The following is a 131,662-nucleotide window of genomic DNA, read 5'->3' on the forward strand; positions in this document are numbered from 1 at the left end:
TAAGGGTACAATAATAACAAACACCAGGAAAACCTAATAAAACCTGAAAAACACTGGAACTGAACCACAGTGGGCAGAGACAGGCAGGGTTGCCACAGCAAAACACTGAGCAAAGAACAGAAATTCAACTTACCACTAAGCAGGACAAGCGAAAGCCCCAAGGAAGAATTGCTGGTTCAAATAAAATTTAACCCTGAGCTAACTTCAGATTCCAAACCACAGCACTGCCAAGTTTTATGCACCTTCCCACTGGCTCCCTTCCACCTTCGGTTTGCTTTCAGAAAACCAGAAGCAGCCTGGCTCGCATCTGACACCCCGCAGATCAGTGGTGCTGGAGGGCTGCAGGCCTTGCTGCAGGGAGCTGCACAAAGCAGCCTGAGCTGCAGCACACCAGCAGATTCCCAGTGCCAGGGCGGAATCACGGCCACAGCCCCCCAGGGGCACACAAGGGCTCTGCTGGGCTCGGCAGTGGGCAGGAGGTGTTGGCACTGACAGGGAAGTCACCATCAGAGAAACAATGGCCCCGCATACACAGCTCAAAAATTGGCCACATTTCTGATGGATTGGGGTGTTCACCAGACTTTTGGAATTCCTTATTCCCTCACAAGTCAGGAAATTGTTGAAAGCACATGCCACACTCTGAAACGCATTCTAGATCAACAGAAGTGGGGAGTGGCCCAAGCAACAGCTCCGATGAGATTGAGCGAAGCTTTATATGTCTTTAATTTTTTAAATTTCTCCCCAGTGTGAGAAATCATACTCACTTTCAAAACATTTAAAAGGTTTATTAAAACCTTATCAAAAATACAGCACAAGACTGAATGGAGAAAATATTACAGCACCGGGAGCAAAGGATTTTCCTCACCATGTGCTCAACCATGTGCAGGTTCCACCTTTTAACCCTTTAGCCCCTCCCAAAGTTCTCTCCATCGACTCCTTCTTCGCTGTCCAGTGGTGGAGATCACTTCCCAAATCCTGATTGGAGTCAGGTGCTGCCATAGTACCAACCCCACCCTCCCAAATGTCCCAAACCCAGGCAATCTCCTGGTAACGACACAAGGAGGGTAAAACACAACTATAAATCTAAAAAACTTCTCCTAACACATTCGCATGACATTTCCCTTTAATTGTGGGAGTCAACCCTGGCATCACTCATCTGTCACACCAACAAAAAGGGCGTTGTGCCACAACAGGAGAGCTGCACATTCCCATGTCTGCATCTGCAGCATGGGTGATACAAGCAGCAGCAATCTATGGTGCAGGACAATCCAGAGGCCCCACACCGGGAAACTGTCCCAGAGACTGAAAACTCTGGTTTGTCCAACACCAGCGTGCCTGTGGAGCAGGGAGAAGGAATGAAGAGCAGTTTGGGGTTGCATATGGTCTGGGATTGTAAGATATGTGTGTATTCTACGGCCATATATCAGAGGTGGGGCAGTTATCCTTGGTTCATTGGGTAGTTTTTTTTATCTCTTCAACAACCAATCCTCCCTCCAGGAAATATCTTCTGTTAACGGGCCATTAATTATTAATTATCTTCTGTTCATGGCCAGTGAGTGTCCCTGCATGGCTGAGAAAATTCCAGCATCCATGGGGAGATGCTGCGCCCAGGGGAGGAGCCAAGCATTCCTACCTGGATCCAATCTGCCTTTGGAACCCCACAGCAGCCTTTGCCCCCTGCATTCCTAGAGGAGCAGCTTTCTTCCCCCTGCATTCCCAGAGGAGCAGCTTTCTTCCCCCTGCATTCCCAGAGGAGCAGCTTTCTCCCCCCTGCATTCCCAGAGGAGCAGCTTTCCTCCCCCTGCATTCCCAGGGGAGCAGCTTTCTTCCCCCTGCATTCCCAGAGGAGCAGCTTTCTTCCCCCTGCATTCCCAGAGGAGCAGCTTTCTTCCCCCTGCATTCCCAGAGGAGCCCAGGCCCATCTCCCCCAGCCCTGGAGCTCCAGAGGAAAACTCCCCCCTTGTGCAGGATCCTGCTCCAGCAGAAGCACAGCTGGCACTGCAGGAGGGCTGAGCCCCCCTGGGATGGGGCTGAGCCACCTCCCTGACCCACAGGGAACAGGGCTGCTCTCACTCTGGCTGGAGTTTGTTTTTGTTTGTACTATTGCATCTGCATTTTTAGTTTTCCTAGTGAAGAACTGTTATTCCTACTCCCATATCTTTGCCTGAGAGCCCTTTAATTTCAAAATTATAATTCAGAGGGAGGCGGTTTGCATTTTCAATTTCAGTGGAGGTTCCTCCCTTCCTTAGCAGACACCTGGCTTTTCAAAGCAAGACACACCCCTAACCACGGGGGCTCCCCAAGCATGGCATCAGCTCCAGCCCAGCAGGAGGGGAGCAGGGATGAGAGGACAGCCGAGTGTAGGAGGATCGTGGCACTGTCAGGTTTAGGGTTGAATTCCGTATCAAAAGGTCTTTCAGATCTGTGACTTTGTTTGTGGTTTGTGTTCTATCTTGAGCTGCTGCAGAAGGGCTGGGAAAACCCCAAGGTGTCCAAAGCTGCCACATGCCAATACTCAAACTCCTCCAACACCTCTGGGCTCCTCACAAAGCGCAGCATCCTCCTGGGTTTCCCCCATCTGCTTCTCTAGCAGAAAGGGGACCACCTTCAGACTCAGCCTTTAAGAAGCTGGCAAGGTTGGAGAAGAGAAGGAAAGGGTCATTTTAGAAGCTCTTTGCTCCTAAGGGGGCCTTTGGCTCAGTCCACCTGCACACCCTCAGGCAGCTCGACCACCACAGGGGCACAGTCATCAGGCTCCGCCTCAAAGTCCCATCTGAATTTCTTCGTCAGGTGAGCCTTGAACTTCTCAGCCTTTTTCCTCAGAGCCTCATCCACAGCCGAGCTGCACGTGCAGGAGAACAGCACCTGAAACAAAGAGCAGAGATCAGGAAGAGCCCAGGCATGGCACCAGCTGGGCACCTCCTCCCTACAGAGCCACCAGGGAGCACCAGGACAGAGCCAGGTCAGGACCCCGGGACTGCAGCTCTGGGGGACCCAACCAAAGCCACACCTCTCACCCCACAGCCCAAGCCCATCCTGCCTTCAACACCACTGAGTCAGCATCCCACAACCCTGCACTCGGGAGAGAACTCTGTGAAGCAGGAGTGTGTTTGTAACTGAACTGGTACTGTGGAATTCTGAAATATGCCAAAGTGTGAGCTACAGAAAACATCTTGACAAAAGGTATTTTAAAAAATTCAAATACTAGTAGGCATATTTCCAGCAAGTGTCCAAAAGGCCAGCAAATAATTGCACCTCTCATTTCCATGGGCACAGATCTCCCAAAGTATTTTTGTAACGTGGTATTACCAAAACTTCAGGATACAGAGGAAACTTAATGAAAATACCTTGAATGTCAGAAAGGAATGGGAGCTCTCTGGAAAAAGCTTGGTTATCCCCAGCACAGCCATTTCCTTGTGCACAGGGGGCTGAAGTCTAGAGGAACCTCTGCCTTCTATCCCCAAACACAAAACTATTAACATGTCACAAATTCACAGCCTCTGCTGGCACCTTGGGGGGAAATCATCTGTGTGATCAACAGGGCACTGAGCCCCAGAGCCCAGCCCAGCCTGGTTCTGCTCCTCCTGAACCTGTGATCCAGAACTAATTTCCATAAAAAGAAATCTCCTCTGGGGAAAACTCAGCCTCTTATTTACTGGAAGCTGGATAAAACACTGACAATGAGCAGCAGAGTTTGCTGCTTTATGGATGAACATTTGCCTTTTTCTTGCTCATTCTACTGGAAAACTGCCTCTTTCTAACAAAACTCTTACACAGCAATACTGCTGGTAGGAAAAAAATTATTAGATTATACTTCCCACTTCTTCTCAATGAATTGCACATTCAATTATTTATTTCACCAACTTGGTATTTTTTCTTTAACCACTGGTAGGGCTGCAGAGTCACTGGTGACTGCACTGTGCTCTTCTTGCCTTGGATCAAACTCCAAAAATGAAGTTGCTTCCAGAGCTGAGCAGGAGCTGCACAGATAATGCCCTCCCCACAGCTCTGAGCAGCTGAGGCAGAGTTCTGATGTCTGTGTGTGAGGTGGGGATAAGGCAAAGCCCAGAGCTTCCCTGGCTCCACTTCAGGAAATCCCACAGGAGCAGAGCAGTGGAGAACTTGGTGAGGAAGGGCTCAGTCTGCAAGGCTTTTCTTTGTCACTGGGAATGTGGTGACTCCTGCCAGGGCTTCAGGGAGATTCTGACACCGGCTCCTGCTGAGGGACTGAAATACAGACTGAGGGAGCCCAGGCATAAACAAGACTCAGGAAGCCAGAAGCAGCAATAAGGGATTCCCAAATTCCCCTCAAGGGGAGAGAATGGCTGGTTGGAGAGTATTCTGGGTACTGCTGTGAACTGACAGCACTGCTCTGAGCGTGCTGCAAACACACCTGGACTGTCCAGTCCTGTAGTGGGATGGAAAAAACCTACCAAATATAAAATGTAAATTAAAACCCTCCCGAGACTTGTAAGAATCACAACTGAAAAATCTGAAAGCCACTTGATTAAGGCAATGCTTCCCAAAACATTTTACCCAGCAATTAAGCCCAAAAACCTTCACCTTCCCCAAAAGTACAGCAAGTACTTGGGTCAACAAGGACAGGGATGGAACTGCACCCACAGCAGAGCCTCCTGCTGGGCTGGTTCCCATTGCTCAGCTTTATCAGTGTGTCTGATATGGGCTTTTTATGTAAACTAAGCCAGTTTGCTGCACTGCCAGCACTGTCACCAGTAGTGGAGCAACTGCTTTCACTGGGGCTGAGCTACACATCTGCCCCACCTGTCTCAGCAGAAGCAGCATCTTTTGCATTTTGGAATAACCATAAATTCCCTCTGGAGAAGAACCTGACTACAGGAAATCCTCAGCTGTGCTAAGGAATGGAAAAGCTGCTTAAACACTATCACTGCCCTTAGCTCACTAAGGCTTTGCTGCAGCTTCCCTGCACACTGAGCACACCATTCCAAAAATCAGCATCATCAGTCCTTCATGCCAAAGGTTTGTTGTTGTTTTTTCTTTTCAAGAATGAACGACATTCTGGAAAAATTAAACAAACAGACACCACACTGCACTTGCCCAGCCTCTCTTGTAGCTGTTGAGCTGAATTTCTTGCTGAATAACAGAGGGAAAAAGTCAAAGTAAAGCCCTGTGTGCTCAGACAGGTTCCTGTCTCCCATGCAGCTTAATTCCTTTGGCAGCTTCACCCCAAATTTGACACTGCCTTCCCTCCCACTCAACTTCCCAGGGAACAGCCACAAACACACCTGTAAGGTGCTGGTTAAGAAGTTGTCCTGGGAGACAATGTCCACAAAAAAATCTGCTGGGATCTCGTTGAGCTGGTGATAGAGCACGGAAATGAGGTTGATGTAAAGGTCTTGGTACTTCCCTATGGCCTCCTCTGAGCGGCACAGGATGTTCAGGAGCCTCTTCCAGTGCTCAAAGGCATCGTACACATTCCCAATCAGGAAGCAAATGAAGGCAAACTGCAACTCAGCTGTGTGGGTTCAGAGAAGGGAAACAAAACAAAACATGTAAGACTAAACAGATATCCTGTGAATGTGTCATACACAAAGCTCTGCAAATGGTTTCTAAACTCTGGTTTGGCTTTTGCAAAGTGCATTCCTCAAGTGCATACCTCAAACACTGACCCTGTACTGCTCTTCAGCTGGAGCAAAACAAAGCAGAACGGGGCAGGTCACCTGTAACTGTGATTATCAGCACTGGAGAAGGACTCTACAGACAGCAAACAACACCAAACAGCCCCAAACATCAAGGCAGACCCTGCTATTATACTTTGAGTGTTCAGCCTGCCAGTGCTGAGTGTCCAGCACAACATGGGACTGCAAACAGCACTGTCCTGGAATTCTGGGAGAGATCAGCAGTGCCTCAACGAGTGTGTTTGTCTTGCTGAATTAAGAGCCAGGGTTCATCACACTGGATGCTTGGTATCAGCTGCTTTCCCACCATTCCCTAAGACAATTTGTTCTGTCTACATCCTACAGTTGTCTTTGGTAATTTTGAAGAAGAATAAATTGTATAATGTTAATGTACAAAAAAATGGAAGAAGGGACAAACGAAGGCTTATTCCAAACCTGGGAGGGCTTCTCCCTCCATCCTGCAACAAAACAAAACCCTGCTCCAGGACCTCCACAAACCCAACATTTATTTGTATCACAGGCTGCAAAGCAGGCTGGGGAGCAGCTGAGCTCTGGGAGGTGTGGTGCCCCCACAGCAGGGCTGGCACAGCCCAGACACTGTCACTGTCACTGTCACTGTCACTGTCACTGTCACTGTCACTGTCACTGCCACCAGCAGCACACGGAGCACGGCCAGGAGGGGCCGGGCCCTGCAGTAGGAACCACCAGGCCCACAGCTCCCACCCAATCTAACAGGAAGAAGGGGCTGGGGGTGCCCATCCCCACTCGGTGCTCTCAGGACTCCGTAAGAGATGTCCTCACGAGGTTCCCTGAACAGCTAAGGTGCCAGGGCCACTTGTGACGGCTGCTTTTGACTTCATCGGGGCAATCAGGGCTGCAGCACCATGTTCCCACACCAGAGCCATAGAACAGAATTACAGAATATCCTGAGTTGGGAGGGACCCACAAGAATCACCCAGCCCAGCCCCTGTCCCTGCCCAGACCCCCCGACAACCCCATCCTGGGCACCCCTGGCAGCGCTGCCCCAATGCTCCTGGAGCTCTTGGGGCCGTGCCCATCCCCTGGGGAGCCTGGGCAGTGCCAGCACCTCTGGGGGGAGAACCTTTTCCTAATATCCGAGCTAAACTTCCCCTGAAGGCCCTCGGGTGCTCTCCCTGGTCACACAGAAGAGAGATGGCAGCTGCCCCTCGGGAGGAGCTGCAGCTCCGGCCTCAGTCTCCTGCAGGCAATGCCAGAAACTGCCCAAACTTCTGTCCTGCGCCGCAGAGCCCTCGGCGCGCCAGGGAACCGGCAGAGGTCCCACCTGGAGCACAGAAATGCCATTTCCCGGGCGCTCACCGAGCAGGCCCAGCGGCCGGCCGGGGTAGCGCTGCTCCATCACCCGCTGCAGGGCGTAGCTCAGGTCCATGCTGTGCCGGGTGATCTCCTCGGGGGTGGCTCCGTCGGGGAAGGCCTGCCGGGGCAGCTCGGAGAAGCGGATCTGGGTGCCGGCCCGCGGCCGCATGCGGGGCAGGCGGGCCAGCCCCTCGGCGTAGCTGCGGCACTGGGCGCCCAGCGGCGGCCGGCGCTGCCCGGCGCGGTCCCGCGTGTGCCGCCCCGCCGCCTCGGGCAGCACCTCGGCGAAGGCGCAGATCTGGCCGCTCTCGGGCTGCAGCTCCTCGGCCGCCGCCTCGCTGATGAAGCTGCTCAGCGACACCCACTTCTTCAGCGTCTCGTAGGGGTAGGGCCCCAGGAAGGGGTCCAGCTCCCGCAGGCTGTCCCGCAGCGCCTCGCCCTGCTCGGGCGGCTCGGGCCGCACGGCCTCGCCCGCGGGGTCCCAGCGCAGCACCCGCACCTCGCGGCGCCGCAGGCTGAGGAAGCGGCCGGAGCGCGGCCCCGCGTCCCGCCCGCCGGCGCCGGCCGCGCTGCAGTGCACGAAGTGCAGCCCCGGCGGCACCATCTTCACGCCGCGGAACCGCGGCCCCACGGCCCACGCGCTGTAGTCGATGCCGAACTCGGTGCCCTCGGGCACGTCCAGCACCACCACGGCCGCGCCCTCGAAGAAGAGCTGCCGGGCCAGCTCGGGGTCCGGCCGCAGAGCCGCCATGCCGGGCCGCACCGAGAGCGGCGGCGCTGCCCGGACATCCGGGCCCGGCGCGGGAGGAGCCTCCGCTCCGCCCGGCCCCGGCCCCGGCCCCGGCCCCGGCCCCGGCCCCGGCCCCGGCCCCGGCCCCGGCCCCGGCCCCGGCCCCGGCCCGGACCCCCGGCCCCGGCCCCCCGGGCCCGGCCCGGACCCCCGGCCCCGGCCCCGGCCCCGGCCCCCTGGCCCCCCGGCCCCGGCCCCCCGGCCCCCCGGCCCCCCGGCCCCGGCCCGCCTGCGGGAACTGCCCCCGATCGGTGCCGCTCCGTCCCTGTCCCCGCCGCCCAGCCTCAGCCCCCGGCCCGCCGCTGCTCCCTTCTGCCTCTCCGTGGCTGGCGGCTGCCCCCGCTGACCCGCTGTCCCCCAAACCGGTCGCCAGTCCCTCCAGCTGCCTGCCATTCCCCTGGGCCCCCCGTGCTCCCAGCCCCGCAGCGGGACAGACGGACAAGAGCTGTGCCTGGGACTGATGGAGCGAGAGGCCCCCGGGACAGATACTGAGACCCTCACTGTGACACAGACAGCGTCCCAGCACCACGTCCTCCCTTCCAGGACAAGACAGGGCCGGGGTCCCCAGGGATGGGCAGCTCCCTCTGCCTCCCGCATCCCGAGCATTCTCACAAGCCCGAGGCTCAGCACCTGCCACACGAAGCCGCTCCTGGCTCCACCAGCCGCAATTCCCGACCTGGCAACATCATCTGCCCTTGGTGTGCTGAGAGCCCACCTGCAGAACTGCGTCCAGCTCGCGCTGGAGGGGCGCAGAGATGTTGGAATGAGTCCGGAGGTGGCCATGGAGATGCTCAAATGGGCTGGAGCCCTCTGCTCTGGAGGCAGGCTGGGAGAGCCAGGGGTGCTCAGCTGGAAAATTAAAGGCTCCAGGGAGAGCTCAGAGCCCCTTGCAGGGCCTAAAGGGCCTCCAGGAGAGCTGGAGAGGGACCTGGGACAAGGGCCTGGAATGCCAGGACATAGGGAATGACTTCCCACTGCCAGAGGGCAGGGTTAGATGGGATATTGGGAGGGAATTCTTCCCTGTGAGGGTGTGGAGGCCTTGGTACAGGTCGGCCAGAGCAGATGTGGCTGCCCCTGGATCCCTGGAATTGTTGAAGGCTAGCCTGGATTGGGTTTGGAGCACCCTGGTCTAGTCAAAGGTGACCCTGTCTGTGGCAGGGGATAGAACACGATGAGCTTTATATTCCCTTCCAGCCCAAACCATTCTGGGATTCTGTGATTTCTACAATCTTCTCTTTAGACAAAGCCTGGTATTTCCATGTGCAGTGCTCCCTATTGCAAGGTTCCCTCTTCACGTCTCCATCCTCTCAACAGGAAAGAGTTAACCGAGGCCCCAGGCTGATTTAGCATCAAACACATTTATTTCACTTTTATTGAATACAAGAACAGTGAGCACACACGCATACACCACTGAGCACTGAAAAGGAGTATGACCAAAGGGGGTGAGGGAGAACAAGGGAAGAGAAAAGGAGAGTTAGTGAAGGAACAACAGAGCGTTGCAGTTGGTTGGTAAGGTGCTTCTCAAATAAAAATAAATATTATTATTATTATTATTATTATTATTATTGTTACTGTTATTACTCATGCAATTGCAGGCCAGGTTCAGAATGAATTTGTGGGATTGGGTAAAAACAGGCACTCATGTCTTCCACCCCTTTCCACAGAAATGGCTCCTGGAAGAAAAAAAGCAGTGACCAGCTATCCAAAACAGAGAGTGGTGATGGGCAGGCTGGGGCTGAGCAGCAGAAAGCTGCAAGTCACCAGGAGAACAAGCAGTGAGCTTTTTTTCTTTGCTTTTATTATTTTCTTTTAAGAAAAAAAAAAAAAAAAGGTTTGGACAGTGCCACTGATGAACACGCTGTGGGAGCCAGGGACTGCTCACTTCAAACAGAACTCCCTCAGCCCAAGTGCACAGGGAGCCTCGGTCTACTCAATCCCATGGGAGCCTTGGCTTCCCACGCTGGGCACAACACCAGCAGCAACTCTGCAGGGTCACAGCGGCCTCGGGTGGGCTGGCGAGGGGCCCCAGCCAGGTGGGCTCCCCTGGCCCTGAATTGTGCCATGTACTGGTGAACGCCAGCACGGGGCAGACCCCGGCCCTCTGCCACTCCTGGCAGTGCCACTGCTGGGCACAGCTGGCTGGGCTGCATTGGGAAAACAAACGAGAGAAAAGGAGCCTCTTTGCAACTGCCCTAAGTGCTGCTAGGCTGGGGCTGTGCTCTCTGGAAACGCGTGGCTGGCAGCTGGGGATGGGCACTGGCAGCAGCCCCTGTGCTCTCGCCTTCCATGCCTTGCAGGAGAAGCCTCTCTGCCAGGAGAACAGACTCACTGGTGAGCAGCTGCCAGGGAGCAGCTCCCTCCTGGGACAGCGCAGGTGGGAGCAGGGTCTGCCCACGGCATCCTCATGGCTCAGAAGCTCCTGCTCGGGCATCCTGTGAGCCCTGGCAAGGCCTGGCAGAACACACCTGGTCCTGGGCACAGCCTGTGTGAGGGGTGGGAGACTAAAGGCAAAATGGTGCAGAATCATGGCTCCTTCGGTTTCTGCAGGAGCTAGAAACAATTCCAAGAAGGAAACCCATTTCTTTCCTTTCCTTTCTGGTTTTGGTTGGGAGCCTACCTGAACTGCCTGGTTCACAGTGTACGGGGCCCTGGGCTTGGCCCACGATCCCCTTCCAAAGGCAGCCCTGGAGGGAGCCTGTGGCTGAAGGCCGAGCTGGGAGCAGCCCCACTGACGCCTCCTGGGCTCTCCCATCCAGCCTGGAACGCTGGGGACACTCTGCAGGGATGGACACAGCACGCTCCCTGCCCTGCCCATCCCCAGGCAGACAGGGGAGCACTGCCACGGCCCTGCCAGCGCTGTCCCCAGCCCTCTGCCATCACACTCCTGGTAGTGGGGGAGGCAGGGCACAAACAGCCCCTCTGCCTTTGACCCTACTAAAAAACTCAAGAACCTGCCCTACTGGGAACCAGAAGCAAAGCAAAGCCACCCCACTACCGCAGGGCTCCTGCAGGGAGCCCCGAGCCCTGAGGCTCCTGCCTCGCTCCCCGCTGACCCTGGGGGCAGCTCTGGCTCGGGGGCTGGGAGCCCATCGTGCCTACAGCTGGAGCTGGAGCCTTCCGTGCCCCTCCAAACCTCGCCACCACACACTGCAGACCACCGGCAGGACATTCCTGTCCCTTGCCCCCTCCCCTTCCCCCCAGCCAGCAGCAGCCAAAACCTTTCCCATTCCTTCTTGTGGGACTCAGAGTCCCATGTGTGATCTGGGTCTCCAAGTACCCCAACCACAGTCAATCCACGAGTTAACAATTTCAAAATGTTGGCACCGTCTGTACCATCACTGTTGAATTATTTCAGCATTGTTCCCTCCCTCCCCCTCCGTTATATAGAATAATATACAGAACTGAAATGCACATCCATATGAAACCCCACAGGCTGCTCGTTAGAGATGAGAAACCATGTACATATCATTTGCTTTTGTTTGAAATGAAACCAATTCCTAAATACCTTCAGAGAACAAGAGGTTGGACAAGTGCACAGAGAAGATAAGGAAGGGAAGGGGAAAAGTTAACAGAAGCCCCCCAAAAATGCAAAAAACCAGCATGGAATGAGGAGAAGGGCGAAATGACACTTGTGAATTGGAAAATAACTCTAAGGTCATAACTTCAATGTTTTTCTCTCTTCTTTCCAGAGGTGGGGAATGGTTTTGCTTCTGCTTGTGGTTTTTTACTTCAGTTTGCTTACTTGCTTTGTTGCAAAGCAGTTTTCCTTTCCATTCAGTGTGCAACAAATGAACTCATGATTGTGTGTCCTTTCATGTAACATGCAAGATGGTGGCTTATTGTATTGTTACCAAGATTATGGTTATTATTATGACTTTTTAAATCTGATTTGATCACCAATCCAGGAAATTCTTCAATTTATCTGCAGAGGGTTGCCTTTGTTTGTTGGTGGTGTTGTTTGCTATTTGTTTCCAGCATATAGCAGCAGTGCAAGGATGCATTTTGTTTCCTGTTTTTATATATATATATGTATGTATGTATATATATATATAATATATTTGCTATTCCTTTTTTAAAAATTTTTGTCTCTTGCCATGAACATTGCAGCCAGGATGTCTATGTCTTGCTGACAAATCCAGCATGAAGGCTCCTTCTCCCCTGTTCTCCAGGTTTGAATATAGATGTTGGCTTCCAGGAACATGTTGGTCAGGATTCCTGTGCAAGGCAGATAGAAAGGACCAAGTCATGGAGTGCCAGTCCATGGAGGCTCCTCTTTGGATGAAGGCACTGGATAGAAACTTTGCAAACACTTGGGGCCACAGTTTACATTTAGTTAGCAGGAGCTCTGGTTATTGGCAGGAATTCAGGCACTGGGGTGGTGTTGGTGCATGAAGGACATGAGGGGAGCTGCCGCTCCCTCACTTTAAGCCATTCCACTAAAACTGGGTGGATCCTATGGGATGCAGGAATGTCTGGACTTGTTTGTACTGTGGGACAGGATGAGGCAGCTCCACCAGCCTCTCATGACCTTCCCAGCTGCATTACTGGTCGCTTTTCCAGGCTTAAAAGCTGCCCATCAGAACCTTCATATGATAAAGAAATGGAAAGTCCCAGTTCTGAGGAGCCTCTCCAAATGCACCTGCACCCTGGCTGCTGCCAGAGCCCCCAAACTGTTCCCTCTCCTCTCCACCTCTGTCCCCACTGCTCCCACACAGGGTCTGGTGGCTGTGCCAACCCAGAGGAGCCGCATCTCCTGGCTGACAGGGGGGAATGGGGTCAAATAGGGGGTTTAGGGTGGTGCAGGACTCCCCAAGTCCTAGAGAAGTGTCTGGGACTCTGATAGCTTTGGGGTGTCTGCAGGGAGGTGCAAACCTTGTGTGCTGCTGTGTATAAAAACCCAGCCTGAGGATCTGAGGGGACTGAAAATCTGTAGAGTTTCTGTAAAGAAGTTATCATTTTTGCCAGCATTGGTCTGATACTTTGGCTTTGCATAACCTGTAGACAAATGCCTCAGCCTATCCACAAACCTGAGGTCCCCTCAAACCCCTTCCCACTCCAGGGGGACGAGCAGGTCCTTTCCAGGTCTTTTCCTTTTTACATCAAATGCCTCTGAGCCCCGTGCTGAGCAGGACAGCAGGGTGACATCCACAGCATTGCTTTCAGTGACATGGTAGTGGCTTCCTGACCACAACCAGGTGGCAGTGCCCAGAGCCACCATGCCAGTATCTGTGGCTGGTGGGGACCAGAGATCGTGACCTATTACACCCCCATTACCAGCAGGTGTACATCACTCCTGGCAGCTTCTCCACCTACCTGAGGTTTCTTGTCCCTTTCCTCTGGAGAGGGCTCTGTTTCTCTGTACACCACAGCTTTGGTTACCAGCATGTCAGGGTGCTGGAGTTTTGCCTCTTTGATTGCTAAAGCCAGTGCCTGGAAAGCAGAAGGGTGAGAGAGAGAGCATTTATCCTCCCTCTCCTGCAATCAGACACCCTGACTGCAGCCAGAAAGCAGCTGAGTAGGATTCCAGGGAGCAGAGTCGGATTCCAGGATAGGAATGCAGGGGTTCAGAGCTGAACCCACAGCAGCCTGGCAGACGAGGCTGAAGCCCAGCATGGGAATCCAGCATGATTGGGAATTCATCCATGATTGGGAGCCCTCATGAGTTGCCTTTCTCTGCTTTTTTTCTGTACAGATGTGCTACTGAAACCTGGGCAAAGGAAAACACTAGAAAAATCTACAGGAATTAGCAAATTCATTATCATAATTCTAAAAATTAATTTAGAGCCTTTTATTTATTTTATCTCTTTATTTTTTTCTTAAGTAACAAATCCCAAAGGGTGAGGCCACAGGAAAATGAGATTTGTGTCAGTCTTTGTTATTTCATCACAAAAGTGTGTCACATTTGTTCTCTGACACTGAGGCACCATCACCTGGAGAGACTCAACCTGTAGTGGGATTGTGCTGGAAGAGAGAGGTGACCTGGGTCACTTTGGAGTATTTCAACAGAGAAAGGGTACCTAGAAATATGTTTATGACCATAAAAAAGTGACACCATCACTCTGTTCTGCACTGGGATGTGGCCTTTGCCATGGCTTCATGGTGGGAGACGGCCTGAGGGTCACTGCATCCATGGGAACCTGCCCTACTGGACAGGTCTGGGGCCTTGGTGGTCAGTTTTTGGACAAAAGCAGTAAACAGGTTCAGCTAGAAGTAGAAACATGCAGTACTGCATCCAGGGACAGCCAGAACTGGGCAAAGGCAGGGCATCCTGCTCCTACCTGGTCCTGGTCCACATCTTCATCGCCCGTGATGATGATGCGCTTCTCTATCCGGGTCTCGGAGAACCCTCCTTTCACAGTCTGTGTGAGGAGAAAGAGAGCTCTCACCCCTGTCCCAGAGCCAGCTCCAGGCAGGGGAACTCTGCCATGGGAGCAGGAACAGCACCAGCATCCCCTCAGGAACTGCCCCTTAATTCAGCAGAGCTCCCACTGCCCTTGACTCAGGGAGAAGTGTGGCACACAGCAGCCCCCACGGGGGAAGGAGAAGGGCTGGGGCAGGTGCCAAGCACCCTGCTCCTGCTCAGCTCCCTCACAGAACTGCTGCTATCTTCATAGAATCATGGAATCACTGAGGCTGGCAAAGCTCTCTGCAATTACCAAGGGAAACTGTTCCCCCAGCACTGCCAAGGCCACCACTGATCATGTCCCCAGGTGCCACAGCTACACATCTTTGAAACCCCTCCGGGGATGATACTCCACCACTGCCCTGGGCAGCCTGTGCCAGTGCCCAACCACCTTTCTCTGGCAAAATTTTCCCTGATACCCAATCTAAACTTCCCCTGGTGCAACTTGAGGCCGTTTTCTCCCATCCTATTTAATCTGTATTTAATCTGGGGATGCAACAGCCATGGGTAAGGCCTTCTGCTACAGCCTCGTCTTCTTCACTTCCCACCCCTGGCCTGCCCCTGCTGAATGCACACCCCTGGCTGTGCCTGCCTGCTGTGCTCACACCTGGCTGGATGGGACAGGCAGCACCCAGGGCACAGAGCCCTCTGTGGGATCGCCATTCCCATGGGACAGCACACAGATCTAGGCTTGTTGGAAGGAGAGGGGCCCTTTCTGCTGTACCTGGCACAATATAAATCCACTCATCCCCTAATTCCAGGCGTTCAGGAAGCCCTGGAGCTGCTCTCACCTTGGTAACGTGGGTGGTGGTGGAGGTGGAGAGCGTTTCCGCAGTGGCACTGAATATGCTGGTGAGCACCTCCTTGCCAGCAGAGCCGCCCGAGATCTGTGGGACATGAGCAGTGCACTCAGGGGACATCCTGGGGAAGCCCCAGCCCAGCTCCCAGCCAGCCAGGACCTCCCCGCTGGGATGTACCCTCTCAGCCAAGCATGGGAGGGGACAGATGGCAAGGGAAAAAGGCAATTGAGTTGTACTTCCAACTGCACCAAGGGCTTGGAGGGTCAGGGAGAGGTTTCCACAGGTATCCCAGGCTGGAGAGGGCCTCTGCAGTGGGCAGAGGATCTCATGGCTGCTTTTGGCTCTTCCCTGCACACCCTCAGGGCCACTCTAGCACAGAGTTCTCAGGCTGCCTTTGCCTCTGTCCATCCTACTGTGCATGCCAAGGGCTGGGAAGGAAGGCTGGGAAGGATGCACTGGTACCCCAGCACTCTGTTCTTCCTGCAGCACAAAGAGATGAGCCTGGGGCAGCATCTGGTGTTTGGCCAGGCTGGACCCTTAAAAATGAAGGGTGGAGTAAGAAATCCCTTTCCAGAGGAAGGGCTGTGCTGAGCAGGATGGTTGGTGGCCATCACCTCCACTGGGAGTCAGGAGACTTTGTGGGTGGTCTTGGGTGACCCCGCAGGACACCCAGGGCTAAGTGCATCTCAGCCCACTGCCCCAAGGACTGAGGAATTTTTGGGAATTACCCTCCTCAGGCAGATGCTCAAGGTACGGATCTAGCATAGGAAAAAGCCCACAGGTTGAGGTCTCCTGACTTCTTGCTCCCCAAACTTCTGAGCATCCTTCTTCCCTTTCTAATACCAACACAGCAGCCAGGTGCCAGTGCTGGGAACACAGCAGGGCCCAGTGGGACCCACTCCCACTCCCAGCCCTAGAGGGTTGCCTTCCCCAGCTTGGCCTTGCTGGTGGCACCATGTGCCCCCTCACCGGTGACAGGGAGCGAAGGTCTGTAGTAGGAGCAGCTCCTTTGCCAGCCTTGGTGCCGTGATCCTGAAAGAAGAGCAGACGGGCATGTTGGCTCGTGTTGGCATGGGGCAAACGTGGCAGGTGTCACCCTCCAAAGACACCCCCAGTGGGGTAGGGTCCCCCCAGCACAGCTGGCCCCAGTCACCCCCGCAGGGGACAGTGGCTCCCCCACCCTCAAGGGCCAGCCCTGCTTACTGAGGTCACCAGCGCTGTCTCTGTGGTGCCAGCCTGGGCAGTGCTGGTGGTGGTGTCCCTGCTGCCCGGGGTGCCTCCGTCCACCTGCCAGGGCAAAGGAAACCAGGTGAGCCTGGAGGTGCCACCAGAGAGTGGGTGACACTTGCAGGGACAATGTGGCCATATCCTGCTGCCAGAGGAAGCCAGGGAGGGCCATGAAGCTACAGACAGTTGGTGGCTGTCATCCACTATTGATGTTCACTATAGGCATGGCAGGTGGGCCCAGGGACACTCAGAAAACATCTCTGGCTGGGCTTTAGTTTGTGTTTTTTGGAGACTTCAGCAAGCCAAGGGTGAACAGAGACCCCCAACCACCCCACAAAGCCCCTGCCCTCCCAGCACTGCTACCAGGGACAGAATTGGTGGGCTGAGGCTTTGGGAAGCCTCAGGTCTCAGCCTCTGGGGAGCCACCATGTCACCTGGGCCGTGTCTGTGATGCTGACCCAATGGGGAGTGGAGCCTTCTGCTTCGGGCTTCTTCCCAGTCACAGCATTTGCTTTTGGGGCTGAAGGCTGCAGGAGAAACAACAGAGAGTCAGCAGAGCCAGGCCCTGGGGCACGATGCCAACAGCCCTGAGTGCTCTGTCCATGGCATGGCACTGGAAAGACCTTTAAGGTCCCTTCCAACCCAGCCACTCCAATTCTCTGCTCCTTGTGCAGCAGCCCCTGGCAAGGCATCCCTGCCCGGCTCCTTCACAGGTGCCACGCACACAACGTTCTGTGAATGTCACATTGAGTCCTACCCAGGCAAACAGCAGGGCTGGGCTTCTGCCCTGGGCAGACAGGCACCACCCACAGTGCCCTGTGACCCACACCCCCCAAATCATGGGCTGCTCTGTCCCTGGGATTTTTTGGATAGATTTTTAGACACCATGGATAAGGACAAACTGTCCTGCAAAAGCCAAGTGAGATCGACCAAAGCAGTTTCATGGCTGTGCTGCAACCATTTTGTGATCTGTACCAGCTCCTGGTGTCTCTGGGTACACCCAGAGTGTCAGAGCTTTGGGGGAATGGACACAGCCTGCCAGCACTGCCCTGATGCAGCAGCCCTGGAGCTGCCAAGGGCTCCTGCACGGGGAATGTTTCACTAATGCTCAGTATTCCCGAGCCAACAGCACCCTGCCCACACTGGCCCTGGAGCAGATCCCCCACGGCCACAGCTCCACACCAGAGTTTCCGGGCTGGCTCAGAGACAGCTCCCTCCAATTCTGCAGCTCTTTCATGGCTTTAGGTCTGGACTAACCTCAGCAGCTCTGCCCAGCACTGGGGACTTACCTGCAGGGCTGGAGGCTGCCCTAGGTGGGTGGGCTGGAGATGGCCCTGGCCCAGCACAGAGACAAGGCCACATAGAGCTGGGGCTGGTTCTGCTGTTCTGTCCCCGTGAGTGCAATCAGCCCCACACACATGCACATGCAATTTTGTTAGCCCTGCTATGACCCCTCCCAGCACAGAGTGACCCTCCATGACCTCCAGGGCAGTTCCACGAGGCCAATCCCTTCCAGCCCCCGCATGACCAGAGAGGTTAGTGGGCAGCACATGACTCTGCACTACACAGACTGGTCACTGAATTCATGCAGGACACGAGGACAGCTCCGATGGTTAGTGCCACGTGCCCTCCCTGCGGTGCACATGCTGCTGTGGGCTGAGTGGGGCAGCCACACGCAGGGACAGAGGTGACAGTGATTCCTGCTGGTTAGCAGATGCACGAAGCACGTGACAGAGCCATGCAACACAGACACAGCGTGCACGGGCAGGAACGGGGGGTGGCAGCCAGCATGCTCCCCAAAACCAGCCGGGAGCGCACACCCGCCAGGCAGCGCCGGGCACGGACACGGAGGCACGATGGCACCGGGCCGGTCCCAGTGAACGGTGTTCCTGTGTACCTCTGGCTGGGAGACATCTGGGCTGGGCTGGGAGACCTTATCCCTGCCTTTGGGATCCTCTTCCAGTCCAGGAACTGCTTTGTCAGTGTGCTGGAAGGAAACCAAGCCTTCATCTTCTGTTTCACTCTTGTCCTTGTCCAGCTCGGGCAGGCTCCGGGAGATGTCCTCAAAGGCCGTGCCATGGAAGTCCCCGATGACGGTGAAGTCCACCTCCGCTTCCAGGCTGGAGGTTGAGCTGACGGTGATGCTGGAGCACTTGCGCTCAATGGCCAGGTGGTTGTCCTTCAGGAAGACCGAGTCCTTCTCCTGGTCGGGCTCCTCGTCGCCGGTGTCACTCTCGGGGGCCCTGTGCCGGGGCGGTTTCACCCTCTCCTCAGGGCCCTCCCTCACACCTGCTCTCTGAAGGAGACACAACCGTGGAGAGACGGGGCCGTGAGCACCGCGGGGCAGTGCCGGCGGGGACATGGCAGCAGCAGGAGGAGGAGGAGGAGGAGGAGGAGGAGGAGGAGGAGGAAGACTGCAGCAAACATCACAGAGTAGAGTCAAACACAACTCAAGCATGGAGACCGAAACCTTTCTGACAGCAGTGGCTTTGCTGGGGGAGAGAAGGCGACTCCATTGGATTGTGCCAAAAGTTTGTTGGCAATGAATCATCTCAAAAAGGCTCGGTCAGACAAAAAAAAAAGCTCGGCCAGCTTGGAGGCACTTCAGTGCGCTGGTGGAAGCAGATGGATGCAAAACAATGGGTCTGACAGGAGACATTCAGAAAGAGCTCAGATGAAGGGCTATCAGATGTCAGTGACTCAAAAAAATAAACAAGGGAAAGAAAGAGAGAAGAGTTTGAAAGGAAAGGGCCCAACAGCCAGGCACGGTGAGGGAGAAGCAAAGGAGGGTGCCAATTCCACTGAGGAGGAGTGAGCCAATTCCACTGAGCATCCTGTGAAGCATCACCTTGGGGGGAGGTCCAGCCCAACAGCTGCCCCAGGGTGAGTCTGCTCCACTGACACCACCTGCCCCTCTAGAGGCCTCAGGTGAGTCTCAGGGTGACCTGGTCAGTGTAATTGACAGCATGGCCAGAGCCAAGGGATGACCTCCCTCCATCCACTCTTCTCCAGACACGGACATACCTCTCAACTCTGCCATCGGAGGGGACGTGTCCCATTGCCACACTCTGCCATGAAGCCATGGGAAATCTACACCCAGTTGTCCCTTAGGAACAGCTCTAAGCCCACCAATGCCAGAGGAAAACCCACCTCCTGGCTTCTGCTCCAAGCGTTTGCAGCCAGGGCCATCCCCCAGGGGCCGGACTGTGCCAGCACACCCCTCCCTCGGCACTGTGGGAGGTTGAGAGGTATGGGCAAAACACAGGGTGTCCAGCAGCGCCGGGGGAGCACGCCTGCAGACACGTGTGGGGGGCTGTGTCTGACCAATACATACAGAGGGCCCTGCAAGGGGAGCGGAGGGGCAGCACAGCCCTGGCCGCGGGGCGAGCGCTCACACTGCTGGGAGAAGCACTTAGCAAAACAGCACTGAGACCTGCGAGACCACTGGAACAGCAGCCTTTACATTCTCTCCTTTCAGGCTGGATTTTACTGATGGGTCACATAAATGCTTTTCTTCCCCACTTGGTTCCTGAGATTTGCTCTGGATTAGAGAAAAGGGTTAGTCTGAAGGAAATGAACTCTGCAGGAGCTGCTTTAGCGCTCACGAGAGCGAGGGAAGCTACTCAATCACCCGGCCACCAGCTGGCTGAAGGCAGAGCAAGGTGGCAGCTAAGCAAGAAGGGGTAATCAACCAATGTAGGAAATGCAGGAGTGAAGCTGGAAGCGTGGGCACGCTGCTGCTGGGGCTGTGTGTCCGTGACAGTCCCAGCTCCTCCAGCCACCCCCATGGTGCCCTCTCCTGCTCCCAGCCACGGAGCTTGGGTGCCCCTCCTGGGTTCAGCGAGCAGCATTCTCCAGGGAGCCAAAATGTCGTGGGGGGCGCAAAACAAAAGCTGATGAACCGACTGGGCAGCGGCTGCGCATGCAGCCAGTGAAGCCTGACCACACACACAGACAGAGAGGACAGGGATGCAAAGCGCCTGCTGCCAGTCAATGGATGTGAGGAGCCACTGGACACGGGCAGAGCCACAGAACATGCGCACGAATGTCCCGTCCGGACGGTTCAGTGCAGTTACCACGGCCTCGGCCAGGGTGAGCTCACAGCCGGAGTCGGGCGAGGCCAGGTCAGCACTGTCTTCTTTGTGCTCAGGCTCAGCAGAGACTCGTTCCTTCAGCGAGTGGGGCTGGGAGGTGTCTCCTGAACCAGCCCCTTGCCCGAGGGCCAAGGAGCCCACACTGGACACAGGTCCCACTGCAGGGGGTGAGGTGAGGTCAGTGCTCAAAGGCACATCCTGTTCCAGATTTGTCTTCCCCGTGGCTGTCACCGATGTCTCAGTTTCAGGCACATGCTCCTGTCCCTCCTGGGCTGCCCTTCGCTCTGCTTCGCCTTGCTCAAACATCTTGATCTTGGAGGCCACGGAAGTTTCCCTGTAGCTCTTGCTGTCCTCCTGGTTTCCTGGGGCCACAGTAGCATCCCAGTGCTCTGGGGCCACAGCTCCTGCCAGCCCAGCCATGCACACCAACACCCCAGGCTCTGCTGGATGTGTCCCACCACTTGATTGCCCTGCCCCACCTTCATTCACCAGCGCAGGGAGCTGGGATGCCTCGTTTCCTTGGCACAATCCTGCGGTAGGGGACTGTAAGTGTGGGACATCAGCAGCTGCTCTGGGAGGAAAGTCATCCTGCAGTGGCTGCCCCAGAGCCAGGTCACTGTCCCTGGTGCCTTCTGTGACTGTCTGGCTCCCACCCTGCAGATCTTGTCCAACACTGAACTCCGAGTCCTGGTGTGGCTCTTGTGCTTTGGGATGTGCAGTGTGGAGGGACAAGTCCCTCAGGGTTGTCTCAGTCTGGTGTTCTGCTTCTTCTCCCTTGGCGGGCAGCTCAGCCATGCCAAGGCTTTTGCCATGGGACAGTTCTTCCATCCCAGAGCCTTCATCTCTGGTCAGCTTCCCTGACCCTGAGCCCTGGAAGAGCTCTTTGATCATGGGCTTCTCCTCCTGCAGTGGCTCTTCAGTGGCAGGCACATTGCTCTGTGCTGTGTCCATGTCCTGGGCCACCTCCCTGATGGCCAGGTCTCTAACCTGGATTGACTCTGCTGCAGTGAGTGTGTTTTGGGGTGGTTCTCCTGTAACAGAACTTGTTTCCTGATGGGGTTTCCATGAGGCAAATCCCACATTCTGGGATTGTTCTTCAGCTTCAGGATCGGTGCCCACGGGTAGTGCCACCTGCATGGAGGGGCTCACACGCTTGGGCATGGCCACCTCTTTGGCAGGGATGGTGCCCAGGGCCAGGTCTGTGCCCTGAGGCTCCGTACCCAGAGAGGACTCTGCAGAGACTGGGCTGGGTTTCTGGGGAAGGGGTGGAGGGACAGGAACATTGGGTTTGTCCCCCTCCAACCCCACGGTGTAAGTGTGGCCCTGCCAAGACCCAGCTGATGATGGAGGTGAATTGGGCTCTATCTCTTCCATCTGAAGAACCACTCTGGCACTTTCCTCCCTGTCACTGTCTGCTCCAACCCTTCCCAAGGCCCCCCCCAGTGCTGGGCAGATGTCTGGGGACTGTGCAGGGCTCCCTCTGTGCTCCTCAGCCCTGGGGCCATCCCCTGCCAGGCCACATAACTTCAAGCCTCTTACCGAGCTCTGCAGCTCCTCTGGTCCCACCTCCTGGGAACACAGCAGGGCTTCACTTCCTGTGGGTGCTCCTCCAGGCACCGCAACACCAGGTGCCTTCTCTGGATGCAGGGACAGCTCTTCCCACCCTGAGAGGGGATGTCCCCCCAGGCTGGTCCCATTACAGCCCATCCCAGGCATCTCCAGTGCTCCAGTGGGTTTTTCAGACACTGTCCTGTGCTGGTGACTTGCTGACAAGAGGGCTTGGACCTCTTCTGCCACAGGTGCAGCGTGCCCAGATCCCTCCCTGGTTGCGTTTACTGGGGCTTCTGGTCTCTCCTCCAAGCCAAGGCACCCACCAGTGTCCGAGACCAGGTGTGTTTTACTGTCCTTCTCCTCCCCCTCTGGATCTCCTAAGTAGATGATCCTCTGGGTTGCAGAAGTCTCTGAGCTGTCGTCACCAGCCTTCACTTTAATTTTCAGGAGCTCTGGGGCTGTGGCTGACACTCTGGCCTCCTGCTTCTTGAAGGCTGCAGAAGCACGTTCCTTGGAGAGCACCTCACCTTCTCCCTGGCGAGGCTCTGGCTCCAAAATCTTGGTCCTTTGCCTCTCTTCAGGCTGCTGACAGGGCTTGGGCAGCCCTGGCTCCCTGGTGGCTGTGCCTTTGCCTGGCTCTTGGGGCTCCCCCTCCACGCTCTCAGTGGGTGGATGTGCCTCCCCCGGGCTGGACTCACCCCTGCTTTCCTTCTCATAGAGATCATCCTCCCACACAGACTCAAAATCCTCAGGACTAGCAATCATTTTGGCTCTCTTCCTCGTCTCCAAGGCTGCAGCTGCTGGCTCTTCCTGGCCTGCCACGTCCTTGGCTTTCCCTACTGTCACCACCACTTTCGTCAGGCTCCCACTTGTGTTCCCCTCCGAGGTCCCTGCACGTGCTTCTTCCGTCTTGGCTCTCAGAGTTTTCCTCAGAGCTACAGCTTCCAGCCTAGGGGCTTCTCTCTCTATAAATACCCAGTGCTCCGAGCCCTGTATTGCAATTGGAGCAAGAAGAGTTAAACGCATCAGAAACCCCGGCCCCCAGTGCTGCTGGCACAGCTGGTCTGCCTGGCACAGGGCTGGCGACATCATCATCATTATTATTAATATAATTATTACTGTTGTTCTTATCAAGGCCAGAGCTGGGGCTCTGTACAAAGAGCCTAGCAACTCATTGGTGGAGAGGGGGACTGGAAATAAGGGGCTGATGCCACACTGGGGACTGAGCCAGTGTCCTCTCAGGGGACAGTGCTTTGCTCTGCGTGGTGGCTGCCTGACACAATTGCAATACCTGAGGCTCTGCTGGTGGCAGTGGAGCTCCCAGCAGACACATTAACAACCACCAGGGTCTCTCTGGAGGCCAGGGAACACAGCTGGCTACTCCCTTGTTTTCAGCTGGCTCTGGCAATTCTCAGGGGTGAGATTTCATTAGAAGCAAGGCCCTGGGTTTTGGGCAGCTTCACTCTCAGCTTCATCTATGTGCCCTAAGAATTTGTCAGAATGCCAAGAACACAAGCAGGAAAGAAACCACCGCAAGCCATCAGCAGGGCCCTGTCCCTTCCTACCAGATGCTGCGATTCCCCAAAAGGCCATCCTTCCTTTCCAGCTCACCAGGGACATCTCCTCAGAACCCAGCCATGCTGAAAACGAGTGTTCAGAAACTGTCACCTGTGAAAGGCTCCCTGTGGAGTGTAAAAGACCACGGGCTCAGCAGCAGGACCAAGCAAAGGCCACGGAGCATCCTGCAGCATGGCCACAGCAGGAATGTCACCGTGCTGCTGGCAGGGGACATCAGGTCATTGCTGCCAGGGACACCTTGTACATCCACGGGCTCATCCTGCACATCAGCTAAAGGCCTCATGAGGGCCAAGAACAAAGCACTGCTAATATCCAGCCACTTTTGGAACAGCAGGTAGGAAATAACTCACAGGAAGAGAGTTTCAGGAGAACATCTGCACCATGAGGCAGCTCAGCCACCCCTGGCACCACAAGAGGAGGGCAGTGCTAGGGCTCCCCATGGGGCTGGCACTGCCCATGGCACAGGCTGCCTGGGCAAAGATGGGCACCAGGATGCACTCCAGACCTAGGGAGGGGACTGCATGTCTGCTCCCCTCCAACCAGGAGCAGCAATCCATGGAAATGTGAGCCTCGCCCCATGCAGGGGGCTAGGGGAGCGTTTGGAGCAGTTGCCCCCAAAATGCACATCTAGTGACTGATACTGGAAAAGGGAAACAGGGGGAGAGGGGAGCAGAGCCAGAGGGAGAGAACGGAAGATAATATTAGAGAAGAGAGAAGGAAAACTAGTTACTAGTGGAAGAGCTCCCAAGGAAATGAGAAGTCAGTAAAAGCCCCCAGCAGAAAAATGCCATTCCCAACTGCTGCTTTCTCTGCCAGGTGCCAAAGGAAGCAGAGCTCCCTCGGCATGGTGCTGCAAGCCCTGCCCCTGCCCTCACTTCAGTCCCCTGCCTGGCCCTGCCCCAGGCTCTGCCAAGATTACATCTGCCCCCAGAAATCCCCAGGAGCCTGCAAGGAAGCACTCAGGGGGCTGTGCTGGGGTACAGCCCATGGGCCTCCAAGAGAACACCCCACTCCTGAGGGCAGGTACCAGCTCCTCAAAGTGCCAGGACATCCACAGGGATGGGCAGCACAGGCACCTTCCTCCTCTGTGCCAGAGGGATCCTTGGCAGGGACTCTGCCCTGGCCAGGCAGCCCCCCTGAGCAGCAGGGTCTGCAGCAGACCTGGTCCTCAGTCCCCTCCAGTATGAGCCTCTCCCACAGCCCCTTACCCTGCACCAGCTGCTTACCCTGGTCCAGCTCCCTTCCTCCACTCCTGCTTCCAGTGCAGCTTGTGTTCCTTCCCAGTTCATGGAACTGGGAACAGAGCCCATCAGTGCCTGCCAGGAGCAGCAGCTGCCCCGGGGTCCTTCCCAGGTGGGTCTGGCCCATGGCAGCAGCATCCCCCTGCCTGGGAGGCTCTCTGGGCTGCTCGGGCACTCATTCCCTCTGCACTCCCTCCTGCTGCTCAGCAGCCATGCTCAGCCAGGACACCACTCACTTTCCTGAGGGTGCAGCAGCTTCTCTCCTGCCCCTGCCCTGCTGTCCCATTGCTGGAGATCTTCCCTGGGCAAAGGGGATGATTTTCTTCAGGCTCCTCTTCTGAGTTAAGGCCCAAAATAAATGTACATCAAGAAGTTTGGCCCCTGGAATGTGTTCATCCATGACAGGACCTATTCACCCAGCCAGGAAAACACCAAAGTTTTAGATTTATTTCTAAATCAGCTTCTTCCTTCTCAGACTCCTGAGATGAGCACAGCCCAGCTAAAGGGACATCCAGCTCCTCCTTGGTGTGATGAGAACTCTACTCTGGAGGGCTCTGGCTACAGCTCACAGCCCTTTGTCTCCAGAGCCTGAGGGCTCTGGGGAATGCTTGGAACAAATCTCTGGATACTGGGGCACATGCCCCAGGGAAGCAGGGACCTCACGAGCTTTGGAGGTCAGTGGGCTGGAGGATGGAACCACAGCAAAGCTGCCTCTGAAGGGATGATGCTGGGAAGGCTCTGTCCAGAGACCAGCCTTGACCTCTCAAGGGATAAGTGACTTTCACACTTCCTGCCCTCCCTCCCTCCCCATGCATCTCCTCTAGGGACAAGAACAACTGGGAAGGCCATTCCCACTGTGGCCTAGGCAGCACAAGAGACAGAAAGGAAAGAGGACAGCCGGGAGCAGAGACAGCCTCTGCTCCTGCCAACAGGGGCCACAACCTCAGAGAGCCCCAGGCACATGGGGGGGCTTCTCCCCTGGGCATCCTTCAGTGCCCATGCTGCCCTTCTCTGCTTTGTAGGAGACCCAGCTCACCTGAGAGGAAAGCACAGCCTCAGGCAAGGATAATGAGGGAATCAGATGTTGGGAGAAAAGAAGGGTCTGGAGAGGCTCCTGGTACTGCCCAGTCCAGTGTTCCTGTCTTCCAGAGGAGTGGGGACACAGGGCTGGAAGTGACAAACCACCCAACCTCAGTGGGCCTGCAGCCCATGGGCATCAGGGGATCTTCTGGCAGATGAGAGAGCCAGGCTCTGCAAGTGCGCTCTCCTTTTGCCATCACACCTCAGGGCCACGAATCTCTCAGGGAGACACAGGCTCTGGCCTGTGGGGATACATGGGGACATGCCAGGGCTGAGTCTCAGTCACAGACACCTGGAGAGAAACCACAGGTGAGGCCACCTTAGCACCTGTACCCCAGCTCAGGCTGGGCACACCGAGGGCACGACTGACTTAGGAGATGTGTGTGCACTTCACACCTGCTGTTTCTGTCCTCCAGCTCTGAAATAATGGAATGGGGAGGGTGCCAACATGGACCAGGAGATGCTGTTGCTCCGTTGAAGGTGGCATATCCTTGCTGAAGCCCAGGCTGTGCCCAAGCCCTCCCTGACCCCCATCCTGCCTCCTGGGGATTGCTTCAGCCAACCCAGGTTCAGGCTTCTGCCCATGCTAGTGACTTCTGCATGGATGAAGGGACATCCACATGGAGCAAGAGTGTGCCCAGCCTGTCCCCCACCTCTCTGCCTCTCTCTGGGGTGCTCAGGCAGGACAAGTGTCCCAGCACTGCATGCCCCTGGGGCCACTCCTGCCAGAACCAAGACTCAAAACCCAGCCTGCTTCTGCTCAGAGAAGGCACCACTCTTGGCTGTCCCCTCCCTTGAGCTAAACCTGCACACAGGGGGTGCTGAGAGCTCACACCCCACACGCTGACGGAGCGTGACCTGGCTGTGCACAGGCATGGGTCTGGGGATGCCCTTTGTCAGGGTGCCTGGGCCCAGGGAGCTCCAGCTGCAGCCAGGACAGCCTGAGGCTGCTGGAGCAGCCACCCAGGTGTCCAGGCCATCGGGTCACCCCTGCCTTGGGGCCCTCAGTATTGGCTCCAGCACAGCCCTGCAGCAGCACTGGGAGCTCTCTCCAGGAACACATCCCAGAGCCCAGCAGGAACAGCCAGCAGACAGGTTTCACCAACAGCCCTGTACTGGGAGGGATCCCGCTATCACCAGAAAGGGGACCCACCCATGGGCAGCTCTGCTCAGAGGGCAAAACACCCCTTGGCAGGCTGGGGACCCCCATGGTGAGGGTGAGAGGTGGGGGAGAAAGGGGATGGTGACAACCTCAGGAGAGGAGACAAGGCTTTTCTGCGTGAAAGACTCCATGCTTAGGGAAGCTCCACGCTCAGATGCAAAATCGTCTAAGGTGTCCTCTTCCATCGTCTGTGCCAACACGGAAACCCCAGCACCCACGGGGAGAGAGAGAGGGAGACAGAGAGACAAAGAGAGAGAGAGAGAGAGAAAGGGAGAATTTGAGAAGGAATGAAGGAACAAAGGGTGGGCAGGTGGGTGAGCGGATGGATGAATGGATGGAAGGATTGATAGATAGATGGACAGAGGTCACAGCTGTGCCAGCTCTAGATGCTCCATTCACATCTCTGTACTTGATATATTCCATGGTAAAATCAATGTGAGGAAAAGCCCCTCTTCCTCTTCCCAGCCGAGTGCTTTGTGAGGGGCCACAGCCCCCCCTGCAGCCCCAATCTCCAGGCAGTGCTGGGGCCCAGTGGGAACATGGGCACACCCCAAATTCCCCACAGAGCCCGTGCCCTCTCCATGACAGGAGGCAGCCAGGGCAGAGCAGCACCCACCCTCCTGGAGCCATGTCCCCTGCTGTGGGCACAGCACTGGCTCAGAGCCCTGCCGAGGGACAGCAGGCAGGGAAGGTCCCCGGCAGGGACAGGGCATCCAGGCTGGCAGGGGGACACTCCTGTCACATGCTGCTGCACTGAGTCCAGCAGGGCCCCAGGCCACAGAGCCCAGTTGTGCCACATCCACACCCCTCCAGCACCGGGGGCTCTGTCCTGGTACCCCAATTCCAGCACTCTCCTGTTGTCCCCATGGTCCCAGTGCAAAGCCAGTGTGCAGAATACCCAGAAGGTTTGGAATGCCAGCATGGCACCACTCATCTTCCACCTCCTCCCACCACCCAGGTTCCACTGCTGAGAGCACCATGGGGCACTCCTGCACAGGAGCCTGGTCCTGCTGTGCTGGGGACACCCCTGGGCAGGAACTGCGCTGGCCCTACCCCACAGGCTGCTCCTGAGAAGAGTGAGCAAAACCCCATCCCATGGGCCACCAGAGCCAAAGCCCACCTCTCAGGTGCCCCCAAAACCCCTCCAGACAAGGGCTGCTCAGTCTCCTGCAGTGCCCAGGGAGAACCCCCACCACCAGTGAAAATGGTTCAAAACAGAAACAACACCCCTGTCCCCAGCACGTCACTCCCACTGAGTTTCCTCAGGGCAGCATGGGAGCTGAAGAACTCTTCCCCAGCAGATCCTGATCCTCTCTGGAAGAGAAGCAGCAGAACAAACCTCAGTGGCCTTTTCAGGGGTTCCCTTTGGTGTTTCATCCTCGTGCTTGGGTGAGGAAGAGGCTGGTGAGGAAGGCAGCCTCCTGTCCCGGTCCCTGTGAACCAGTTTGCTGTTAGGCTCCTTCAGGGTCCGCTTCAGCTCATTGATGCTGGCCTGATGCTTCAGCAAAACGTCCTCTGGCTTGTCTAAAAACTTGGGAAGGAGAGAAGAGAGCGATGGTTAAAGCAGCAGCCCAGTCCAAAGGGATGGGCAGGGGCACCGGGAGGGTTGGTGTCACACTGGGTTGGAATTTAGGGTCTCAGGAGCCAAATGAGGAGCATAATGGAGCACCATGGTCTGCAGGTCTCACTGTAGGAGAGGGAGGAGCTCTTTCACTGCAGGCAGCAGCAGAACGTATGTAGCAGGTAAAGGGCATGGCATGGCCTGGTGGCATATCCAGGGCTCTGTGTCCTCCTGGGTGGGGACAAGCTAAAGCTTCCTGGAGAGAACACCCAGCTTTCCCTTGGGATCAGCAAGGAATGGGGCACTGCTGGAAACACCAGCAGCCTCTGCTGTTGTCTGGTGCCAGGCACAGAGGGAGCCCAGGCTCTGTCTCAGAAAGGCATTTCCAGCAGAGCTCTGGAGCAGGCTCTGACAAAGGGGTGGAGGCCCAGGGCTGGGCAGGGATGTCCAGCATGGATCCAAGACTGGATCCCTGTGGACCAGCTCAGGGTGGGTGGGTCTGATCTGCTGTGGAGAGAGAACAGCTCAGAGCACTCAGGGGAGAGGAGTCAGGTGTCAGAGTGTGGCTCGGTGAGGGCACGGCGCCAGGGTGCCCCCTCGTCCCGCCGCAGAGGTGGGCAAACCGGCTCCCAGGAGGAACCTGGCTTCTGCCTCCAACCCAAACCCAAAGCCCTCCTGAGGTGCAAAAGGAGGCCCCCAAACACCTCCCTCGTACCTCCTCGGCAACAGAACAGAGACCCGTGAGAGTCCCAGGAAAAGCCCAGCCAAATTTTCCAGACGCAGAAGGCTCAGCAGAGCTCAGGAAAAGTCCCGCCCTGGCCCTGCATGTCCGAGGTGAGGAGGGCTCAGGTGTGCCCACCTCTGGGCTGGGCGCAGCACATGCACATGCAGTGGGCAAGCAATGAGGCGGGCGGGGTCGGGGCCGGTGCCCACCCCCGGTGGGGCTGCACAGGGAGTCTGGGCGGTGCCGGCACGGCCAACCCCACCCCTGGCCGTGCTCGCTCCCATTGGCAGCTCCAGCTGGGATTCTGCCCACAAAGGGGATCCCCCAGAGAGCAGCCCTGGGTTTGAGGCCGAGACAAATTGCTCCTGATGGGGCCACCACAGGCACAATTTGTGCAGGGAGGGTTCAGCCTCCCTCTCTGCTCAGCCCCTCTCAGGGTCGGCAGGCACAGGGCTGGTGTGAGTGCTGGCTCCCCCAGGCAGCTCAAAGCCTCTTGGCCCTTGTGGGGTGGGATGGCAGCCACAGTGCTTGAGGAGCCTTAGCCCAGCTCTTCGGGGGCTGCAGGAGAGCTGGGCAGGGGGGGATGAGGCAGTTTGGGTCAGGCAGGAGCAGAGCATGGGTTGGGTGCCAGCAGGAGGATGGGACTAGCTCCACAGGAGAGGAGACACAAGGTGAGGACATGGTAGGGTCAGGAACACAAGCAGAAGCCAGGTCATCCCAATGGGCCAGGGGCTGTCCTGCCCTTGGGAGGGCTCTTGCTCACAGGCACGATCAGGACCACCTTACTTAGTGGGATAGAAGATGCCACAGCTGATCCCAGCTGCCTGTTCCTCGGGCTCCTCCAGCACCCAACCCCCGGCCCGGAGCATCTTGTATTCCAGTAAATAGGGTGACAGACGGACTTGTTTTGGGAAGGATGGACAATATGATGGACCAATGAGGACTAAGATACTCCAGAGAGAGAATACCTCCTGCTTGTGCCTGGGGGTTGTTTCGTGCTCCGGCTGGCAGCAAAGAGAGAGTTAAAAGTAACCAGCAGGGTCAGTTGAGGGCACTTGTCACAAACACCACAGTTAAGCTGATAGGCTGGTAGGGACACCCCCTCCCCTCCCAGCATGGGGCTGAAATGGGCTGGGACAGCCCAGGGACCAGGGCAGGGTGGGGTGGGCTGTGCCCAAGCAGTGATGGGCACTGATACGCTCAGCCTGTCCCCATCCCTGTCCCAGAACCGGGCTGCTCCCAGGTCCAGCCCTGCCTGGGGATGAGCCTTGAGACCACATGGAGGGCTCTGGGGAATCCAAGTTAAGATGAACCCCTGTGACAGCTCCACTTCCACTGGTGGGGCCAAGAGACACATCCAAAGGGTCCCACCAGCCTGGGGCACAGCTGACACGAACAGAGCTGCAGGGACCCTGCCCCGAGGTGACCCTTCCTGCCTGCAGCCCAGCCCTGCTGCCTGTGCCCGGGACCTGTCCACCTACTCCTCCACCCCCACCCTCTTCTGCCCACCTCAGCTGTACCTTCAGTTCCTTGATCTTTGTCGGGGTGGTCACCTCCTCATCCTCTGTCTCAGAGCGTCTCCTGCTGCCAAACTCACTGTCCTCATCCTGCTTCTCACCCTCGGGCCCGGCGTCGTGGTTCTCGCTGACAGAGGCTGGGCGCGAGAACTCTGCCCACGGAGGACAGCCAGGTCACTGCAGCCCTACCACCCTGCTCCTGCCCCAGCCCCCAGTCCCCTGCCCCTGCCAGCTATGACAGCCAGATCACTGTAGCCCTGCAGCCCTGCCACCCTGCTCCTTCCCCAGCCCCCTGCCAGCTCTGACAGCCAGGTCACTGCAGCCCTGCAGCCCTGCCACCCTGCTCCTGCCCCAGGCCCCCTACCCTTGCCAGCTCACACCTGGGGCAGGTAGTCCCAGGGGTCCCAGGTTACAGGGGAGCGGGTGATGTGTCCCTGAGCTGCCTGACCCCAGCCCTACCATGTCCCCCTGTTCATGCACAGTCTGAGCTACCCCTTGGGGTGGGGCCAGCCCCTGTGCCAGGGGGATGAGGCTGGGGACAGTCTCCAGAAGAAAGCCTGATGCTGCTATGACCCCTCACAGCGAGGCTGGGCAGCTTCCCCTGTCCCTGCCAGTGCAGCAGTGTCCCCTGTCCCTGCCAGTGCAGCAGGGTCCCTGTCCCTGCCAGTGCAGCAGTGTCCCCTGTCCCTGCCAGTGCAGCAGGGTCCCCTGTCCCTGCCAGTGCAGCAGTGTCCCCTGTCCCTGCCAGTGCAGCAGGGTCCCTGTCCCTGCCAGTGCAGCAGGGTCCCTGTCCCCCCATACCTCCGTCCAGGCTGCGGGACATGGTGTAGCGTTTGCTGGAGGAGCGCTCGAAGAAGGGCGCGGGGCGGTCGATGAGGGCGCTGGCCTGGCGCGTCTGCGCCTGCGTGCGCCCGCTGTACCGAAACTTGGAGCCCATCACCAGGAAGCCCTTGGGGGGTGGCTCTGGGGACACCAGCCTAGGGAGCACAGGGGTGGGATGGTGTCAGTGAGCCTCAGTCAGGCCCCCTGGCACTGCTCCCCACGTGCACCCACTGCAGCAGAAGCAGGAATGTGTCTGCCTCCAGGAAAGAAGGCCTGGAGAAGGTCTAGAGAAGGTGCCTCACCTGAAGAAGGTGTGATGCTCTATGCAGACCTTCCAGAGCCTCTTGGCTGAGCGGTGGTTGGGCAGCTTGAAGCCAATGGTGCTCTCAAACTGTTCGTACTTGGGGGAGAGAGAGACAGGCTGTTACAGGCACATCCTGCCCTGGGTAAACATGCCAGGACCTTGCCAAGATCCTCAGGTTCCCCTGGCAGGAGCTGTGACCATGCAAAAAACCCTCAAAAATCTTATTCAAGTCCATGGTAGGATGGTCCATGCCCAGCAGAGTGATGGGATACACCTCACACCTCTGGCTAAGCACTTTCCTCAGCAGTAAATTGCTTTTCTGTGCAAGACAAACTCCCTCAAGAAACAAAAAGTTTTTACAGCTGCTTTGGTCAGAGGGCATCACTCCCATGTGTGCTGTCCTTGCCCTCCAGCTTGCTGGTACATGTGAGTGGAAATGCGTTTTCCTACCATAAATGAATGAAAATAAAGACTGAAAACGAATGAAAAAATCTTGTGAACATGTGACAAAAATGGCCCTCAACCTCCATTCCTGGACAAACTCCCTATACCAGGGAGCAGCAGGGTCCTATACACTGTGACCAGCAGGGTCACAGTGTCTGTCAGGGATGGGATCCTGGCATTCCTCAGCTGCTGAAGTCACTAGAAAACACAAATGAAAATCCATGCCACAGGAAATGTGCTCTCTTGGCCAGCATGGTCATAAATGTGGGATCCTTGGAGCAGAGGCCAGAGCCAGGTGAGGAAATCCTCGCCATCAGCCTCAGGACAGGTACCCAGACGCTGCACCAGCACCTGGCACCCACCTCCCCCGGGCGGATCTTGATGTAGAAGTTGCTCCTCTTGTAGGAAATCTTGAGGATCTTGGGCCAGGCGAAGCGGTTGATGCGCAGCCGGTCCCTGTAGATGAGGAGGCCATTGGCGCAGACGCCCAGCATGATGTCGATGCCCTCTGAGTCCTGGAGGGGACAGGAGGGGACAGGTCAGCAGCTTGGCAAGAGCCAGCGTGGCCAGCAGTGCCACCTCCCTCCTGCAGAGTGCTGGCTGGCAGAGGGAACCCTGAACCCCAGGCTGGTGGAGTTTGATCTCTGATGCTTCTCTGGTGCCACTCAAAGCCATGCCAGGAGCCTTCCCTACAGGAGGAAAGTGGGCAGGAGCAGGCTGGGAAGGGGCAGCGCTCTGACAGCCCCCAGCCCTGTACCTTGGCGTGGTGGAGGTCCACCCCGTACATGGAGAGCTTCTTGGCATTCTCCAGGAAGTGGATCTCTGCTTCCCCGGGGGTCATTCCCCTGCAGGGAAACAGAGAGGGGGAAACGTGGCTGGGCGCCCCAGGGGCGTGGGGCAGCTGTCTATGCTGTACCCTCCCAGGGCTCACCGGTAGGTCTTGTGCAGCTCCATGATGCGCTCCTCCAGCTCCCGCGTCTGGTTGGGGGCGAAGCGCAGCTCGCTCACGTAGTTGCCCACATGCTCCTCGGTGTCGTGGTCACCCAGCTCGGCCTGGACAGCGTAGGAGCCCAGCAGGGCATGGGTGACAAAGGAGCAGGGCAAGCGCCCCGTGATGATGTCAGCACGGAGCTGCAGGCACAGGTAATATCTGCAGGAGGGGCAGGCGGTCAGACTGGGGCAGGGCAGCAGGGTGGGGTTCCCCACGAACCAATCTGGTGCATCCCAGGGCAGGTTTGGGCTCTCCAGGAAGGAGACTTGTGCATCCTGCAGCAGGCTGGGATTCCCTGGGAAGGAATCTGATGCCCTCTGGAGCAGGCTGCGACTCCCTGGGAGGGAAGCCCATGGTCCTCACCTGGTGATGTCCTCTGTGAGCTGGGCAGGGTCTGGAGGGTAGAACTTCACAGTGAAGGCAAAGTTCCAGGGCCCGCCTAGGGAGGGGAGAGAGCAGTTCAGGACAGCACCCACCAGGCTGCATGCAGGACACAGGAGCATGCATGTGTCCACTGAAAATCCTGCTGCTCCCTACAAGCCTTGCACAGGGCAGGGACAAGAGGGCTCCAAAGGCTGCCAGGGGCTCAGCCTTTGGGACTCCAGCACAACTTTTGGGGAATTCTCCCCAGAGAGCTGGGGACAGCAAAGCATCACAATGGCAGGAGCCACCAGTTCAGTGCCCCAGTAAAAGCCTCCTCTATCCCAGAACGTGACACCTTGGGCAACAGTTCTTCTGCCATCCCAGCAAGGCAATACCATGATACACCCCAGGACCTGTCTCAGCAAGGCCCCCCACTCTCCCTACCATCCATGTCCTCCCTGCATGGGCCAGGCAGTGCCCAGAGCAGCACCAAGTCTCAGACAGTTCTCCACTGGCCCAGACGGAGTCCTTTGTCCCCTCGCCTCTCACGAGTAAGAGAAGAGGTGAGTAATAAACAGCTGAATGAGCAACAGCGTCCCTGTCCCCAGGCCAGCTGCCAAAGGTCCCCTTCAGGGCAGGAGGGGAGGTGACCTGCCACAGGACAGCCACACTGAGCCATCCAAGAGCCGCACGGGACACCCCGGGCTGGGGAGGATGGACCCTGTCCAGGCACTTACTGCGGATCTGCTTCTTGATCTCCTTGGAGGGGTCCAGCCAATTCTGCAACGAGGAGACAGCAGGTCAGTGGGGCCTCCACCTTGGAGGGGGTGGCTGTAGAGGGACCCCCTGTGCTTACCTTCTGGCTGTCTGAATCACAGAAGGTGAGGCCGAAGTAGTCCTTCTCCAGGAGATTGAGGTGCTCGCACACCATATCAAAGAGCACCTGGCCTCGGGCGTGTTTCTGTCGGAGACATGGACAGGATGATGGTCAGCTGGTCCCTTGTGCTCCTGGACACCCTCCAGGTGACCACCAAAACATGCTCTCACCCAGTGTGGGCTTCACCACATCCCAGCCTTGCAGCCCCAGGATCACCTGTATGTCCCAGCACCAGGGCACCCAGGTCCCAGGGCTGCAAGGATGGGCTCCTGGTGGCAGTGGTGGCTGGATCCCCCAGCATAGGAGAGCCACCAGGAGCCAGGAGCATGTGAAGTGATGGACAGCACCCTTGGTGCAGCCACTGACAGGTGCATGTCTCCTCTGTCCCATCCTGCAGCCACTGACAGGTGCCTGAACTGCCAGGCAGAGCTCTATCCCCAGCCACTAAGCTTCTGACAGACTGTTTTCTCTTATGAGTAGCAGCCAAATTTCGTTTCACTGGGCTAATATTCCCTGCAAGGGTCTTTCTTTCCAGATTTTTAACTAATTCTGAATTTTCAACTTAAATTCTGTGTGTGTTTTTGTCTAGGACAGAAGTACTACAAAGCTGTTCTAGGATGAGTCCCGTCCTTCAGGACTCTCTGGACTGGGCATGGGAGTGTCCCCTCCTTGGTGCCAGCACAGATGCCCCAAATCTGGGGACTCACCTCCACCTCACACTCGTACTCGGATGCATCGAGCAGCGTCACCCTGCACAGGGCACTCTTCACTTTCTTGGTGGTTTTCTGAGGTGACTTCTGGGTCTTGCTGGGAGTTGTTTTGTCAGAGAGCCCATCGGTCTCACTGTAGTCCTTGTCCTCCATGTCTGTGCCCTGGAGCAGGGACACACAGAGGGTTTTACCTGGCACCGCTGCCGAGGCACACACGGGCAGAGGGGGAAGGCTCTGCACAGCAGAGCAGGGCAGCTGCCCACGGACCGTGCCCAGCCAGGGCCAGTTCCACCAACCCGCACTGCCAGCACAGCCCAGCTCCCTGGAAAATGGACACCTGGGTCAATTCGGCACTCAAATCCTCCCTGCCCAGCCACCAGGGCAGCAGCTCATCTCCCAGCAGCTCCACGGCTGCAGCCAGGGCAGCTCAGCCGGGCCGGGGCAGCTCAGCCGGGCCGGGGCAGCTCAGCCGGGCCCGGGCAGCTCAGCCGGGCCGGGACAGCACTCCCAGCCGGAGGGGCCGGCAGGGCCGGTCCCGGCGCCCCGGCTCGCCTGGCTACACACGGCCCGTCCGCTGCAGGGCGGAGCGGGCAGCGGGGCGGCGGCGGAGCGCGGCCAGCGCCGCCTGAGGGGGCCGGGCCCGCCGCCCGCACCGCGGCCCCGCCCGGGCCGCTCCTGCCCGTCCCCTCTCACGGCCCCCGCCCAGCCCACTCACCGGCTCCGTGGTTCGGCTGTCCGGCTGCGCCCCCAGCTTCTCATTGGGGTCGGTGTCGCGGCCGGCGGGGCTGGGCGCGGCCGCGGGGCCCGGGGCGGCCGCCTCCAGCGGCTGCGGCGGAGCGTCCTCCTGCGCGTTCCTCACCGCCGAGCCGGGGCCCGTCTCCGTTGTCATGACCGCCGGTCAGCGCGCTGTGCCGCCGGGGAGAGACAGCGGCGGTCACCGGGGCCGGGGAGCTGCCCGGGCGCCGCCGGGATGCCCCGGCTGCTCGGGGGAGGCGGGACAGGCCTGGGATGTGCCCATCTCTGCCTCACACGGACCCACTGCCAGAGCCCTGGCCCTGTCCACTCACAGATCCACTGCCAGAGCCCTGACCCTTTCACTGCCAGAGCCCTGTCCCTGTCCATGCACAGATCCACTGCCAGAGCCTGGCTCCCTGTCTGTGCCAAGAGCTGGCTTTGCAAAGGGCTGGTGTCAGCAGCACAGGACACCAGGATTTCATACGCTGAGCTGGAGGACAAGAGCCAGCAGTGGAGAGGGACACAGTGACAAGGACCCACCTGGTCATGCCCCATCCCTGAACAGCAGGCAGTGGGGCTGCTCTGACCCCCTGCTCCCACACCCCTGCACCGGCTGGAACCTTCACTTGGTGTTTTCTCCAAGTGGGTGGACAAGGCAGGCTGTGAGTCAGGGGAAAGGCTGCAGTGACACAGGAAATGGCAAACACGGACAGCTCCACAGCTCGCATCCGGGCTGGCTGGTTTGCTCCCCTCTGGCTGCCCCAGCAGCAGCAGCAGCACGCTGGGTTCCCACGGCCAGCCCGGGACCCTGTGGATTCCTGCCTCCAGCCCCAGCTGCCTGAAAAACAATCCCAGGGCCAGGAACAGGGAGGAGAGGGCACTTTCCATACTGAGATGCTCAGCAGCGTGTTTTTGGAACCTTTATGGTTTGGAAACCTTTTATGCCACAGCATGGGCTAGCAAGGTGTCCTGGGAGTGTCCACACTCCACAGATCATGGAGCACCCTTTGGACCATCACTCATTCTCCACTCAGGCTGCTCAAGCCCTGCCAACTCCCCACCAGGCCATGTCCAGCTGGGCAGCACCTGCTGGGATTGTCCCTACCTGAGTCTGAGGGCTGTGGCTGCACAAGGTGGCTCAGTTGGAGCATCTGTGACCCTGTGGTCATACCACCCAGCCTGGCCACAGAGCAGCCACACTAGCAGCCCTGAGTAATGTAATGCCTGCAGATCCTGTTCTAATTCCAAACCCTGCCATGGGCAGGGACACCTTCCATTGTCCCAGGCTGCTCCAAGCCCCATCCAGTCTGGCCTTGGACACTTCCAGGGATCCAGGGCCAGCCACAGCTGCTCTGGGCACCCTGTGCCAGGGCCTCAGCACTCTCACAAGGAAAAATTTTTCCCCAGTATCCCATCTAAGCCTGCCCTCTGGCAGTGAGAAGCCATTCCCCCTTGTCCTGTCCCTCTATCCAATGTCCAAAGTCCCTCTCCAGCTCTCCTGGAGCTCCTTTAGGCACTGGAAGGGGCTCCAAGGTCTCCCTGGAGCCTTCTCTTCTCCAGGTGAACACCTCCAGCTCTCCCAGCCTGTCCCAGAGCAGAGGGGCTCCAGCCCTTGGAGCATCTTTGTGGCCTCTCTGGACTCACTCCAGCAGCTCCACATCCTTCTGATGTTGGGTCCCCAGAGCTGGAGGCAGCTCTGCAGGTGGGGTTTCACCTGGGTGGGCAGAGGGGCAGAATCTCCTCCTCACCTCTGCCCACACTGTGTGATCAGCCCAGGGCAGGATTGGTTTCTGGGCTGTCAGTGCCCATGGCCAGGTCACATCCAATTTGTCACCACCAGCACCCCCAAGTCCTTCTCCCAGGACTGCTCCCCACCCACCAAGCCCCAGCCTGTGCTGGTGCTCGGGCTGCCCTGACCCAGGTGCAGGAACTTGCACTTGGCCTGGTTGAACTCCATGAGGTTCACGTGAGCTCCTCCAGGCTGCCCAGGACCCTCTGGGTGCCCCATCCCTGGTGGATCCACTGCACCACTCAGGCTCAACTCAGTGTCACCAAGACTCACAAAGAAACCCATCCCACACCACAGCTCCTGTCCCACTGCTGCCCTTCAGGTGTCCTCAGCCGTGGGAAGATGTGAAACCTTCCCAGGAAAATGACTAAAACTGGCTCTGGGGGTGGAGGGAATGGAGAGGAGGTGATGGAGAAGACAGGGAGTCAAGCCTACGCCTTCCGCCGGATTTGCAGCTGGGAGATCCCAGGAACGTTCCCCTCCTGTGCCTGCGCCGGCTGCGTGGTCACCAAGAGGCCTCAGTTCACACCCAGAGGCCCAGGATGTCAGCCCCTTGTGCCATGGCCATGACAGGCCACACAACCCACCCTGAGCAGCATCAGCTCCTCCTGACAGACCCCACCGCTCAGCCAAGGCCACCAGGAGCTTTCAGGGGTCACCAGTGGGTTGTTTTTTCCACAGAGGAAAAAGGGCTGCTTTTTTCCACTGCAAATTCAAGCAGCTGCTCACTCCAAGCCCTGGTCCCTGTGTGGATCACTCCCAAGCACTTCCACTTGGATGTCAGTGTGTGAATTTTTAATCAACGTGAAATCTCTAAAATGACAATGCATCACTTTGGGCCAAAAACATGCTGAGTTTTTCACTTGACATTTCTAAACTTTCTGCCCTGCAGTGATCTCTGGGGAAATGAGGGGGTTTCTTAAGCATAGTAAACTGAGAATTCATCCCACTTCACTTCTGCATCTTGAGCTCCAGTTCCAACCTTCTGATGGTGCTCCAGGAACCCGACCCCAGGGACTGCCTTCCAGCTGAAGCCAGCGAGAGCATGGCACAGGAGTGCCAGGGTGGCAGAGCTCTGCTAAGGGAGCCTGGCAAATCCCCAGGGACAATCTCCCAGCTCCCAGGGCAGGGAATCCCTCAGTCTCTGGCCTCAGTCATGCTGGGGAGGCTCTGGTCCCTACCCAGGGTCATTGCTGGGGAGGAGGAGCACAGGAGCATTGCAGAGGAGCTGTTTGAGAGAGCCAGGGCTGGCAGGGGCAGTGGTGGCAGGCATGGCCCTGCTGCAGCTGAGCCCTGCAGCTGCACAGCCCTGATGGAGGGACCACGCTGGCACTGCCACGCTCCCGGGCACAGCCACAAGGGCCGCATTCAGGAGCCGTTCCTGGCCTGCCCTGGGACTGACTGGGAAGGCTGGGGCTCCTCCAACACTGCCACTCACCCCAGTGCTGCTGCAGCCCACGGCCAGCCCCAGCCTGGCAGCACCAAGCTCCTGGGGACTGTGGCACCTACAGTGGAACGCTGTCATTCTCTGTGGCAGACTGGTCACCTCTGCACTCACCTGCACTCAGGGCTGTGGGAGATGGACACCAAAGCCCACATGAGCTCCAGCACCCCGGGGGCACCTGCAGGCTCCGCAGGGACCTGAGTACACTCAGGGTGAAACCCGTCCAGCCCCTTGTCCCTCTTTTTTCCCATGGCCTCTCCCATGGCCCTCAAGAGCTGCAGAAGGAGATGCTGCCCTGGGAGCAGCTCTGTGCCATGGGCAGGAGCTGTCCCTGATATGAGGGGGCAGCACAGCACACACAGGGAGCAGCAGCCCTGCCCATCCTACAGCACCTTCCTTATGCAAACTCAGCTCCTGCTGTCCCAGCAGAGACCCCAGTGTGGAGGCCATGGGTTCAGGAAGGACACAGGTCCCAGAGTGCTGCCAAAGGGACAATTCCACTGAAATGTCTGCCGTCACAAAGCTGTAAAAGAGGTTTACACAACTGCAGTGAACTTGATGGAGTTCTAAAGTTATTTCTTTCTAAATACTTCCTACAGTGGGAGCAGGACCCCACCCCTCTGGGCATCAGCCCTCCCAGCACCCAGCCTTGCTCATGCCTGTCCCACTGGAGCAAATCCTGTGCTGAGGCTGTTGGAGGCAGTGGGCACAAACCCCCAGAGCCTGCTCTGCGCAGGGCAGTGGCCAAAGGACTCCTCCTGGCACCACATTCCCTGGTGCCCCATGCCGAGTTTTCAGCAAGGGCGAGTTTTCAGCACAAGCCCAGTTTCCAGCAAGGGCTGGCTTGATCCCGCTGCAGCTGGAGCCCAGGGCTGGGGATGCTCTCCTCAGGGGAGAGGGCTGGAGCTGGATGGAGCTCCAGGCTCCCCGATGGAGCTCCTGGCTACAGGAACAGGCAAGTGGGAACGGTGACTGCAAAGGAAGCCTCAGCGGGATCAGAGGCAGACCTGCTTGTCATGCTTGGAATCTCCTCCCATCATCTCCCTGCCTGCTCCTCCTCCCCTTGGTGTTTTCCTCCTCCTTCCCCTTCAGGCCCGAGTGTGGATTTCCCAGCTGCTTTGCCCCAGCACTTTCCCAGCATCTCCCAGCTCCAGGCGCTGCAGCGCTCCTCTCGCAGCGCCTTCCCTTCCCCTCCCTGCAGCCTGCCCAGTCACTCCCAGCCGCCGGGCTGCTCTCCAAGGCTGAGCATCCCCCTTTTCTCCCGGACTCCCCCTTGCGCTCCTCGCTCCCTGCAGAGGCTCTGCCCATCCACGAGGCTTCACTCCGGAGCATCTCGGTCCCCGGCCAGCAGCAGCTGCCTGCTGAGTGCCCGAACGGGGCTCCACCAGCTCCAGCTCAGGTGGGGAGCACAGACACGGGTGACAACACAGACACCTCTACCCCTACCCCTGCCAAGGGCCCGTGGGGCTGATGGTGGCAGCAAAGCCCCCATCGCATTGTGGGATCACACTGGGGACAGATGCTGCCACAGAGACACAGGGACAGGGGGCACCCTGTGGGGGTGGCAGTGGCTGCATGGCGCGGGGCAGTGGCTGCAGACACCTGCCAGCCCCCAGGCAGAACAGAGATGCTCACTGGGACTGTGGCACCCAGCACCCCAACTGAGCAGGGCTGAGCTGGCAGGGGACAGGGGCACAGGCAGTACTTTGCAGCCGTCCTGGAAACCTGAGGGGAGCCCGGCGGGGAGTCCTGGGAATCCTTCACACAAACAGCAAACGAGGAAAGCAGCCCCAAAGCCCCGACAGCACACAGCATCCTGAGCCCCAGTGCCACCCCTGGGACCTCACCCCCCAGGCATGGGACACACAAATCCCCAAACCACTCCGCAGTGCAGCCTGAGAGTTCTCCTGTGCTGCTCTGCATCAGGGCCAGAGGATCATGAGCTGTTTATGGTGAAGGGGGGAGGGAATCAGAAACACAGGGGATCCCCTGCTTCTGGAGACTGAACCCTGATCTCCTCACGGGGCACTGGCAGGGGCAGAGCTCTGCAGTGTCCCGAGCTGTAAAAGTGCCCCGTCACAGAATCATAGAACCGTCAAGTTTGGGAAAGACCTCTAAGATCAAGTCCAAGCGCCCCCATCGCCCCCAGGCTCCAGGAGCCGCATCCTCCCCAGCCATCCCCAGGCACCCGCTACGGGCTTAACGCAGGGCAGCAGCGGCAGCGGGGCCGAGCATCGCGCAGCGCCCACGGGGGGCCCTACCTGGGTGCCAGCTGCCCATGGCTCCGGCTCGGCTCAGCCCGGCTCGGCTCAGCCCGGCTCGGCTCAGCCTGGCTCGGCTCAGCCCGGCTCGGCTCAGCCCGGCTCGGCTCAGCCCGGCACGGCTCAGCCCGGCACGGCTCAGCCCGGCTCGGTTCGTCCCGCCGGGCTGGCGCTGCATCCGAGGCAGCGCCTTCTGCAGAGCCGCCTCTTCCCACGCCCCGCGCAGTGACGATGGATGAACGTGCACTGCAGCCGCAGCCGGCCTGGGATGGGACGGGACGGGATGGGATGGGACGGGACGGGATGGGACAGGACGGGATGGGATGGGAGCTGGGAGCGGGGCTGCCTCCCCGGCCCAGCGCCGGGTGCCCTCCCGGGCGTGCCGGGCGCGTCCCCCGGGATGCCGGTGCCAGCCCCACCGCTCCCCGTCCCCGCAAATTCCTGACTCATCCCGGCCCGGGCACTCCTGCCGGGATCCTTCCCTGCGGACCCCCGGCAGGGAAGGAGAGCTCGGCTGCACATCCCTATGCCAAGGTAACCTGGCAGTGTCCTGCGCTCCCCAGCCCTGCCCTGGGTCCTGGGGCAGCAAACACTGCGCTGCCATCCTAACCCAGCACTCTGCTCGCCTCAGGATGGGCCGAGCTGTCCCAGCAGGGCGGCCGAACAGAGGCTCTGTCACCCAGGGTGAAGGGCCGAGCGTGGCACCCGGCACATCCCTGTCTCCGGGCACGTGTGCCCCGCTCTTCCCCTGGGAGGGACAGCCCCAGGAGCAAACACGGGAGGGAAACTCTGCAGGGTGCTCGCAGCCCACAACACAACGGGAGTTCCTGCAGCCCTGACCCTGCCGGGCAGAGGGACAGCTCCTGCTGGCAACAGGAACACCCGGAGCACAGGCAGGGACGTGGGCGGGGGCCCGGGGGGCAGGCAGGGACTGGGGTACCCTGACCAGCTGTGGGCAGCCTGCTGGGAGCAGCGGTGCCCAGGCAGGGCCCACCAGTTCCAGCACCCGCTGATGGGAGTCCTGGGCATGCCAAGCCATCGGGAACCAAAGGGGACAAAGCACAAGTCTGAGGACTTGCTGGGAGACCCCCTCAGGCTCTGGCTGTCAGGGTACAGGCACTCACTGTGTGGGTGACTATGCTGGATGCAAAAGGAGAAACCCAGATTGCCTAGCTGCTCACCAGTATGAGCTCCCCAAGTGGTACCCATGGGTTGGGATGCTCATGGACTGCCCCCCCAGTCAAGAACATCAGCCCTGGGGGAACCAGATGGGCAGGGAAGGGGTCCCAGCCCCCACAGCCCTCCCTCTGAACCCTCCCCGAGGCTGAGCACCTTCACAGGGGCTCCTGAGCCACTGAACTGGGACAGCCCAGGGGTCCCATTCTGAAACACAGAAGCCTGCAGCCAGGGAGAACCAGGAATCCCACTTCCCAGCAAACTCATACTCCTTGCCTGCTCAGCAGCCTAATCTGACACCTCAGCAGTGCAATCCCCACAATTCAGGCAGGCCTGCAGTGGGGCCTGCAGCTCCCCCACACCCTGCAGCCCCCATGGGAGCATGCACCGTGCCCAGGCAGCCTCAGCATCCCAGATGGCACTGCCAGCCCTGAATCTCTCCCTTTCCCAACTCTCCAGGAGGGTGCAGCCACTGCTGCTCAGCACTGGTCAGGGCTGGTATCACCCACAACTGAACAGAGTCTGGCTCCAGCAGGTAGCCTGGGGAAAACAAGGGCAGGAAGGCCCTTCCCTCCATCCCTGGCAGCAAGCAATAGATAGAGGGGCTCAGGCTCTGGCCTGGCTGGAAGGGACCCACTGCATTCACTACCCACTAACTGCAGAGAGGCCTGTGGAAACTCCTCTTCACTCCAAAGATCTTGGGAAGTGTGGTCTGGCACTGGCACAGGCTTCCAGGGCAGTGGTGGAGTCACCATCCCTGGGGGAATTAAAAGACGGATGTGGCACTTCGGGGACATTGTGTGAGTGGTGGCCTTGACAGAGCAGGGTGAAGGGTTGGACTTGGCACACAGAATTCCTTTCCAGCCTCTGTGGTTCCATGGTGAACCCTGGTGAGATCCCCCAGGGTGCACAAGGACACCCACAGGTTCCAAAGGGAGTCTTGCTGGCACTTGGGCCTTGTGGCATCAGCGCTTTCACCATGCCCAGGGAAGACCCACTGTGCCCTGCTGAACCCCTGCACACTGCCCAGCCACAGGCCCCTGCACGGTGCTCGAGAAGGGGAGGCTGGAGGCACCTCTGCAGGTCACCTTGCCCAGCCCCTGCTCCATCAGGGCCACCCAGAGCCAGCTGCCCAGGATGTGTCCAGGTGGCTTTTGAGTGTCTCCAGGGATGGAGACTCCACCACCTCCCTGGGCACCTGCACCAGTGCTCGGCCACCCTCCCAGTGCAGAAGTGTCTCCTGAGCTCAGAGGGCTCACCTGGTGCCCGAGGCCCCTGGGGCTGTCCCTGGGCACCGATGAGCAGAGCTGGCCCCATCCTCTTGGCACCCCCTTTCCACTCTAGGAAGAGGCAACTGAACCCCTTGGGCTGGCACAGGCTAACTCAAGCAGCACTTTGGAGGGGGAGGAAAAGTCCAGAGACCTTAATCCGTGTTTCAGCTCAGGGATGAGGCCAGCAGAAGGACATCAGCCATGGTGTCATCCCCCAGAGGAGCCCCTTAAACTGCCATGGTGACAACAGGCTCAGCAAGGACCTGACTAATTCCTGAGTCATCCCATGGAGATGGGCCTGGGCCTGATCCTGCACCTCCTCACCCACCAAGAAACTACACCAAGATGCCTCCTGGGGGAAGGAGCAGTTTAAGGGCCCCACAGCTGCTCCCCCTGCCCCAAAAGTGCCCCCCAAGCAAGCACTGAGCTGAGCTCCTGCACAGGCAGTGCTGCTGCAGACCCCATGGCACCATTTCCTCACATGCCTGTGATCCCACACAGCACAGGAGGGCATTGCCTGCATCCCCCACTGCCACCTGAGCGTGGTTTGGTGACTCAGGCAGCAAAGCAGAGCCAGCTCCCCCGGACCACAGCGGGACACAGCTCCAGTCCTGGAAGAGGTCAAGGCTGAGCTGGGCTCTGGTTTCAGTTCAGTGGCCCAGGAAGTCCTTAGATCCCAGCAGAGGATGCTGTGGGGGCAGAGAGGCACTGGTCCCATCCCTGCACCCTCACCCTGGCAGAGCTGCCTGCCATCCTTTTGGGAACCTGGGGGAAGGCAGAGAGCTGCTGACAGAGCCTCTGACTTCAAGCACTTACAAGTTCCTCATTATTTGGTAGCAATAAACCTGGGCTGGAGGGAGGGGAGGGCAGGCCAAGCTGTGCTGGAAAGGCTGAGAAATCAATTGAGAACTCACCTGAACTAGCCCTGGGCACATCCCTCCCTGGACACTCTGGCATGCCCACAGGAGGAGGGAAGTGCTGGGGCACTGCTGGAAGGGGCTGCCCCACTGCCCTGCACCCCCAGCAGAGGAAGGGCTGGCCCTTGGGCCCAGGGGCACGGTGGCTCTCCCTGGGGGGACCAAACTGGCCAAGAGCTGCTGCACTGGCCTTGTGCTGGGGGAAAGGACTGTCCTCCCTGTGTCCCCTCCCTGAGCTCACCCAGTCCTGATAGGAAACTGAGGCACGTGGGGCTCAGTCAGAGCAAGGCACCCTTCCTGCCCCTCACCCAGCTGGGAGATGTTGGCATTTGGGATCAGCCTCATCCTATACCCAGCTGCCATCTCAGGCTCCAGATAGGGAAATACCTCATCAGTCCTTGAGGGTTTCAATCCAGGTGAGGGCTCATCATTCCCTGTAACCTCCAGGCACCAGAGGCACCCTCAGGCACCCCAGTCACAGCCAGCCACAGGGAGACACTGTCTCCACATGTGTCCCTGCTGCCCTCCCAGGGTGAGTGGGAGAAGGGAGGATTTGGGAGGCCAGGAGCTGATCCATGACCACACCAGTCTTTTCCCAAAATACCCCACTTGGACCACTTGTCCTTGTCCATGCCTGCTCAGCTCTGTCCTCAGCAGCCACCTCAGAGCCCTCTCTAAAGGGGCAGCTCTTTATATATTTGTGGGGTTGAGCCCAGTTCCCCATTTTTGGGATGCCCGACTCACTTTCTGAACATGTACAGACACCAGGGCAGGCTTCCCTCTGGTTCCTCCCCACCTGACCCTCTCCCAGCCATGTTTGTCACAGAGAGGGGACCCTGGGGCTGCTCAGCCACGAGCCCCATTGCCACCACTGACAGACTGAAACAGGACCAGGACCCTGGAAAACCCCAACGAGTCCCCAGATGAGACTAAATAACACAAGCATGTGCAACACAGGCCCCCTGTCCACGCTAAGGAACAGGGGTAGGGCCACTGACTCACAGGATCCAGCAGGACAGGAACACCAGGGAGCAGCCTGTCCTTGGGCAGGACCCCCAGCTCCAAGGAGAACCTGTAGGGCAGATGAGGAACCTCTGCTGTGCACGGAAACAGGACCCCAGGATGCTGCAGGGAAGGACAAGGCCCCTCTGTGGGAGCCCAGGTGTGGGAAGAAAGAGGAATTTCAGCTTTTGCCAAGGCAAGGGCAGCTCAGAGGCCTTGGGGGTGCTCAGGCCTCACAGGCAATTATCAAAGATAAGAGACAAATGTTTTAAAGGGAAGGGATGCAAGAGGGATCAGAGTGGGGAGAAGAGAGAGTGAGTGAGCTCAGAGCTGCAACAGGGTGGGAAGCAGCACATGGGCTCCTTCAGCAGCTCTGACCTTCCTTGTAGGGGACACCCTGGGACAGGGGGACACAAAGGGGACTCAGGTGCAGAGGAGAAGGTACCTCAGTCCTGCCCCAGCACTAGAACTGTACTGCAGGGAACTCCCCCAGCCCCCCCAGTGCTGCCCACACCAGAGTCCTGTCACCTCCCCCTGCCCCAGAGGCAGGGCATGCAGTGCCATGCCCCAGGTCCCATGGGACAGGGGTGTCCCACTGCTCCAGGGAGCCTCCAGGGCCTCCCACACAACCAGGCTCACTGAGATCCATCCTTGTGCTTCCCCATTTGTTTTGGACAGTGCTGCAGTGCCTGGGGTCCCCATGATCCCCTGGGCTCTTGCTGAAGCAAAGCTCCTCAGAAGCTGAAACAAGACCAGCATCCAGGGGAGCACCATGGCCAGAAATCCTCTCAAGCAGGCCCACAGCAGCTTTGGCAGAGATGGATGGCAAGAGGTCCAGCCTGGAACAACCCTTCTTACCTGGCTTTGCCTCTGTTCTGCTAAGAAAACATTTCCCCAGTCTCACTTCTGTACAAATGTACAGCAACAGCGTTTGTGTCCCCACAAAGCTGAGGAGAATCCTTTGGCATCCAAGCGCTCAGACACCACAAACAGCCAGACTGAGAACTCCTCAATGACTTGCAAAATGCAACCATAAAAGCAAAGTTCCCCAGTAGCTGTGCTGGATCCAGGACCCTGGCAGGTCCCTGTTGGGGGGAGAACCCCTTCTCCCAAGCAGCTCCTTGTGGAGGGTAAACCTCGAGGGCACAGAGGAGTGCCCAGCCCTCCCCACCCTCCATGGAGGAGACAGAGAGGGACAGGCCATGCCAGGAGCTGCCCCATGCCCTCCTCCACAAGTCCCACATGCTCCCAGCCCCCAGGAGCTGGGACCCCTCAGCCCCAGTGCAGGTGAGGAGTGCCCACATCCCCTCGGCTTTACACCCATTCCCTCCTGCTTAGCACCCTTTAACACCCTTCAGAGGCTCCTGGTTGTCTCTGAGCAGTGATCAGCCTGCCCAGACTGCTCTCCCTGTCTGTCTGCAGCTCAGGATGTATTTATAATGGGTGGTTTATCCACATTAGTGCAGCGTCACCACCACACAGCCACCACACCCTGACCCCTCCTGCACAAACCCCAAAGCACCAAAGGCCCCAGACTTACCCACAGCACCCACCCCTAAACCTGAGTGTTTGAAACTCTGACCCGAGTACTGCAGCACACGTGTGGCTTAGCTGGCTTCCAGCTGCTGCAGGGAAACTGGAACTTGGAAATTTCCATCCTCTGAAGCATCTCATGGATACACAAAAGGACTAAAAGGGTGTCAAAGGAGATTGAACAAGAGCCAGGAATAGCATCCAGGGGAGGACCATGTCCAGACATCCCCCTTGAGCTGGCCCACAGCAGCTTTGGCAGAGATGGATGGCAAGAGGTCCAGCCTGGAACAACCTTTCTTACCTGGCTTTGCCTCTGTTCTGCTAAGAAAACATTTCCCCAGTCTCATTTCTGTACAAATGTACAGCAACAGCGTTTGTGTCCCCACAAAGCTGAGAAGAATACTTTGGCATCCGAGTGCTCAGACACCACAAACAGCCAGACTGAGAACTCCTCAATGACTTGCAAAATGCAACCCAAACCCCCCCCCACTACCAGGACTGAGTTTGGCACAGGGCACCTGCTCTGCAGAAGTCCTTCAGAAGGAAAGCAGCGACTAGAAGCAGCAGCCTGGCCACACACTGAGGATGCAGAACAGCCTCTGACCCCACTCTGAGCTGCACCACCAAGCACGGGCCAAGACCCTGAGAAGATTGTACCTGTGGGCGGTTCTTATGGCTCCAGGTGAGGGTATCTGAGCCCAGAAAGGACATGGAAAGATGCCTGGGTAAGATTTTTGAAGCACGTGCTTTGGTTGGTTCAGAATAGCTGAATGAATTTCAGCCTGGAAAAAAGAAGGTTCTGGCACAGCATGGAGCCCTTCCCAGTGCCTGAAGGTGCTCCAGGAGAGCTGGAGAGGAGCTTTGGACATGGGGTGGAGTGAGAGGACACAGGGAATGGCTTCCCACTGCCAGAGGGCAGGCTTAGATGGGATACTGGGAAGGAATTCTTCCTGTGAGGGTGGGCAGGCCCTGGCACAGGGTGCCCAGAGCAGCTGTGGCTGTCCCTGGATCCCTGGAAGTGCCCAAGGCCAGGCTGGATGGGGTTTGGAGCAACCTGGGACAGTGGGAGGTGCCCCTGCCATGGCAGGGGTGGCACTGGATGGGCTTTAAGGTCCCTTCCAACCCAAACCATGCTGTGATTTCCAGCTGTGCCAGGTGTGCTGGAGCTCCCTTGGCAGACAGAGCACATCTCCCCAGCTCAGAGCTGCTGTACCTGGCAGCCAGGCCCAGGAACCGCTGATAAGATGAGGGCAAACATCTCCTGTGGCTCCCCCCGTGCTGCAGCAGCCGGGGCTGTCCCGCAGGGAATCACCGAGCGGAGTGGGGCTCCGGCTGTGCCTGACGTGCAGCCCCAGGCCCGCAGCCTCCCCTGGGCCTCTGCAGACCCCCTGCGCCCCAAGAGCTGCTTCAACGCAGCCAGCTCAGCACAGGGAGCACCTCCATCCATCCATCCATCCATCCATCCATCCATCCATCCATCCATCATCCATCCATCCATCCATCCATCCATCCATCCATCCATCATCCATCCATCCATCCATCCATCCATCCATCCATCATCCATCCATCCATCCATCATCCATCCATCATCCATCATCCATCCACCCATCCATCCATCATCCATCCATCCACCCATCCATCCATCATCCATCCATCCATCATCCATCCATCCATCCATTATCCATCCATCCATCATCCATCCATCATCCATCCATCCATCCATCATCCATCCATCATCCATCCATCCATCCACCCATCCATCATCCATCCATCCATCCATCCATCCACCCATCCATCATCCATCCATCCATCATCCATCCATCCACCCATCCATCCATCATCCATCCATCCATCATCCATCCATCCATCATCCATCCATCATCCATCCATCCATCATCGATCCATCCATCCATCCACCCATCCATCATCCATCCATCCATCCATCCACCCATCCATCCATCATCCATCATCCATCCATCCACCCATCCATCCATCCATCCATCCATCCATCATCCATTCATCCCCCATCCATCCATCCACCCCGGTGAGCCCTGAAGGGTCTGCAGTGGAGAGGAGAGTGGGACAATGCCACAGGGCTGGAGCCCCCTGCTCTGGGACAGGCTGGGAGAGCTGGGGATGCTCACCTGGAGGACTGAGGGCTCCAGGGAGAGCTCAGAGCCCCTCCCAGTGCCTAAGGGTGCTGGAAACAGAGAGAGTTTTTACATGGAGAGAGAATGATAGGACAAGAGAGAACCACTCCAAATTAAACCAAGAGAGATTTAGATCAGATGTTAAGAAGAAATTCTTCCTTGTGAAGGTGGCGAGGCCCTGGCACAGGGTGCCCAGAGCAGCTGTGGCTGTACCTGGATCCCTGGATGTGTCCAAGGCCAGGTTGGACAGGGCTTGGAGCAGCCTGGGACAGTGGATGGTGTCCCTGCCATGGCAGAGGGTGGGACAAGATGAGCTTTAGGGTCCCTTCCCACCCAAACCAGTCTGGGATTCCATAAGTCCTCTCCTGCATGACCACCTCCACCAGGGCTTTATCCTCAGCTTAGAGAATTGTTCTCCATCTCAGCAAACTTCCCTTCCTCCCTCTCTCCCTCCCTCTCTCCAGATCTGGGCTGTTGTCCCTGTCTGGAGCAGCCAGGGCAAAGCTCCATCTGCCTTTCCACTCTTGGAAGGAAACTCTGCAGCTCCCCACTGTCCCCAGGCCTCCGTGACCCCTATGGCCCAGCCCTGCAGAGACTGAATGACAGGGACAGTTCAGTCCTGGAAAAGCCAACAGCCCTGGGGGCTCACAGAAGCCCTCTACAACCATCACCCAACCAGCAGGACCTGACTCCAGCCCAAGTGGGAAGTGCCTGCTCAGGTCCATCAGTTCCAGCCCCGCTCCTTCCCAGGGCTGATGCGGAGGCTCTCTGAGAGCAGCAAGTCTCCAGAGTGCTGTGGAGCTGCCAGGGAGTCCCCTGCAGCACCCAGGAGGGTGCTGGGGCCCAGCCCCACCCATCCAGCTCCTCCTGCCTGCAGGGCTTGGCTGCTCCCAAGGGAGCAGAGCCTTCTGCCTGCAGCCCCATGGACCTTGGGGATCACTCTTCCCTGCCTGGCTCCTGCAGGTCCCCGTTAGCTGGGACAGCACAGCTTTGTGATCACAGCACCGAAATTTGCCTCTGGTGCAAAACTTTCTCTGACCTCTTATCCCTGCACACTCTTCTCAAGCCTCCCCTCCATGCTCCCTCCTCAGGTCCAGCTGTTTCCTCAGGGTTCCTCAGGGCAGTCACACAGACGGGTGTTTTAGCCTCCAAGTCTTTTCCCAGACAGTCACAATCTCTCCTGTGTTCTCCATTCACACTAAAGCAGGTCCCTGCTGGCCTCACACTGCCTCCCACGGGCACCTCAACTCCTGCAGGAGCAGAGGGACATGGGGAGAGGCTGTGCTCCTCCCCTGCCACCACCACCCACCTCACCCCACCCTCCCTGCAGCCACCAGCCGCCTGCAGGCATCGTCCCTCTGCTCCCCACGAGCCTCACCCCACACACCATCACTGTCCCCACGGCATGAGCAGGGCCAGGGCCACATGCCCCAGCCCCCTCCAAGCCAGCTCCCTTGGCCAGCAGCGTTTGGATGGCTGTCAGAGCAGAGAGCACGTTGTTCTCCTGCCCAGCAGGACGGGACTGAGCTCAAAAACATCACACTGGGAACATGAAGGGCAGCATGAAAGGCAGGAAGTGAGCATTCCCTCTTCCCTTCAGCCTCTGAGCAGGTTTCACACCAGCCCCGTGAGCTCTGTCACCTTGTCCTGCCAACATGACCTCAGCTGTCCCACACCACGGCAGCACCAGCTCCTCATCTTGAGTGCTGTGCCCAGTTAGGGCCCCTCACAAGAGAGCCCTTGAGGGGCTGGAGCATGTCCAGGGAAGGGAACAGAGCTGGGGAAGGGGCTGGAGCACCAGGAGCAGCTGAGGGAGCCTGGAAAGGGGCTCAGCCTGGAGAAAAGGAAACTCAAGAGGCACCTTCTGGCTCTGCAAAACTCCCTGAGGGGGCTCCCAGGGAACAAGGACAAGAGGAGAGGGAACAGCCTCATGTTGCACCAGTAGAGTTTTAGACTGGGTATTTTGAAAATGTCTTCACTGAAAGGTCTGCAGGCATTGGAAAGACTGCCCAGGCAGGTGGTGGAGTCCCCATCCCTAAAAATGGTCAGGAAATGACTGCATGTGGCACTCAGGGTACAGCTTAGTTGACAAGGTGGTGATCAGTCACAGGTTGGAGTCGATGACCTTGGAGGTCTTTTCCAGTCTGAATGGTTCTGCAGCTCAGGAAGGGAAGAACTCAGAGATCTGAACCTGCTTGGGGAGGAAATCACCATGGACTGACCACGGGAGGCTGCTCCCAGGGAAACCACTGAGACGTGTCCACTCCTGTCCCTCTGGCACTGATGACAGGTCCAGCCTAGCCTGCCTGACCAAGGAGGGCAGGAAGGGCTCCTCCAGGCTGGCTGGACCGGTCCCTTCCTGGGGACAGGCCCTGCAGGGCTTTGCTGACGACTTCAGACACCTTTGTCCAGACAGGTGGGTGCTGTCCTGCCCCGAGGCAGCCTGGCAGGCTCGAGCTGTCGAGCTGGTGTGCCCAGCTCCACTGACCTGCAGTTGCCCAGGGATGCTGAGCCAGGGAGAAGGAGCCAAGGCCTGGCTGAGGCACCACTGGAGCAGACAGAGCAGACAGCAGCTTGTCATCACACGGAGTGTGACAGCCAGGGTGGAGCTGCCAAGTCAAGAACTGGGTCAAGTGGGGAAAAATAGGAGAGCAAAGGCAGTAAGGGTGGGATGATCTCATGGGAACACACTCACATGAGGGCAGTGGTCCTCTGTGACACCTCCACAAGCTTCTGGATCCATCACCCAAAAAGAGGCCGTGGCGTGGGGCTCTCCCACCTCCCTGCTCTGCTGCAGCCAGCCCAGCCTTAACTGACACGTGTTGAATGAGTGTTTGGGCAATTATGGATTTACATGATGTCAGCAGTTGCCAGGAGCCCAGACATCTGCTCGCTCATCATGCCCGAGCCAGGCAGCACGGAGACATCTGACCCTGCTGCCAGGCAGCAAAGGGCCTCCCTCCACATCCTCCCCTGGCATCAGCGCCTGCAGGGGACGGGCAGTGCCCTCCTGCCCCGGTGCCAGTCCCCGAGCCGGGGTTAATGGAGCAGCCTGAGCTTATTCCAAAAAGGATGCCCTGGAAATGAAGATCAGCATCCCTGCAGCTCCAGAGCATTGTGCCACATGTCAAAAATGAATCGTGAGAAAGTTAGCGGGGGGAAAAGAAGCCACCAAATTGACAGGGAGTCATCCCCCGAGCCAGGCTGGAGTCAGGCAGCCATGGCAGCTCACCATGCCAGCTGCCAGTGCTGAGAGCAGCCAGGGCAGAGCCCATCCCCAGAGACCAAGCCCTCCTTCCAGCTTGCCCTGGACCCAGCCCTTCTGGCACCAGGAAAAACCAGGAAAGAGGAACATGGCCTCTGCTGCATGCCAGGGGGATGGGGCTGAGGCGCCTCCTCCTCCTCCGGGCCCGCCAGGATGCAAAGGCAGTGTCCTCCCTGCTCCCCCTCACACTCAGGACATGGGCCTTTTGCCAGACATGGGAAATTTGGGGCCACTTTAAGCAAGGTTTCACTCCCCCCCTTTAGAGTGACACCTCCCAGCTGAGTAAACAAGTCCAGGAAGGAGTTGCTGTGTCCCCTCAGAAGCCAAGAAACACCTTCCACAACCTCATTAACGCCCAAATGGAGATGTCCCAGCTGACGGGGGGACAGCCCTGAGTCAGCCCCTGCGGGCACCCAGTGCCTCTCAAGGTGGAAGCACAGCCCAGACACCACAGAGCAGGGAGAGGCAAAAGCCAGCAGAGCCCACAGCCCCCCGTCCCACCCTGGTTTCTCCCTCTGCTCCCACCAGGGCAGGATGGGACCAGCAGCACCATCATGTGCCACCACTGAGCTCTGGTGTCACAGCACCTCCCTGGGGACTTTGCTGCTTTCCTTGGCACCACAGGTCCCTCCCATCTCACCTCCAAAAGCCAAGCCCCACTGATGCCCTCAGCCACACCAGGGCCTTGGCTGTACGTGCCCAGCAGCTCCACAGTCCCACAGCCCACGGAGGTGACAGGGGGATGATGCTATTCCAGAGCTCTCCAGTTCCAGCCCAATCCCCTCACTCCCTCCCTGGGACAGCCACTCAGCAGCACAAGCAGAAGTTTTTCTCTGTCACCAGTAATGAAAAACCATCCTCTGCTCCCAGGCAGTCTCAGCTCCCTGAGAGCCATCCCTGCTGCTCACCAGGGACAGCTGTCACATAGCACCTTCCTGCCAGCTCAGCCACACCAGCCTGCAGGCTCACAGGGACCCCAAAACTCAGCCCAGAGCACAGGATCCCATGGGTGGGGCACTTGGGAGCAGGGGGTGCATCAGGGACAGATCCTCATGGCAAGATCCAAAGCAAACCCACCCCACTGCCTGAGCACCAGGGAAGGGCCCAGGGCTCTGGCAGTCCACTGGGGCTTCCTGCACAGCCAAAGGCTGCCCAGCTTGTCCCTTCCATCACTCCAGGCAGCCCCATAGAGCCAGGAATGTGCCTCTTCCAGGGAAACACTGACTTTTCAAAAGGCATGGCTTGCACAGTCAGCAGAGTGGGGAATGCACCAGGAGTGGACAGAGGGGAAATTCATGATCTGATGGCACAGCTGGGGCTTTCAGCTCCTCCAGCAAAGTCCAGCAAGGAGCACTGGCTGGACAGGAGAAGGCTGGGGACAAAGCAGGTGCTCCACACTCAGCACACAACATCCACCAGTGCCATGACAAGCCATGCACCAGCCCTGGCGAGGCACTGAAGGGCTAAAGCCACCCCAGAACATCCTCCCCATCCTCCAGGCAGACAGGGAAGGCTCCTTCCCACCTGCAGGATGTCACCTGAGCCAAACACCCTCCCAGTGCCAAGGCCACAAGGTGCCCAGGCAGGGCTGGGGTCACCCCGAGGGACACCCAGCCCTCCTGTGCCAGCCTGCGTGTCCCTGTCACAAACAGCCACAGCCTGAGGAGGACCCAAGGCACCCAGGCTCCTCAAGCACAACTGTCCCAGAGGGGAAAACTGCTCCCGCAGCATTCCACAGCCAGCCCCCAGCCCAGCCAGAGGGCTGCAGGGAGTCTCAGGGTGCAGGAGCCTTGGGGCTGCCCTCCTTTGGCCCTGCTTCCTAGAGCCAGGCAGGGAAATAGTGCTGAGGTGGGAATCCCAAGCAAAAGGGTCAACAGAGCTCCAAGACATCTTACTTCCCCAGGAAAAGGTCTGGGTGATCTTGGGCAGAGAAACCCCAAACCAGGGTTTGGTGATGCTCTCCTGCCCCAGGACAGGGGGGTGTGGGCAGCAGGAGCTCTCACCAAGCTGCCTGGGAGGATGTGAGGATGCCAGAGCAGGCAGGGCTCAGGCAGGGATGCAGGCAGGGATGCAGGCAGGGATGCAGGCAGGGAAGCAGGCAGGGCTCAGCAGGGATGCAGGCAGGGTTCAGGCAGGGATGCAGGCAGGGATGCAGGCAGGGCTCAGCAGGGATGCAGGCAGGGCTCAGCAGGGATGCAGGCAGGGATGCAGGCAGGGCTCAGCAGGGATGCAGGCAGGGATGCAGGCAGGGATGCAGGCAGGGCTCAGCAGGGATGCAGGCAGGGATGCAGGCAGGGCTCAGCAGGGATGCAGGCAGGGATGCAGGCAGGGATGCAGGCAGGGCTCAGCAGGGATGCAGGCAGGGCTGTGCTGTGAATGGTACCCAGGAAGCTTCACCTCTGCTGGTTGCTTAGCGACCAGCATCGCGCAGAGCCAGTGCAGCCCTGCCAGCAGCACGGGCCCTGCTGCAGAGCCTGGCAGCAGAGGGGGGCTGGGAACCAGCCAGGAACCAGCCCTGGGGCCTGCCAGGCTCCCCCTTGGTGCTGCAGCAGCAGGATGGCTCCATTGGGATGTGCTCCTCTGCACTCTGAGCTGACCCCACAGCTCAGCCCCCCTCGCCCAAAGGCCTCCAGGAAAGGCAGCAGCACTTCCAGATGAGACCCTCCCACCCCAGTCCAGCTGCTGCCTCCAGAAACTGAAAAATGCCATGTAGGGAACAGAAAGGACACATGGAAACACCTTCATCACATCTGAGCCCATCTCAAGAGCCAGTCCAGCTGACTGGGATCCCAGACTGGTTTTGGTGGGACCTTAAAGCTCATCCAGTGCCACCACTGCCATGGCAGGGACACCTCCCACTGTCCCAGGCTGCTCCAAGCCCTGTCCAGCCTGGCCTTGGGCACTGCCAGGGATCCAGGGGCACCACAGCTGCTCTGGGCACCCTGTGCCAGGGCCTGCCCACCCTCCCAGGGAACAATTCCCAATTCCCAATGTCCCATCCATCCTCTGCCCTCTGGCAGTGGGAGCCATTCCCAGTGTCCTGTCCCTCCAGACCCTCGTCCCCAGTCCCTCTCCAGCTCTCCTGGAGCCCCTTTAGGCTCTGGAAGGGGCTTTAAGTCCTCTCTGGAAGTTTCTCTTCTCCAGGCTGAACACCCTTAGCCAACAGAGGCCAGCATCCCTCCAAACACCTCAAAATCCATTTGCATGGAAGAAAATGGTACAAGTTCAAAGGAGAAGAGCAGCAGATCTGTAAGTGAAACAGGCAGAAGCTCAAGGAAGAGAATTGCTCTTGCAAATGTCTTTTTGGGTCCTGCCTGCAATTTATGCTGCTGTTCCTCTCCCTTCCGAGGGAAGACAGATTACCTGGCTGCAAAGAGTAGCAGCAAACTGCTGCATTAACCATGGAAAACCACTGCTGGAAAATAGACCTTTGGGGGCTTCCTTAAACTACCTCCAGCATTGGTGTTTCTAGCAGAGCTCTGACCACCCACAGGTCAGTGGCAGAGAGTAAACCCAAAAGCTTTCCCTTTGACTTGGCACCTGAAAATCTGACTGATCACTGTGCTGCAGGAAATCTATGCATCCACCAGCACAAGGAGGCTTCCATGAGCTCCCCACTCTGGCACTGCCCCCTTGGCACTAAAGGAGCCTGAGAGAGCTGCAGCTGGCTGTTCCCCAAAGTCCCCAGCTCCCCTCACCCCCAGCCAGGGCATCCATCCCTGCTGGCACATGGATATGCTGGGGCACAGCATCCCACACTGGCTCACCCACCAGCAGCATCAATCCCTAAGGTTTCTCAGGGAAGTGGAGGAGAATATATTAGGTGGGTTATTTTGGGGCCTTTTTAAAAGATATGTTAAGCAGCTATTTTCTGCAACAAAATGCCTGTTGCTATAAGGGTTTTAAACCAAAAGAAACATCCCCAAAAATCCATTCTTCCCTGAGTGCAGGTTCACCAAGGCTCGGGGGGCTGGTCACAGGCCCCACTAGGGCAGGGCAGCCACAGGAGCCACCAAAGGCTGCTCTGCCAAGGCCTGGGAGGTGAAGCTGGCACCGCCTTCTGCCAGAGCCCGAGGTGCTGACACCTCTGCAAGCACTGCCTCGATCCAGGCCTGACACCACAAGCTGCCACTGCTTGGGATTTATTTCATTTGCTTTGTCTCACTCCCAAGGACAAAGCTGAAAACTCCTTTTTGCCCCTGCTGAGCTGCAGTTGGAGCCTGGCTCAGCCCAGCGCAGGCTGCAGCTCTGCTCCCAGGCTGGGCTCTCCTGTGGGACCCCAGGTGTGCCACCAGCTCTGCCCTGGCACTGCTCCCTGCCCCGCTCCTGCCCCAGCCAGCAGCAGGGAGCTGTCGTTCAGCAGGGCCAGCCCGAGCCACAGCTCTCCAAAGGCACCCCAGGGGCTCTCAGAGCCCTCAGCTCTGCCTGCAGAGCTGCTCCAGCCTCTGCTCCCCCAGCCAGCTCCTCCGAGGCCTCCCCACACCGAGGGACCCCCATGCCAGCCCCTCCCAGGCACGGGGCAGACATTTTCTGGAAAGCCAATATTGCTGCCTTTCCCTCGATCTCCCCCAGCCCTTCCATTTTACCTCCTGGCCAAACCTGAGCACAGCAGCTGTTTTTTTTTCCCTTGCTGTTTAATCTCTCCCCAGCTCCCAGAGGATGTTCGCTCAGTGCCTGCAGAAGCTCAGCTACCTTTGATGTGTCTCAAATTCTACCCCCAGGCAGGTGACAAGTATTCAGGGAACTTGGACAATTAAATGACAAGAGAAGGAAGGGCTGAAGGAAAAGCTTAAAAACATAATAATAAATAAATAAAGGGGAAACAAAAAGCAAACCTGAGCAAAGCCTCCCCACCACACCCAAGGGCAGAGCCCAAGAGAGGCAGAGCCTGAGAGAACCACCAGAACCACCAAAGCCTCCTGCTCTGAGAGAAGGGTCCCAGCCCAGGCACCCTGAGCATCCATTGGGAGCAGGGATCCCACTGTCACAGCTGGTCTGGCCCCACCACAGCAAGTCCCAACACAGCAATTTGTGTCCAGGAGCTCTTGGACCATGCACCAGCCCTGGCAGAGTCTGGCACAACTCCTGCCCTCCCAGCTAAACTGGGAAAGCTTCAGGCAGGACCAGGACCACAAAGTCAGAGGTGGCTCCAGCTCAGCCAGGTCCACCCCAGCCTGAGCCCTCTGTCCCAGCCAGCCTGGACTGGCACAGCACCGTGTGCTTCTGCTCACCAGCCCTGGTCACCCCTTGGGGACCTGAAGGGGATCCGTGACCCTTCTGAGAAGAGGATAGAAGCCTGGACTTTCCAAGAGTTGGTGCTGCCCATCTTGGTCAGCAGGGGAATGAGCTGAGTGCTGGCAAGGCCACCGGCCCCCCCAGACAGCATCACCCTGCTTGGGCTGGCACAGGGGACACACCTGGAGATGCCTCTGGGCCCTGCTCCATGCCAGGAGCACCCTCAGCCCCCCGACCTCCCAGCCTGCCCTGACCTCAGGGCACCACCCAGGGCAGCCACAGGCACCAGGAGCCACAGAGGAGGGTGCTCAGAGCACCAGGGCCCCACATGGCTGAGCACTGTGTCCCTGCAGCAGCCTCAGGGACTGTCCCTGGGGCTGCTCCTGGTGGCAGCACGGGGGTGACACAATCTCTGGGCCGCAGCATCGCCACATCCCACGGCTCTGTCTCCCCGGCAACCTGGGCACCTTCTCCCTCGCAGCTGAGCAGCCTGGTGCACAAAAGCCGAGCTGAATCCAGAATGGGATTAGGGCAGCCTCTCCTTCCCTCACCCTCCTGAATCCAGCCAGCCCCCGTTTCCCACCCAAAACCCATCATGGAGCACCAGCTCGCGTGAGGAACGGGAGGTGCAGCGCTCCTGCCCAGCCACCTGCCCCCACATCAGGGGCTGTGCTGCCATCCCTGGGATTTTGGCCGGAGGAAGGCAGGGCTGGGCAGGTGGAGTGACAGCACAGTCTCAGCTCTGGCTGCTCTCAATGACAGCATGCACATAGGAGCCAGACAGGTGACACCAGTGGCAAGGATCCCCAACCTCCCACTCCATCCAGCAAGCCCAGTGGCCTGAGGCTCTGACAGCTCTGTGCAGTGCCCCACCAAGTGTCCTGCCTGCTGCACAGGGGGCCCCATAATAAAGGAAAGAACAGCAAGGGCTGTGGGAAACAGGCTGGAAGAAGCCAGAGAGGTGCTGTTGGAAGATGATGTCCCAGAGCACACCAGCACCAGGGCAGGTGCTCTCCTGAACATGGCCCAGCCTCTGTTGTTCCCCTGGGAGCAAGTCCTGCAGATCCCCAGCCCCCACTGGGCCTGCTCAGATACTGCCCACAGCTCCACATCCCTTGGGCCCTGCTGTGCCAGAAAAGCTGTTGAAACACCAGTCCCAGGTGGCAAATCCTCCTCCATGGGGATGTGAGAGCAGACAGCTCCTCCTCTCCCCCCAGCCCCACAGGGATCCCCAGTGCAGCAGGCAGGAGCTGGCTCAGTCCAGCCCAGCCCTTCCAACCCTTGGCCAGGAGGAGTGGGCAGGGTGGGACCAAAGCTCTCCATCACCTGCGAGGGCTTGGGTGAGCGGGGGGCCACCAGAGCAGCAGAGCTGCATCTTCCCAGGAGAGCCCCAGCTCCTGCTGCCTGAGCACACAGCCCTGCCTGCCACAGGAGGGGCAGGATCCCAGCGTGGCTCTGGCCAAGGAGGCTCCAACAGCCAGGCACAGGGGTCAGAGCCAGGCTGCCCCGCCGTGACCCAGCATGGGGAGAGCCCAGCTCCGGAGTGCTGCGATGCACAAGAGGTGAAAGGCTCAGCCAAGGCAAGCAGGGGTTTGGCCAGCAGCCAGCCTTTCCCAGGAGTGTGAGGGAGCTGGCAGCTCCCCCTGCCTCCCGGGCCCACATTGCCACATACCACAAACCTGTTTGCTCAGCCCCAGCAGCTGGGATGGCACAGAGCAAGGCTCGCTGACCAAGGCATGTCTCGCAGCCAGGATGGGCCCCAAATCAAGAGGAAAGTGCAGCAGCAGCCCTGGGGCAGGGCAGGAACAGGCAGGGCACTGCCCTGGTACCCACAGGCAGCACTGCCAGCTCCCACTGGCTGGGCCAGGACTGCCAGCCTTGCCAGGGTCCTGCTGCAGCCAGAGGTGGAAGGCAGGGAGCACAGAGCAGCCTCATCCCCCCAGCTGCTCTGTGAAACAGCCCCACAGCTCTTCTCAGGCCACAGGGGATCTGTGCAGTGCCCTGGGCCAATTCCCCTTACAGGGACCTAATCCTGCCCAGGGTGTGGAGGGGGCCTCAGCAGGTGCTCCGTGCTCACCTGAGCTCTGCAGGACTAAAAACTGCCTGCGACAGAGCTGTGGGGCTGAACCCCCAGTGACACACCCCCACAGCCCCGGGGCTCTGCCTGGGGGTTTCTGGGGGCTGGCCCTGCCCTGCCCGGAGCTGGCCCTGCCCTGATGACCCCCCCTGCTTTTTGGGATGGGGAGTGACTGTCCTAAAGGTGCCACAGCCAAGTCAGCCCGGGCAGGGAGCAGGAGCACCAGCCTGCAGCCATCCCTGCCCTCCTCCTCCAAGCCTCACACAGGGATGGCACCAGAGAGCAGCCCTGGAATGTTCTGGTGCAGCAGGGCAGGGAGGCTGAGCCAAAGGCTGTGATGGCAGAGCCAGTGCCCTGGGAGCCCAGTTCAGGTGCCACTGCCCTCTGTGGAGCACCAGCAAGGCACCTGGGCTGCACGCCAGGAGCAGGCAGGGGTGCTGCAGCCCTTGTGGAACACCCTCACCCTGCCAGGGACTGGCCCAGAGCTGCTCCCATCCTTCCTGCCGCCCGCAGAGGAAGGCAGGGACCACAGGTTCAGCTGCCTTGTGCTGGGATGTGGCACCAGGGCAGATCAGCTGCTCCCTGGACAAGACACTCTGGGAAGCAGTGGGCTGGAGGAGGAGGGGAGCTTGAGGAGGGGAACTGCACCCAGAGCAAGAGAAGGCACCAAAAGGAGCCCAGTCCTGTCACAAGCTCAGCCCTGCCTTCCCCCATCTTCTCCTATCCAAAGGAAGGGCCAAGCACTCTCTCCACCATCATCATCCTCTGCTCTGCAGTCCCACAAGGCCCTGTCAGGGTCTGAAGTGGTGACAAAGTGTCATTTTCCCCAAGGTAATGGTGACACCTTGTGCACCACTGAGGAGGATGGGGTAGCTCAGTTGGACCTACAGGGACCATCAGGCCAGCTGATGCATGACCATGTCAGGCTCGCACAGGATCAGTCCCCAGCCAAGCCCAGCAGCCAGGAACCCTGACCAGGGGGTGAGAGGAACCCTGACCAGGGGGTGAGACCCAGCTCCAGAGTGAGGGAGCTGCTGGAACCCAGAGACAGGAAAAGCTCATGGCCACCACAGTCCCTGTGCCATGACCTAAGTGTCACCAGCCCTTCCTAAAGCAGGGGACACCTCCCTGGGCACACAGCTGCAGCACCCAGGAGATACAAGGGGCAACCAGAGACACCCAGACCTGGGCCAGGGCCCCCAGCTGCACCTGGGCCACCAAAGGCACCAGCAAGGGCAAGGGGCTGGCTGGTGCCGGGAGTCACCATGGGGATGGCACATCTCCTCCTTCCTGCTCCTCATGCCAGCCCAGCATGGGGGATCCCAACAGGGATTGGCAGCCCCTCCAGGGACAGAGCTTCCTGGTGGCATTGCCCAGGAGCAGAACACTTCCCGTGGGTACCCAGTGGGTACAGAGCCCAGGGCACCTGACCCCAGCCTCGGGGGACACCGAGGCCATGCAGGAGCACATGAAACCCACATGAAATCCACCACTGACCTTGGGCCTGCAGCTCTGCCTCGATCAACTCCAGACTGCTCACCCCACTCCCAATCCCTGCCATTCTCCTGGCTCTCCCTACAGACCTGCACCCCTGGGCACGGGTGGAGTTGGCATCTTGCAAAGTGCTTGGAGGAGGAGAGCTGGTGGGAAACTGCTCATCAAACATGGAGACCTGCCCTGCTGTGAGCCAGAGCCAGCTCCAGCCCCGAGAAGCCCATCAGAGCAGCCCAATCCAGCCCTCAGCAGGGACTCAGATCCCCTGCCCACAGACCATGGAATATCCTGAGGAGGAAGGGACCCACAAAGACCATCCAGTCCAACCCCCAGCCCTGCACAGGCACCCCAACAATCCCACCCTGTGCCTGGGAGCATTTTCCAAACACTCCTGGAGCTCTGGCAGCCTTGGGGCTCTGACCATTCCCTGGGGAGTGCCCAGCACCCTCTGGGTGTGGAGCCTGTGGATGAAGAACCTGCACCCGTTGCCTTGTGTGGGCAGGAGCCAAAGCCCGTGGGCAGCAGGGTCTGAGCCCTGTGGTGCAGGCTGCCACACACTCTGTCACCTGGGACAGAGCCAGGACAGCGGGGTGCAGCTGTGGAGCTCCTCATCCCTGTTTTCAGATGAGGACATTGTCCTCCCACCTCAGCCCGGGCCGAGGGCCGTGCTGCAGCTCTGCCCAGGCTCACCTCGCTCTGCAGGTCAGAGAGCCAAAGCAGAAGCAGGACTTTGTCCCCCCAGCCCTCTCCAGCCCTCACGGCTGCTGGAAGCTGCTCACATCTGGTTCACATGGCTGTCACTGTGCTGGGCAGTGGGGCTCTGGAATGGAGGATTCACAGAATCACAGAATAATGAGGTTGGAAGAGACCTCTTAGATCATCAGGTCCAACCTACGCCCTGACACCACAACTAGACCATAGCGCCAAATGCCAAGTCCAGTCTTTTTTTAAACATATCCAGAGATGGTGATTCTGCCACCTCCCTAGGAAGACAATTCCAGTATTTTATTATTCTTTCAGTGAAAAATTTTTTCCTAATATCCAACCTAAACCTTCCCTGACGGTGTCTCCAACAGCTGGAGGCACCCTGATGTCCCTGCAGAGGCTGGACCACAGGCCCTCAGCTCTTTCAGGCATCACAGCAATTGGATTCTGCAGCTCAGCCCTCTCCTGTGCTTTGCTCCCAGCCTTCCTGGCATGCACCTGAGGCCAGCTGTGCCCAGCCCCGTGAGCCCAGGACTGAGCCTGGGGCAAGGATCCACAGCCAGCAAAACCCCACAGCTGCTTGGCAGACACACTGCCTTTCTCAGATCCTCCACACAAAAGAGACCACGGAAACCCAACACTGAGACCCCAAACCCATTCTGGCAGTGGACAGGGACTTGGGCAGCCTGGAGGAGCCTTTCTGTGGGCAAAGGGGCTGCTGCTCAAGTCCCAGCTAAACCAGGAAGCAATCCCAACACAAAGAAAGCCACAACAAGCCCAAGCCCAGCAGTTTACTGTTTTGGTGGGAGCAAGCCAGATTCCCAGGGGCTCCTGGCAGACAAGCCTCTCCCTGCAGCACCTTTCCGTGCTGAGCAACCTTTTCTGTGCTGTAAAACCCACTCAACCTCATGTTGGATGTGGAAAGGAGAACAAAAGCTTTCAGGATAAACTCACGCTGCTTCCAGGGGCTGCTCTCAGCACTCGGCTCAGGCACGATTTACAACCTGCAAAGAAGAAATCAGATTTGGTTAAAAAGAAGGGAAAAGTCCTTCCCAGAGATGATGACAAGCGCTCAGAAGGACAGCTACCAGCTGTCACCAGAGGGTGCCTGCCCAGCTCCAGCGCTGTGTTTGGATTCCATACAAATCTCCCTGCTGGAAATGGGAGCTGTGCATTGCCCCAGACGTCGTTCTGCTCTCCTGATGTGCAGCCAGCCCTGCTCCTTCCTGGAGAACAGCAAATATTTACTACGGCAGCACCGCAGAGCCCACACACCTCCGAGTGCCACCACATCCCCTGGGCATGGCCCAGGCTCTCCTTTCAGGCCATCTGTGCCACCTGTTTGTCACCCATGGCTGTGGCTGGAGGGCAGCAGCTGGCTGGCAGGGCTCTAGCTGCAGAGCAGTGGTGTCAGCTCCCCAGCCACGGCAGCTCCAGCAGGGCAGCAGGAGAACCAGCAGCGAGCAGGGACAGCCCCAGCCTGCACCAGCGTTTTCAGAGCCTCTTGTGCATGACAACTGCACCCAGCCAGGGAGAAGAATCTGCCCAGTGGCACTGCAGTTCCACAGGAGGAGGAAGCACAGTCTGGGCACAGCAGGGATAGCTCCCACTTCTCCAAGGGTTAATTTTCAAACATCCTCGGACAGGCAAGGCCCAGCCTCCCCCCAGGCAGAAGCAAAGCAGGCCTATGCAAAGCTCCCACCTCTCTCATGGATTCAGCAAAATCCTTTCACTCTCCACAAGCAAACATCAGCTGCGTGCAGCCCACAGCCCGCCCTGAGCAGCACCGACCCAAGCAGCTTTCCCAGGAGGCACAAAGGCTGCTCCAAGCCAGAAAACCTGGTGCAGTAAAGCTGTGAGCTTCAGCACCTCCAAGGAGACAAACCCACCTTTGGGCAGGTGATCTGCATGAGAGATAAGTGAGGAGGAGGGGGTGGCAGCTGCCACCTGCGTGGCCCTGTCCCGTGCCTGTCACCCTGGGGAAGCACAGGCAGGATGTCACTGCCTGCTGGCTCTGGGTGCACTCTGTACACCCCTGCCCAGTGGGCACAGATCCCTACCCAGCCCTGTGGGTTTACTGGCTGAGCTGTCCTGGGGTGTGGGAGCAGGGCTGGGTGGCCACTCAGGGTAAGCCTGTGTCCAGCTCCAGCACTGGTGGCACCCACAGTCCCAGGTCCCTGCACCCACAGGCACCAGTGCCACCGAGCCCGAGCGCTGGAGCTGGGTGTGTGTCCCAGTGTGACTCAGGGATGCCACTGGTGTGTGGGGGCTGCTGTCCCATGCCAGTACCCTCATGCCCACACCACTCCATCCCAGAGCCCAGAGGAACCTCCCTGCTCTTCACCTCCCTCCCCTGCTCACAGAGATGCTCCTGCTCAGAGGCTCAGGAGGCAAAACAGACCAAGAGGCTTTGAGAAGGGCTCTGTCTCTACAGCAGGACATGGGTGCCACCAGGCTGAGCTGATCCATGGGCTGGACTCCAGCAGCAGAAGCAGGGCACACAGGGGATCTGTGGGATTCTCTCCCTGCTTCAGTGCAGCTTCTATGGCCTTGCTCGTTCTCTGTGGAGCCAAATGATTTCTGTGGGTACTCCACGCTGCTGCCAGGTTTGTGTGCTTGGATTTCTCTCATCCCAGCTCAAGGGGGGTCGATAGATGCCTGGCAGAGATGGGCAGGCAGATGCAAGAGCAGCTGGCTTTCCACAGACCCCCAAGGAGGAGTATGGCACCAGGGACACCAGCAGCCAGGGCTCCCAGGGCTCCTGCTGCGAGGGAGGATGGAGGATGCAGCCACCATTGGCAGGGCAGTGGCACTCAGCACTCCCCAGCCTGCCTGTGCTGACACTGCCAAACAATGCCCCTGCACTCCCCATCCCCTCAGACCATCCCTCCTGCCCTGTCAGAGGCCACCACGGCTGCTGTGCCGGCTCTGAGCCATGGCCATTTTGGGGAGTGAGACACTGCATCAATTAGGATCATATTAATGAAGTGTTCTGGGAAGCCTGGCAGTGGGAGCGAGGCCTCCCCCGACCCTGCTCACTTCTGCCCACGAACAGCAGCTCCCCAGAGCAGAAATCCACAGCAGCCTGTGCCCCAAGCTCCTGCCAGCGCCAGGCCGGTGTGGGCAGCCACAGACGCTGCCCCGGGCTCACAGTCACCCCTCGGTGACCCACACTGTCACCAGCACAGCCAGCCCAGCAGCTCGGCGTGGCGCTGCCCGGGGACGTGCTGCCACACGGATGGAGGCACCGCTGCTGGCCGTGGGAAGGAGCCCTGCACCGCTCTGGCTCACCCAGATTTAAACCAGCACCTGGCAAACCTGCTGATGGCTCCAACCGAGGCACAAGGACTCTAGTGTCCCCTCCAGCACAGCAGGGCAGGGCAGGGAGTGCAGCTGCAGGGGAGCCCAGGAGACACAGGGGAGTCCATAGACCACACCAGGGACCAGTCCATGGACCACACCAGGGACCAGTCCATGGACCACACCACCATGGCCCTGCCAGGCCTGCCCGGGGTGGGACTGAGCTCCAAAGCTCCATCAGCAGCGTGGAGGTGCACAGAAGGGCTGAGAGTGCCCCTGTCCCCAAAGCACAGCACAGGCAGCTGCACCTTCTCTACATCCTGTGGCCCTTCCCTTGGTCACCCTAAGCCAGACAGGTCTTACACCAGACCAAGGTGACGAGCAGGAATTTACTCATCCCATAGAATCCCAGAATGGTTGGAGCTGGAATGGACCTCGAAGCTCATCTCATTCCACCCTCTGCCATGGGCAGGGACATTTTCCACTAGAGCAGGATGCTCCAAGTCCCATCTAGGCTGGCCTTCCAGAACGTTCCAGAAACGTTATGTTACCAAGCATTCCTTGGTTCCCTGAAGGAAGCCCCAGGGAACTGGCAGAGGTAACAGCCCCTGCCCCATGTAGGGATGTGCAGACCCAAGCCAGATCAGCCCTCCCAGGAGGCTTCTCTTGTTCTGGCCACTTCATTCCACAGGACCTTCATTTATCAAGACTTGAGTAAATCTGCTAAAGGGAAATACCGCTGAGAATTTGGGCTGGGATTTTCCCCTGCCAAAGTTGATCATCACCACGTAACATCACTCTGTATCCTTGTCAAAAATGACACCTTCCCACAGTGAGCAGCAGCCCCACCGTCCAACCACCCCTCTCCCACCTCGAGCCCTTTGCCACATCCCTCTCAGCATCACCAGAGCCCCAAAACTGCATCAGGTACCACCATCCCCTACACTCCTGCTAGCACAGACGCTGCCAGACCCGGAGTGCACCTCATGACAGCACCCAGCTGCTTCCCACGGGACCACTGAGACAAAAACCTGCAGGACCCCCGAGCCCTTCACGGGCCACCTGAGGATGCTCCGGCGAGGATGCGACCCAGCCTCCACCGGCTGCTGGCACTCGCCTCAGCCAGGCTGATTAGCTGATTACAAAGGGGAATGTGTCATTTCAAACACACAATCAGATTTCCCGGCCCTTCTGCCCATAACAAAATGTCTCGTGAAATGGCTCATTCTCTGTTCTCCCATAGAAACGTGTTTCCCTTCTAAAGCCTGATACCAGGAGAGGAGGGGGAAAAAAAGGGAAAAGGCAAAGCTAAAAATATCATCCGAAAGATACCATGACAGCAACAGATTAACAAGAAAATGAGGTGGGAAGGGGGCTGTGAATGTGTTAATATCCTGTTTAATCTCTCCCCAGCCACCTAAAAAACGCACGGAAGGTAGAAACGATACCTCAACATTTCCTTTGTGCGGGAGCTGACTCCACCCTGTGTTTTCCTCTCCATCTGATGCTCGGGGAAGGATACCAGCAGACATCTCCGCTGCTGCCAGGCAGCGAGGGGCCCCGGCAGTGGGTTAGTAGGAGCAGAGGGAGGAAGGAGCCGGTGGGAGGAACCTGGCAGCAGGGCTGGGCTGTGAATCCCCATTCAGCATCGCCCCAGACGCAGGATGCGCTTTACACTGGCGCAGCACCTGCTCCTGCTTCCCACCCAGCGCCTCGCCGGGCCTGGGAGGGCTGGGGACAGCTCGGTCCAGCCAGGTGGTCCCAGGCTCCCGTTACAGCTGGTGGGGAGCGGGCTGGGCTCTGTGGGAATCCAGGGCATCCCTCTGGCTGCCCTGGGACCCTGGCAGGGGTCAGGAACGCCCCTGGACAGAGCCCCCAGAGACACTGTCTGTGATCTCTGTCCATGGAAGAGTTTTCAATCTTATAGGATGAATTACAAGCTCTGAGTGTTTGATATAAGTAATAATTAAGTGCAAAAAAAAGTTTTAGGTTTCTAGATTAGGGGTTCAAAGGGGACAAGATGGAGGAAATTGGGTGTGTCTTGTCCTTTTTCTCCTTCTTCATGCCCTCCATGTCTCACTGTGGTGTTGGCATTTTTCTGTTGGTTCAGGCTGGGGACACACTGTCCAACGTAGGTGACAGATATTGGCACGTTCTTGTAAATCCAGCCCAGGGAGTTTCTGGTATTTAATGTTTGTAACATCCCACTGAGGGCAGAGCCCCACACGCTGCCCTGCAGGACAGAGCTGGGCAGGGCAGCAGAACATGTGAGAGATAAACAGAATAAACAACCTGGAAACCAGCACAGATGAATTATTACTTCTTCTCTGGCAGCGGGGCTGAAAGACAGAGACTTTCTACAATCTGGGAATCATCAATACCACAGATTCCGACAGGGCTCCTTTCCACATCCCACTGAAAGGGGCAGGGAGCAGGTCCCGACCTGCGGCCACATTTCACTGCCACAAAGAGGCCAAGTGGCTGAGTGAAACTGCTGACCTGCTGGCAGGCACAGATCTGCAGCTCCAGCCTCATTTGTCTCGTGTTCAGAGCACAGCAGGGTCAGCCCGGCATCCCCTGGCGCTGGATCCCGCCAGCCCGGGGCCCAGCAGCTGCTCCTGCTCCAGCCACGGCTGCTCCTGCCCGAGGATCCCCGGCCCGGGCACTGCTGAGCCCCAGGAGCCTGCAGAGAGCACGGCACAGACCATCAGCAGGAGGTGGAGAGAAAATCCTCTTCCAGGGATTTGTCATCCAGATTTTAAGGATGTCTGCTTCTTCCATTCCTGGGGAAGGGGCATGAGTGGGCTCAGGGGTGTGCACACACTAGTCAGGACATGGACAACTCTGAGCTGCATCCAGAGCCCCCTCAGCTGTGAACTGGGACAAGAATTTGTATCAAATCACCCATCCAGGGCTCTGGGATGTCTGTCCCATTACTCCTGCCCAGTGCAAGGAGAGCAAACCTTGACTCTTGTACCAGTCGTACCAAACTTCAGCCCAACAGCTCTTCTTAGGATTGGATATCAGGGAGAAATCCTTCCCTGTGAGGGTGGGGAGGCCCTGGCACAGGGTGCCTGGAGAAGCTGTGGCTGGACACACATCCAAGGCCAAGTTGGACAGGGCTTGGAGCAACCCAGGATAGCAGAAGGTGTCCCTGCCATGGTAGGAGGGTTGGACTGATATGAACTTGAAGGTCCTTTCCAACCCAAACCCATGATTCTATGGCTCCACACATCCCCCTGGAGCAAGGCAGGGCAGAGGGAGCAGCTGCCATCCAAGACAAGGGACATCCATGGGGCCTGGGCCCAGCACCCTGCTTTGCACCAGGGACACACTGTGCGGACAGGAGAGCTGCTGCAGGAAGCAGCCACTGCTTCTACACTGGAAAACCTGGTTGCCCAGATTTTCTCCTCTTCATCTGAAGACACACTTAGGTTCTGGACAACCCACAAGCTTCCACTCAAGGGCTGGAAGGAGAGGAAGGGTGGATCTGCAGCCCCAGGGAAGGTTTGCAACATGTCCCCATCAAAGTCTCCTCCCACCATGCTTTCACCTCGTGTAATCCAGACAAGCAGATGATGAAGGACCGGCCTGGGAAGTCTGGTCAGCAGCAGTGATGCTCAGCTTTACAGCCCTGAATGGCACAGGGCAGGGGCTGGAAGGGGTTCCCGAGGGAGGCTGGAGCTTCCTCCAGCTCGCACAGACACAGCTCCTTCCAGGCTCCAGGGACAGCACGAGCTCCCAGTGCCCCTGCCCAGAGCAAACCCCACATCCCCTGCAGCAGGGTCAGGGCCAGCCCCACTGCTCGGCACCACAGAACTGCCCAGGCTGGGACAAACCCAAACCTGCTGACTCAGAGGCACCGACCGCCCTGAAAAGAGCAGTGAGCCCCGCAGCCGTGGCTGCCACAGCCCCAGCTCATTTTTAGGTGTCACGATAGAATCAGGTATTTGTGGATGCACAAGTTTCCCTGCGCAGGAGCTCCCAGCACCCAGGGAGTGCCACTGTTTTGTGTTTCTCCTTTGGCAGAGGGAGCTTCAGGCTCAGCTCAGACCTCCAAGTGACAGGCACCACATGAAAGTCTACTCCAGGCAGGGCTCGCAGCCGCCCACGCCCGTGCTGAGCCCATCTCCCCGCGCTCCCCATCGCGTCCCAGCTGCTGCTCTGTGCCACAGCTCCAGCCTAAGGCAGCAGGGAAACAGCCCAAGTGCACAGCCAAAGAGAATTAAGGCAAAGGACACTCCAGTGATGTCTGCGAGTCTGAGCAGGAAGCTCAGAGCAAGGAAGAGCCAAGCCACCCCCTGCCCTTTAACCGACAGGTCATTCTCAGCAGCTTCCTAATTTAGAAACCCTAATTAGTTAAGGGAAAAACTTCTTCTGTTAGGGACAGAATTAGTCAGGCACTGAGTGGTCTGTGGGTGTCCCATAGGAAAACAGAAGTCCCCAGCAGTGCTGGAGCAAGGGGAAGGCAGGCAGGACGCCCGGAGCGACGCTGGAACCCCCACGGGACGAGGGCTCAGTGCTGCCAGCAGAAAGCCTTAATGTAATTCCATAAACCAGTGGAGGATCCAGCTCCTCACCAGGACCAAGGTCATCACCCTGAGCTTAACAGGGAGCTCAGCTGCCTAGGGGAAGAAAAAGACTTTCCCCAGTCTATGCTGCAGTGACTTCTTCAGCTGAGCCAGCCACCCCTCCTGGCCACAAAGACATCAGATGCACGGAGGCACTTACCCTGGAAGGTTGTGGTGGTGGTGGCAGCAGCAGCCCAGGGAAGGGGGCCCGGCACACTCTGTGTCTGCACAGGGAAGGCACCAAAACCTTCTTCTGCACACCAGGAACACATATCTTTAGGTCAGAAATCCCATACTGGACTTCAAAAACCATTTCTAGATGCTTCCTCCTGACCGAAACATCTCCCCTAAGAGTTCTGGAGAATGTTCATATCTCAAAAATTGGTAAAAATCAAAAATCCTAGACAGTCTTAGGCACAACATTCACAAGCAGCCAAAACAGCAGGGCAAGAACCCATCCCCCACCAAAGATAGCCAAACACAGGCTCTGCAGCCCACAGCCCTGCCCAGGGCTCTGCTGGGAACGGCTGCATCCAGGAGAGCAATCCCCATGGCACAGGGATGGTGGCAAAAGGAGAGGAGATGAGAATCCTCCCCTCCCGGAGAGGCTCACAGCCCATGGGAGACAGCTGCACCCCAGTCCTTGACTCCAAACACAGAGGCCATGCCTGGAGGGAGCCCTGGACCTGCCACAGCTTCCAGAACATGCCCTGCGTCCCTGCAGGCAACAGCCAGGTCCTCATGGAGAGCACAGCCCCGAGCAGCCCGGGAGCCCCACAGCCGGGCACCGTGCTGCCGAGCCAGACTCTGAACCAACATAACTGAAGAGTAATTAATTCCCTTCTCGCAAGCACCCTCACCCAAGCCAGGCAGCCTTCCCTCGGTTCCCAACTCACCCAATGGCAACAAGGACACACAGCTGAAGGCCACCAAGGGGTCCAAGGGGGCTGACACAGCCAGAGCCCTCCCTTGGATGTGGAGACCCACAAGGAACAGAGCAGATAACAATGTGCTTCCCCACACCCCGAGTTTTTCTGGAGCAAAAATCCCTTTGGGCAAGCGTAGCAGGAGAAAGCTGGAGGGAAGGTGCCAGATGAGTGCAGGAAGGAGACGGATGCACGGGCTGGTCTCGCTGGGGATGCTGGAGAAGCCACACCTCATCCACAGCAATGGAGAAGGGGCTGATCAGGAGTCACCTCACACCATCCACAGCTGAATGAAGCACAGCTTTGACATCGCCTGCAGCACACCGAGACTGCCCAGCCGCACACCCAAACCATTGTTTGCCCACAGGAGGGTCCCCACCGAGACAGGCTGAGGCCGGGCACGCCGGAGGGAACAATACCCCGGGAAACAGCCGGAGAAACGGCGATGGGAAATACAGAAACCGGTGCTGGGGAAAGGGCCACGCAGGTCCTCTAGTACGATCTCCCGGGTAACCAGCCTATGGAGAAAATGCTGAGCTCAAGGATACCTCCAGAGCCCACCTCCTGCCATATGACGGTACTCCAAAAATAACCACAGAAATATGCGAGGACCCATTCCAAGTTGTTCCTGGCTCTCTCCACATTCTCCCTCTAATGTTAATCGTCTCCCTCAAATCGCAGCCCTGCAGTTCAATCTGCTGCCGCAGCTCGGGGCTACGGATCCCCGGGGCTACGAATGCCGGGGTCGGCGGTCCCGCCCGCCGCCTGCCCGCGCTGCGCTGCCGGCGGGCCCGGGCCGGCCGCGCCCGCAGCATCCCGGCAGAGCGCGGAGCGGGATGCGCCGCTGCCGCGGGAAGGCCCGGCTCGGGGCAGCCGCCGGGGCTGCAGCCTGCCCGCCTCTCTCCCCGCAGGCGCCGCGCAGCGCCTGGGGCTGCCCGGCTCCGCACCCCGCACCCCCGGCCGCTCACCTCGGCTCGGCTCTCTCGGCTGGGCTCGGCTCCGTTCCGCCGCGTGTGCCGGGCGCGGCCGCCGCCGCTGCCCGCCCGTGCCCGCTGCTGCCCCGCCGTGCGGCGGGCGCGGCGCAGCGCGGGGCGGGCCGGGCGCGGCGCGGCGCTGCGAGGGGCGGGCCCGCCCCGCCCGCACGGCTCCGCACGGCTCCGCACGGCTCCGCCCGCACCGCCCCGCACGGCTCCGCACGGCTCCGCCCGCACCGCCCCGCACGGCCCCGCACGGCCCCGCCGCGGAGCCGCTCCGGGGGATGCGGGGTGCGCCGGCCACGGTCGGGGTCCCGCGGAGGCACCCGGCACTTTCAGTCTCCTGCCCCGGGGCCTGCTGAGCCTTCTCTGTCACCCCGTGCAGGGCATGCGGCGGGCGCTGCAGCTCCCAGGGGTGCCCGGCCCTTCGTGGAGCACCCCGGGCTGTCTGCCAGTGGCTTTTGGGGGGCACACCCATGAGCCGGGCCCGGGAGATCGCCACACCAGTGCCTGACCACACTTGTGCATTTTGGTGGTGTCAGGGCAAGCAGCCCCTCTAGGAGATGCAGATGGGAAGGAGAGGCTGTTACTCGTCAAAATCTGCACCCACAGCATGGACAGACTGGATGCATGGGCACACTTGGATACACAGCAGGGGTGCCTGGGGGCACAGGGGTATGCCGGGTGCACAGCAGGGGTGGAGTGGATGAGGGATGCAGGGATGCACAGCAGAGATGCACTGGGGGCACAGGGGTGCAGGGATGCAGAGCAGGGATGCACTGGGGGCACAGGGATGCAGTGGGTGCACAGCAGGGATGCACTGGATGCAGAAGGATTCACTGGATTCCCCCTCAGCAGGGATGCAGTGGCCACTCTGCACTCTGAGTATGGGGTTGGCTCTCACACAGGGGCAGGGAGGCTCCACACTCAGCCCTCCCTGCCCCCTGTCCGGCAGACTCTGAGCAGTGAGGGCTGCAGGGACGTGCCAGCCCAGCACACGGCTCTGGCTTCTCTGTTCCCAGAGGCTGTGGTGGCTCCCAGCTCAGCACCCGGTGCCCTCTGCTCTTGTGCTCCAAGCAGGACTCCCAACAGCACCTCGTGCCCCGACTGCCCTGCAGGGCCTGCCTTTGCTCCCTTACCTGGTGGCACAGCTGTCCTCGGTGGCTCTCCTGTGTGAGGGACAGAAAAGGCCTCCAGTGGTGCGAGGGAGGCCGGGGGACCCTTCCCAGCAGGGAAGCTCCGACCTGGGCCTCTGCCTGTCCCCTGCAGCCAGGCAGTCACGGTGTGTCAGCACACGGTCACCACCTGGCAGCTGTGGGTGCCAGGGCTCTGTGCCAGCTGCCTCTGGGTGCTGCTCCTCAGCTGCCTCCCCCCAGCCCCGCAGGGAGCCTGGCCCTCAGCACCACGGCTGGGCTGGTGTGCTGGGATGAGGCACGCTTTGTTCGAATGCTTTAGAAAGTGCCTCCTTTATTAGCCACACTGAGGCCTTTTCCCTGACAAACCACATACCAGCAGAGAGTACCAGGAACAAAATGAGGCTGCATGGTCCAGTGGTTCGAGCCAAGGCAGCGATGCCAGCAGGATTGTGGGCTCTAATCCCCTGCTGAGCTGTTGACTCACTGTACAAACTCAGGCAGGTCCTGCCGCTTTGTGCCATGGAGAAGCCCAGCTGGAAAGTTGGGTAAATAGCAGGAACCTCTTGGAAAAAAAAGAAACACCCCACTGCACGGGAGCCAACTTGAGGGAGGGCATTCATTTACAAACAAATATTCCAGCTGGCTGCTGAGATCCCTTGTGCAGGCACAGCTTTCCCTTCCACATCCTTAAGGGACAGTGCTGAAGAGGTGCCCTGCCTCCTGCTGGGGGGGCTGCCCTGCAAGTGACAGCATTTGCTGCAAGGGACACAACTGGTGTGAATTTGTAGGGAGTTTACACGGGAGAAAAACTGCACTGTGTTGCTGAAAAAAAAAAAAAATAATTACAGTTGTGTGCAAGCTGCTGTGACTGTCTGCATTCATCTTCCAGGCCTTCAAAGGGAAAACAGTGATGGCTGCTCAGGGGCTTTTGTCACACTCCAAAGGAAAGTCTGGGAAATGTAAATGTTAATTCACCCTTTAAAGTGAATTTGGGTCAGATAAGTCAGTGGGTGAGTGCATTGGTATCACTCTGAGCACAGATATGCTTAATGTCACTGTCCCCTTGGGATGCAGCATCCCCTTGGGAGCCAAGCAGCTGGAAGAACATACAGAACAGATTTCCCCAGTCAATCCTTCACTCCTCGTCTCACACTGGTGCAAACAAACCAGCCTTGTCTTCCTCTGACCACCAAGCTAAAGCCTGAAACTCTCCAACAGCCCTGGAGGCATGGAAAATGCACCTCTGCCTGCTGAGGAGAGGGAAAGAGCCTCCCTGGCAAAATAATTGCCTGGGAGCTCTCAGTGGCCCCAGCTGTGCTGGACTCTCCTGGCTATTCAATAACTGATAAATGATTTTTCCTGCATCCCTGTCCAATTCCTGCTGCAGTGATGGGAGCAAATGGAAATACCACACATGGCAGATGGGGTGGGCAGGCAGGGGACAGCATGACTGCTCCTTTCCCCCAGAAAACACTAAGGAAGTGTAAATTTTGCAAGGTTTTCAGGAACTTAACTGAAAATTTAAAAATATTTCAAGCAATTTAATGACATTTAAGGGAACTGCCATTTGTTCAGGTAATTTTTTTTCAGATGAATTGAACACATGTCCAGAAAACATGGCTGTTTTAAACCCCAAATGCAGCCATCACTCAGCTGGTGGAGCTGTCCTTCTGTCTGTTCATTGTCCAGGGTCCACCCTGGTTTCCCACTGGTGCACAAGGGAAACCTTGGAGCTTCCTGCAACCTCAGTGGGAACAGAGGGACCTGTGAGCCCTGGAACTCCATTGGGAAATCTCCCTCTTTTGAGAGTGAGGTAATCTTTGCAACCCAAGTGAGGATGTCCCGACCAGATTCCCATTGTCCAGCAGCATCAACCTGAAACAACACCAAAACAAAACAAAACAAAACAAAACCAAAAATAAAAACAAAACCAAAACAAATCAAAACAAAAAAACACCAATAAATGAGGACTGGCATAAATTGCAAAGGGCTGGCAGATGTTTCAGATCAGCGTTATGACACATTTGGGCATCAGGCTTTTGCCAGATTTTCAGCAACCCAGGGTGACATCCTGGACTGCACCAAAAGAGGAGTGGGCAGCAGGGGAGGGGAGATTCTGCCCCTCTGCCCACCCAGGTGAACCCCACCTGCAGAGCTGCCTCCAGCCCTGGGGACCCAACATCAGAAGGATGTGGAGCTGCTGGAGTGAGTCCAGAGAGGCCACAAAGATGCTCCAAGGGCTGGAGCCCCTCTGCTCTGGGACAGGCTGGGAGAGCTGGAGGTGTTCACCTGGAGAAGAGAAGGCTCCAGGGAGAGCCTTGCAGTGTTTTAGGCTTATAACAATGAGGGAGAGCAGCTTTTTACAGAGGCAGATGGTGACATGACAAGAGGAAATGGTTTTAAACTAAATGACCAGATATTTAGATTAGTCGTTAGGAAGAAAACATTCCTGGTGAGGGTGGGCAGGCGCTGGCACAGAGCAGCTGTGGCTGCCCCTGGATCCCTGGAAGTGTCCAAAACCAGGCTGGACAGGGCTTGGAGCAGCCTGGGACAGGGGAAGGTGTCCCTGCCGTGGCAGGGGTGGAACTGGGTGGTCTTCAAGGTCCCTTCCAACCCAAACCAGTCTGGGTTTATGGCTCTATCTCCTTGAGAGCCTCCAAGCTCTTTCATTCCAGAAAGTTTTCCCCTCTCAAGTTACCTCTGCAGTGACTCTGGCCTGGCTTTATGGGAAGGAAAGCAAAGAGGAACAGCACATGCTCCAGCAGTGCCTCTGGAATGCATTTCTACATGGAAACCTGCTCTTCTTTGAAGGAGATAAATCAGAGGGGTGCAGCTTGGGGCCCAGCTCCAGGGTGCAGCTGTGGAACAAATCTGCGAGAAAGAGCACCTTAGAGCTCTTGGAGCTCCACCTTCCAAGCAACCTTCACAGCCAGCCCTCACAGCCCCAGTGTGGGGAAGGGCCATCTGCAGCCATCAGCCAGCCCTGCTGAGGATGCTCTGAGGATGCCCCACGTGTCTCAGGTCAGACGTGGCTGGGGCTGTGCATTCTATTTGCCATCTGTCAGAGCTGGGGCAGGTCTCTGCTATTCTTTGGGCAGTTTTATCTCTCCCACAGCCAATCCTCCCTGCAGGAGATCTCTGCTCTCCATGGCCACTGAGTGTCCCTGCATGGCTGAGAAAATTCCAGCATCCATGGGGAGATGCTGCACCCAGGGGAGGAGCCAAGCATTCCTACCTGGATCCAATCTGCCTTTGGAACCCCACAGCAGCCTTTGCCCCCTGCATTCCCAGAGGAGCAGCTTTCTTCCCCCTGCATTCCCAGAGGAGCAGCTTTCTTCCCCTGCATTCCCAGAGGAGCCCAGGCCCATCTCCCCCAGCCCTGGAGCTCCAGAGGAAAACTCCCCCCTTGTGCAGGATCCTGCTCCAGCAGAAGCACAGCTGGCACTGCAGGAGGGCTGAGCCCCCCTGGGATGGGGCTGAGACATCTCCCTGACCCACAGGCTGCCAGGTTGTGTTCCAGCTCTGTCAATATTTTTTTTTTTTTGTTGTACTATTGAATTTGTATTTTTTTTAATTTTCCTAGTAAAGAACTGTTATTCCTACTGCCATATCTTTTCCTGAGAGCCCCTTCATTTCACACTGGCCCAGGGATGCAGCAGGAACTGGGGCAGGGCTGTGTTGAGCTGAAGAAGGCCCTGCTGGCACAGGGGGACAGAGCTTGGGTACAGGGCTCTGCAGAGGGGCTGGGGGCACCCAAAGCCTTTATCCCCTAAATCCCAGCAGCAGGGAAAAGGGGGTGTGTGTGTCTGTGCCTTTTGGGAGGAGGTTATTTTGGGAATCCCTGCCTGAGCTGCTGCTGGTGCTGATGCTCTGCGATAACAACCTTTCATGCCTCTTGCTTGTTTATGCAGAGCATGAAAAGGCCCTTTGTGCAGCTCGGGGAGCTGGCTGCCAGCTGGGATCAGTGAGATGCTCCTGTGTGCTCCTCTGCTCCAGTCCCCTCAGCAAAACTTCCACAGGAGGCTTGGGGGTGCCCATGGGCAGGGACTGGCACCCCACAGAAGAGGGGCCACAGCTGCTGCAGCTCCTGGGCACCTCCTGCCCTTCACACCTTTGGGTGGTGGAAATGCTGGGGAGCTCAGGCAAATCTTCCCAGCCAAAGAAAACATTTCCAGCTCTTGATGCCATCTTCCTCCGGGCTGTTTGAGTGGGATCCCAAGCTGAAAGAAGTCCCTGGGACAGACGTCATCAGGGACTGTCACCAGATCTGGTAATCAAGCCCTTATTATCCCTGTGTGTCTGGAGCCCTGAAGTCTCAGGGGATGAGCAGACATCCCACTGCCTTCATCCTTTGCTTCCCAAGGGTTCCCAAGGACATTCTCCCTAAATGCTATCAGTGCCTGGCTTTCAGACAGTTGGAATACTGTAGGTAGTTATGCACATGGTAGAAAAATAGGAATAAAAGGGCAGGAAATGCATTATTTAATTAATCAAAGAGATTAATGACCTGTGTCAGAGTTAGGACACATTCCACCTGCTGCCTTGCAGGTAGGAGGACTGCAGTGGGAAGCATTGCAGCACCCCTGGGACACTGGGAGGAAGGAATATTTGCCCCTAAGACCCAGGGCAGGATGAGGGGCCCCTGGTGCCACCCAGCACAGCTGTAACCAGGTGCAAAGAGAGAACTGGTGCTGCAGCAGAGCTGGAGAGAGTGGCAATATTGGCAAGAGGTTCCTGCTGTGCTGTGGGGTGTGAGGGGCAGGGGGAAGGTCCTGCTTCAGCAGCAGCTCCAGCCCCAGGTGTGGGCCCTGAGCCTCCTGGATCCACTCCCTCCTTAGCCAGGCTCCCTGCATGGAGCAGCTGGATGGAATCCTGCACCATCCCTGCAGGGTGGCAGTGCTCTTCCCCAGACTGCTCCAGGCAGAGCAGTGGGATATCCTGTGTCCTCCCATCCTGAGTCTGCCAGGAAAGTGCAGTTCTCCTGAGGGAGCCCCTGGCACAGGTCTGCCATGCTCTGACTCAAGGGAAGGCTCCAACAGCTTAATTAACTGCCAGCTTGGAGATGGCAGGGTCTGAGCAAAGATGAGGGACACCAACCTGTGCCACTGGGAGCAGCTGAGCCCCAGAGAGTGGGCAGGGACAGCTGGAGAGCAAGGTGTGAAGAGAAGAGTGGATGTGGAGACATGCTCCTCGAACCCACCCTGCCCACATCACCCCTCTGGGTGACATCTCATCCTCCTCCAGGGCTCCTGCATCCCTCCTGCCCTGGTGAGAAGGACGCTCCTTAACACTGCCTGTCCTGCACCCCTCAGCTCTGGGGAGACCCAGGGGAGGCTGCAGTGCCAGTTACAGCAGGACCCCCAGGCCCCCCACTGACCTGGGGGTCTGCACCAGCAGAAAGTGGCATTTCTGCCCAAGAACATGTCTTTGTCCTGCATAACCTTTTCTGCTGCCCAGGCTCTTCCTTCTCAGTGCAAACATCCTGAGACTGTATGGATTTTTCTATTAAGAGTCGCAGGCATGAAGGGAATGCTTAAAAAAAAAAAAAAAAGAAAAAGAAAGAAGCCATCTGCTGTGGATTTGAGATGTCTGAGATGAGCAGCCCGCAGTGTCCCAGAACACAGAGCAGGTGACCATGTGAAAAGCTTGGCTTCCAACACTGCTGGGCACAGCACCAGAGGTGCCATCCCTGCATGGCTTCAAAAGGCGTGGGAATGTGGCACCTGGGCACATGGCCTAGTGGTGACCACAGTGCTGCTGATCAGTGTTGGACTTGATGATTTTGGAGTCTCTTCCAACCTCAGTGATTCGGTGGTTCAATGAAAGGCAGGAAAATTGGAACGCTAAAAGCTGGAATGGCAGAAGATAAATCAAGAGAGGGTCAAGAATGATCTAAGGATCTGCTTAGGTGGAAAAGTCACCAAGCCATGTGGAACTCCTGCAGCCTGCATGGTCCAGCCTGGAGAACTGTCCCCAGAGTGCCACGGGGCTGAGCTGGCTGTGAGGGGACACTCAGCTGAGGAGTGATGGTCACCTGGCCACAGCCTAGGGAAGTTAATGACTTCCACTCCACGAGCAGCATCCCAGCCATCATTTAGCTCTAATTGCCAGCCTAATTACTGGGTGTCGCTGCACGTGTCAGGTTACAGAGTGCTCACACGAGCCTCTTCCCACACTGGATCCTGTGGCTCCCACACCTCTGTGGCATTCCCCTGGGAAACCCAGGGTTCACTCGGCCGCTGCCAGGCGGGTTCCTGTGCCCCAGGCTGGGCTGGCAGCTCTCAAGGACCTCTTTCAGCTCCATACCTGTTGACTCTAAATGTCTGTGGGTTTAAGACATGCTTGGGACTCAGTTTCATACAAGGAGGATTTGGGATTGCTGTAGGAAGAACAGTGCTTTCTTTCCCAAGGGTCCCCAGAAGTTTGTGCTTCCTACCTGGGTTCCCTGTTCTGGGAAGAGGTGGGGATCCCTCCCTTCTCTGAAGATGCAGAGAGGCAGAGAAGCTGTAGGGATGTGGATCACAACAAGCAGGGGCTCCCTCCAGCATCTTCAAAGCAGTCAGCGCTTCTTGTGGTTACAGTGTGGTTCAATGGGGTTCCAATCCTTCCTGGGATACCTGCTGAATGAAGGGAATCCAGGAAAACAGGAAAAGTTTCTCCTGGATAAAACAGCAAAACCACCAGGCTTGAATGAGGCTGTGCTGCAAGGATTTGCCAGGTACAAGGAAGAAGACTCTGGTCTGGGATCAGCAAATGGGGAGGGCTGAATAGCTTACAGAAACCTCTGCTAAAGCCACATTTGGTGCTAAACACTCTGGACTGAGGTCTGGATGTTGCCATGGTGCTCCTGGGTTTGGATGCAGGATTCACATAGTTACCATCTCTTCCCAAGAATCCCAGAGAACAACAGAAATTCACCCAGAGACTGGGCAGAAACAGATCTCAGTGTCCCAGTGGAGCTATGGGGTGGGCAAAGGCAAAGAGCCTGGGCTTGGAGATGGTCTCCTGTGTGCTCCCAAGAGCCACAGTCCCACTGCTGTCATCAGTGGGTGAGCAGGGCAGGGCAGGGCAGGGAATGGGCAGAGCAGGGAATGGGCAGAGCAGGGAATGGGCAGGGCAGGGAATGGGCAGAGCAGGGAATGGGCAGGGCAGGGAATGGGCAGGGCAGGGAATGGGCAGGGCAGGCAGTCTCACTCCTCAGTGGGCACCCACCTCACTCTCCTCTCAGCACCAGGCACTCTCCAGATGCTGAGCCCCTCCTGCTCTGTCCCAGCCGTGTGGAATGCTAGCCTTTGGCCCCTGTCTGGTTGGAATTGGAGCTCTGCAGCTCCTGGGACAGCAGAACCTGTTCCTGACATCCACCCAGCAGCGGGGAGCACCGGGACCCCAGGGAGCCCTGGGACAGCCAGAGCCAAACCCAGCTGGGTCAGTGCTGTCCCTGACCCTGCCAGGGACTGCTGGTGCCAGAGCAGGAGCAGTTCCTGCTCCCTCTGTCCCTGCTCCACCCGGGGCAGGCAGGCTGAGGGCTGGCTGGACCCTGGCAGCACTTCCCACCCCTGCCCTCCTGCCAGTCCCTTCCCAGCTGCCTCCCAGTCCTGGGAACAGCCTCAGCCCTGTCCTCTCCACAGGACTTGTGTCTCCCAGGAAGGCAGTTCATCCTACCTTGCTCTCCCAGTGCCTGGGGAGGTGTGGCAGGACAGTCCCTCACTGCTGGACACGCTGGCCATCATTATCTGGCAGCCTGGGGAAGTTACCAGCAAAGCCCGAGCTGGTGTTGCTGAGTTACAGCCCTCTCTTCTGAGAGGATTTGCAGCCAAAGTCCCAGTGAGAGGCTCACGGGCAGGCCCCTGTTACTGGCTGTGCCCGTGGGCAGGAGGGCAGCACGGGGAGTGGGCCACCAGGAGCATGGCATCAGTGGGATCCAGGGGCAGGAGGCAGCAAAGAGCTCTGCACTTCAGGGTGTCCCTGGGCCACGGGGTCCCTGCACGTGGGGCTGGTGCAGTGCTGTGCCCTCGCCTCCCCACTGCTGCCTCCAGCCCAGACACCCTGAGCCCAGCCTGGAGTGGTCCCTCTGTGTGCTGACCCTGGAGAAGCCCTGCTGCCCCTCTCCCCGAGCCCAGCCAGCCCAGCCCCTGGCAGGGAGCTCCTGGTGCTGCAGGGCTGTGCTGAGCCCCCTCTCCTGCAGCTTGGCCTGTGCTGTGTCTGCCCGTGGGGCCCAGTCCCACGAGCAGCACAGGAAAGGGGAGGTCAGGTCCTCACGAGGTTCCTGCGAGGACACAGGACCCCGCAGATGTCATGGAACTGCGGGAGCATCTGCACAGGGCTGCTCCCCACTGAGACACGGGAACACGAGCCCAGAGCTGAGCTGAGAAGTGAGGCCTGGGAAACAAACCCCATTTTGTCCCAGATTCCAGCTTCCCTGGGCTCCGAGCAACGTCCACTGCAGCCTCTGGCATGATCCACCCCCGAGCCCCTGGCCGAGGGCGCTGAGGGCACTGAGGGCAGCGTCCCTGGAGCTGCCAGGCTCAGCACCCCGTGCTGTGAGAGCACTTCCAATGCTCCAAAGCCAATTTCCCTGGCCCTGGCGCCCTGGCAGCGGCACTCAGCGAGATCCCAGCCTTGTTACGGCTCATCACACACAGGGTCATGAATAATATTTGGAAAATAAAGATCTGTGCAGAGCCAGCCCCTGCCAGGGATGTCCAACACACAGCTGGAGCCTCTCCCAGCAGCACAGGACCATGCTTGATGGTGGGGGCCTCTTTTCAGGGTGTTTATTTGTGGTACTGAGACCTCCAGCCCCCTGCCAGCTTCAGCTGATGCTGGTGGATGAGTCCAGAGTGAGGAGGAGGGAAGGGGCTGTGGAGCAGTGCTAGCTCTGCTCCCTGGCCAGGGCTCCTGTGGTCATCATGGTCTTGTGTGACCCCTTGCAGGCAGTGCAAGGCTCACCAAAGCTGCCCCAGCCCCACGGGATGGCAGCTGAGCAGGGATGTGGGGGAAGGGCCAAAGCACAGAGCCTTCAGCGCTGGCGGAGCCAAGGGGCCACATGCCCTTGGCACAGGGTGCTCTGGGCAGAACACTGAAGCTCTCCTGAGCCCCAGGCCTGCCCCAGTACCTTGGCAGAAGGGCTGGGAAGCCCAGTGGGCGAGGCTGGCTAAGGGAACTCTGTACAACAGGTTTGTATGTGTTGGGTGTTTTGGTGGTGATACCTTGCACACTTCGGTGTGTGTGACAAGTGATGGACAAAACTAGCAAAGAAGTTTTTATCATAAAACAGAGAGAGGTAGCACATGGAATCACTAAGAGTTCTCAAGATCTTACAGAGATAGTGGATGAAGGCATAGACATGGAGGAAGGCTTGAATTAAGACCTTGGAACAGACGAGACTTACTAGAAGAGCAAATAGTAACTACTACAGGATTTGACTTCTATCCTTTGATCAGACCAGATCTTTTACAGCATTAAAAATTGCTGTGCTGTAAAACAACAATCCTTAAAGCAAGCAAGAGAAGTGGCTCAAGCAAGCAAAAAGAAATACAAATGATAGCAGAGCTGTGTCATGCAAGGTACTGACAAAGTTAAGAGAGTTTCTCTGTGGTTGTACTGAGAGGGGGTGGCCCCAGGGACCTGGGCTCAGAGACACTGCAGGCACTCACTTTGGGCAGGGATGTACTCCCTGCAGTGTGGGTCAGGCCTCTCTGATAGCAATTCTGAGGCACTGAGCCTGGAGAGGAGCCCTGAGGGCTCTGCTGCAGCCAGGGGCATGGGCAGCACCAGCCATGCTGGTGGCAGCTGGGTGCTTTTGGGACATGCTCCTGCCTTCCACAGTGGCACAACTGGAGATCCCCAGTGCCAGTGGCCAGCTGGGTCCGGGGGGCCACTCCATTCTGTGCATAACCCCCCTGCAAAGCCAGTGTTTGAGGGATGTCCATCCCCACTTCATCCCTTGGGATGTCCCCTGTGAGTAACTCAGCCTGGAGGGGCCCTGGCTCAGGGCCTCAGCATCCTCAGCATGTGTGCTTGATACATCCTGGAAGGAGCCAGGGCCAGTCTCCAGGCCTGAGATCAGGGAGCTGGTGGCCAGTGCTCACCAGGAGTAGGCAGCACTGCCAGAGCTGTTGGATTACGCCCTTTTCTGACCCAGAGATGGGGCAGCTGAGAACTGTTTTAAAAACTTTTATTCTATTTTCAGTCTCATGAGAAGGACGAGACAATACAGATGCTATAATTCACACCATCACAATCAGAAGCCAACTATTTCCTAATTACAATACACTACAAATGTTTCTTGGCCTATCAGCTTTAGTCATGCTATAGATGCTTTAAAGCCAAGCATCTAAAACGACTCCTTGTGGAGTTTCTCGTGGAACCTGCATCTTTCATAGTTCTATTTCTCTAAAGTATCCAGTCTTATTTGCAAGGCCATCTTTTGAAACTTTTCTCTAGCTCCATTTCTCTCTCAACAATATCCAACCTATTCCATGGCGTTTCTAAGTCAGCATTTCTTATCTCAAAGTTTGCATATGGATGCATACTGTGTGAGCCTTCTGTCAGGCCCTGAGAACTCTCTACAAATCCATTTCTCACACTGGCGCTGGAGGTGCTCACATGGACAGCTCCAGATGAGTCCTGGAGCAGACAGAACCACCAAGGGTTTCCTCCTGGCACAAAGCACTTGGCCTGCCTTGTGGGAGCCCTGGGGAACCCATCCTGCCCCCTCAGCTTTGGTGCTTTGCCTATCAGGCACACTTCCAGCCCCTGCCCACCCGCCAGGCCCAGTGTGCTGTGGGCAGCTGGTGGCACTGGTCACAGGTGCCCTGACCCTCACAGGTCACCCAGAGGAGATCAGCCCAGGCTGATGCCCTCCTGCAGCACCATCTGGCTCCTCTGTCCCCACGCCATGGCTGGCACTGCTCCCACCCCGCAGGCCCTGCAGACACACGGGTGGTTTGGGCAGGCAGGAAGGTCAGTGGCTGCTGCTGGGGAAAGCAGCTGTGCTGAGGCAATGGCTGTGCTTTCCTTCCTGCTGGGAAATGTGTCTGCAAGCAGCGAGACGCTGGAGCAGCGTGCTGAGAGCCCAGCAGGTCACACTGCCCGCAGCTGCACGCGCCAGGACCCAGGGCTCAGGCCTGGCCTGGGATGCCCGGGCCCACCTGCACCTGGCACCCCAGAAGGGACATTCTCTGGCAAAAGCTCTTTGCAAGCATCCTTAGAAATATCCCTGGGAATGTCAGACCTTGGGCACCAGCCCCAGCTGGCACTGGACCAGAGCCAGGTCCTGCCACCTGCTCCTGCTGGCACAAAAGGCAGAGGGGTCAGAGGGACTGGTAAGGCACACAGCCTTGAGGCAGAGGTGGCACAGCCTGTCCTGGCATTCCTCAGTCCCTCCCAGTGCCTGAATAAAGCTGGAGAGGGAACTGGGACAAGGGCCTAGAATGACAGGATAAGGAGGACTGGCTCCCACTGCCAGAGGGCAGGGATGGATGGGATGTTGCGAATCAGGAATTCTTCCCTGTGAGGGTGGGCAGGCCCTGGCACAGGTGCCCAGAGCAGCTGTGGCTGCCTCTGGATCCCTGGCAGTGCCCAAGGCCAGGCTGGATGGGGCTGGAGCTGCCTGGGACAGTGGGAGGTGTCCCTGCCATGGCAGGGTGGCACTGGATGGGCTTTAAGGTCCATTCCAACCCAAACTATTCCATGACTCTCTGATTCCATGGGAGAGCAGGGCCCAATTTCTGACAGCTGATTAATTTCTGAGTCATTCTCCAAATGCAGAATTCCCTCCACGAAGCTCTGTTAGGATTAGCAACCATGATCCAGGAAACCTCTGCTGTCTCTCAGCTGCAGAAGTGGAATTTCCCTGACTGCATGAGCTCTTTGTGGCTGTAATTGCTGGGATCAATATGAGCACCTCATTTCTATTACAGCAAGATTTTAGGAGCAAAATTAGCATTATCATCTCCTATCAAATGCTGCTAGCATCCTTTCCCAGGCCAGCCTTTTACCTTGGCAGGGCTCTGAGCAGCAAAGCAGCAGCTCCCTGCTGTCACATTTGCTGCCCAGGCCCTGCAGCCCAGGAGCAGCTCAAAGGAACTGAAATCAGCTGGAAAATGACTCCCAACCAGCCCTGCTAAATCGCCATGAAAATTTAACAACCCGAGCAAAATCTCCTTTGCCTGTTTGCTTTTTCCATCATGGCAGAGAGGATGGGAATCAGTGGCTATTTTTACACCTCAGCCCGAAGGGACACGGCTCTGGGCCCTGCTGCTGTTCCCACGGGCAGCACCAGCACCAGCCCCTCTGCTCCCCACTGGGTCCTAGGGTCACCACGTGTCCATGGCTTGGCACAAAATCATGGAATGGTTTGGGTGGGAAGGGTCCGTAAAGACCCTCTGGTTTCAGCCCCATGACATGGGCCACCAAGGGCCACCACTAAACACACTCAAGGGCACAGTGTCCTTCCCCTTGGCTCTGTTACAGCAGAACCTGACCCTCTTTCAAGCACCTGAACTCCTGGCCAGCAGCTGCTTCTCGAGACATCGAGTGCAGACCTGTGCCCCCCAGCCCAGCTGCCTGCACACTGAGAGTGAGTTTGAATCCATGGAGAAGGGTTTGAGGCTCCCTGAGTACATCAGAGTGCCAGGCCTGTTCCCACTGCCTCTGGCCCTGGAGAAGAAGACACCTGGAATTCTGATTCCCAGCCCAATGGGGTCCTTTTCCTGAGGACAACAGACCCCCATCCTCAGCTACTCCTGAATTCCATCAACCCAAACTTCTCCATCTTGGTTGCTGGAGTTTGAGAGGCTTCATTTAAAGTTCAGTGTTTTGGAAATGCACTCCCATAGATCCTAAAAGAAACCCTTTCCAAGGGAGTAATGGATATTCTGTTTGATTGGATCTTACTGAAAATTCATTTGTGGGTTTGAGATGCTGTGTGAGGGATGGGCAACCTGGGCTGCAGGAAGGTGTCCTTGCCCATGGCAGGGGTGGAATGAGATGGTCTTTAAGGTCCTTTCCAACCCACATCTGTGGAGTTGCGTTATGTATATGTTTTATTATCCCTGTATTATGTATTGGTTTATTCCTTTGTACCCCCGTGTGCAACTTGGTTTATCCCCAGTTTTCCCGCCTTGTCCGCCCTTCCCGCCTTCCCAGTATCTATCCATCACCCTGAAAGAGGCATTTTACCCCCCCCCGGGTGCCTTGTCTATCACTCGGTGCCCCTTCCCATCCATCCAGAAGCTTCTACTCAGGGCACCGGGTGATTGGGCGAGGACCTGGGGCTCCCCCCATATCCTTCCCCCATTGGACCCCACCATATCCCCCCATCCCGGAGCCACCCCCTATCCCTATCCCCATTGGTCGTTGGATACCCCTCCCTTACAGTTTATAAGCCAGTGCAAGCACCTTGTGCTTGTTCCTGTTGGCTGGCACCGTTCTAGGATATTTGGCCCCGTTGGGCTACAATAAACTCGGACTTAGCCCCCAGCAGGATCCGCTCTTCATTTACCACCGCGAGGCTTGCCAGCGCTGCCCGGAACCCACAAAGGCACTCTCCAAACCCCAGCTGGGAGCGGCGGAGGGTGCCTCCATCGCCCGCCCTCGCCCCAGGATGAGAGCTAGCCGGGGCTGAGACAAAGGGAACCGGGGCGGGAGCGCGGCACACATCATTCTGTTATTCCATGATTCTGTCCCCTAAGTGAACCTGGCCTCTCTTCTGCCCTGTGCCACAGCTGTGGCTGGACCTGCTCCTGCACTTGGCTGGGCATCTGCAAAGTGGGCACTGCTTCCACCTGGTACAGAGAGAAGTTCCCCAGATACCAGCTGACCCTCTTGGTTTTTCTTTAACCAGGAGGTGAAAGAGAATGTTGAAGGGCTCCCTGTTTGCCAGGAGGAAAACTCCTGGAGGTTAACCATTAACTGGCACCTGGTAGAGGAGGAGAGGAGCAGCCTGGGAGGCTGGAAGCTCTTGGCCTGTGTGAAAATCCCATTTAGCCTGGTCAGGCTGTAGTACTGGGAGGGAGACAGGCAGATCTGGTGAAGCTGAGTGCACAAGGGAGCCTCCAGAGCAGGCAGGAGGAGGTGGGGAGAGGGGGCAGCCACCTGCTCACAGGTCCCTACCCCAGCCCTGCCTCCCAGGGGAACATGCACCAGGAATGGTTCTGGTCTTGGGGACTTTCACTGCAGGGCCTCCCATATCCGTGGCTATCACAGGATGGGATTTCCTGGCTCTCCATTCTCCAGGGGATGCAACTGGGGAGCCCCAACTGCAGCCTCAGGAGGGCCAGGGCAGGAGAGGAGCTGTCCCAGCAGGTCCCAGGCCAGCTCAGTGGTCGCTGATGGACAGTTCACATGTGCTGCTGTGTGAGAAGGGAATTCAGGGATGTGGGAGTGGGCATTTGGGGTACACACAAGCTCTCAGCTTTCAGAGCCTGGTTCTGGGAGGGCTGGGCCAGGGCCAGGCATGGCTGGCCTCTGCTTGGGCAGGGTCCTGGTGAGACTGAGCACACTGGTGGAAAGGAAGAACAACCCCAACCCATGTGGTTGCCACAGCCTGTGTGTTATGAAAATGTGTAAAGACCGCAGAATCTGGCCAAAAGATTGTCCACTGCAAAGTTCAAATATTCAGGTTGAAACAGGGTAAAACTTCCTGAAAGGTCACAGCCGAGGGTTCAGTGCTCCAGCAGGGATGGTTCCACCAAAGCCTTGGTACCCAGCTGGTACCTCTGGCGGAAAACCTGGGGCTGTGACGGTGCCTGGAGGGCAGAGCGTGGCTCTGGGAGAGCAGGACAAGGTGAGGTGCCCTTGGGCAGCACACACCACCTCTGCTTCAGCCTGGACAGGCCAGCAGAGATTCAGATGCTTTGCACAGACAGGGCATGGTGCTCACAGGGCCTTGTGAAACTGCAGGAAAAGAGGCAGTTAGCCCCAAAACACCAACCTCAGCACCCAGATGAGCAGGACTATGTGGAGATGGTCCTTGGGAAGGAGCAGACTTTGCTAGATCCTGTGGCTGGTCTGAGGGTCTGTGCAGAGCTGGGCAGGTCCCTGCACTGGGAAAGCCTCAGAGCCCAGGGACCCCCTGGGTGTGCAGTGCCCTGATGGGAGCAGAGCTTTGCTCCCAGAGCCCACTGCCTGCTGGAATCCCTTTGCAGGCTCCCACAGGCAGCAGCCCTTAGGGACACAGCCGCACCAGCGCTCCCTCCTCGCCACACTCATCCTGTGCCTTGCCGTGGGGTCCCCAAGTTGCCTGGGGGGATCCACGAGGATGGATGGGCACAGGTGGCACAGAGTTGTGTGCCTGGACCCTGCAGACCCAGCAGATGCCCTGGGAATGGTGGTCAGTCCCACGGGGATGTCCGTGGGGAGCACTGGATGCTCCCTGTCCCTCCCTCTCCGGGAGGGCTCCACGCCCAGCGCCGCTGTCCCGGCAGGGCAGAGGGCTGGGGACAGCCCGGCCGTGGGCACGGAGCGGCACCGGGCTGGGGACAGCCTGCCGTGGGCTCGGGCAGGATGCAGCCCTGGCTCCGCTCCTGTCCGGGATGGAGGCAGGGAAGCAATTCAAATGGAAATGCCGTGCTGCTGAATTAAAGAGCTGGTGTGAGACAAAGCGGGAATGAAGAGGGGAAGACTGGAAAGGAGGAGGAGCACAGCTGGGGAACGGGGAAGATGAAAGATGCGGGAGGGGTGCAGCAGGAAAGGGATGACGCAGGAGATGCAAAACAGGAGTGGAGAGACGGGAGAGGAGAGGCTGCGGAGGCAGAGGGATGTGGCACAAAGGGAGCTCACGGAGATGATTGTGCCATTCAGTGGCACAGCTCACAGAACGGCTTCCACCCTCCGGCACAGGGAAAGAGCTCCATCTCCCCGGGCAGGGCGCAGCAGGTCCTGGGGAATGGCACATGAGCCCCCACTGCCTCCGCTCCTCCTTCTGCACCGGGGGTGGCTCTGCCCAGCCCTGCCCTGCTTAGCCCCGGCTCACCAGGGGTGTCTCCCAGGAACCCCAGCACAGGGGGGTCCCCCAGAGCAGCTGGGACTGCAGGGAGCTTTGCAGCACCTAGATCCCAGCCAGCCTTTGATGCATCATCATGTAGCACAAGGAAAATCTCCCTGCAATATCAAAATCCACCCCGAATCTCTCTAGATGCAAATTAAGCCAATTACTGGAAAAACCACCCTTGGTAGACCTGGGAATAAGTGATCATTAATCTCTTTCTAGTGGTTTTTTTTTTTTTTTTCATTTTAGAAGGCTGTTTCCATATCCCTGCCCAGACTTCACACTGCCAGACCCAGATTTGATTTGTTCTTCCCCTTCTTGCACCTCATGTTTTTCTGACTTCTAACTAAGCTTGTCAGCATCTCCATCTCCTCTGGACTTTCACCTGTTTGCTTCCTGCTCCTTAAGATGATCAGCAAAAATCTCTGGCTATGTAAGAGGTGGATTTGTAAAGAATTTTTAAAATTTGATAGAAAGCTTTCATAGTTTTGTACGCTTTTTTTTTGTTTTGTTTTGTTTTGTAAGTTTTTTTTTTTGTTTGTTTGCATCTCTGTAAAAACAAAAAGAAAACAAAACCCCCAACATAGCTGAAATGCCCCCTCCAGGCCAAGCAGAGCACCACTGGGGCTGTCCTTTGCTGTGGCTGCCCCATCCCTGGGAGTGTCTGAGGACAGCCTTGGAGCAGCCTGGGATGGTGGAAGGTGTCCCTGCCGTAGCAGGGGGTGGGACCAGATGAGCTTTATGGTTCCTCCCAACCCAAACCATCCCATTGTTCTATCCCTGCCTTACAGGAGTCACCTCGCTGGCCATGCCCAGCCTGTGCTGACCCTGCCCTGGCAGCAGAAGGTGCCCAGGCAGAGCAGGCATCACCAGAGTGCCCAGCAGGGCTCTGGTCCCCAGCCAGCATCTCTGCACGAGGGTGATGCATTGCAGGTCACTCGCTTTGCATTTGTCTTTATTGAACTACTGTTACCAGTTCCCAGTCATTTCTCAGCAGCTGAGTTTTATTTTACATTCTGCTCATGTCCTTTGAAGCAGTTGCAGCCCTTTGTGATCTGTTTTTAATTCAGCATTTTATAACCATGATCACTGTTCCATTAGCCTTGTGGTTAATGAAAATATTGACCAGGACCTGCCCCAGGACAGACCTGACAGGACCTCACTGACCACAGCTGCCCAGGCTGAGCAGCCCCCCAGTGCTTTAACCAGCTGGGATTTTGCCCCATCACCTGTGTTTCCTGAGGAACATTCCCATGGGACATTCAAAAATGCTGTGGAAGCCCAGACATGCCATATCCACTGCTTCTGTTTCCAGCTGGGCTGAACCCCCACCAGTGATGGACACTGCATTGCTTCAATATTTTGTGTGACTGGCAAATCCCAGGTGCCTGTTCCTTATCATGTATTATCCTTGAGAGGTTTAGCATATGCCATGTAATAATTCCTTCTGTATCTCTTCAGGATCAAAGTCAGGCTGCCCAGTGGATTTCCCTACTCCCTTTTAATGCCACAGGCTCTGCTTCCCCCTGCTCCACTCCACGAGGACCCCACCTGTACCTGGTGAGGTGTTTTCTAGGTCAGAGACAACTGTGACTGGTTTCTCATGTATGCCAAAGTAAACTTTATTAGATTTTGACAATTTGAATATTCCCATGCTCTATTCTTCTCCATTATTCTGCTCTTGCTCTGAGCCTCTTGTTGCCTCTTGCCAACTGCAATCTAGTTAGAGTGAACACTTTTGTACACATTTAAAGCACAAAGGTTCAGCCATCTTATGGGTCACCTGGCATTCCCTTCTCTGTCCCACTGCTTGATCAAGACTTTCCTGGACAGACAAATTTATATTTTTGTAGGCTTATCCATCTAAGCAGAACTCATTTCTTCATTGGTCTGCTTGATTTTCCTCTCTGGATTTGTGCTTTGCTCTACATTCATCTTTACACATCCATCCTTAATGCATAGAAATTCTGCACCATTGCCTTTTTCCAGGCATTGCCTTTTCTCATGGCATACCTGGCCTGTGCTGTCTCAGTGAGGCCCTGTGATGTTCTGCTCCCAGGGGACATTCCCAGCTCCTCCCTGCTGTCCCCATTGCTGCTGGTGTTTGTCTGTGCCCTGCTCAGGTGTCAGGAGTCTTCATCACGGTCTCTCCTTCAGCCCTGTTCAAATTCCACTGCACCCTCCCATTCTTCCTGAAGGTTTTTGTTAAACTTTCTTATTTCTCCCTCTTGGTTGTTGGCCACCAGTCCTTTCAAGCAGGACACAAACTTCTCCTCACTGGGCAGGAGCACCAGGGTCCTTGGGTGCACTTTCATTCTTCATCAAGCTATCCTGTTCTGCCTGGGTGTGCTGGGGAGGAAACTGAGCCTGAGCCTCCCTCCTGCATCTCTTCCACTCCTGGATGAATTTGCAAAACCCCAGACTGGCCTGGGCTGGAAGGGACCAACGCCACCCCTGCCATGGCAGAGACACCTCCCACTGTCCCAGGTGCCCTGTCCAGCCTGGCCTTGGGCCCTACCAGGGATCCAGGGGCAGCCACAGCTGCTCTGGGCACCTGTGCCAGGGCCTGTCCACCCTCACAGGGAACAATTCCTAATTCCCAATATCCCATCCATCCTCTGCCCATTCCCTGTGTCCTGTCCCTCCATCTCTTGTTCCCAGTCCCTCTCCAGCTCTCCTGGAGCCCCTTTAGGGTCTGGAAGAGGGTCTGAGCTCTCCTGGAGCCTTCTCTTCTCCAGGTGAGCAACCCCAGCTCTGCCAGCCCTTCATTTACCCCAGCAGGGATGTGCCTGGAGCTCAGGGAATGGCCACACACAGGTGCATAAAACCTTTTGGAGCACAGAATCCCCACCAGGGCGTGGGGGAGGGTGGGGTGGGCAGCTGGAGCTGTCCAGGAGCAGTGAAGGTTCGAGCTGAGCAGAGGCACCTTCTCCTTCCCACACATAGCTTCCTGCACACAATTCATCCACCTTCCAAAAAGGGAAACACCAGATCTTCTCATGAAGCGGAATGTTGGAAAGGATGGATAAATATAATTGCCTGGCAAAAGATTCACAATAGTACAGCCAGGATGAAAACAATTCCCCCTACTGGCTGGACAATGCCCTTACCTACAGATAGGTCCAAAAGTCAAATGGACTGTTCTATCTCAACTCCCAAAATGTATGGTTCATCCCACACCTGTAACCCTTCCCTGAAGCATCAGGTGTCTGTGACCCCATTGGCCTAAGTCTTGTTCCAGCCCACCTTGAAGCCTCCTGATAAGGGGTCTCTGAGGGGCCAGACGCTCTCTTCGATCTTCCCCTCTCTTGGAACTCCCCTCCCTTGGAGCCCCCGCTCCCTTGGAACTTCCACCCTCTCCTGGAGCATCCTCTCTACCCCTTGTCTCTCCCCTCCCCCATTCCCTCAAGCCTTGCCACGTGCTGCATCTGGCAGCTCCAAGCAAGACCTTTCACCATCCCTAATGAACCTTATATTCTAAGAGCAGCCTTCAGAGATCTCTCGTCTCCATTCATCAAAGCCACCCTGGAGCCCAGCGCTCCCTACAGTGGAGCACTGCAAGAAGCAAGCCAGAAGTGTCCCTTCTGGAGAAGGAAAGCAGGTAGGGCGTTTTGTTCTGCAGACAGCACATTTTTCCAGGATGGAAAGAGCTGCTGTAGCTTGACCAGCAGATCCCAAACATTTAATAAGGGTCAGCTCAGAGTGACTCTTCCGTGTCTGTGGTGCTTCCACAGCGCCCGGAATCTTCAGCTCCTACTGAAGGCACCTCCTGGGCCCATGGGTATGCCAAGGGGAGTGTCGGGGGTGCCAGGCTGAGCTGTGCCCGTCAGGAATGTGGCAGCTGGGCTGTGGCAGAGCAGAGGGAGGAGCTCCCAAGCCCTGCAGGAGCTCAGCAGCGCCTGGCAGTAACAGCAGGGTCAGGGATGCCGGGAAGCACCGGGGCAAAGCCTCTCCGGGGAGATAAGCACTTTGGCAGGAGCTGCTCCTCGGGCCATGCCAGCTGTTGCTCCTCCTCAGGGATCGTTATCCCTTTGGATCTGTGCATGAGCACATACTGCTCCTGTGCTGCCAGGCCGGGTTTGAAGGGATGTTGCACAGGAGGTTTGAAATCTGTCTGGCACAGGGGAAGGGACGTGTCCTGGTGTGCTCCTCAGGTGCCCCAGGAGGCCCTGGCTGCTGGCATCTGCTGCTGGCACGCCCTGCCCACCTGGGAGAGAGCCTGGGGAGTGTCAGAGCAGTGGCCCAGCCCGGTGGGCAGTGCAGCATGAGGAAGGGGCACTGATGATGGTGCAAGGATCTGATCCATCCCGGAGCCCCCACGTGCCAACGTGCTGCCTACAGCCCGCTTGGCTCACTGTCAGAGCTGGGGAAAAGGCAGCACCGGGGAGCAAGTCTGCCTTCCCCTGGGCACAGGGTGGGACTGCTCAGCGACCTGCTTGTTCTCCAGAGCAGCAGCCAGCATGACCGGTGCTCTGCAGACGCCGCTGGCGCCCACAGAACGCTGCCCTGGGCTGCAGCCCTGCTCCCCCGCGGCTCTGGAGCGCGGCGGGGCCTCAGGGCACAGAACTCGGCCCTGGCCCCGCGGAGGCGCAGCTGAGGGGAAGGAGCGCCCCGCTCGCCCTGGCTGTGCTGGGCTGGCGGCTGCGGGGGCTCTGGGCAGGGCTCGGTGTGCCCAGGGCCCCGTGCCCCGCCAGCCGCGGGCCCGGCTCGGCCCGGGTGTGCCGGGGCCGGGCGGGAGCTGCGTGCCCGGGCTGAGGCCTGGGGCCGTGCCTGGGGCTGGCGCAGGCAGCGCCTGCTCTTTGGCAGGTGGCGACGCCTTTTTGTGTTTCTGACACGATTGCACCGGCGTAACAGCACTGACGAGGCTCTTTTTGACGGTGCTTCCTGCTTGTGCTGATGGCTCTCCACCCCCTCACTGCAGATGGATTTAGGCTGCTCGGATCTGGGCACGCTGCTTGGGAGGAATCCCTGGAAGTGCTGCATTCTGCTTGCGAGCCCAGCCCTGCCCTTGCTGGGCCACCTGGGCTCCCTGCTCCCAGCACAGGAGGCAGCTTTCCACGGGCCCTTCTGTCCTTGACACCCGGAGAGTGACCCACTGTTGCCCCTGGGCTTTCTGGTCCCTGTCTCTCCTTGCTGCCCCGGCGCTGGCGCTGCCCAGCTCTGCCATGCCCACATGCTGGGCTGGCTCTGGCTGTGTGCTGCAGTCCTTGTGCCTGGTTGGAGGGGAGTAACCCAGCACAGAGGTTTCCCCAGTGCTGTTAAAATTCCTCTCAGGATGCCAGCACATTCCCTTTTGAGGAAAAACTTGATGCACCCCAGCACACACTGAGTTCCAGCAGCTGGGGAAAAGGGGCTGTGAGCAAAGTCTGCCTGTGACACCAGCCCAGGGATGCAGCACTGAGGACTGTCTCCTGTGGTCTCTGGCACCTGGGCACAGTGTGGGAAGCTGCCCAAACAGAGTGGGATGTGTTTTCTGCTCCCCAGTAAATGATTGAGGATATAGGGCAGTAGCAAAACCCCTCCTGCTGCATCCCTGCTCAGCCAGGCTCCTGCAGGCTGCAAATGCAGGTCCCACCCCTGGCTGATCCCCGGAGGGCTCAGTTTTGCCATGCCCCGAGGGTGCTGATGGAGCCACCAGCAGAGGGGCAGAGGGAAGGTCTCCCCTGGGAGCAGGGCAGGGGAAGAAGGGTGCTGCTCCTTCAGGTGGTACCAGGTGATGCCAGAGAGCTGCTCCCTGCTCCAGCCTGGGCTGTACATTCAGGTCTTGGAGTTTTGGGGCACTCAAGACCGGGGTGCAGCTCCAGCCTGCTTCCAGGTGAGTGAGTCAGGAGCTGGGATGTCGGGTCATTGCTCCTGCAGGCTCCTCCCAGAGCCATCCCGGGCAGCGGTGACACCCCGGGAGCAGGGACACACTCAGGGCAGCTGAGACATCTGGATGGAGGTGACACTGCGAGCATGGGCAGGATGACAGGAGGCTTGTCAGCCCTCCCCAGCTCACCCCTGTGCTGCCATCCCTCATCCTACACTTCCCTTCTCTGCTGGGATGCACAGGCTGGGTCCCCATGCTGACACTGCAGCCACTCCCCACCCGAGAGCTCCTGTGAGGATGTGACAGCCTGGTCAGGATGGTGGCACAACGTCTGCTGCACATCACATCTGGCTCAGCAGGACCTGGGATGGGGGATGTGCCCCAGCAGAGCCTTGCCAAGGAGCTGTGCCAGCTGCTGGGCCGAGCAGGGCTATAAAAACAGGCAAAGATCTGGGTTATGAGAATGGGTAAAGCTGAATATGGCCAAAAGCTTGTCTGCTGCACAGTTCAAAAGCTCAGGCTAAAATCATAGAATCAAAGGGTATCCTGAGTTGGAACGGACCCACAGGAATCCTTGAATCCAACTCCTGGTCCTGCCCAGGGCATCCCAACAATCCCACCCTGTGCCTGGGAGTGCTGCTCCCCATCTCATGAGGAAATTAAGAGCTTGAGTGGAGTGAGGCAGCAAATACTGGGGGTTCCCCTTAGCACCCAGCAAATGACAAAACTTTGAACTTTTGACCCTGGAGGAAGCAGAAAGCTATTCCCAGATCCAGCTGAAGTCTGTAAATGGCATGCAGAGTCAGAACTGAGGTTGTGTGAGTGCTGGCACCTCCACACATATCTGGGATGTAGGACTCTGCTTCCAGGAACCTGAACCTGCTTTTCTCTAGACTCCTGCACCCACACAATGCTCTCCTGTCTGTGCCTCACCCAGCTTTACCAGGTTCCCCTTGACTCCTGCTGCTTCCTCTCTCACTGCTCCTCCAATCCTCCCTGGAGCTCCTGGGGTTAACATAGAAATAACAAACACACCATTTGCTTGTGATTTCTGTGGGTTTAATGTTTAAGCATTTGTTCTATGTGGTGTCTCTTAGTTTGGATTGCACTTAGCAGTCCTGGTGATAAGATAAAAAAAATCTTTATGTGGGATTTTCTAAGTTTAGAGAAACCCAAACACTACAAGACATGAAAGACAGGCTGACAGAAGCGCTGGTGGCTTGGCTGGAGGCCTCCGTACTCAGATCCTCTTCTGCTTTCCTTCCATCCTCCAGCATGTCCCTCCTCACTGCCTCTTCTCCTGTTTCCACATCAGCTTCCCATTCATCCTTTCCCTCCCTGGTTTTCTGCTTTTCCTGTCTCGAGTTTGGCCTGAGCTGACAGCTGAGGACAGAGAAGAAAAGGTAAATATCAGCCTTGTTCACGAATCAAAGAGGAGTTTCCTAAAGCTCCGAGGGCAAACAAAGGCAGTTTCCTTGGAAGTCTGGATCCTCCCTCCTTGCTGCAATATCTCCACCAAATGCTGGTTCCTGCTGTCCCTCCTGAGACACAGCCAGCGAGGTCCCCCTGTCTCCTGGCTCCTTCCTGCTGCTGCTGCCAGCAAACCCCGTGAGACCCAGCAGCCTCCAGCCCTCCCTGGACCACTGTGGTTGGAAGATGCAGCTATCCAGAAATCCCAGCCTCCTGATGGCCCCCTGCTCCTGTCCGTGTGTCCCATTCCCTCCCTCAGGTCCCTCCCCCCAGCCAAGCGCTGGATCCTCTCCAGGTGGAGGAGCCACCTCCTCCTCCTCACCTTCACCTTCTCTCCGTAGCCTGGTCCCTGCACCATCTGTTTTGGGAGCCTGGTGGTGCATCAGTGCTGGAGCCAACTTTTAGGGAGTCAAAGCTTTGCCAAATCACTGAGGTCACAGCATGTGGTGGCAGAAACATGCAGGAGCCTTTGTGAAGTCCAGCTGAAGCTGGTACAAATCCCTCCTGATCTGAGGAGTCAGGCAGGCTCTGCAGGGTGTGGTTGCTCTGTTTGAGACACCCTGACCTGAAAGGAAGAGCAGGAAAAGTTGCTTTGCTGCGCTTTGGTGCACCTTCCATCCTCAGCACCAGGCTGAGACAGGACACAGACAGCAGGACACCTCTGCGGGGCTGAGAAAACTGCAGAGCCCATGGGCAGCCCCGAGTTTTACAACCCACCATGGTCAGGGGAGGGAGGGAAGGACTGAGGCGGTCCCCTGGCCCCTGCAGTGTGCAGTGGGACCTGCAGGCTGGGAGCTGGAAGCAGCCCAGTCTCAGAGGTCTGGTGGTGCCCAGTCTGGGTCTGCAGCCCCACTGCAGAGCAGGTGCCACCTGGACACCTCATTAACGCTCATTAAGGTGCATCCATCTCCTGGGAGCCAGCCCTGAACTCACCCTGCTCCCCCAGCCTGTCTCCACAGCAGGGCTGCCCCAGCCCCTGGAGGATCTTGGTGGTGCTTTCCCTTTTTTCCCAGTGGAGGCTCCCAGCCATCCCTCATCCATCAGGCGGTGCCAGCCAGAGAGCAGGGGGAGAGGGAGCGCAGGTGGCACCGGGAGAACAGCAACTGGCACAATCTGAGGGGGGCAGAGCCCTCAGGAGAGCAGGCAGAGCTCTGCACAGGGGAGTGGCAGGGCTTGGTCCCCAGCTGGCAGCAGCTGTGCCCAGGACACATCTCTGACATTGGTCCTCAGCTCCCAGCCCCTCTAAAAGGTCTGGCTGGGCGAGGGTTTGGTGTTCCAGCCAAGAGAACTCGTGCTGCAGCATCTACTGATGGTAAAGCTGAGGCTGAGGCCCCAACTCACTTCCCCATCTGTGCTTTGGGGTCTCCACCAGCAAGAGAGGGCAGGAGACACAACTCTGCCTTCTTTAAAATTCTGCCTAAGCTGAGCAAGCCCTGCATGTTCCCAGCCCGTGTCCTAAAGGGAGCAGCACTGGGCAGCTGTGTGCCAAAGCAGGTGTTGGGCGTGCCTGGGGCCGTGGCTGGGACAGTGGGGACATTCCCAGCTGGAATTCTGGGATGGAGCCGTGCAGCATCCTCGGCAGAGAGCTGCAGCCTCCTCAGAGAAGGCAAATTCTGGCAGGAAATGACAGGCATTCCTGGAGCAGAAATGTCTGGAGCATGGCCATGCCTGAGCAGCTATCAAAGCTGTCAGAAACACGGAAGAGTTAAATATGAGACATGAATGGGCGTCCAGAGGGAGAGGGAAAACAGAGGGAGATGGGAAAGAGGATGAGCGCCAGACGTGGGTGGCAGGGGGGTTTCTGTGCCGTGGGAAGTGCAGGCCCACAGCCAAACAGAGACTGGGAGCGGGTGGGAAGGGCCGGGTGGGAGGCAGGAGGTGCCAGGCCGAGGGTGGCCAGGCCCTTTGTTCCCTTGGCACCCTGCCATGTCTTTAATGACATTTGTTAGGTTTTTTTCCCTATGAATCCCTGCATCATTCCATGGAGGGGAGGATGCCCTTGGGAGAAGCCAAGGAGAGGAAGCTGTCCTTAGTGTGAAGGCAGCAGGAGTGTGTGGAGCTCTGTCCTGGGATGGACCATGAACCAGGGAAGTGAATCTAGGCTGGGAGGCAAAGTGATGTGGGGGTCAGAGTCCTGTGTGTCCCCTACAGACCCCTGGATAGGGGAGCAGAACACAAAGCTTTCTTCAGACATCTGGAAGAAGGTAAATATCAGCCTTGTTCACGAATCAAAGAGGAATTTCCATGTTTGCAGCCATGGTCTTCCCAGGAGACTTTAACCCTTGTGGTACCAGCTGGTGGGCAGCACAACAGGGCACAGCAATCCTGGGAGCTTCTGGAACACTCTGGAAACAATTTCCTAGCACAGATGGTCAAGGAGACAAAGAGGGGAAATGCTCTGGTGGATCTGATACCTAAAAACTTGGAAGAACTGGCAAGGAGTGTGAAGGATGAGGGGCAGCCTTGGCTGGAGAGAGCACAGCTGAGAGTCCTGAAAGAAAGGAGCAGAACAAAAAACAGGATCACAAAACTAGGCTGAGGAGAGCTGAACTCAGCCTCTTGAGGGATCTGCTTGGACCAGCCCTGCAGGATGCAGTCCTGGAGAGAAAAGGGGTGCAGGAGCCACAATTAATCTTCAAGGATCAGCTCCTCCACTCCACCCTGACAAGCAGGGAATCCAGCCAAGGCAGCAGGGAATTGAACAAGGAATCCAAGGATACTGTGTGAATACAAATCCAGGTCTGCTGGGATGGGGTCAGGACAGCCAAAATCCACCTAGAGCTGGGTCTGGCAGGGAGCAAGAAAGGCAGCAAGAAAGGCTTCTACAGCTACACCAGTGGCTGTGAAGGACATGGAGGGACTGGAGCAGCTCTGCTGTGAGGAAAGCTGGGATAGCTGGGGCTGCTCAGCCTGGAGCAGAGCAGGCTTGTGAGGGATCTCATTGATGGACATAAATATAACTGAAGCTGGGTGCAAAGGGGACCGAGCCAGGCTTTTTCCAGTGGTGCCCAGCACAAAGACAAAAGGCAACAGACACAAACTGAAATACTGAAAATCCATCCTGAACATCAGAAAGAGCCATTTTACTGTGAGGTGGCTGAACATGGTGGGTTGCTCACAGGGGCTGCAGAACCTCCATCACTGGAGCTGCTCAAAGTCCGGCTGGAGATGGCCCTGACCAACTGTTTTGGTTTGGTCAGCCAGGTGTCTGCTAAGGAAGGCAAGAGCCTCCCCTGAAATAGAAGATAAAAATGCCCTCCCTATGAATTATTTTAATTTTGAAATTAAAGGACTCTCAGGCAAAGATATGGGAGTAGGAATAACAGTTCTTTAGTAGGGAAGAAAGTAACAATAAACTAAAAATGCAGTAATGGAAAACAAACCCCTGCCAGAGTGAGAGCAGCCCTGTCCCCTGTGGGTCAGGGAGGTGGCTCAGCCCCATCCCAGGGGGGCTCAGCCCTCCTGCAGTGCCAGCTGTGCTTCTGCTGGAGCAGGATCCTGCACAAGGGGGGAGTTTTCCTCTGGAGCTCCAGGGCTGGGGGAGATGGGCCTGGGCTCCTCTGGGAATGCAGGGGGAAGAAAGCTGCTCCCCTGGGAATGCAGGGGGAAGAAAGCTGCTCCCCTGGGAATGCAGGGGGAAGAAAGCTGCTCCTCTGGGAATGCAGGGGGAAGGAAGCTGCTCCTCTGGGAATGCAGGGGGAAGAAAGCTGCTCCTCTGGGAATGCAGGGGGCAAAGGCTGCTGTGGGGTTCCAAAGGCAGATTGGATCCAGGTAGGAATGCTTGGCTCCTCCCCTGGGCGCAGCATCTCCCCATGGATGCTGGAATTTTCTCAGCCATGCAGGGACACTCAGTGGCCATGGAGAGCAGAGATCTCCTGCAGGGAGGATTGGCTGTGGGAGAGATGAAGAAAAAACTGCCCAGGGAGCAGCAGAGACCTGCCCCAGCTCTGACAGGTGAGAAATAGAATGCACAGCCCCAAACCACATCTTACAACGCAGGACACCAACCTGCTCCCTTTGGCTGTGCTTTCAGCAGCAGTTTGAATCATAGAATCATTAAGGTTGGAAAAGCCCTTTAAGGTCATTGAGCCCAACCAATACCAAAGCACTACCAAGGTTTCCACTAACTCCTGTCCCCAGGTGCCACATCCTCAGGGTGGATAAATCTCTCTGGGAATGGTGACTCCACCACTGTCATGGGAAGCTGTGCCAGTACCTGAAACACTTTTTGTGTGAAGAAAGTTTTCGTGTAAGAATTCCAGCGTTGCCTTCCCACCTCAGCAGTTCCATGGATTCTTATGGAATCAAGGGATTGTTTAGTACCAGACACACAAAGAAAGGGCTGTGGATCCCCTGGAGAAGGGGCCACACTGCTGGAGGTGTTCCCAGCTGCTGTTCCATCCCTTCTGCTCTGCTGGTCCACGGCTGTGCTGTGCAAGATCCCAAGTCCAGCCTTCCCCGGAGAGATGGATCCGTGTCCTGCTGCCAGCACTGACCCAGCCCAGCCGTGCTGCCAGGCTGTGCCACTCCAGCTGGGACACTCCTGCCAGCTCCAGCCTGTGCCATTCCAGCCAGGACACTCTCCCTGTCACACCTGCAGTGGCAACAGCGTTTCTAAAGAGCTCCTTGCAAGGTTTTAGGCTGCCGTCAGCTGAGCAACTTGGGAATTGTTTTCCCTTTCTCTTCCTGCTCCAAGGCACGTTTTTCAGGATTGGAAATGCCCCCAGAACACCCCAGTGAGGTTCAAGTGGTGTGCAGGGAGCCCAGCTCAGATCTATCATACAAGTAACTTGTGCTGGATTAAAACAGTGGGAGTGTTGCTCAAAGCCCTGGTGAGGATGGACAGGAGTGTTCTCAGCTGAGGAACAGGGCACAGAGCCAGCAAGGAGGGAAAGGGGCTCTGATGGCTCCGTGCACTCCCAGCTGCAGAGATCAGTCCTGGGGAGCTGCTCTGAGGCTTGGGAGTGAGCCTGGCCTGGGCAGGAAGATGGGCTAATGCTGCCCTGACACAGGAGAGATACCACGGATGAAGTGGAAAAAACCCACAGTCAGGCCTGGCCAGATGTACCAGAGCTCCAGGCTGGGAGAAGAGGAAATGCAGAGGTAATTAAGGCCCATAAAAGAACAAGGAAAAAGCCAGATCTGTCTTGGATGAGGGCAAAGGGGGTTAACTGCAGTCATTAAGGGGAATACTGAAAAGAAAACCAGGACACTTTGTCCTCTTTTGATCTCATTTCTGCTCATACCAGCGTTTAAATCAACACATGTCAATGGGATCTGCCCATCATCCTCTTGTGCCCCACCATGGGGGAAACTGAGGCACAGAAAGGGGCTGTTGCAAACATTGCTCTCCACCTCCTGTGAGCAAGGCTGTCCACAAGGCCAGGGCACTCAGGGGTCAGCAGAAGCAGCTCTGCTGCATTTAGGATGATCCTAAATCAGCTCTGCACCTGCCAAGGTCCCTCCCGTGCAGACAAAGGAGCTTCTCCGAGCCCAGGAGGGGAACATCTCACTATCCTGGTTCCCTGAGCACAGTGGTTGGGAGACAGGAGCAAAACCAGCATCCAGCTGTGACCAGAACATCCTGATAGCTAAAAGCTTGGAAGAGCTATTAAAACCATGATTTTAACAGCCTTACAGAGTTTTCTGCTGCTGCTTTTCCAGCTGGCTCTCCAGAGGCACTGCCTTGGGCCCTAGGCACATGTGTGGCAGGGCTGCAATCATGGTTTTTCCAGCCTTCAAGAACTCCCCAGTCAGAGCCCAGGCTCTCAAAACCACAAGTTATTTTGGACAGAGAAGGCTGAGGACCTTTTTAATTCCTCTTCGCCTTTCTAAGAGTGCAATTATCAATCACCCCAGAAATTCAAGAGCACAAGCACCGGAGTCATTTGCTAAGGAAAAGCCCTCAAGGCGAAGCTGAGCTCTCTGTTTCTGTGGAAAAACACAGATGCCATCAGACAGGGACGTGGCTCTTGCTCCTCCTTGCCTGGAATGTCACCTGTGTTGACAACTGACCCAGGGCTGGGTTTGAGAGGTGATGTGCTGACAAATCCCCTCTCCTGTGCAAGGGCAGCAGGAGCAGAGTTGGTGCCACAAGATCCCTGCTCAGCTGCATTCCAAGGGCTGCCCAAAGCAGTCCAGCAGGTCAGGTTGGAAGGATAAGTGCCTTTGACAGTATCCCATCAGTCTGGATAAGGGATCACAGGCTGTCCTTCATGTTCAGGGCTGTGAATCCCTCACCAGTCTCAGCAGAGTTTTGATGTGCCAGAGGAGCATGGGCTGTGTACAGAAACAGCTCCAGTATCAAAATCATCAACCAACAGCCTGGAATTCATGAGTTTTCCATCCTTGGGGCCCTCAAGCTCAGGAAAAACTATGACGGGAACCCCCTCATGAGGGCTGAGCAGTTTGGGGTGCACTGAGAATAATCCATGTGGCAGGGAAACTCTCATCCTCACCCCATCTGAGGAAAGGACCCCCAAGGCCTGGCCACGCTGCAGGGTGAGGCCAGAGGTCCCACACGGAGGGCAGTGGCCCAGGCACGGGGTGACAATGCTCAGGGGCCATTTCAGCTCTGCAGAGCAGCTGAGCAGTGCAAACCCTGCCCCTCTGCCTGAAGCCGGATGACGAAAAGGAAGGAAGGAGCACACCTGGTTTGCCTTTTTTTTTTTTTTTTTGGTTGAATTCTTTCCTCTATCAGAAGCTGGGTGTAGCAACAGAAGATTGGAATGTTCATTTTGCAGTGAAATGGGGTAAATTTTGCCATGTTGAAGGCAGTGCACAAAATCACAGTGACAGGAAGTGCTCCTTGGGAGGGCTGGGTTAAGGAGGTGTTGTGCATTAAAGAGTTTGAGAGGATGGGCTGCTCTGAAGAGCCAAGTGTTGCTTTTACTCTTTGTGCTTCCCCAGGCAGCAGGGTTGTCATCTGTAGCTTGTCCTCCAGTGACTGATCCCCATGCTGCTCATGGCTCCAGGGCTGGATGCAGATTTCCCCCAGCAGATGATGTGGAGCACCCAGAGCTTCCCTTGGAGCAGCTGGGGATGGCCAGTGCCAGCATCCATCCCTGGGCTCTCCAGACCAGGAACCAGATCTGTGCTGGGGCTCTGGGGAGCTCCTTTAGTGCTCCTCTCCCAGCAGAACCCGCTGCTCCCGTGGGAAGAGGAGCTGGGAACAGCTGGCAGCTCCCTCCTGCCCTGCCCAGGGGTGCACCCCCTCACCCCCTGGACACGCTGGGGCTCTCATCCCCATTGGAAAGGGACAGGTGACAGCAGGGTTAAAGCAAGACTCTGTTACCTCGTGCCCAGGCTGCTCTCCAGAGCTTTTCTGTGCCCTGCCTGGGTGTCAGGCAGGCAATTTGCAGATGCATGAGCAGCTGCCTCATGCAGGGAAAACTGCCTCTGGAAAAAGCAGGCCCATCCAGCCTGTCCCCAGGCCCAGGAGGGCTGTGCAGGGATGCAGGTTCTGCCCCGTGTCTCAGACCCAGCACTCCAGCATGGCTCACTGCTGGGAAGCACTGCTGGCTGTGGCCGAGCCCTGAGCCCCTGGGAAATGCCTGCTGAGAGCTCATCCAGAGGGGCAGTGGGGCAGGAGTGAAGTGACTTAGACAGGGGATGCCTTGAACCTCAAACCTCTGCTCAAAATAACATGCGGATGTGGCTCTTGGGGACCTGGGTTAGTGCTGGACCCGTTAATGGTTGGACTTGATCATCTTAGAGGGCTTTCCCAACTTTTATGATTCCATGATTTGATGGGGTTTGAGCTCCTTCCTGGCCCAGCTCCCCCAGAACACAAGCCCTGACACTTGGCATTAGCCCCCCTCAGTCTGGCCTCAGTGCTCTCCTTCCTGACAGACAAGGAAGAAAAGTTGTTTCCCTTCCATGGAAAAGAATCCCAGGGAGCCCTGGAAGGAAGCAAATGCCATAAGCAAATCCTGGTGGTTAAGATGTGGGGTTTGCTGTGTTTTCCTCCTCTCTCAGTGTGGAGGGATTAGCATCAGCCAGATGAGAGCCCAGCCAAGGCACTTCCAGTGCAGCCTCGAGCTCACTTCCAGCCAGGATGGCTTCAGACACACCAGCACCCCTCTGCAGCACCCCCCAAAATACAGCCAAAAAAGGGGGGCAGGAAGAAGCTGCTTTCAAAGTGTTTGTTGCACAGAGTGGCTCTCCTCTGACACTGCCAGACCCCCCGCAGCTGTGTCCCCATGTCACCCGTGAGTGCTGCCAGCAGGATGGCATCCCCACAGCTCCTCAGAGCCTGCCAGGCACACACAGAGCAGCACCCGCACGGCCCCGGCACGTGTCACAGGGATGATGGCTCAGGACACAAAACAGCCTGGAGCTCTGGGAATGAGCTCTCTGGGCTCTCTGAACACGACGGCTCATCCTCAGCTGGGAAAGGGGCTCTTTTCCCAGGGATGCTGCTCCCACAGGGCTCTCAGCAGCCTTTTGTCTTGCTTTGAAAAGCCAGATGTCTGCTAAGGAAGGCAGGAGCCTCCCTGAAATGGAAAATGTAAACCCCCTCCCTTCAACTTATTATAACTTTGAAATTAAGAGGCTCTCAGGAAAAGATATGGGAGAAGGAATAACAGTTCTTCACTAGGAAAATGTAAAAAAATACAAATGCAACAGTACAAACTAAAAAAAATTATTGACAGAGCTGGAACACAACCTGGCAGCCTGTGGGTCAGGGAGGTGGCTCAGCCCCATCCCAGGGGGGCTCAGCCCTCCTGCAGTGCCAGCTGTGCTTCTGCTGGAGCAGGATCCTGCACAAGGGGGGAGTTTTCCTCTGGAGCTCCAGGGCTGGGGGAGATGGGCCTGGGCTCCTCTGGGAATGCAGGGGGAAGAAAGCTGCTCCTCTGGGAATGCAGGGGGCAAAGGCTGCTGTGGGGTTCCAAAGGCAGATTGGATCCAGGTAGGAATGCTTGGCTCCTCCCCTGGGCGCAGCATCTCCCCATGGATGCTGGAATTTTCTCAGCCATGCAGGGACACTCAGTGGCCATGGACAGCAGAGATCTCCTGCAGGGAGGATTGGCTTTGGGAGAGATGAAGAAAAAACTGCCCAAAGAACAGCAGAGACCTGTCCCACAGATAGGAATAAATCACACACCCATTTCCAACCCAAGATACCTTTCCAACTTGTTTCTGTCACAACAAGGTGGGTGGGGAGAGGAGAAATATTTTGGGTGAAAGCCAAGCTCATCAGCAGCCTCCAGGATCAGAAACTTGAATCACTTGGGCAAGGAGGGATTGTAACAGACCATCCTGTTCAATCCCTCTTGCCATGGGGACTTGTCTGCTGTTCATTGGACATTTTTATGACTCCCACAGCCAATCCTCCCTGCAGGAGATATCTGCTGTCCATGGCCACCAGGGAGACTTTTTACACAGGCAGATAGTGATAGGAAGGAAGGGTTTTAAAGTAAAAAATGAGAGATTCAAATGAGACATTAGGAAGAAATTCCTCCTTGTGAGGGTGCTGAGGCCCTGCCACAAGTTGCCCAGAGAAGCTGTGGCTGCCCCTGAATCCCTGGAAGTGTCCAAGGCCAGGTTGGGCAGGCTTGGAGCAGCCTGGGGTAGTGGAAGGTGTCCCTGCCCGTGGCACAGGGTGGGACTGGATGCTCTGTAATGTCCTTCCAACTTAAACCATTCCATGATGCCTCTGTCAGGTGCAGGATGTCAGGCCGTGTCTGGGCTGCAGGGCAGTCTGTCTCTGGTGGGTTGGCGGCCTCAGGTGGTGTCTTCAGTGTGGGGTGAAAGCCCAGATCCCTTTTTGCTGGTCAGCTGGAACACAGCTGTGCTGTGTCCAAAGGATTTTAGCTTTCACATCGCCCAGCACCTCCAAGTCTGGCAGTGATGTGGCAGAGCCCGGGCTGCTCTGACCTGCAGCTGCTGCTGCAGGGCTGGCTCAGCCATCAGCTTGTGGCTGTGTCATTTCCATTTGCTTTGCTTTCCCCCTGCTGCAGGTCCCTCTCTCCCCAGTCCCTGTGCTAGCAAGGAACTATTGATTCACACACAGCATTCCAGAGCAGAGCACCCTCCTGGCCTCCACTGCAGGCGGGACTGACAGGATTAAATGTTGTGCTAAATGCTGGATCTGGGTCTGGCTGGGACCTGAGCAGGGATTCAGCCCAAGGCTTCCCCTGAGCCCTTCCTGAGCCAGCCCTGTGTGGGCTCTGCCTGACTCTCTGTGGCTGTGGGGCTGCATCCAGAGGTGCAGGGGAAGAGGTGACTGAGCCAGGGTGGCTCGTGCAAAGGCTCCTCCTGCCTGTGCCATGGGCTGTCACATCCCAGCGCTTCAGTCACCAGGAAGCAAAACCTCCTGCCCAGGTGTGTCCTTTGTGTCCCTGCTCTCCTGCTACCCCTCTGTCCAAGTGGAGTCCAGGGCCTTGGAATGACAGGGAGCCACCCCGGTACTTGATGCAAGGACCTCCCTCCCCACAGAGAGCTCTGCAGGTTAATTACCTCTAAGGAAACATTAATTTGAGTGTTTCAGGCTTTTCCCGACCACTGTGTCCATGCAGACAAGGAGAACAGGACTTGCTTTTCCAGTGAGGACCCTCCAATTTTCCATGTAACCTGATCTTCTCCTCCAGTTTCTGCCCCACTGACTATGCTCAGAATAGAATGAGTTTTTCCTCTCCCTGCGCCCCTCTCTCAGAGAGAAGCCACACAGCTCACAGCTCAGGCCCCTGCCCTGCCCGGCCTTGGGTGGAGCCGAGCGCAGGGCTCAGGCTCTCCTCGGGGCTCTCCATCCCTTTGCCCACACAGGAACCTGCTGGAGTTCAAAGAACATTTGGAAAATGATCTCAGGCACTTGGTGGGATTGTTGGGGTGTCCTGTGCAGGGCCAGGAGCTGGATTTGATGTGGATCCTTTCCAACTCAGGATATTCTGTGATCCTGACCTTTGCAGACCCCACAGGGAGCCTTTAGCATGCAGCCATGGGGAAGCTCTGCCCTCAGCAGATCTTGCATGGTCTCCTTCTCTGCAGAGTATCCAGCTGTGCCTCAGAGGAGGTGGGAGAAGTGTGTTTGTGCCCGAGTGGGGGAAGCATGAGAGGGTTGGTGGCCTCAGTGGGAGAGTGACTCCTGCATTCCCCCACCTGCCAGAGACCATGCTCCATGGTTTTGACCCATAGAGCTCCTCTGGGATCCTGGGAAGCTTCAATTCACCGGGATGCACAGGGTGCTTGGAGTGCCTGAGCAGGGAGGTACTTGAGGAGCAGCCAATTAGCTCAATATAATGAGCCTTAAATACTTTCCTTGTCATCCCCCTCTTCTAGCTGCTGCCTTCTTTGTGCTCAGCCCTGCATCCAGGTTTCCATAGGCATTCACTCCTCTCTTTGCTTCTGTGATTACTTATAATTCCTGTTTAAATTCTTCTCATTTTCACAGTGTAATTAGGCAGATGAGCGGTTTTTGTTCTGCAGTCAAAAAGCAATTAGCTGTGCTTTTTGCTTGGTGGTTGTTTTTTAATTAGGACTTTGTTGATGGCTTTTGTCCCCAACACAAAATAAGGGTTGAGGGGTTTATGGGCTGCAGCTGCTGCCCAGGGTGAGAGGGACTCCCTGCCTGCCTGGGGAGGTGGCAGGACCGGGGAGGTGGCCCAGAGCTGTCCTTGCCATTCACTGCCAGCAGCCACAGCCGTGTCCCAGCCCCTGAGCTCTTGTCCCCAGGTATCTGTGCAGGAGAGCTGCTGGGTGAGGCAGCTCTGAGAACCACGGGATATCCTGAGCTGGAAGGGACCCACAGGGATCATCCAGTCCAACCCCTGGCCCGGCACAGACACCTTGGGACAATCCCACCCTGTGCATCCCTGGCAGGTGTCCTGTCCAGTTGTGGTCAGTGCTTGCTGTGATGCCCCACAGAGAGGTGCTCCCAGGGGTTTATTGTGCACTTCTTATTCTCTCACAGAATCACAGAATTGTATATTTTGGATCTTTGAGCCCAACCATTAATCCAGCTCTGCGAAGCCCACGACTAAACCATGTCTCCAAGGGCCACATACAGATATTTTTTTAACATTTCCAGCCATGGTGACTCCACTGTCTGTTTCAAAGTCTGATCATCCTTTCAATGAAGAAATTGTCCCTAATATCCAATCAAACAGCCCCTCTGGCACGTGTAGCCATTTCCTCTGGTCCTGGCCCTTGTTCCCTGGGAGCAGAGCCTGACCCTCACGTGGCTGCAGCTTCCTGTCACAGAGAGCTCTAGAGAGCAAGAAGGTGCCCCCTGAGCCTCCTTTTCTCCAGGCTCAGCCCCCCCTGCTCCCTCAGCCACTCCTGGTCACACCTGAGCTCCAGGAGACCACCCTGTCTGTGTGAGCCCTTCCAGCTAATCAAGGTTTAAGGGGCTCAGCAGCTTTCCTTAAAGATCTGGAACACTCCCCAATCCCATCTCTGCTCCTGCAGAGTGGACAGTCTCTTCTCAGCTGAATGAGTGCAAGACAAAGACACTGCATCTCATCTCAGCATGGCTTTTGGGACTGTGTGTAAATCACAGCAAATATCCCTGCGGGCAGAGCCCTTATCAGAAATATATATATTTTTAATACACGATACTCACCAGTTGATGAGGTTGACCCCAATTTCCTCATTGCACCCTTCACCTCCCCTTAAGCTCTGCCTTCCTAATGGCACTGAGACACAGCCCCGTGTCCCATCCCTCTGCCTGTCCGGGCAGCCCCATGACCCCAGTGCCAGACAGGCCCTGAGGCCCTTGTACAGCTCAGCCCGTGCTGTGCATCCCTGGGAGCAGCCGTGGCAAACCAGCCTGGCCCCAGCCCTTTCTCCAGCTCTCTGGGGTTTGGCTGCCCGGTACAGGGTGCACAGGGGAGGAGCTCTGCAGCTCCTGCAGTGCACAGGAGCTGAGAGGAGCTTTTGGAGAAGAGCTTGTTATAGTCAAAATTAATGGAGCCAAATTGAATATTGAATAAAAGTAAATTTTTTATTACATGAACGTAATACGGTCCTAATTAGCCACAATCCAATCAAAAAGGACAGAGCCGAGCCCGGGATCGGTGCTGGGTGAGACACAGGTCTGACCACGAGAGCAGAGGGTCCCCTGTGTTCACACCGACCATCCTGTGCCAGTGAGTTTTACACAGTTTATTTAGCCCAGGGCTGAGTCCCTTTTCTTCCTTTCAGAGTTTCACATATTCTTGTTGTTATAAATGAAAATTAGTCCAGCCAAACTAAAAATAAAATAATAAAAAATTTATTTAGGATCAAATTCTCTCTGAGCCAGCCACAAGGAAAAGGACAGTGCTGAGCCCGGGTTCGGCGCTGGGTGCATGACAGGAAGGAGCCTCTGGCAGAGGTTCCCCTGGACACACACACCACCCTCCTGGACCCTGCAGTTCTTATAGGAAATTTTCTGCCCGAGGCCAGGATTTCAGTCATCTGCCTATTCTTTCTATTCAGAGTCCCACATCTTCATAAAGTTCTTTTCTCTGAGCCAGGGTTGAACAATCCAGGTCCAGGTGTGGACAGTTTTTCCTGATGAGGTTATGGGAACCGTGGCATTCAGATGTATCAGCCCGGAGGACTCCAGCGATCCCAATCTTGGGTCGCTACCAGCATGATCAGCACCCAGGTGTTCCAGTATCTTGGGACAGCCCATCTCTGTATTAAATTTACATGTATTAAATTGTAAATGAGGCATTGTCCAAGAAAACCCGGCTCTGGGGTAACCGAATATGTGGGGGGCAGCTCACAGTGCTGGTGTGTGTATTTGGTAATAACTAAATATTATACATGCCAAATCATATTTCCCTTGGTTCAATACAACAATATTTCATTGGCACAAATTATAATCATACGTAACAATGTGGAGTCCTTTCTCTGCAATAAACTGAAGAGAACCACGTCCGGGGAGCGATGTTCATCTGCGATCCCGGCATTGAGATGTATCTCTCCGATGGCTCTAGCTATCTCAATCTTAGATATTTATCACATATTCACTGTCCAGCTGTTCCCCGGATCACCTTTAGGAATGACACATCTCCGGCCGGCCACGTTCATTAGTTGTTTTCAAATGAGATTCTCCTCCCTTTTGTCCAGGTGGTTTCGACACTGTGATGCAATCCCCAACACTAGCTTGTGCACTTAAAAATCTTTTATAAGAATGTTTTTCACCAGCAAAATATATATAAGACATGTAAATCATTTTATATACATGAATTCTCCCCCGTACGCATAACAAGCTGGTGGAAGGGACAGCGCTGTGCGGGTGTGCTGGCATCAGGCTCACACAGCAGGACCCTGGGCAGCCCTGTGCCACACAAAGGAAGCCGTGGTCCCCTGGGTGGCTGTGCCACGGGGATGCCACGACTGGGAGCAGGAATCTCAGCTGCTTCCCCATCCCAGAGCCGGGTCCTGGGCTGCTCCCAGCACCTGGGAACTGCTTCGTGAGGAGACCACCCTGCCCTTTGTGGGGGGCAGGGGCTGTGCTGCCCATGCAGAGATGAGCAGGAGTGGGGGACACCCAGGGGAAGGTGGCCATGGTTGGGGACACCCAGGGGAAGGTGGTCACTGGCTGCCCTGGCTGATGGCCACAGCATCCAGCCTGTGTCCCTGCCTCTCCCCACAGCAGGGCTGCCTCAGGGACCCAGCAGTGGTGGAGGGTGTTTGAGGTGTGTGGGCATCCACAGAGGGTTTTTGGGTTTTGTAGCTGTATCTCAAAGTGTCTGGGGGAAAAACCAGAGCAGGTGTCCAGCACTCTGCAGGGGGATGGCAGTGGGTGCCGGTGGCACACACCCCCTGCCCACGGCTGCCCTCACTTCACCGGCACAGCTGATGCTGAGAGCCAGTTCTGGTTTTTCCCAAGGCAGCCGGATGATGGGAGCTGTTTCACCTGCCAGCATCAGCACGACCCTGCTGCCAAACCCACCCTCCCCAGGGGCTGCTGGCAGCAGCTGAGTGTTCCCTTCCAGGGGCACTGTCAGCTCTGTTAGGGGACTCACGAAACCTGAGGTGTCACGTCGACATTGATTTGTTTCCTCATGTTGAATTCTGAGTAAGGTGGCCTGGGGGCTGATTTCTGTGGGAAGACACAAGTTAATGCTGTGTTTAAATCCTACTGGGGGAGCCTGGCAAGTGTCACGGTGGGCAGGACACCCAGCCACAGCACTCCCGGTGTCACCTGATGAGGTGTGACAGTCACCATCAGCACTGGGCTCTGGGGTCTCTGCCAATGGAGGGACAGAGGTGACAGCCAGGGAAGCTTCCATGCCAAACCATCCTGCCCCTTGCTCTTCTATTTCTTGCCTTTTTTGCTGTATTTCAGGTGTCTCAGGTCAGTCCATCAGTCAAATGTTCTGTTCGGTGGTACGAGCAGCAGGAACTTCCTGATGGAGATTATTTGCATGGAATAACACAAAGCTCCATCTGCAGAGCAGCTCTCCTGGAGAATAATGACATCTTGGGCTGTGCAGGAGCCAGGACAAAGCCCATTCCCGGCTTGTAATCCCCTGGAAGCCGCTCACTAGCATTTGAGCACGGTGTAAGGGGGCAGGGGGGTGTGCTGCCCTCTCCTTGCAGCCCGGGCGTTATCCAAGATGCATTGTTTAACAAAAGCTCCAAGTCCGGCTCTTTGCACTGGCTGAAAGCAAAATCACAGCCATTCGAAGTAGCTCCCTTGGAACCTAAAATTATCTTCACATCATATTTCTTTTCCAGTGGTGCTAGCATTACATTTTCTCAAATTCTGAGTCAGACATCAGGAAAAAGAGTGAAAATGTAATTGGCTCAAATATAGAATCACGGAATAATTCAGTTTGGAAAGACCTCTAAGACAATTAAATCTAACCATTAACTCAGCACCACTGTGCTCACCACTAAACTATGTCCCTGGATCCCCATCCACACGCCTTTTGACCACTTCCAGGGTTTGGTGAGCACTTCCAGGGATGGTAAAACATTTTGTAATACCCAGACATATTCTACAATTCAGAGAAGGATCACAGCATCAGGCTGGCTTTCTCCTTTCTGTTGCCTCTAGGCCTCTGGAACTGAGGTTTGGGGTGGGGAGCTGTAGGATTTTGCTGTTGTTTTATGTTTTAACAGGCCAGTGCTCACCTGCTGGGATGCCCGTGGTGATGCTGTGCCCAGCGGAGCCCTGCTGTTGCTGCTGTGATATCCAGCTGGGGCTGTGTGCAGGAACCCCTCGTTCCTGCACACACATTCCCTGAAAGAGCCACGAGCCCTCAGCATTTTACTGGAAAATGAAGAGAAGCAAACCTGTCTGTTCCTTGGTGCTGCTAAAAACAGGCTGGGACACTCCCGTCCTGGGGTGTTTGCCCGTGGTCCCCTCCCTCTGCAGGGTGTTGGGGCTGGGTGCCACTGGTGCTGGGGACGGGGCCATGGCAGAGGTGCTCCTTCCCCCGAGGCAGGGCCACGCCAGCCTCCCTGCCCCCAGAGTGCCAGGGCAGCTGGCTCCTCACGTCCAGCACCTCCTCATGGAAACTCTGCCCACCCAGCCCCTCCCTGGCGCTGCTCCCCTCGGTCAGAGCCCCCCAAACCTCTGCCCCTCCTCCTCTGGCAGGTGTGGCGAGGCTCATTTCGAGCTCACCAAAGTTGCTTCTTTATTTGCATGAGGACATGGAAGAAATTACAGTAATTACATCTTTTGCTGACCATGAACTGTGGCAGCTGATGTGACTGTCACTAGTGTCACTGCTGTCACCACTGTCACTGCTGCCACTGCTGCTGCTGCCAAGCAACCTCAAGCTCCGTTGTCTCTCTGCCTCAAGCCATCCTCCCATGTGACAGGGACAGACTGGAGGGAACGGCTGCAGCTCTCAGGGGGGTTTATGTTGGATATTAGGAAAAGGTTCTCCCCCCAGGTGCTGGCACTGCCCAGGCTCCCCAGGGGATGGACACATCCCCAAACCTGCCAGAGCTCCAGGAGCGTTGGGACAGCGCTGCCAGGGGTGCCCAGGTGGGGCTGTTGGGGGGTCTGGGCAGGGATGGGGCTGGGCTGAGGGGTCCTGTGGGTCTGTCCAGCTCAGGACATTTCACAGTGTGTGATCTCCTCTCACCAGTTCCTCCATGAACTCCAGCCCCTTTCCCTGGTGTTTCTCATATTGCAGTGAGACCAAAAGGCCCCTGCCATGCTGTGCAGAGAGAAGTGGTTGGTTTGGGAAGAACTGAATGAAAAATGAAGGAATGGCACAACTGCAGGGAGCACAGAGCAGTTCCCCCAGGGCACAGGAGATCCCCCAGCCACCTTGGGCTGAGGCAGCCCAGCTCACACAGGGGGAGTGAATACCTTCCTCCAGGACATTCCTCTGGAATCTGCTTCTCTGAAATCAGACTTTATGAATTGTCCATGTCAGTGACTTCTGCTTTTGAGAAAAGTTTTTTTTTAAATCCTTCCTTTCAAGGACATTTTTATTCCAAGAGCATACTTTCTATTGTGAATTATGTAACGGTGTAACATTTTAAAGTATCAGAAGAAAATGTACCAACTTTTTTAGGATACACACTTCCAAAATGATTTTTTGGGATGAAAAGATGAATGTGCCTTTTTTTCCCCTTTTACCCATATGCTTTTGGAAGAATTTCAAAATGTCAGAATTTTCTGGAAAATGGTGGTCCTGCTTTCTTCTCTGCTGGGCTCTGGGTGAGAATGTCTGGGCTTTTCCTTGTGTGCTTTCCAGGGGTGTCTGTGATGGATCACTGAGCACAGTTTGGATGTTGTGGTGTTTATCCTGCCAGGGAAGGGAAGGGAAGGGAAGGGAAGGGAAGGGAAGGGAAGGGAAGGGAAGGGAAGGGAAGGGAAGGGAAGGGAAGGGAAGGGAAGGGAAGGGAAGGGAAGGGAAGGGAAGGGAAGGGAAGGGAAGGGAAGGGAAGGGAAGGGAAGGGAAGGGAAGGGAAGGGAAGGGAAGGGAAGGGAAGGGAAGGGAAGGGAAGGGAAGGGAAGGGAAGGGAAGGGAAGGGAAGGGAAGGGAAGGGAAGGGAAGGGAAGGGAAGGGAAGGGAAGGGAAGGGAAGGGAAGGGAAGGGAAGGGAAGGGAAGGGATCAGCGCAGCTCCTTTGGAGAGAGGTCGTCACCCACCTACCAATCTGAAGAACCTTTTGAAACTCTGGGAGCACGTCACCTAAGGCATCAAGTCCTGAGTAACTCACAGGATATTTTTGGTTGGAAAAACACTCTAAGATCATTGAGTCCAACCATTAACACAGCACTGCCAAGCTCACCACCAAACCGTGCCCCCAAGTGCCACATCCACACAGCTTTTGAACACTTCTAGGGACTGTGACTGACCAGTGCCTGACCACCCTTCCTGTGAATAAATTTTCCATAATATCCAATCCAAACCTCCCCTGGCACAGCTTGGGGCTGTTTCCTCTGGTCCTGGCCCTTGTTCCCTGGGAGCAGAGCCTGACCCTCACGTGGCTGCAGCTTCCTGTCACAGAGAGCTCTAGAGAGCAAGAAGGTGCCCCCTGAGCCTCCTTTTCTCCAGGCTCAGCCCCCCCTGCTCCCTTAGTCTCTCCTTGTTCTCCAGACCCTTCCCCAGCTCCATTCCCTTCTCTGGATACACTCCACCCCCTCAATGTCTTTCTTGTCCTGCAGGGCCCAAATGATGAGGAAGCTTCTCCCACTGTGACTTGCTTTTAAAATGACAATTTATTGATTTCTTTCATGCCTGAACTCTCTCTTCAGCCCTGAGCATTTATTGTGGCCCTCAGAGGGGCTGGTCCCTGCAGGGATGGGCTCTGGATGATGGATTGGAGCATCTGCAGTCCCTGCTTTGCTTTGGCCTGGTACAATTCCAGCTGGGATATGTCAGGTTTTTCTGACACTGATGAAGAGGCAGAGTGGGAGACTGCAACCAGATTTAGTTTGGAGACCCAGATGAAGCTCCTTCCCTGTAAAACAAGGACAATGATTCTTGCCTGTGTTTGTAGCCAAGGGGCTGCAAAGTCAATGAGAGCAGGGAAATCCCTGGAAGCCACTGGAGGAGCCCAGAGCCTGCCCCGAGTGCTCTGAGAGAGCCAGCTGGGGTTTCTATGAGGATTGTCTGCACTGGAAAACTCACAACTGCTTGGGGCTGTGTAACACCAGAAAGGGTGGATGCTGAAGGAAGGGAAAAAAGAAAGGAGAAGGGAAAGGACAGGATTAACCTCTGTCACAGCATTCATGAGGCTGCCTTTGCTCCTGGCAGCCTGCAGCACTGAGAACAAGCAGAGAGCCCAAAAGGAGCTCAGAGGCTCTGGGCACTTGGACTGACACTCCTTTCCAGCAGGTGTCTGGCTAACTCCACAGCTGGGAGCAAGGACCACTGGCCTTAGCCCCACCCGGGTGTTCCCCTGTCATCCTGCCTCTGGAGGGGTACAGCCATGGCCAGAGCTGGCATCCCCTCTGCCCCCGGCCCTGGACCCCCCTGTGTCCCTGCTCATGTCCCTGGTGTCACCTCCCTGCCACCCGTCCTGGCACAGTCGGGGCTGCTTCTCCCCATCCACCAGCTCCACTCACCAGGGGATGGCCCTGCTCTTCTCAGCACAGCTGCACGGTGGAGAAAGAGGAAAGGAGCCTTTGGTGCCCTATCCTGACAAATTGAACTTGCACAGAACAGCCCTGGCAGCCTGTGTGCTGTGTGTGGGGACGGGGCTCCTGCAGGAGGGTGGCCTCCCAGGCTGGGGCTGGGACAGCACCAGTGGGCTCTGAGAGGAGCATCAGCCCTTCTCCTGCTGCCCTGTACACTCACAGCAATTGCCACTTTGTGCCTGGCTGATCATCCCGATCCCTGCAGGAATCCCAGCCCTGCCTGGCCCTGGGACCACCACAGGGAATATCTGTGGTCCTGCGGGTGGCAGCGCTGCCAGCGGGCACTGGGCACTGCAGGGCTCCTGCCCTGCCTGGAGCTGCTCGGGGGCACAGGGGGAGCAGCTTTAAACTCAGAGAGACTCAGGTTGGGCACCCCCCTGTGAGGGTGGGGAGCCACAGGACTCATAGTGTCCACAGAAACTGGGGCTGCCCCATCCCCGGGAGTGGCCAAGGCCAGGCTGGATGGGGCTGGGAGCACCCTGGGTGTGTTGGTTGGAAAAGCCAGGTGTCTGCAAGGGAAGGCAGGAGCCTCCCTGAAATGGAAAATGCAAACGCCCTCCCTCCAAATTATTATAATTTTGAAATTAAGAGGCTCTCAGGAAAAGATATGGGAGTGGGAATAACAGTTCTTCACTAGGAAAATTTTAAAAAATACAAATTCAATAGTACAACAAAAAAAAAATTATTGACAGAGCTGGAACACAACCTAGCAGCCTGTGGGTCAGGGAGGTGGCTCAGCCCCATCCCAGGGTGGCTCAGCCCTCCTGCAGTGCCAGCTGTGCTTCTGCTGGAGCAGGATCCTGCACAAGGGGGGAGTTTTCCTCTGGAGCTCCAGGGCTGGGGGAGATGGGCCTGGGCTCCTCTGGGAATGCAGGGGGAAGAAAGCTGCTCCTCTGGGAATGCAGGGGGCAAAGGCTGCTGTGGGGTTCCAAAGGCAGATTGGATCCAGGTAGGAATGCTTGGCTCCTCCCCTGGGCGCAGCATCTCCCCATGGATGCTGGAATTTTCTCAGCCATGCAGGGACACTCAGTGGCCATGGACAGCAGAGATCTCCTGGAGGGAGGATTGGCTGTGGGAGACATAAAACTGCCCAAAGATCAGCAGAGACCTGCCCCATCAGCTAGGAATAAATCACACACCCATTTCCAACCTAAGACAGTCAGTCAAGCCCGACCCTGAACCCAGCACTGCCCAGTTCCTATGTTCCCAAGTACCACATCCACACACCTTTGGAACACTTTCAGGGCTGGTGACTCCACCCTGCCCTGGGCAGCTGTGCCAGTGCCACCCATTCTGTCAGTGGCAGCTTTTGGAAATCCTGCCCTACCTGTCCATGCCAGGATACCTCTGTGGTGGCCAAAAAAAAGAAAGGTTTGAGAGGAATCATGTCTGAACCATCTGCCTCCCCCAAAATCTCATGCAGTGCTGTATTTACCCCCAGTCCTTGGCAGAAGGCAGATGATCTGAACCAATGACCTGGAGAAGAATGCCCAGCACAGGAAGTCACCTCTCCCCTGGCCCCCAGGCTTGATGTGGCTCTGGACACAGGAGAGGCACATCTGAAATTGTCTCAAGGGAAAGATGCCAGACTGCAGAAGGGCTGCCCATGAATAAAAAAATGTACATTTGTCTCTTGAAGAGATTTTTCTACAGAGGAAAAACTCATCCATCCTAATCTGCCCCTCCCTCTTCCTGCTGCCCTGAACGCTGGGGTTCAGGTTTCCCTGGGGCAGCAGCAGTGCTATTTCTCATATTGCTTGGAAATGTTCTTCTGCCTCAGCAAAGCAGCCCTGGTTTATGTAAGCGACCTCGGGGATATTTGCAGGAGGCAGAGGCACTCGAGCAGGCAGGAGGTGTGTTTTGTGAGGCTGCACACTCTGCAGGGAGCTGGGGATGCAGCGAGCGAGGGCTGCCAAGCGAGAGCCACGGCTTCAGTCCCACTGCTGTCATGGCACTTCCAGGTCCTTTTCTGCAGAGAGAAGACCAAGGAACAAGGGATGGAATCCTCCTTGCCAGCTGTACAGGATGGCTCTGACAGGGGAGAGCCTGGCAGCAAGAGCACAGAGGCTGTCACAACCCCAAAACCTCAGGGTCTGTCTGACACCTGGCAGGAGCATTTATCCACAGCTAGTGGAGCTCAGGAGCCAGAGCCAGAAGGGAATTGCCAGCATCAACCCTCCTTGTTCAAGCATTTTTATTCAGCACAGTATCTCCTTCCTCATCCCTTCCCTCAGCCCTCCCTGCTGCCAAACCTCCCACATGTTACAGGCAGCACTGTGGCTGCTGGCTTGGAGGCACCTGCCAAGAAGAATCATAGAAGATTCATAGAAGAATCACAGAGTCCCAGAATTGTTTGTGTTGGAATCAACCTTAGAGGTGATTCCATCCTCTGTCATGGCAGGGACATCTTCCACTAGCCCATGTTGCTCCAAGATCCATCCATCATGGCCTTGGACACTGTCAGGGATCCAGGGGCAGCCACAGCTTCTCTGGGCACCCTGTGCCAGGGTCTCACCTCCCTCCAGTGAACAATTCCCAATTCCCAATCTCCCATCCATCCCTGCCCTCTGGCAGCGGGAGCCATTCCCTGTGTCCTGTCCCTACAGACCCTCGTCCCCAGTCCCCCTGCAGCTCTCCTGGAGCCCCTTTAGGCCCTGGAAGGGGCTCTGAGGCTGCCACAGAGCTTTTTCTTGTTCAGGCTGAACAGTCCCAACTCTTTCAGCCTCAAGAACCCTGTAGCACTTTGTGCTCACCTTGCACACGCCTGCAGCTGTGAATGGGGACCTCAGGGGAGCTGAGGATCTGTCTATATGAGGTTTATTAAACAACTCATATAAAATCTCTGCCATGTTTCATTGACCCTGATGCAGAAAGCCTGGAAGAAACTCTGGGTTCCAAAGGCTTCGGACCTGGGAGTAGTAGAGCCAGAGTATTTCATGGTTTTGGGACTGGCTACACTGGTCACAGGATGCTGATGGATTCCAGCACTCATGTCACCTGGGATCAGCCTCAGTTAATGTGTGTAGGCCTCTTGCTGGACCTTATTCCAACATGCCAAACCCTCAGGAACCAAAGCAACCCCATCCCTGGAAGTGTCCAAGACCAGGCTGGCTGGGATTTGGAGCAACCTGGTCTAGTGGAAGGTATCTCTGCCCATGGCAGGGAGAACGAGATGAGCTTTAAGGTCCCTCCAATCCAAACCATTCTGTGCTTCTGTGATTCCATGGATCCTGGACACTTTGGCATCAGGCTGGCCCAGGACTCTTACCAGGCAATGCTGGGCAATGCTGGGGGCTTTGGAAACTGGATCTGTGATATTCTGGGCCTTGTGCAGCATTTGTACCACATGGTGCTCCTGCTGAGCTGGGAATCTGGGCCTGTGCTGGACCATTGCAGAGGTAAATCCTGTTCCCCACCAGATTTATTCTGCTCTCAAAGATAAAGAGAGAAATGTGGTGGAAGAAGCAAGGACTTCTCGAGCAGTGACTGTAAAGTAAGTTGTTGTTTGACCTCAGAGGTGAAAGCATCCCCCTCCTGCACTGACAGAGGATAAATATATCCTGGCCAGCCCTCATTGCTGCTCACTCAACCCATTGCTTAATGGGCTCCAGAAGGCTGGAATGTGGGATGTTTGGAGCCTGAAGCTCTGCCCAGGGGCAGTGAGCTGGGTGTTGTGGGCAGAGGCCAGACTGCTCCAGGCACATTCCCCTGCAGTCCCTGCAATTCAGGAGTCAACAGGGAGCTGGTGCTGGCAGGTGGAGGCGGTTTGCTCCTGTGTACGGGATCACTGCATTTCAGGGCTGTAAAAACAAGACTTGCAGCAAGGATAAGGCAAAAGCTTTGTGGATCACTCACCTGGATGAAGTCAGGTGTGATACCACAGCAGGGGTGAAGAGAAGATTCAATTCCTGCTTATCTTCCAAACACTGTTCTTTCTGCACATCCTGGGCTAGCTTGAACATCTTTGTGATTTTAAGGAGGCCTGTGGCAGTTGCTGAGCAAGAAATCCTGCAGCAGAGATCGCCTGAACTCCCTGGGAGAGATGCTTGCACCAAGCCCTGCAGCCCCTCGCCCTGTCAAGGTCCTTCCCCCTCTCCCCTACTCCTGGGATCCCCCTCACACCATCCCACTGCAGCCTGGGGTTTATTGTGTTTGCATCTGCCTCTTTGCATTATAGATTTGGCCTTTGTCTTTGTTATTTGTGTCTCCAATTCTTCCCCTAGCAAGTACATCAGTCGCTATGGAAACGATTATTTCCTCGGGATGAGTAATCTTCGTGACAGCCCCGCAAACAGCAAAAAGTCAGTGCATACACTGCACCTTCTACTTAATTCAGCGAGTTGTTAATTAGCTCTTCCCTTCAAAGGGATCAAAATCTCTGCCACCAATGATCTGCAGGGGAAAAGAAGGAGTTTTGACTGGCTGCTTTGATCATTTTGTGCTAACTTGGCATGAATTGGAGAAACCCACCAGGCAGCTGCTGGAGCAGTAACCACATCCAGTGCCTGCGTGTGGGAGGACCAGAGGACGTCACCTGCATGTAGGAAGCTCCCAGTAACTCACAGCATCAGTGCCTGAACCACTGAGCAAAGCAGAAATCCCAGTGGATCCCAGCACTATGGAGCTGACAAGGGCACTGCCCCACAGCTGGGGGGTGCAAGATCCCCCCACCAGGGTCCCCAGGTGGGCAAGAGGCCAGTGGCACCTGGCTTCTACCAGCCATGGTGTGGCCAGCAGGGCCATGGCAGTGCCTGCCCTCTGTTGCACTGCTGAGGTGAAACCTCAAATCCTGTGTCTTGTTCTGGGATCCTCACAAAAAGAGAGGGAGCTGAGGGGCTGGAGCATGTCCAGAGAAAGGAACTGGGCTGGGGAAAGGGCTGGAGCACCAGGAGCAGCTGAGGGAGCTGGGGGGGCTCAGCCTGGAGCAAAGGAGGCTCAGGGGGACCCTTCTGGCTCTGCACAACTCCCTGTGACAGGAGGGGACAGCCAGGGCGAGGTCAAGCTCTGCTCCCAGGGAACAGGGACAGGGTGAGAGGAAGTGGCCTTAACTTGGGCCAGAGAAGGTTTAGATTGGATATTTCAGAAAATTTCCTCACAGAAAGGATGGTCAGGCACTGGCACAGCTGCCCAGGGCAGTGGTGAAGTCACCGTCCCTGGTGACATCAGAAGCTGTGTGGATGTGGCACTTGGGGACATGGGTTAGTGGTGGCCTTGGCAGTGCTGGGGAGAGGTTGGACTCCCTGATCTGAAGGGCTTTTCCCACCTTTACAATAAAAAATAAATTCTGTAGTGGGGCTACAGAGTTGGCCTTTGTCAACAGGGCTGAGGGCTAGGGTGGTGACCTGGCCCTGGCTAATGCTGGCTCAGTGGAAATTGTACTTTAGCTGAGTTCTAGAAGGATCCAGGGATGAGAGGCAAAGAGGAGCCTGAGCAGGGCATCTCCTCCTACCTTCTGGAGGAAGAGGCTCAGGTTAGGATATCCCAGAGGAGAGCCTGGCTGGCTCCTCAAGGGCTGCAGGATGAGAGATGCAGGTGGGCACAGCCAGGTCTCTGGTAAGAGCTGGTGGCACAGGGCCAGGCTCACATCAGCAACCACAAGAGCTCTTTGGGGTGGAAACGAACAGGCAAAAAGATGACTGGGAAAACTACCCCAATCCCAAACCACTCCAAAAGAAGTTGGTGTTTCCAGTGATCCATCCACAGGAATAAACCCAGGAAAATCCCCTGGCTGTGACCAGCCTGGCTCTGCGCTGCCCCGTTGAGGATGGAACCAATGGGATGGGATGGATTGAGCTGCTGCTTTCTTTCTCTTTGTCTCTACCTAAGGAAAATGTACTGCAGCTCTGATAATGGCCCAGCAAGGAATACCTGCTGCTCACTGTCCGGCCTCATCCTAGCAGGGACTGGGGATATTTCTGAGGGCTGGGGGCAGCACTTCACTCCCTGCCCCCTTCCCTGGGAGCATCCCATGCTCCTGGTCCATCCACTTGGCTGCAAAGACAGCCACTGCTCCCAGAACCTGCAGGACCCCGGGCTGCCACCTCTGGGATCTTCCTTGCCAGCCTGTGGAGAGCCCATGGGATGGTGGGAGCTGCCTGCAGGCCAGCACCGCGTCGGGCACTGCCAGGTCCCGGGCTGGCAGCCTGGCAGCTGTCAGGTGGGTGCTCATCCCTGAGCAAGAGCTTCCCTGAGTCCTGGCACTCAGACCTGGGCAGAACAAACAATCTGTTTTCCATCCCCCCCAGCACTGCAGCATTATTAGAAGGTGCTGATGTCTCCAGATCGATCAACGGGAGCAGGGAAGGTCACCTGCAGACAGGCTGGCTGCTCCTGCACGTTGCTGAGCCAGGCATTTTGCATCTCAAGTGTCACCTCTGGGCTGAACTTCACCCCTGTGCTCACCTCAGGGGTCTCCTACCCTGGAGAGGACACATGGCACAGGCTCTGTCTCACCTTCCCAGAGGTCCCCCTGTGCTGGAGCACGGGAGGAGCTGCAGACCCTGCTCCAGCATTGCCTAAACAAACCCAGCTCCTCTCCCCTGCCACCCTCACAAGCAGCTGGATGTGTTTTCATGTTTAACACCACCACTTCTTACCCTGCACTCTCTGCTTTTCTCCCTAAATGCCTTTATCACTCGGCTGCTGTGGGTTTCCTGAGGGACTGTAAGCCAGGCCTGAATTAATTCCTGGTTGGAATTTCTGTAAGGACTTGAAGGCTTCCTTTCAGCTGGCTAAGTTCCTCCTAAATCTCAAAGCTTCATTCCCAAGGTAGAGAACAAGCCACTGGAGGAGCTTTTGGAAGTGGCCAGTGGGGCAATTCCCTGATACCAGCTCCTTCATAAACCCATGCCAGGTAGCCAGGCCTTCTCTGGGGCTCTGGTGGTCACCACCATGGCACTGCCCCTGTGGGCAGGGCTGGGGGATGCCTTGCTCCAGGCTCAGCCCAGCTCCCTCCTGGGGCAGCTTGGGATGGAGGAGGCAGTGGGAGGTCCCTGCACATCACCCACAGCACCACACTGTAACAGATGCTGAGGTCACCACAGTGACAGCAGGAGTCTTTCAAAGTTCTCTATGCCATCTCATGGAAAATCTCTCATGGTGATCTCCACACCCCATCCCAGTGAAAACCCACTGATCTGCTGTCCCTGGGCATCCCCCCATTGCTGTGCCCTACCCAGGTGCCAGGAATGCAGCCAGATCCTGCATCTTCACATCACGTGGCAAATGCTACAGCCATGGGTTTTATTTTACTATGGATGTACTTCAGGTTTTACTATAAAAAGAAAATAAAATTTAGCTTATTAAATGACATCCAGACACTCTTTTGATTAAGACACCCAAATATTCTTCCATCTGTGTTTATACTAAGTGAAAACAAAACCATTCTTATCAACAGACTTGTCAGCAAATCTTGGGAAAAGGGTAAAATTAAGCCATGAGTGCAAACCTCTTGTTAATATGAGCATCTGTAATGCATTCAAAATAGAAGGAAACTAAACATCAATTCAGTAAAATCAGGGGAGAAGCAAAATAACAAACTACTCTTACATTACAGTGGCTTTTCTTTCTTGAAAAAATCCACAAGCAGGTTGATCTCCTGCTCTGTGTCAAAAGGTGCAGAACTCTTCTCCTTTCAGCACCTTTCACCCCACTGCTGTAAGCTCAGCCCAAAAGACAGCCAGGTATACCAGCAGTTACCTGCACTGGGGTCTTTCTTCCAGTCAGTTATGTGTGCTATTAAATCTTTCTTTCTTACTCATGGTACAGCCCAGAGATGTTCTGCTGGATTTACCAGGTCAATTCTGAAGTCTGGTCACATAAAGCTGTGGCAGGGAAAAATAAACTCAGCACATCTTAATTCAAAGCCCGAAGACACAACCTTCATGGAAAGCAGTTTGCTCTGCTGAGAATAAATCTCTATCTCTGCTCATGTATAAAGATCTAAGAATAAATTATTTGATAATGTTTATCATTGTGTAGAATTCTTGTATCATTCATTACATGCTCAGGATAAGCAGCTGAGCTCTGAGCTGCTCCCTGACTGGACAGGAACACTCTGAGGTCCTGCCAGGGTGAATTAATTACTCTTCTCCTCCCTGGGCATTTCCTACAAGCCATTGCTGAGCCCAGCCCCACTCCTGTGTGGCAGATCCCTCCAAGTGCTCCCAGCACTGTCCCAGAGGGACACCCCCTCATGCACCACCACCACAGCTCCTGACAGCTTCTCCCCACACCTCTGCAGGTCTCCTGGAGCTGGGGCTGCTCCAAGCCTGAGGCAGCAGTGTTCCACCCTCCTGCTTGACTTCCTCGAGCTGCTCCAGCTGAAATCCTTGCTGGCATTGCAAGGAGAGCCCCTCACCCACCAGGGGGGCAGAGCCCATCCGAGCAGTGGCCTGGGCACAGCCTTCCCCACCCCACCAGCTCCATTACCTGCCGTGCTGCGTTAATGGGTGGGCACCAGCAGGTCAGGAGTTCTGCTGCCCAGCCTTAACCCTCCACTTCATCCCTGAAAGATTCTTATTCCAGCTCCCACTACAGTAAACTGTGTCCCTTCCCCACGGCTGGGAAGGAATGCTGACAGGCTGCTTCAGAGAGGAGATCAGCTCTTTGATCTCCTCCCAGACAGGAGATCAGCTCTTTGCATTTCCACCCATAAAGGTTTAGGTGTTATTAATACGGTTGGGAATGGCATTTTTAATGCTAAATCAGTTTCAGTTTGAGCCAAGGAGGCCAAGTATCGTAGGCAGCACAGAGAAGGACTCACAGGAAGGATTCACAGAAGTTAAGGAGGTTTTTGGAAAAAATAAAGAAATCTGTGATTAATCTCCTTAATGCAAAGAGCATTTTCGGGGACGTCAGTTTTAATGACTCAACACTTCTGCCGCAATGTCACAAAGTCCCTCCACTCATCCTGCTCCTGGAGTCCAGGGAATTTCCGGCTTTTATCAGAGTCAAAAGTGCTGAACCCCAGTGGAAGGCAAATAGCTGGAGAAGGGAATAGAAGTCTCCCAGGAAGGTGTGCAAAAGCACTCACCATCCTCAGAGCAGGCTGAGGTTTTGGAGTCCCATCTGCACCCTCCTGTGCCTACAGCAGGCTCTCCCCATTCCAAGGTGGCCCAACACTGGCACTGGAGGGCTGGGAGAGTGGAGCACCCAGGGACAGGGACAGGGACAGGGACAGGGACAGGGCTGGGTGCAGGCAGACCCCAGGGGCCAGGCACTGCTGGTCATCCTGGCCACAGGTCTGGCAGCCACCAGGGATGGGCAGTGAGCATTGCCCAGGGCATCCCAGGGCTGCTGCACCGCCCAAAATCCACCCCAGGTGACAAATGTCAGCCAGGCCTGACAGAGCAGATGGACAGAGGCTGGGAAGCAGATGGAGAGAAGGGAATTTGGAGCTGATTTGAAAGGACCTGAGGTGCCTCGTTAGGAAAACACATCCAGGCATGGACAGAGCAGCCTGCAAAGGTGCAGAGGACAGGATGTGAGAGGAGCTGCCATGCACGGCCTGCTCCTGTCACCCCTGGGGCCAAAGGACAGCCAGAGCTCCCAAGGGACACCTTCATTCCATCTGATGCAGATCCAGGTGGCAGCTTCCTCAACCAGCCACACACTCCAAGCAAATAAATCCAGGAGAGACTGGGAGCCCCTTGCGCAGTGCTGGGGTTCCCTCACCTCAGGATTCCAGCCATCATCCCTGGTGTCTGTGCACTGCCTGTGCCCAGAGTGACGGCCAAGGCACGGCCCTGCGTGTGCCCAGACCGGGACTGTGCCCTGGGCCACGGCACCAGCAGCTCCTGGAGGCCTTGGCTGGCTCCTCCTCACCCCCTCCATCACCTCTGCCCACCTCCAGCACGTGCAGAGAGGGATGGGATCTGGGGGCAGCGGGCAAGAGGGGCTGGGAGCAATGGGAGCAGGTTTGGTGCCTGTGCTGGTTTCTACACCCCTCTGCTGGGCAGCCAGCACAATCGCTAAGGAATGTGGCAGGGACCACAGGGAGAAGCCTGGCAGGAAAAGGAATAAAACCAACATAATTTTAAAATGAAAATGCCAGGGAAAAAAACATCTTCTTTAATTCCCAGCGTGGAAGATCACCACCAGAACTGTGGCCAAACAAATTGAAGTCCGTGTGAACATCCCTTGGCCCAGCTCTGCCTGAGGGGACAGAATTGATCTGAGATTTTCACCTGAGGAATCCCTGAAGGAAAAATAAGCTGGGAATCCTTGCCTTGCTGTTCCAAATATTGGATATCTAGAAGGCCTGCATAGGATTCATATTTTAAAAATATCACTCATCTTCCATATTCTTGTAAGGCAGCAGAGGCTGGGGATTTGGGCTTGGAAAGATCAGTTTTTAGTCTAAGCTCAGGAAGAGGTTTCCCACGTGTTCTGTGACTTTTCTGTTGTGATTTACTCCCAGCTGGCAGCTCAGCCCTTCACAGCCACTTGATCACCCCAGTGGGACAGGGGAGAGAATAAAAATCAAGAGAAAAAAACTCAAGGATTGAGATAAGGACAATAGGGAAGTAAAATCCACACACACAAGTAAAACAAACCAAGGAATTCATTCCCCACTTCCCCAGGGCAGGCTCACCCATCCCTAGGACAGCAGACTCCATCATGGTAACATCACTGCAGGGGCAAGGAGCAGAACAGCCCCTGGCTCTGCCAGCCCTGCTCAACAACAACTAAAACATCCCTGTGTTATCAGGATTGTTTTCAGCACAAATCCAAAACACAGCCTGGTACCAGCTACTGAGAAGAAAAATGGACTCCATCCCAGTCAAAAGAAGCATATTCCACCCTTTATTCCATACCATTTATGTCATGCTCAGGTCCCATGGTATCCACACAAGCTTATTAAACACCAGCCCACTGCCCATCTTTTGATATCATTCCCCTAGTCTTTAGACCATGGTGTAAAATGTCCATAAAATGTCCACTAATGTCCATAAAGTGAGCATTCAGTTCATTTAGTCCATGCCTTTGGGCTCCATGGCACGGTGTCACTCAGGGCTGGAGAAGTGGTATTTGTGGGAAGTTGCTGGGCACACAAGGCAGCCCAGGCCAGGTCACTGCTGCCCTGCAACTGCTTCTTGTGTAGTTCCTCCACTGGTCCAGGTGGTTCCTGCTGTAGTAATTCCCATAACCTGCAACTCAAATCCTGGGTTATAACAATTTAAAGATATTTCCATGACAATCTCCACCTCTTTTGGTGGACCTGACTATTGGGTTTAACACTGCAGTGAACTTTTCCCTCCTTCCCTGCCCTTGCTCCAGCTTGGATTTAATCACAGACTGGAGTCCCTTAGGGGTGTCCCTGCTCCAAGTGGAGCTTTATCCATGAGCCGCAGTCTCCACAGGAATATACCTGCTGTGGCACAGATTTATCCAGAACCACTGAGCTCTGAGTTGCACCTGCTCCAGTGTGGCCTCATCCAGGGGCCACAACACCTGCAGAGACACACCTGCTCCAGCATGGCTTTATCTCTCGGGGTCTGTGTCAAGTTTGACCCCGAGAACGTAAAAGTCTTTTTCTCCCAGCCCATGCTGCCAAAGGAGTCTGGAACGCACTGGGTCGGCTTCTCAAGGTTGTTTATTTTCTCTTATCTAGAACATTCTTTCTCTGACCTGCTGAGCTCTGTCTGGCAGCTCGCTCATGGCATTCTGTCTGCCCTCTAGGGTGGTGGTTACATTTTATACCAAAAACTACGAGTGCTATGTTTGCAACAATGTGCCAATATCTGTCATTTATGTTGGACAGTGTGTCTCTACCTTAAACCAATAGAAAAGTGTCATAATCGCAGCAAGACATGGAGGGCAAGAAGAAAGAGAAGGAGATCAGGACATGCCCAAATCTCTCCATCTTGTCCCCTTGAACCCCTTATTTTAAAACCCTAAAATTCTACTTTTTCACCCTGTGTTATTTCAACTATCACACTACTCAAACCCTTGTGGCTTGTAATTCCTTATACAAAGTTGGCAATTTTTTCCACGGGCTACAATCAAAGCTACAGGTGTTTTTGACTTCATGCCAAGGTCTCCGAGCCCCCTGCCAGGGTCTGGAGCCAGCCAGGGCAGCCAGAGGGATGTCTTGGGTTCCCACAATTATCCTCAGCCACATTCCCTTTGGGAGTGTGCTTCAACAGGGCCCTACCCCTGCCTCCATCCCTCTGTGTGTGCTAATCCATGGGCACAGTTTCAGGTGCTCCAGCATGGCCTCATGCACAGCCATGTTCAAGGTGCACCTGCTGCAGCATGGACAGAACCAGCTGCCCTGAGATGTCCCTTCTCCAGAGTGGATTTATCCCTTTGGAGGCACAGCTTTTGCAGGATGGACATGCCCACAGCCACACACTTCCAGAAGTACCTGCCCTGGCGTGGAGTTATCAGACACTTTGGGGTATCCTGTTCCTGTGTGGACTCATGCCCAGGTCCCAGCTCCTCTGACTGGAGCTCACCTGGAGTCCCAACCTGCCCAGCCAGCCCAGCACAGATGCAGTAGCAGTGCCACATCTCCCTGGCTGTTCTCCAGGTGTTCCAGGCACAGCTCAGTGAGATGATCGGCACCACAGTCAGCAGGGAACGCCAAAAGCTGCCACTAATGAGCACAAGACTACAATCTGAATGTGAGCAGAGCCCCCAGCAAGCTCCAGAGCTGCCAATTAACAGCTCAACAGCACTCACACCTATAGATTCCACCCAGCACATTCCAATCGAACCTGTCACTATCTTGAACGCTTGGAACACCACAGCAGGCAGCAAAAAGGACTCCTGTGGGCTGCTGCACACACAGGCAAAGCAAACCAAGGGATTAATTCCCCACTTCCTATGGGCAGGGAGGTGCTCAGCCATGCCCAGGATAGTCAGGCTCCATCATGGTAACAGGGACTTGGGCAGATAATTGTCATCACTCGGAATATCCCCCACTTCCTCTTTCTTCCCTGGCTTTACATTATGGTCTGGGATGTCCCTGGGCTCAGCTGTGCTCAGCTGTCCACAGTGTCACCCCCCCAGCTCCTTGTGCACTCCTCTTGCTGGGGGAGTGAGGAGCAGAAGAGCCCTGGCTGTGCCAGCCCTGCTCAGTGACTATAACACCTCTGAGTTATCAGCAGTTTCCAGCACACATCCCAAGCACAGCCTACACCAGCTACTCTGAGGAGAATTAACCCCACCCCAGCCCAAAGCAGCACAATGTTATTAACCCAGCAGTGTGCCAGCTGTGTCTAGACACTCCACATGGAGACATCAACTGATTTTCTGTACATACCTGTAGCAGAAGCTGACAGCCCTTCCATACAATTCCCAAACTGAATAAAATGAGAAATCTGGGTTCAGAGTGCAATTAGTGCTTCTTGTGGGCACAAAATTTATGACATTCCTCCTGCAGCCTTCTCAGGGGCAGGCAGGACCTCCTGCCTCCTCTACCTGGAGTACAGAGAGAATTTTGGCTGGAGTCTGTGACCATGTTGCAGATGCAGTATGTCCACAAAACATCAGCTGCTGCTACTGGGCAGAGGAACAAACACTTTTAGAGCCCAAGGATACCCATTTCCCCCAGCATATGTGAGCTTTAGCTGTACCAACACCCACTCTGAGCCATGCTGGGAGCCCCTGCTCACATGGGGGAACCATGGGGGAATGAATCCATTGGCAGAAGAGAGAGCAGGAGTTTGAGAGCCAGCACAGCCCATGTGCCTCTGTGCTTGGCTGCTCTCCTTCACCGGCCACTTCAAAGACAAGCCCAGAGGGGACCCACAAGGCATAGGAGAACATTCCCTCACATTTTGCAAAGGAAACAGTGGGGAAAAGTCCCATTCCAGCTGTGATGCACAGAAAGAGTCACAGCCAGTTCAGCAGCTCTCTATGTATGTGTCAGGGGGTCCCATTTTGATCCAAACCCAGGAGTCACTGGCTGGGATGGCTGTGAAGGAGGTGCTAAGGCACAGCAGATGGATGAGCTGCTTGATCAGGTCCTGGGGAGCTGGTAGCATCACCTGAATGAGAGGCAGTTTTAGTTTGCTCCATGACTGGATGCCATGACTGGAGCTTTCATGTTTTAACAGGGCGGAGCACTTAAAATCCTTAGAAGCTGCAGCTGGAGAACTAAAAATCCATAGAAAAATCATTCATTTGAAGCTCACTGATTTGCTGTGGCCTGTCTCTGAGACTTTGCTTCTTTGTCCCTTTGCTTTCTTCCCCCCATATTATGGAAGAGAACATTATCCCCTGCTATGCTCCCTGATTCTGAATTTTGGAAAGAAAAAGCCAAGTGCAAGGAGAAATGTGGTAAGAGACCCTTGTAGGCAGGGCCACACTTTCAGGTGCCAAAAGGACACCTCCTACCCTCTACTCTGCCTCCATTCCCCACAGACACAAGGAAGATGAAGGTGAGACACCCAGGGATGATGGGAATGAACCCAAAGTGAAGTACCCCAGGAACACCTGAACTGAGTTGGGCCATTTTGCATGTGAATCCTTCTGGTGTTAGTGCTTATGGGCCTCCCAAGAGCAACTATGGGAAAAAGGGAGAAAACCTGCCCATTTTGCCTCTGGAGCAGGCCTCATGTTCAGAGCTGGGTTCCCAGTCAGAGAAGTGTGATGAGAATGGGGTGATAGGAGAGGGAAGTGCAACAGAAATGGCTGGACATTTGACAGCAGCATCCTGAAACTCCAGTCTTGCAACACACAGCTGGTGGATTATAAATTCATCATTTGCATACTTTGAAATATTTTAATGAGCTACTTATATATGGCCATACCTGCTGCTGGAACTGCTGGAGAAAGAACATGAATTTCACACTGAGGGCTCCTCTGACAACAGATTATAGGTAAAGATCACAAGCCAAATATTAGCCCCTAACAAGACAGACAAATTACATTGATATTTATATAGGACTAACAATAAAAGGCCTGTAGAAGGTTACCAGAGCTCTGCTTCATATAGTACAGATTATGATTAATTACAGATTCAAACATTTGTTGCAAGAGATCAGAGCCTTTTGCCCTTAGGAGGGAAAAAGATGAATGTAATTTCTTCTTCTGACACTCCTCCCTCTTTCCACTGTGGCACAGAAACACCACAATACTCATCTATCTTCATTTATCTTAAGCGCCCAGGGAAAAGGAACAAAGGCTTGAACTACAGAGTTGCAGCTCCCACTTGTGCAGCTCCAGCTGACTTGGTGGAACAAACCATAAAACTCACAGGTTTGGGGTTTATGCTGAGTCCCAGGAGCACACATCCCTCTGGGTGTGAGAAAAGCTGTGGATTCAGGGCTGGGCCTGCTGTGTGCTCGTGGGTGTCAGGAACAGGACAGCAAATCAAGGGTGTAAAAATGACAGGGCACACAGGGAGAGGTCAGGCACTGATCCGGAAGGATGGAGAAGATAATTGGATCTTATCTGCATCTGCTCTGAGCAACCGCTGCCAGCCTGCCTGGACTGTGGGGGAGATGAGGTTCACCCCTGTGTCACTGTTTCACAGCCAATTCTTGTGTTCCTGGATTTCCAACAGACCGAAAGAGAATAAGACATGACAAGGGTGAGGCTATCCTAATTACAGCCAAGGCTGGTCAGAGCGGTCCCTAAATGGCCTTGGAACAGGGGGAGGTTTTGCCATTCACCTTCTGGGCTCCAGGTTTGTCCT

General features: G+C 56.5%; 2 protein-coding genes across 23 annotated transcripts; both read right to left on the reverse strand.

The window, feature by feature from the left end:
- Positions 1-2,159: 2,159 nt before the first annotated feature.
- On the reverse strand, positions 2,160-7,785 carry AAR2 (AAR2 splicing factor). Its single transcript, XM_021548103.4, has 3 exons — positions 6,996-7,785; positions 5,265-5,494; positions 2,160-2,865 (listed from the first exon to the last, which is right to left on the reverse strand). The coding sequence occupies exons 1-3, from the start codon at positions 7,741-7,743 to the stop codon at positions 2,698-2,700; spliced, it is 1,146 nt and encodes a 381-aa protein (XP_021403778.2). The 5' UTR covers positions 7,744-7,785; the 3' UTR covers positions 2,160-2,697.
- A 1,336-nt stretch (positions 7,786-9,121) lies between these two features.
- EPB41L1 (erythrocyte membrane protein band 4.1 like 1) lies at positions 9,122-72,180 on the reverse strand. 22 transcript variants are annotated; one of them, XM_021548113.3, is made up of 26 exons: positions 72,051-72,180; positions 63,240-63,289; positions 35,947-36,137; positions 35,229-35,393; positions 34,501-34,605; positions 34,382-34,424; positions 33,645-33,720; positions 33,222-33,440; positions 33,048-33,135; positions 32,653-32,805; positions 31,845-31,942; positions 31,522-31,697; positions 30,724-30,872; positions 30,172-30,207; positions 28,258-28,449; positions 27,008-27,106; positions 20,289-22,847; positions 19,646-19,753; positions 18,110-18,508; positions 16,671-16,739; positions 16,189-16,272; positions 15,955-16,017; positions 14,977-15,072; positions 14,061-14,141; positions 13,096-13,212; positions 9,122-11,997 (listed from the first exon to the last, which is right to left on the reverse strand). In XM_021548113.3, exons 3-26 carry the CDS (start codon positions 36,118-36,120, stop codon positions 11,989-11,991), a joined length of 5,358 nt encoding a protein of 1,785 aa, XP_021403788.3. In that variant the 5' UTR covers positions 36,121-36,137; positions 63,240-63,289; positions 72,051-72,180; the 3' UTR covers positions 9,122-11,988. The 22 variants fall into 22 exon arrangements, with proteins under 22 accessions (XP_021403788.3, XP_031362421.3, XP_077643171.2 ...); XM_031506561.3 differs by having other exon boundaries at positions 16,647-16,739; XM_077787045.2 differs by lacking the exon at positions 72,051-72,180 and adding an exon at positions 67,034-67,194 and having other exon boundaries at positions 16,647-16,739.
- Positions 72,181-131,662: the final 59,482 nt, after the last annotated feature.

The sequence above is a fragment of the Lonchura striata genome, chromosome 20, assembly GCF_050655825.1.
Source record: "Lonchura striata isolate lonStrDom1 chromosome 20, ASM5065582v1, whole genome shotgun sequence".
Classification (NCBI taxonomy): domain Eukaryota; kingdom Metazoa; phylum Chordata; class Aves; order Passeriformes; family Estrildidae; genus Lonchura; species Lonchura striata.

Bases quoted from the DNA above. Each gene is read 5' to 3' on its own strand.
- AAR2 (XM_021548103.4), bottom strand. From the start codon at position 7,743: ATGGCGGCTCTGCGGCCGGACCCCGAGCTGGCCCGGCAGCTCTTCTTC. The intron at 5,495-6,995 runs GTGAGCGCCCGG...GAACCCACACAG, and splicing joins CCGGCCGCTGGGCCTGCTCG to CTGAGTTGCAGTTTGCCTTC. The intron at 2,866-5,264 runs GTGTGTTTGTGG...TCTTTGTTTCAG, and splicing joins TCTTAACCAGCACCTTACAG to GTGCTGTTCTCCTGCACGTG.
- EPB41L1 (XM_085557877.1), bottom strand. From the start codon at position 71,317: ATGAGGTGTGGCTTCTCCAGCATCCCCAGCGAGACCAGCCCGTGCATC. The intron at 34,606-35,228 runs GTGAGTCCCCAG...TGTCTCCGACAG, and splicing joins AGTACGAGTGTGAGGTGGAG to AAACACGCCCGAGGCCAGGT. The intron at 27,107-28,257 runs GTTTGTTCTGCT...GTGTTGGCACAG, and splicing joins CCCCTGAAAAGGCCACTGAG to ACGATGGAAGAGGACACCTT.